This window comes from Triturus cristatus, chromosome 7, assembly GCF_964204655.1.
Source record: "Triturus cristatus chromosome 7, aTriCri1.1, whole genome shotgun sequence".
Taxonomy (NCBI): Eukaryota; Metazoa; Chordata; class Amphibia; order Caudata; family Salamandridae; genus Triturus; species Triturus cristatus.
The window spans coordinates 120,934,258-121,078,436 of NC_140590.1; the positions used below are offsets into that span (position 1 = coordinate 120,934,258).

At 45.0% G+C, this 144,179-nt stretch overlaps 1 protein-coding gene across 1 annotated transcript; it reads left to right on the forward strand.

The window, feature by feature from the left end:
• The first annotated feature begins 23,822 nt into the window (after positions 1-23,822).
• On the forward strand, positions 23,823-95,861 carry LOC146808994 (phospholipase A2 inhibitor and Ly6/PLAUR domain-containing protein-like). The gene is made up of 5 exons (XM_085614811.1): positions 23,823-24,009; positions 65,472-65,591; positions 67,240-67,395; positions 73,138-73,287; positions 95,731-95,861. Exons 1-5 carry the CDS (start codon positions 23,823-23,825, stop codon positions 95,859-95,861), a joined length of 744 nt encoding a protein of 247 aa, XP_085470937.1.
• Positions 95,862-144,179: the final 48,318 nt, after the last annotated feature.

Sequence of the window (144,179 nt, forward strand, 5' to 3'; positions counted from 1 at the left end):
GGCGTTTATCTCCCTTTTGGAAATTTTTCCTCAGCGAGTAAAGGAAAACCTCAATCACTGCACCTGATATGACTGGAGCTGTCTGTATGAATACGTAATGATACTATCGCCACTCTCACCTTTAGAAACAATGAACCGGGCGAAAAATCACTCCATCTATCCCTCCATTATGCAAGCATGGAACTCACACTGGTGTAGGGCTCGCGCTGAATATGGGACCACGCCGGAAGAATTCTAACTGACGTAAGCACGTAGAAGGGAAATTAAACAAAGGACTGCCTCAGAAGTGTAAATGGGTTTTTGTTGTAAATGCATCTTAAATGCAGCCTTGTGTATTTTCCACATTAGTCGTCATCTTGAATAATGTCAATATCATCAACCACTAATAGTTTGTCTCCCGCTTGTTCACCATCACGGACAACTGCAATTTTCTGACGATTTCTTGCTCTACACATTTTTGAGAAATGTCCCAGACGACCACATTTGAGGCATTCCTTGTTTGAAGCAAAACAAAATCTAGCGTCCGATGTGTGACTATTGCTGCCGCAACGTGAACAAAATTTATTTCGGTTTTGAGTTTTTTTCTCAGGTGGTTTGACTTTGTTCTTGACCACAGCAACAGATTCTTCACTAGATTGTTCGTTGGGGCCTTCTGGACATTTCTCAGAGACTTCAGAAACTTCATGCTGACTAATATTCTTCTTTTGAGTCTCGATTACCTTCATGCAACTCTCAGATTCTTCAATTACTTTAGCCAAATCAATAGCTACGGACAAGGAAGGATTTTTCGCCGCCCATAATCTCTCTTGAATTTTTTGTTATTGCATTGTACAATTAACTGATTTCTGATGAGCTCATCGTTCATAGCTCCAATTTTACACTTGACCGACAACTCTCTGAGATGAGCAACAAAATCATCAATTGATTCATCGCTCTTGTGACGATGTGTGTAAAATTTATATCTATTCATAACTAGGTTTTCCTCTTTCGAAAAACAAACCTCTAGCCTGCAAATGGCTTCTTTATACTCATCGGGAACAGGTTGTCCGTTGGCTTGTAGAGCTTGCGGTAAAAATCTGAAGAGACGTTGACCCTCTTTGCCCAGGGTACTAAGTAAGATTGCTTTTTTACGCTTTCCTGAGAATTCTTGACCATCTAGAGCTTCAAGATAGTTATCAAACATAATAAACCAGTCTTCCCATGGTATGGGAGGATTGCCAGGTTCAGGAAGAAAAGGTGGTGGAAGAGTAACATTTACTTGTTGCGACATAGTAATATTTGCAAAAGAAAACCCTGTATATTTTTGCACTGGTGTACAAATATAATTTGAAGCTGGTTAAGACAATAAATAAATAGGTCTAAATAAATAAACCCAGGCTGCACTGCCTGTGTTTGCTTGCAATTGGAAATTATATAACGAAATATAAATATCTGGTTTAATTTGTATGGTGTGCGTGTCACGGTAAGCAGAAGAAGTGGCACGCCTGTAAGCTCAAACGAAGACAAAATCCTTTATGGTCTTATAAAGAATACAGTTCTACTTGCGCTGGACGTGCCTGTGGAGATCTTAAAGACTTGGTTCCAGATATACCATCATTCCCCGATCCTTCATGAATGGACATTGGAGTACCAAGGTGTTGTTAAAAAGTGACATCTCGCCCAGGGGTTTCCAAGGGGAAACCATTGATATCCTAGGTTATTTTGAATCTGACATTTTGTTAAAAACAGGTCTACCTTTGGGAAAATATATGTGTCACGGTCCCTCGGAGGCCTCTCAGGATCGGTTCGTTGCTCAATTGGGGTCCACCTTTTGACAACCTCAATCTCCGATATGGTGTAAAAGCACGGATATTAGAGGGGGTCAATCGGGGGAAGGAAAGGAAGGGAACAGCGGGGAGGGAGATCTGTGGAGAAAAACGATGATTAAGACACACTTCACCCACTGCACCTCAATACGTTAGCTCCCTCCTTCCAGGAAGTACACAACGATACATATATGTCTACATGTATACCTGTAAAGAAAACAAAGAACTCAAGGATAGCATCTACAACTAGAAGGACGATTGTTTCATCATTTGACCCTCTAAGATATATGGGATGCTTGTTCGTATCACCTGTACGTGATACACAGTAGAGAACTGTGGATTACATAAACATTATCAGCAATGGTCTTCCTCTATATTGTTGCCACATAATCTTATAACATGCGCTCCTTACCCACCATAACCAGTGCGACTGTGGGCCTCACAAGGGAAGAAGGAATTACGCAATATGTTCAGCACCTCTCTTACATCCCCTGCTATGACGAAACAATACACACAGAAATTAAATCAATAAGATGGAGAACTGATGTCTGGCAGACAAGTTGCAGGAAATCGTAGAATGGTGATATACCACCTGGTACGGGTTCCTTGAGTCAAAGTCTAGATTATACCAAGGCGCTTTCGTTGCCATACATGAGAAATAGCATCAATGTATGTGTCAGCAATGGATTCTATCCGGCGCTGTTATCCAACAGGGCCGTGAAACGATAATGAGCAAGTAATAACTCTTGGCGGTGGCACTTAGTTCTGCTGTGGCCAATTGTCAAAAGAAAAGCACTAGCGGCGTGAGGCTCAACACCGGAACACTGGGAATTACAAAGATATGACTCTTGGTGGTGTCACTCATGTCCGCTATGGCAGAGATTCAAAGGCAGCACTAGCGGCGTGAGTCACAACGCCAGAATACTGGGAATTACAAAGATATGACTCTTGGCGGTGTCACTCAGGTCCGCTATGGCAGAGATTCAAAGGCAGCACTAGCGGCGTGAGTCACAACGCCGGAATACTGGGATTTACAAAGATATGACTCTTGGCGGTGTCACCGACACCCTTACCCCACCAAAGCCAACATGGAATCAGCAAGGCCGTTGGAACGTCCTCCTCCTTCAGCAGCTCGAAGCGAAATAATCTGCGCCATTCCTTCTGCTTCCTCGGCTTACGCAGCCGGGCGGATCCGCGCAGCGTTGTCTCCTGCGCATGCGTGCAGACAAGGATGCCGGGAATCGTAGTGTACCAGAGAGCCCCTCCAGATCTCACGCATCTCGCGGAGATGGAGCGCGGCTCTCGTCCACCAAGCGCGGTACGGTCGTCCTGTCAGGGAGGGTGCAGCGGTCGCCACGGAGGACGTGACAATATGTGTCTGTTGATGGGCCCCCCATACTAGGGTGGGTTCACCAATATGATTTGCATATCATCATAAACCCGAGGGATCCCAATCAAGTTATGGTCATTGAAGACCACTCCTTAGATTACATCATACGTGAGTGTGATACTGTGTTTAGAGATGATTTGGGGGAGTTGAAAGGGTACGCACACTTCATAAAAATTAAAGAAAACAGCGTACCTATTCAACACAAGCTAAGGAGAATTCCTCTATCTATCCGGACCGATGTAAAAAAATTGTTGAACGAAATGTTGCAGAATGGGGTCATAGAGCCTGTCGAAGCCTCTCCATGGGTGTCTCCGGTTGTGATATCAAAAAAATCGGATGGAAATTTGAGATTTTGTGTAGATCTAAGGTCTCTCAACAAATGTGTGGTTGCAGATACTTTCCCTTTACCAAACATTGGGGAACTAGTCTCCACTCTCCAAGGTGCAAAATGTTTCTCTAAACTCGACTTAAAAAGTGCATATCACCAGATCAGACTCCTTAATGACTACAAGCATCTCACTGCATTTATAACCACTGAGGGTGTTTTCCAATTCACACGTCTTCCCTTCAGATTAATTTCCGCCTCTAGTGTATTTCAACGAATGGTCACGGAAATTTTTAAAGGCCTAAGTAAAGTAGTATTTTTTCAGGATGACATTCTCGTCTTTGGTGACTCAATAGCTGAGCACAATCTCATACTCAAAGAAGTTCTTCTCAGAATAATGATCGCTGGGCTTACTTTGCGTAAAGAAAAATGTCGTTTTCTTGTGCAGCAAATAGAATATCTTGGGTATGAGATATCTGCTCTGGGTGTCAAGCCCAAGAAAAATCTCTTGGAAGCCATTTGTTCTGCTCCAAGTCCTGCTGATAAAGACCAGCTCAGATCGTTTATGGGTTGGGTTGAATATTATTCGAAATTTGTAAAAAATTTCTCAGATAAAACTGCTCAATTGAGACTCCTGCTCAAAAAAGGCACAACGTTTGTGTGGAATAATGAGCTAGACTCATGCTTTTCACAAATTAAAAAGGAAATCTGTGAAGCCAACATTTTAGCTCCTTTTGATACTAAGCGCACCTCCACTGTCATGGTTGATGCTAGTGCGACTGGATTAGGTGCTGTTCTTCTCCAAAAAGATGCTGTGGGTGAGCGGGCAATTGCTTTTGCTTCCCGCACGTTAACGCAATCTGAACGGAATTATTCTGTCATTGAGAAGGAAGTTCTAGCTGCAGCGTGGGGTGTCCAATATTTTAGAACTTACCTTTGGGGTACCAAATTCCTGCTAAAAACTGATCACAAGCCCTTAATCCGCATATTGTCTCCGGGTGGTGCAGGGAAAGGTTCTCCTAGGTTAGCGAAGCTAGCTTCCATACTTCAAGAGTATCAATATGAAATATTACACGTTCAAGGGTGGCGAAATTTTCAGGTAGATTGCTTATCTAGGTTATCTATGATTCATAATGATACAAACGATTTTTCCTTTAACTCAGACTTTGACGATGAAGCTGTTGCCTGGGTACAGGATGTTTTATCTGTTGGTGAAGGGAGCTTTACACAAGATGACTGGTTCAAGGCCATGGCTGATGATCATGTGTTACAAGAAGTTTTCCATCTTATTAAAAGTGGTGCAAGGCGTGAAAGCTGCGTGCACATCTCTGCTCGCCCATATCTTCAGGTGATTGATGATCTGTCTACATGTGGCACTAGCATCCTTATGCGTGGTGGCAAAATTATTCCCCCTTCAGATCTAAGGTCTAAACTGTTCAACATTGCTCATGAGGGTCACCAAGGCCAGACTTTGGCCCAGCGCAGGCTTAAGGCTAATTTTTGGTAGCCGGGGTTAGACTCACAGGTGGCTTCATGGGTAGAGAAGTGTCCATTATGTACAGAAGGCGGGAAGAGACTTAAAGTTGCTGTTGGATTTTCCATGGGTCATTTGATTAATCCCAGTATTCCTTAGCACAGCATTTGTCTTGACTTTATTGGTCCCATGGAAGAATTACCTTTGAACGAACGTTTTGGTATTGTTTCCATTGATGTCTTCTCGAAGTGGCTCACTGTTGCTTTTGTAAGATATATCACCACAGAGAGCACTATAAAATAAAAATAAAAACTATTTCAGGATGAAGGTTATCCCAATGTTTTAATTACTGACAATGGGACACAATTAGTCTCCCATGAGATGCGTTCGTTTCTTTCTAAATCTGGCATTACACATCATTGCACGTCATTATATAATCCACAGAGTAACGGTCTTTGTGAGAGAGTTAATAGGCTGGTAAAAGGGACCATTCAAATTGCTTGTTCGAGTGGTATCTTCGGTCAAGATATCGTGCAGGACATGGTTAATGCCTATCGCACCACCGTTCATGGATCTGATGTTAAGTCACCATTTGAAATTGTGCAAGGTAGACTCCCTGGTACTTAATTTGTTCCTTCATGGGTCAAAAACTTGATATCCAATAATGGTGTTGTAGCTTCCACTCCTTCTAATTCTATTAAACGTACTTCTGCTCCTCATATTTCAAAGGGGGATTTAGTTAAACCTGGCAGGATCTCCAAAGGTTTGTCAAAGTTTAAAGGACCTTTTTGTGTTAGTGAGGTTTTTCCTTATTATGTTGTTTTGACCAATGGTGAAAAATGGAATCTTAGGAGAGTGGCTCTTTATCAAAAGAGATCTTGCAATATTAATCAAGACCATTCAATAGTGTCTTCACACTCTCAAAATATCGACACCAATAGTGGTTACATGTTATCCACCACGGCGGAAGATACTTCAGCCTCATCTTCAACCAGCAGAAGTTGTGTTGGGGGAGGTGATGCCTCCAATCACAATAATGTTGGTTCTTCCACCACAGAGAGGATTCTTTACCTTTCAACATGCGTGTTACAAGGAATCGTAGACCACTATCCTATCTTAACGATTATTGTTGTGTATGATTTTTTTCCTTTTCTTTTTTTTGAGTCTAATTGACTTTGTAGTTTTGAATGTGAATTTAATTGCTGTCATTACCAAGAATTTAGCCAACTCTTGTTGCTGTCATAATTTGATTTGTTCTCTTTAGGTTGTTTCTTTATGTTTCTCTCAAAGGAAGAAGATATGTTGTAAATGCATCTTAAATGCATCCTTGTGTATTTTCCACATTAGTTCTTACTTCTAGAACACTTACTGTGTTCCAGTTCTAGTGGGGGATTCGATGAGCGCCAGTTAGCAGTTGGTCAGCTGGCGATGAGTTGTTCTGTCTGTTTCTGCATAAATAAACTATATGCTGCACCAACCTGTGTTCCAGCGATATCTCCCTTCAACAGTTTTCAAGGAAACATCCGCTCAAACGAGAGAATGCAGATAAACGTGGCACTAAATATCGGTGAGCAAAACAACATGATGTCTATACCGAGGGATGGCTGCAATAATAATCGGGTTCTCTAAGGATCGTATTGCCAAATAAAAATTATGAACAAAGGCAAAATACCTTGAGTGAAAAGATGTGTACTCCTAAGTGTCTAAATGGCAAAAAGCCTATCAGCCTTGCCTCCCCAGAATCCCCTGTGCAATCCAGGCTTCCAGTCTATATATTTTTATAAAAATGTTCAAAGCATACATATAATACAATATGACAAATAACATACAAGGAATCCAAACATAAAATGTAAAATCAAAAACATTTTTTCAATCAATATGTGTCAATGTATACAGTGGTTCTTTTTTATGGTTTCAGAATACCTTTGATTTCAAAGCATTATCAGCTATATGTATACCAAAAGTATTGAAATCAGATCAGCGCCCAGATCTCATCACGGTCATTCAGCCCATCTGCCGCTGTCTGATATTTTTCAATCATTCGGGCCTCAAGTTGGTTCAAACTACTCTGAAGGCTTGCTTTATTTTGTGCTCTCACTACCAAAAGTACTGACCAGGTCATGTAATTTTTATTATGGCCACATTGCACATAATGTTGGACTAGTGGTGCTCCCCGTGTCCTGCATTGTATTTTAGATTTTTGTTGTAACATTCGCATTTTGACTGCCTGCGTAGTCTGCCCAATGTACGACTTCCCACATGGGCATGTGAGAGTGTACACAACTTTTTTTGTATTGCAATTAGAAAAGCAATGTAGAATATGTTTTTTGTTATTTAACATAATGAATTTGGAATCATTAGTCTGGGGGCATGCAGCACAGTTATTGCATCTAAAATGCCCCACCAGAGATGAAAGACCCAACATGCTTCTCAAATCCTTTGAAAGCGGGTTTGTGCGAGCAGCTTTCACTAAATGTTGTCTCAGATTTTTTCCTCTGCAGAACAAAAAGAGTGGTTTGGGAATATTTAAGTGTTCTACCATCCTCCAATTTCATAGTATAATTTGCTTGACTTCATTGGCCTTAAGATTGTATGTGAGTACACATGTCATTTGATTGGAGTCCTGTTTGTTCCTTGGTGTTAAAAGACTTTCTCGTGGTGTAAACCAGGCCCGTTTATTATTATTGTTATTATTACTCTTTTTTGTCTCCTTTTTGTAATTTTTACTCCTTTCCCAGTTACCTGCACAATATAGTTCTAGCATGCCCTGTGTAATTGAGAGGATAGTTGGGGAAGTGTTTATATAAATGTATACATATCTCTTGGATTAATTTAGGTTGGTTACCCAAACCCTTGTCGTGGGGAGGCCTTGAAAAAATTGGGGGCCGAAAAGCGTCCCCGTCATCAGTTTTGGCGGAAGGAGTCTGTCAAAAAATAAGAATTGTGTTTATAGTTACTAAGCACACCGGATAAATGTTTGTAGAGGAGAAGTGTGGCTCAATGGTTAGCGCGGCAGACCTCGCTGCAGAGCACTGGTACGGGACCAGGGTTTGATTCCCGTCGCGGCAGGGTCTCGGGCTATAAATGCCGCGGACCGGATATTCTCGCCTCAGTGCCTATTCTAATCATGGGTCCCACGCTGCAACTCTGGGCAATAGCTTGCTTAATCTCCACAACGGCCCCAACAGCGCTGGGATGCCTGGCCTTCACCATGGGGGTGCCCAGGAGTGGACACCTCACATGGAAAGCCAGGAAGGGTTCCTTCAGCAGTATGAATACAGCGCTGAGATACCCGTAGTGGTGATCGGCGCTATATAAAAAACCATACATTTACATTTTACATTTACATATCCTCATGTGCATAAGACTACCTCATAGTGTATCACTCAGATTAAGTGTGTGAACACCAATCACTATAGAAACATACAGGTATTGGCAGCTTAGATGTGTTGCATTCAGGTGTTAGTCTACAAATGTTTGTGATGTATATGTTTATGTATATGTTTATTTGTATGTATTTTTTCTTTGTGTTAAAAACCTCTATTATGATTGACATTTTCAAAGACTGTTTCCATGGTATATGGGAGTGTTGAATTAATTTTTTGATGTATTCCTAACAGGACTTTGGACTACTGATAGGGTAATTAAATGTTCTCTATGAACAAATAAACAGAGATATTGATTCCTCCGTGCCATTTTCCTTTTCATATCATGTGCTCCCTCTTTCAACATGGTGACATTGATATACCCTTAATTGGCATACTTAACTCTAGTCTCTAACATAAGGGTACCTAAAGAGTACCCAGATTAAAGGCCAAGAGTGGGCTACAGCATATATTTTGGCACCATCTGTTGTGACAGGACAAATGAATGTGGACCTTTATATATAAAATTACCTAGGTGCAGTTGCCAGTAGATAGTTATAACTAGGACCTTGTTTCCTCAAGAAAATTGTTTGTTGTTTTGGTAATTAATTCGGTGCTGTTTGACGAATCTTCATTACATTTTCAAAAGTAGTTTATCACTCATTTCAGCTGCTATCTGGTAAGTTTTGGGGTGATTCATCAAGTGGGGACAAAAAAAAGGAGGGGTCCCAAAACGTGTTTCCCCATGCAATTTCCCACAGGTATTTTAGACGTGACTACAGCCTGAACTGCTGAAAGCACACCCTATTTGGCACAAGGCTAGATCTTGATACAGAAAGCACTTTTTGTAATTTGGTGTAAATCTGGTCAGACACTTTAGAGTTATTAAAGGAAAAAGATTTATTTATATATAGAGATGCTGATCCGCCGCAGATACACTATTGTGAATCCATGCATCCACGCGCCAGTTATTTTGTCAATCGGGACATGGTTCCCGGGGAAGAAATCCTGACCCATAAGGGATTGTTGGAAGGGTCTTTGAGGGAACCCTCATAAGCAAGAAACTTATGAAAAATATTTTTTTTTATGAGCTTATGAGCGCTAGAATTAGCAGATTTACCGCAGTTCTCAGCGCTGCCCACCACATGAATCTGTGGCAGATCCACAAATCCAAATCCCAATTTTAAAAAAATTACACCCGCTCACAGACCCACTCACACACTCACTCATATCCACTTATGCACCCACATACTCACCCACACATCCATACAGGCATTCGCACACCCACTCAGAGACCCAGAACACCACCCACACACCCACTGACAAACCCATACAGCCACACACACTCACTCAGAGACCCAGAGAATCAGTCGATCACCCACTCACAGACCCACACAGGTGCATATATAGTAATTTCAAGTAACTATAACATGTGTCCTAAGGTAACTAGAACTTGCACCCTCACCATGCACTGCTAATTTACCAATATATTACATTACTCACAAATCTTCTATGACATCATTGCTAATATCGCTGAAACTTTTGAAGTGAAATTATTGGTGTGAAAACTGTGCATGGCAGGGGCGTGAGTTCTAGTAACCTTAGAGCAAGAGTTATAGGGGCCCATGCATCAAACTAAAAACTGGTCACAAACGGCCAGATTCTCAGAATCTGCCTCTTTGTGATCGGTATTTTTGCATTTGGAACGCATCATGCCAAATGCAAAAATCGGAAATTGCAATTAAATTTAAGGAATCGCAAATTGCGTTTCCTTAAATGCAATGCAAGAAGCAATTTAAAATAGCAATTTTGCTATTAGGGTTCGCAAATTACCAAAAAATAAAACAGGTCGGTAATTTGCAAAAACTTTGAAAAATGCACTACAGTGCATTTTTCAAAGTTACATGTTACACAAGTTACAACGTTACATGTCACACACACACATGCCATTTGGGCATGTGTGCGCAACATGGGTGCCATTTACAATTTCAGGGGTGCAACAGGGTGTCCTTTTGACACCCTTGCACCCTTGAAATTGCATGAGCAATTTGCGAGTACCTAATGGGAACTTTCAAATTGCTCGTGCAATTCCCATTTTTTCCTATGGGCCTTTAGGCCCCTAGGTGTGAATGGAAAGCCATTCCTTAATTGTGACTCGCAATTTGCAAGTGACAATTAAGAAATGTTTAGGAATCGCTATTTTTATAGCAATTCCTACATGCATAGGCTTTTGCGATTTCTTAATTGCGATTCCTTAATAATCACAATTAAGGAATCGCAAACGCCTTCCTTGATGCATGTGCTAGATAGTTATTTGAGATAACTATAACTATAATTGCTGAATTTCTATATTATTGTGTCTGGAAAATCTGAAGGCTAACAGGGTTTACTGTGGGAGAGAAGGTTCAGATATTACTACGCACGCCTGAAAAGAAACTTCTAGCCACTTGGCAAGGTCCTTATCAGGTACTAGAATAAGAGACCCCAGTGACGTACATGGTATCCCACACTAAGGGCCTGTAGGACAAATGTATCATGTAAATCTTTTGAGTGCATGAGAGGAGCCATCTCCCGCTCAAATGGACCCGGCAGTCTCCGTAAGCTACGTGAACTTCGGTAACGCCCTTCCCATTCAACCATTTTTAGATGACGAGTCAGTTAAAATGGGGAATACCTTAACTACCAAACAAAAACAACAGCTTGCTACAGTTTTTGACCATGATTTCGGGTGTTCCTGGACGCACATCTCCAGTGTCCCACGAACGGGACCTGTGTGGTTAACATTCATCCATACCACAAACCAGCTGCGAGGTGCCAGGCAGTGGTACAGGAAGAAGAAGGCATGATGAGAGCTCACATAATAGAACCCTCCCAGACTGCTTGGTGTTTACCCATGGTGTTGGTACTGAAAGGGGACAGGAGTCATCATTTATGTATTAACTTCTGCCAATCAAATGCCATATCAAGGTTCAATACCTATTCCATGCCCCAGGTAGGTGAACTAGTAGCAAGGCTGGGAGTAGCAGGGGTCATGTCCACGACTGACCTCACAAAGGGATATTAGCAAATACCCCTTATGTCTGAAGCTACGCAGTGGCATACGTATACTATACAGTGGTAAATAATCCAAACTGGTGGACACAGCTGCAGCACCTAGACAGGTTTTACATACCCTGAATCAAGCAGGCCACACTTTGAATCTGAAGAAGTCCACCCTTGCCACAGAACACATAGAGTATTTAGGGTTCATCATACATGCAGGGGTCATCTGACCACAACTAAATAACCTCAAGGCCATTCAAAGGATTCCACGACCCACAACAAAAAAGAAGCTAGGCTCTTTTTGAGACTTGTGGGATACTTTCGCAGGTTTGTTCCATAGTGTTATGAAATTACAGGCCTTCTACCTCAGAAGTACACAGGTAAATATGTGCCATAAACTGAGGTTCAGGAGCATAACTTCCAACAATTGAAATTGGCTTTATGTCAAGCCCCTGTTCTCATGTGTCCTAACGTTGACAAGATTTTTGTGCCTCAGGCCGTTGACTCTGTTCAGGGCTTGGGTGCAGTCTAATCGCAACCTGACCAGCAGTGTGACCTGTGCCCAATCTTGTATGACCGCCACTATTTTTTTTCCAGGGAAGTACATTATGGCACCATGGAGTAGGAATGTCTTGCCATCTAGTGGGCTATGGAAGCCCTACACTAATACCTAATGGGTTGTACATTTATTCTTTTGACAGATCATGTCCCCCTCACCTGGCTGGCGCTCCATAAAGATTCCAACCCTAAGGTGCTCCATTGGCTTACAGCCTTTTTTGTTTAAGGCCTTCTATGTTCCAGGGAAGCTTCAGGATAATCTGGATATCCTGTCCCATTGCCCCATGACTGAATGGCCCCATTCCTTTTGGGAAGGCAGTCCAGTCAGACAGCTACTATGCCCGGGACTTCCAAGATGGCTGGCACCATCAACACAGGATAAGGGAGCTTCGGTGCTCCTGTGGCTCATGAGATATCATGTGCCCTCCTGAGTGAGTCCGCACCATAAAAGAAGGACTGCAGTGGTTCAGGGAAGACAGCAGTATTACAGAGGAGGAAGAACCTGGAGTGCGAGTATGAAGAATGGCGACGCCAGACAGATGTTGTCTGTATGTAAGCAAGGGAGGAGACGCAGAGGACTGTCAGGAAGTGGACGCAGAGGAAGGAATACCAAGGCGGAACGCAGCGAACCCGGGGAACAAGTCGGCCATTGTACCAGGTTCAAGCTCTGGATACCCAATAGCACAGATGGAGGAGAGGAAAATCCCACCTTGACTTGAGAAGATTTGAGGAAAACGGCAAAAAAAACAAAAAAAAACAACTCTGCACTTGTGCAAGGTAAATGCCCCGTCACTTGTTTAGGCACAGCCTTTAAACTTTCTGAAGTTGAGTTGTGCCAAATTCCATCTACAGTTTGCAATTTAGTCCTCACTAATTACAACAATGTCCAAGTTGAGGTTTAAAGCTCCTCCCCTACTGTTTTCTATATAGACAACACTGTCATGTTTTAGTTAATCCGGGTTAGTGAGGACTATATCGTTAGCTGATTTTTTGGGCTAATGACATGAATTTCAAAAATCTTTCTCTGAGTGCCAAGTCATCTCCTTGAATGGAGGCTATTTCTTTTAGAATGATACTTTAATAGCTGTTTACTTTCTTCTATCAATGCTGGGTACATGTGTAAATATGCAATAGGTCCTTCCTCATGCAATTGCACAGGCGACAAGCAGTCTCGATAGATGGTCTTCTCCAAGAAAGGGAGTTATGTGAAACAATAATGCAGCCCAATCTATAGCCCTTCAGTTTCAGACTCGCTTTAAGGTCAAAGGGTTCCCTCAAATGGCTTTGTGGTTTCAGGTGGCTACATGGACCAAACTCCCTCTGTGAGTGGGATCTTTTAGGAAGCAAATCCTTGTCCATCAGCATTGAAGACTTTTTAACCCCTGAGTTCACCGCTTTGTTAAAAGCCCTCTGACTGAGAGAAAGAACCCATTGTGGTTCAATTTGCAGCCTTTGTATGGCTAAGATCATGTATTTACTTGCTTGGGTTTTGCCTGCACTAGGTACTCCCTTCCATAGGATGTTCGCGCCGGGACACTCTTCGGAGTATCTGTGCGTGCTACAAGTGCATATAGTGTGCCTTCCTTGCTCTTTTCATTTTATAACACATTTCAATTAAAAAACCAAGCTTGCAACGTCTTGTGTGCACAGTCTGAGTTCTAGCTTTAGTTGTGCAATGGATGTATGGCACAGAAACTAGATCACTCATCGGTAGATGTCTATAAGCACTTTTTCAATGATTCCAACTACCTCCCCACCCCTTGGGGGCCTCTGAACCTTATGCTAGGGTGGAGGCTAGTTTTGCAGTGATGACCTTACCCAGAAGTTAAAGAGACGGGCCATTTAGAGAGTGACCGCTCAGCCCTCCACAGGGCTTGGTCGCCCCACTCACTGCTGCCGCTCCTGCCTGCCTTTGCCGCCTCCTGCCTGCAGATTCCTTCGCTCGCTGCCCGCTGCTCCTGGGAATTTCCCGCTGCTCCTGGGAATTTCCCGCTGCCCGCTGCTTCTTGGAATTTCCCGCCGCTGCCTCCCTGCATCCCCGCCCCCCTGTGATTCCATTCGCCGCCCCGCTCCCGCCACCCAGCTGCTCCTCCCTCCCGGCTCCTTACTTATGACGCCCCCAGAGCGACCGCTCAACGGACGCGCGCAGCGGGAGCGCCGATTGAGCGCCGAAGGTGCGCCAAAGGTAAGCCCGTCTGTGCCCGTCCGCGCCTGGACCGCGCCCAGCGCCAGACCCCCTGGTCCTCGCCCTCGCCAGCACACCCTGCACATCTACGACGCCAAAACCCTCCACGCACTCAACGCCGGCCGAAACACCACCTGCTACCGAGCCACCCCGAGACACACCCATGGACCCTTCACCTACCTGACCTGCCGCTTCACCGGCCTCCGACCCAACACCGCACCTGCTAAACCGAGCCCCAGCAACAAACACCTAATGTGCATCCTGCTCAACACCCGCTCCGTTCACAGGCATGCCGTCGAGTGGGAAGGGTATGCTCAGACGTGAGTCCCTTGCTCTCCATGCCACTGGAATCAGGCTATCCTGGCTGACGAGGGCTCAAAGCCCGAAACCGGTCCTAGGATGCTTGTTTCCAGTCCAGGGAGGACCTGGCTTGGCAGTTCAGGCTGGACTGTTCCCATGGGGCACAGGGTCAAGACTGATTTGCATATGGCTGGGTTCAAACTGGAATGGCATGGTGAGCAAAAAAACGATGGATTTAGGCCCAGATCTCTGTACTGGGGTGAATGTATGACATTGTTCTGCATTCTGTCCATCAATTGTTGTTTTTGCATTTGTCACCCCGAGTGGGAAGGGTATGCTCAGACGTGAGTCCCTTGCTCTCCATGCCACTGGAATCAGGCTATCCTGGCTGACGAGGGCTGAAAGCCCGAAACCGGTCCTAGGATGCTTGTTTCCAGTCCAGGGAGGACCTGGCTTGGCAGTTCAGGCTGGACTGTTCCCATGGGGCACAGGGTCAAGACTGATTTGCATATGGCTGGGTTCAAACTGGAATGGCATGGTGAGCAAAAAAACGATGGATTTAGGCCCAGATCTCTGTACTGGGGTGAATGTATGACATTGTTCTGCATTCTGTCCATCAATTGTTGTTTTTGCATTTGTCACCCCGAGTGGGAAGGGTATGCTCAGACGTGAGTCCCTTGCTCTCCATGCCACTGGAATCAGGCTATCCTGGCTGACGAGGGCTGAAAGCCCGAAACCGGTCCTAGGATGCTTGTTTCCAGTCCAGGGAGGACCTGGCTTGGCAGTTCAGGCTGGACTGTTCCCATGGGGCACAGGGTCAAGACTGATTTGCATATGGCTGGGTTCAAACTGGAATGGCATGGTGAGCAAAAAAATGATGGATTTAGGCCCATATCTCTGTACTGGGGTGAATGTATGACATTGTTCTGCATTCAGTCCATCAATTGTTGTTTTTGCCCTTCACCTACCTGACCTGCCGCTTCACCGGCCTCCGACCCAACACCGCACCTGCTAAACCGAGCCCCAGCAACAAACACCTAATGTGCATCCTGCTCAACACCCGCTCCGTTCACAGGCATGCCGTCGAACTCTGGAACCTCCTCGACTCGACAGCACCAGACATCGCCTTCCTGACGGAAACCTGGATGAACGCCTCCTCAGCGCCCGACGTCGCCATCGCCGTCCCGGAAGGCTACAAAATCACCAGGAAGGACCGCGTCAACCAGACAGGAGGAGGCATCGCCATCATCCACAAGAACACCATCCGCATCACGACCAACTCCGATGACACCTTCACCTCCGCCAAACACCTCCACTTCCAGATACACACCGACCCCAGGACCACGCTCAGAGGCACCCTCGTCTACAGACCACCGGGACCACGCACACAGTTCAGCGAAGACATCACAGACTTCGTCAGCCCGCACGCCATCAATTCCACCGACTACATCCTCCTGGGGGACCTCAACTTCCACCTGGAGGACAACAAGGACCGCAACACCACTGCTCTGCTGGACAACCTGACTCAAGCAACTGGTAACCACCCCCACCCACTACGCCGGCCACACGCTTGACCCAGTCTTCTCATCCAGCAAATACGTCACCTTCAGCCACTCCACCAATCTCCAGTGGACTGACCACAGCTGCATCCACTTCAGCTTCAGTAAAACGACGACCCACCACCACCCTCAACAAGCCCCCCGCAGGAGCTGGAACAAGATCACCGGCGACCAGCTCACCACCTTCCTCAGCCAGAACCCCCCCACCAGCTCAACGGACCCCAACGAAGCCGCCAACAACCTCACACAGTGGATCACCAACTGCGCAGACGCCCTCGCACCACTGAAGAAGAACCCCCCCAGCAGACGCTGCAGCAAGAAAGCCTCCTGGTTCACCGACGAGCTCATCACCTCCAAGAAGAACTGCCGCTCCCTGGAGAACACCTGGCGCACCAACCAGACCACAGACAACATGACGGCCCTCAAACACGCCACCCGCAAACACCACCAACTGATCCGCGCCACAAAGAAGACAGCCTTCTAGGAACGACTGGACAACAACACCCACAACAGCAAGGAACTCTTCAGCATCGTCAAAGAGCTCTCCAACCCCGACGCCGGAAACAATGACATCACTCCCTCGCAAGACCTCTGCGACTCCCTCGCAGCCTTCTTCCACGACAAGATCGCCAACATTCACAACAGCTTCGGCCCACCAACCACGAACCCCACCACCGAACCGATGCCCCCCACCGCCACCCTCCGCACCTGGACCCCAGTCAGCACCGAAGACACAACACGCACAATGAACACCATCCACTCCGGATCCCCTACGGACCCCTGCCCACACCACATCTTCAACACGGCCGACCACATCATCGCACCCCACCTCCGCGACATCATCAAAGCCTCCTTCAACACCGCCACCTTCCCGGAGTGCTGGATACACGCCGAGATCAGTGCCCTGCTGAAGAAACCAACTGCAGACCCTCCGACCTCAAGAACTACCGCCCCATCTCGCTCCTCCCGTTTCCTGCCAAAGTCATCGAGAAGACCGTCAACAGACAGCTAGCCGCCTTCCTTGAGACCAACGGATCCCTCGACCACTCGCAATCCGGCTTCCGAGCCAACCACAGCACGGAGACCGCCCTCATCGCAGCCACAGACGACATCAGATCCCTAATGGACAACGGGGAAACTGCGGCCCTCATCCTCCTGGACCTCTCCGCAGCGTTCGACACTGTCTGCCACCGCACCCTGGTACAGCGCCTGAACAACACCGGCATCCAGAAGAAGGCCCTGGAGTGGATCACCTCATTCCTCGCCGGAAGAACCCAGAGAGTCCGCCTCCCCCCGTTCCGGTCAGCGGCCGCCGAAGTCATCTGCGGCATTCCACAAGGGTCATCGCTCAGCCCCACCCTCTTCAACGTCTACATGAGCCCCCTCGCAACCATCACACATCAACACAACCTCAAGATCATCACCTACGCGACGACACCCAGCTGATCCTCTCCCTCACCAGCGACCCGGACGCCGCCAGAGCCAGCCTACACGAAGGGATGAAAGACGTCGCCGAATGGATGAAGGACAGCCGCCTGAAACTGAACTCAGACAAGACGGAGGTCCTCATCCTGGGATCATCACCCTCCACCTGGGACGACTCCTGGTGGCCCCCCGCCCTGGGAGCCACCCGCAAGCCAACGGACCACACACGCAACCTAGGCTTCATCCTGGATTCCTCCCTCTCGATGACCAGACAAGTCAACGCCGTCTCGTCTTCATGCTTCAACACCCTGCGCATGCTTCGAAAGATCTTCCGGTGGATCCCCACCGAGACCAGGAAGACGGTCACCCAGGCCCTCGTCACTAGTCGGCTGGACTACGGGAACGCCCTCTACGCCGGCATCGCCGCCAAACTCCAGAAGAAACTCCAACGGATCCAGAACGCCTCAGCACGACTCATCCTGGACATCCCCCGACACAGCCACATCTCCGGACACCTGAGAGACCTGCACTGGCTCCCCGTCAACAAAAGAATCACGTTCCGACTCCTCACCCACGCACACAAGGCCCTCCACGACCTGGGCCCCAAGTTCCTCAACAGCCGCCTGACCTTCCACAAGCCCACCCGCCAGCTCCGCTCCGCCAGCCTCGCTGTCGCCACCGTCCCCCGCATCCGCAGAGCCACCGCAGGAGGAAGATCCTTTTCCTACCTGGCAGCCAAGACATGGAACTCCCTCCCCATCCACCGCCGGACAACGCAAGACCATCTCGCCTTCAGGAAGCAACTCAAGACCTGGCTGTTCGAGCAGTAGCGTTCCCCCCCCCCCCCCCCCCCAGCGCCTTGAGACCCTCCGGGTGAGCAGTGCGCTATACAAATGCCTATGATTGATTGATTGATTGATTCCTTAATATGTAGAACGCTGCTAACAGGGTATTGCTCCATTTGGCTATTGAACATTTACGCGCTGCAAATGTCCGTCTTGCATCAAACATTATGCACAGGTACTTCTACTCTGGATCTGATTCCAGCATATTGCTGTTCAAATAGTGCTGGAAACCTCTCTGTTCCGATAGACATAGTTTTTGTTTTTTGGAGATTGACTTCTAGCCTGTGTGTTTCTGAGAACTTCGCTGTGGAGTTTATTAGCCTTCGGAGGCCCACGCTTGTGTGACGTAACATAACAGCGTCATCAGCATACACCATGTTTGAAGCATTAAACCTGCCACCTTTTGAGAGTGAGAGTTTACCTTGTTAAATGCTGAAGTGAATTCTACCAGATATAAATTGAAAAGGAACGGTGCAGGGACACAGCCTTTTTCTCAAGCCATTGCTCATGGTTATTTTCCGATAAAGTGTTGTTACGATCCCAAGCCTAATTTTTATCCCTGTGTTGGAATATAAGAGCTTTAGCATTTAGAAGTGCTGGTTCAACACCACCTTGCTGGAGTTTGTGCCAGAATAAGTTACACTGGACCGCATCAAATGCAGAGAGAAAGTCCATGAAACATAGATGCAGGTTCTGGCGCTGGAGCCTGGCCTAGTTAACTATTTGGGAAATCATTAAGTTATTATTTGTTGTTCCTGTATCCCTGATAAAGCCAGTTTGGTGCGGAGTGACTAGGGATTTTCTTCTCTGACCAGTGAGTTTAGCGAATAGCACTGATGCAAAATATGATGTCTCCCCACCCACCAATCAATCCGCCTTCAATTTGATGGTAGGGACTTGTTCCCAGCTTTGTAAATTGAGGTTATTATCGAACCCCGCCAGCTGTCGGGGAGTGCCTGATGGAAATGAGCATGAGTAAAGATCAAGCAGAGATATATTGCAGAGAGCTTACAGGGATCATACTATTGGGGAATATAGCCCGACATCACTGAATTTTGTGTATCCTCATAGAAGTAAGGATTGGATTAAGACCACCTTTGGGATTGCGACCTGAGGTTTTCATGATAGAGATTTCGTGCTCTTTACCCTTATAATGCTTCTGATATTTAGCGTGTTTATTGCAGTATAGTGATGACTTATGTTTGTGTTTCATCATTTATTTATATAACATTCGTATAATCCTTATAGGTATCATCTCTGGAGGAATTTCTCCCAGAATATTGTCTGAAAGCATTAATATGTTTGCCTAGATGGATCGCATCCATAAATATGAGCGCTGTTTCTTACATTAGACATTTATCCAACACACTTTGAAGGATTTCACAAAGTAGAGCATAAAGTGAACAAATGTTTATGACTGGGGATTCAGTAGCTCATTATAAAATATCCAAGTACTGTTTGTATAAGAGGCCTTAGTAGTGCATTACTTTGCTTGAGTTACTAAGAGCTGAGCACTAGATGAAGGGAGTGAGCTTATTATTTTTGCACATTGGAATCCCTTACTATACATAGGTGATTCCATAGGCCCATTGAACTTTATAATTTTGTAATAATTGTTTAATGTGAAGATGTTTGTTTGTTCTTTTGAAATTCTTGTTTTCTAAATTAAGATTCATTTTGAAGTATTGTCATGTTTTATGTGTTGATATATAATTGTTTTGTATTATGTTTTGATACATGCATAGTGTTTATTGTCCCAATGTGCCTGTGAGTAAGGGGCTCATTATGATGGCGGGCTGACCTCAGTCCGCCAGCCATCATAACAGTGATGGGACTAACCGCCAAACGTGCGGCTGTCCCACCGTCCCAATTGGCCTTTTACCATTGCAGACGGTGCTACTAACTGCAGCACCGTCCGCAATGGTAAAAGGGCATGCACAGCATTTCCCTGCACCACGTGGCAGGCACCACGCGGTGCTTGCCACCTGGTGCAGGGAACTGCAGGGGGGAACAATGGCTACCCCCCAAGTGCTCCCCCAAAGCCAATACCCGCCAGCCTTTCCATGGTAGCATCACCGCCATGGAAAGGCCAGTTACCCACCCACATCATAATATGGCTGGCGGTGACTGCTAGGCACTGCCACCATATTACTGGCCCAGCTCTACCCGGCCAACAATCGTAACAATTGCCGACCGGCGTAAAAGTGGCATACAGATTTTGCGTATGCCGCAATACCCACCGCCATCATAATATGGAAGGAGGTATATCTTGTTACGATGGCTTAACGGTTGCCACCGCTGGCTCAGTGGTGGCGATCATTACACCATCGTAATGAGGCCCTTATGGGCATATCAACAACAACCGGCGATAATTATCGCTCAGCGCTCTTAGCGTGAGGATAATTATCGCCGGCTAGCGTGAATTTTTATCGCTGAGATAGCGTGCTATTAGCAACGCTTATCTCAATAGCGATAAAAATCTACACGCTAACAGGCTAACGTGAGATTATCGCTGGAAACCCAGCGATAATCACACGTTACCTTGTTGATAGGGACAGGCAAACTTAGCCATGATATCCTCCTTCCATAGGATATCATGGCTAAGTCTGAAAATTAGCAGACGTAAAAAAGCAGCGTTAACCGCGGTTAGCCCTGCTTTTTTTGTCTCTAACAGGGTTAGCGACATTCTTGATAATAGGAGAAATGTCGCTTAGCGACATTTCTCCTATTATTTTACTCTGGAACGCCCCCTTTGCATCTCATTAGAGATGCAAGGGGAAGCGTAGAGTAAAAGGGTGCTAACATGCAAATTTGCGTGTTAGCACCCTGTTGTTGATAGGGTGCTAGTTTTATCTCTGCTTTTTTGGCTTTTAAAGCCAAAAAAGCAGAGATAAAGCCCTTGTTGATATGCCCCTTAGTCTTTTACAGCCCTGACGAAGTTTAAAATACTGTTTGACGGAAACGCGTTGGCTGGATGCTCTATGTATGAGAAAAATGTTTCTATGGACACTTAGTAAAGGAAGAATAAAATATATACTTTAAGACATATACGTGATTTTTATGTACTACAATATTTCGGAGAGCACCTTTCCATTTGTAATTCCAACATTGCATCTTTGATGCCTTCGGTTTGGAGCTAAGAATGATGGATATGCAAATTCCTTGTGTGTCCCACTACACAAATGTTGTTTTCTCCTTCCATACCTGCTGTGCAATTTGATGATTTGCCCAGGTAATAATGGTAGATTCTCCTATGTTATTCGGCACTGCTCGGAGGAATGCAACTGTTAAAATGTCAGTGATAACGATGTGCTGTAGAGAAGGGTTTTCCTGGGTCATAAGTAACATTCTGCCTTTATTAATTGCATCATCCTGTCCCCAGGACTTGTATTTATGGATAAATTAAATCCAATCTTCAAAGTATGCAGTAGATCAAACCCAGCGAACTACCGAATGATCACCCTTATCGACATTAAAGCCAAACTGTATGCCTCCAATCTACTATTAGACTTTGAGGCTTGGGCCGCAGCCAGCAACATGATTCCAATTACATAAACGAGATTCAGAGCTGGCATGAACACAATAAGCGACCTTCTTGCCCTGAGTCTCCTCGTCAAAAAATCTACTCACAAGACCTCTAAATTATACACCCGCTTCATTGACCTAAAAGCGGCCTTTCACATGGTCACAAGAGAGCGCCTTTGGGCAATAATGGTCAGATGGGGTGCACCACCAAAGCTACAGGGAGCCATAGTCAACTTACACTCAGAGACATGGGTTTGAGTCAAACTGGGCAAGGGCGACAGAATAATAGGGAAGATCACCCACACACACACCCCTAAAGCAAGTGCATGTGCTCGCCTCTTCCTTATTTATCATTTTCATGGCGGACCTAGAGGAATGGTTATCTGCAAAAGCTACAAAGCGATCCACCCAAACTAGCAAAGATCCCAGTGAGGTGCCTACAATAGGTGGACTACATTGTTATATGTAGCCAGACCCCAATTGGTCTTCAGCGCCTGATAACCAAATTACTTCCATATACAGAAGTGCTGGGTCTAGAATTGAATTATAATAAAACAAAAGTCATCTTTTTCTCCGCAAATGCCTGTCTTCACAATATCAAATTCAAGTGGAAAGCAGCAGGGAACAAACTAGAGCTGGTCAGATGCCACGAATACCTAGGAGTGGTCCTGGACTCCAGACTAAAGTTTGAAGAGCATCTAGTTCAAAGAAGGGCATAGGCTGATAAATTGAATATTGTACTTAACACACTAAGGACAAAGCTGGGGAGCATGTCACACTCCCATCTACTACAAATAATAGCAGCTACGTTTCTCCCTACACTTACTTATGGTACAGAACTTTTAGAGAGACAGAATGTGAGCACTCTAAACTAACTTCAGTCTACCCTGCTCAAATACATTTTTCGCCGTCCGTGATACACTACTCAAACTCAGGTTTGATTGGAATTTGGGTTCTTCCATCATTCCCTGGTAAGGATGGCCGCACCTATCAAATTGTGTTGGAAATTAAGATCAGCACAACTAGATTTACTGGCAGCCTTGTGCTAAACAGAAATGAAGAACCAGCACACAACCAAAAATTAATGGCCAACCGTGCTTCAGCAAGCGTTAACCACCCTTAATCTGTCCAAACCATGGGTCTAACCATCTGTTTTACTGCGTTTAAAACAATTGTGTAGTGAAGAAGTCGCTGGATACAGGCAGGTGCCAGCAAAACAGCTTTATTGGCGACAGGGACTGTGCAGCAGCTAACAGAGGAGACAACTCAAAACAACTGACTTTTACATTAAAAGAACGAGTTCAAGGTTTTATTTTGGAATGCACACATGCAAGGACCCATGAGAGGTGAGCATTCCACAACAGAGAAGCACACAGTGAGAGAAGACACTACATTTTCACCTTCCTTCACATGTTTTTTTTTTTAAAAGGCACAAAAACAGGAACCACAAGAGGAAAACAGAGGAGAGTAGAGAAGGATGAAAGGGGAGAAGGAACAAAGGAAATTGGAAATTAACTAGGAAAAGCGGACACAGAAACGAATAAGAGAAAAAGATTTAACAAAATCTCATAGGAACAGAATGTCGTCTATGGCCCTTGCGCAATTCCAGCGGGAGAGGAGCATCTCAGTGTGTTTATCATTAGGCAATCAGGTAGAACTGCTAAAGGAGCAACTGGTGGAAGCATGTCCAGTCAACTTAACAACCCTGGACATGTTCCACCAATGTGTGTTCACCCTAACAGCATTTCCACAAACCTTGTCAACAACCATGGGTTCAGAGATCTTAGAGGCCTATTAGTATGGAGGGCGGTGGCACCACCGCGGTGATGGCGAAAAATGCTTATTTCCGCACGCCAACAGCGCTCCTCACGACCGCCATATTAGCATGGCCAAATATAGCCCATTTCCCACCCGCCGCGGTGCGATGGGAACCGCCATCAAAGTGCGCCCGCCACCGCAGAGGTGGGAGCCAATGGAGACTCAGCGCCGTGCAGAATGACGTTCGCTCCGCTGTACAAATCAGGATGCCCCAAACAGTCAGTCTCACAGCAGCAGACAAACCGCCCAACCAGAGACGGCGGAAGCTCGACAGCAGAGTCCCGGTTCCTTCCATCCGGTCCCGACCTCCATGGATCCAGATCTACACGTCTTCCCGGTGCTGTACCTCATACATCACCAGCAAATCATGGACCATCGCGGACGCTGCCACAGGTACGTAATAACGTAATCCCAAACACAACCACAACACACAACTCATGGGCTTATACAGGGTCCCTGTCCACACCAGACACACTGGTGGGGACAGTAACACATCCACAAGTGTACGCACACCTGTCCTACCTGGCACCAAATCACCCCTCTGCATCCAGGTCACCAATCTACCGCGATCATGAAGTAATGTCCCAGTCACGTCACTGCAGCGGTGAAGACACAGGAAAAAAATGCAGAAGGCAGGGCCAGCGCCAGGCATGGGCAGTGAACAAAGACCACAGGGCCACACCAGAGCCCTCCACACACTAGCCCCCCCAACATGAAGGGACATGCCATGTGCACCTCATGCGCACCCCCATGCACAACAACAGCACAACAACAAGCCAGGTGAATCCAAACCCTGCACCACACAACACACAACTAGGGAGACAGCCACAGCAGAAGTGGCTGCAGAGGAACATACAGCACAGAAGCACAGGCCCAGGGCGACCCACACCCATGGCAAGAAAACTGAGACCAAGCACAAAATGAACACACACAGATAATGAACAACCACTCTACTGGACACACAGCCTGACAAGTCACACAGACATAGCCCACACTGACACACAGCCACATACACAGACCACATGCCAGCAGCAATGGAACACAACATATAGGCAAGCCAAAATGATGTGCAGACAAATAGAAGGCCAAGGAGATAACAACCAAGCATGTGTACATCACATGCAAGACAAGGAACAGAAAACAACCCACTCCGACCATCAAAGCACACATTGCTGGCACAGTGAGTAAAGTCAAACCACAGTCACCTCAATGCAACAACTCGGGGAGACAGCAAGGCAACCCATGTATAGGCACAGGGATTAATGGAAGGCCCTGAAGTCGAACTGTGAACAGCCACACATATGCATACAACTACCGCACAGGAGTATGCCAGCAGGACAACCCACTGGGACCATTGACACACTCCATGACTGTCAAACACAAGTAGTAATCTCCACACATCCCCCCTCGCACCTGCAGCGCATAACACCAGTGTCAGACACACAGAAGGGTGTCAATAATGTCCATTCAATTCACAGACAAAAAATCACACTCCCTGGGGGTATCCACAAACATCACACACACACAAGGATGCCAGAACCAATATCTGCACAAAAACAACAGCCAAACACATAACTCAACAGAAATACACACAGAACCACAACAAGACCAGGAATGATCTGTGCAGAAAAACTGTGGAAAGGCAATGGGAGCACAGAAAGAACAGGAGTGCACAACCTCATCAGTCAGGAGCAATGCACAGACAACATACCACAACACAGACAAGAAGTGCACCATCACAGAACAACACAGCCACATCAAACACACAAAAGACGCACAGGCCAAACAATCACATAACAAACACAGCAGGAAATCAGAGGATGCACACCAGGCAAGGACAAGGCAACATACACCCACAGCACTGCATGCACAACAAGCAGTGTGTGCACACAAAACATAACAGTCCGAAACAGATATGAGTGACACACCTTAAACACCCACAACAACAATCAAAACAGCACATTGACAACATCCCACTCAGGAAGTCAAGCAGTACCTCAGCATACTCACATACACCCAACCCAACACCCACAGATTCACAAGTATGGGACACAAAAGTGGAAACAACTTGACCAGAGGACTGGGCAGCACAAACAGGTGAACTGCATATGAGAAACCATGACTGCTAAACAGTACAAGAACATCACATATAACCAATTGGGAAAATGTTCTGAGTGACACATTGCCCCTATGCAAAGATCTGCACCACAAAGCACAGTGTCACAAATGAAGTGATGGGGAGGCACACACACAGGCAAACAAAGGGCACAGCTGACATCAAAGTGAAGTGTTGTGCACATCAGTAGTGGACATGGCAGGGGTGTACCATACACAAATAGAGGGAGTGCACACTCACAATGGGTAGGCATCTGAAGCACAGATAGGGGATGGTATGACACCACACACAACATGCCATACTGGAGGCAATAAAGCACCATGTAACAGCAATTCATGAGAAAACACGCCCACAATGTCAGTGTGGATCGGCAGGTCTGCTCAGTGAGTACAAACTGTATCAAGACACATGGCTGATCAACAAAATACAACACTGAATTGCCAGTCACACACTCTGCATACTCACAATTGTCAAAAACAACAAGTAGGAGTCAGCCAGAACTGCAAGGACACACCAACACACTGCACAATGCACAGCATACCACTCACACATGTGCACACAATCAATCACAGGGCTGAACAATCCAAACAACAGGCAACTAACTCATGGGTGACACATGTGTGTAGTAGACATTGCAGGGGCACACACACATCAACACTCCAGACAAAGTCACCTCCTTCACACTGCACACTTCTTGACCACCCAAGTGCACACATTGAAAGTAACCCATGTGACTAGGATGAATGACCAACACAAGATGAGCATACACCTATTCTGCTGGGCACACATGAAAGCAAGAACACACATCCATGATGACCCTAGCCAGCCTGCCTGCAATCCTGTGGATAGAATCCCACTATGTACTGGCAGTGCCCCCAAACCTGACATGTGTACAATATGGCCAACATGAGCAAAGAATGAAAATGATAACGGTATGCCCTCTAAAAACAACATCATTGCACCCACAATTATCAGAGTCAGGAAGAACTGAAGTCCATGTCACCCCTGCAAAATATAGAATAAGTGAGACAAGCCATTTGCAATGTTGAAGTGGCACGCAGAGCATGTGCCACAGTAAACTATATACACACAGAAACAACTTTATTTAGTAAGGACACTGACAAAACTGACAACAGGAGCAACTGTCTTTATTCACATATTGCACAGATAGGCAGCAAGGCACAAAATGCACAATATGTCCATGAGAAGCAGCACAGGCAAGGGGAAAACAGCAAGGCCAGTGGTCAGTCCAAGGTGCAGAGTATGTCTATGAGAAGCTGCACAGGCAAGGGGAAAACAGCAAGGCTAGTGGCCAGCCCAAGGTGCAGAGCATGCAAGGCCAGTTGAGAAGCTGCACAGACAAGGGGAAAACAGCAAGGCCAGTGGCCAGTCCAAGATGCAGAGTATGTCCATGAGAAGCTGCACAGGCAAGGTGAACACAGCAAGGCCAGTGGCCAGTCCAAGTTGGAGAGTATATCCATGAGAAGCTGCACAGGCAAGGGGAAAACAGCAAGGCTAGTGCCCAGTCCAAGGTGCAGAGTATGTCCATGAGAAGCTGCACAGGCAAGGTGAAAATAGCAAGGCCAGTGGCCAGTCCAAGGTGCAGAGTATGTCCATGAGAAGCTGCACAGGCATGGGGAAAACAGCAAGGCCAGTGGCCAGTCCAAGGTGCAGAGTATGTCCATGAGAAGCTGCACAGGCAAGGGGAAAACAGCAAGGCCAGTGGCCAGTCCAAGATACAGAGTATGTCCATGAGAAGCTGCACAGGCAAGGGGGGAAACAGCAAAGCCAGGGGCCAGTCCAAGGTGCAGAGTATGTACATGAGAAGCTGCACAGGCAATGGGAAAACAGCAAGGCCAGTGGCCAGTCCAAACTGCAGAGTGAGACCATGAGAAGCTGCACAGGCAAGGGGTACACAGCAGTGAATGACAAGGCCAGTGGGCACGACAAAGTACAGAGTGAGTCCATGGGAAGCTGCACAGGCAAGGGGCACACAGCAGTGAACGACAAGGCCAGTGGGCAGGATAAACTGCAGAGTGAGACCATGAGAAGCTCCACAGGCAAAGGGCACACAACAGTGAACGACAAGGCCAGTGGGCAGAACAAAGTGCAGAGTGAGTCCTTGAGAAGCTGCACAGGCAAGGGGCACACAGCAGTGAACGACAAGGCCAGTGGGCAGTACAAAGTGCAGAGTGAGACCATGAGAAGCTGCACAGGCAAGGGGCACACAGCAGTGAACGACAAGGCCAGTGAGCAGGACAAAGTGCAGAGTGAGTCCATTGGAAGCTGCACAGGCAAGGGGCACACAGCAGTAAACGACAAGGCCAGTGGGCAGGACAAAGTGCAGAGTGAGTCCATGAGAAGCTGCACAGGGAATGTGTGCGACTGTACTCTGTCATGGTCAGCAACACAGTCAGGGGGTAACAATTGGCAGTACAGGCACCGCTGTGGGAGAGAGAGGTGTGTGAGGGTGAAAACCACTCAGACTTGGCTGTCAGTCAGACTGGGAACTGGCTTTGTGTCAGGGACAGTTGGAGCACTTGACCGGGGAGAGACAGGCCCAGCTGAGGTAGAGCTATCAGTTGCTTGGGACACCGGAGGGCTGCTTGAACCAGGTGGTGTAGTGGCAGGTGGAGTCATGCAGACGTGAGACACAGTGTGGGCGGGAGATAATGGAGGGGTGCCTTTCTACTTCTTTGGGATTTTAAATGGCTTGCCTGACTTGGGATCAATGGGAAGTGGTGTGTACACAACAGGCACACTCACCACCAAAGCTGCATCAGGTGCAGACGCTAGCCCTCCTTCTGGGAACGTGCTGGATCCAGCAGTTGGCTTCGCCTGGCCTTGCCTTTGCCCCTCCATCCCCTGTTTACCAGGTGTTCCCCCTACAGTGCCCTCATTTCCCTGCTTCACTCGGCTTGGAATGGGAGTCGAGGTAGTCGGTGAATCTGCCTTTGAGCCCTTCTTATGTGTACCCTTGGCAGGCACTACCTTCTCAGTGGGCATGGAAACTCTCTGCTTGTCTTTGCGAGATGCTTTTGGGTCAGGAGTGTCCTTGGCTGGGTATGCCTCTGAGGCGTGTGACCCTGAGGTCTGCTTCTTTGCTTTTTGGGCCTTGGTGTTGCCTGACTGGCTTTTGTCTTTGCACTCTGGGGTGGCTTTAGTTTTCTGTGGGGATGGTGTCTGCGCCCTGGACCACTTGGGCTGCCGCTGCTGCTCTGTGATTCGTGTGCTGTATAGTGACCTTGAGGTCTGTGGAGCATGGTCATTATCGTCTGACATGGCCGTAGCAGAGTGGTGGACAAAGGGACTGTAGCTGGACTACAGCATAGTGTCAGTTGAAGGGCTGCCATCACTGCAGAGGACAAAGCCTGGACAGTCCGGTGCAGCCCACCCACGTCTGAATGTATGCCCTCCATGAAAGCAACCACCTGTGCCAATTTTTTGTTGTGGTCTATGAAGGCATTGAGGAGAGCTGTCTGGCCCACACACAGCTCGCGCAAAAGGTACACAGACTCAGCACTGATGGCAGCAGGGGGGACAGGTTCAGGGGCAGCAGTGCCTGGGGTGAAGGACACTCTTCCCTTCTTTACTGGAGCGAACACGGGCAGCACCAGAGGAAGTGGCTGGGAAGGGTGGGCACTGTTAGCTGTGTGGTGGAAGATGAGGCAGAGTCCCCATCCCCTGTGCCCACCAACATGGAAGCATCACCGCTCGCTGGCATCAGATGAAGTTGAGCTTTGCGCCTCTGGCTGTGATTCCTCCAGCAGACTCCTGTCTGAGGCGCTGGTCACATCTGTACTCGTGTCCAGCTGTGGCGCTTGACTCCCCACCACTGGTGTCTGTCCCCTGTCCCTCTGTGACAACGGGAGATGCTGCATGAGAGAGAGAAGTAGGGTCAGTTCAGTGTCAGCAACATTACAAACATATGCAAGCAAAGCATCACTGAAGATGACTAAATCTACATGTTGCACACCAACCTGTGCAATGACATTGTGCTAAATCACTTTATTGACTCAAACAGTGCCTGTAAACAAGAAAACCAGGCATAAGTGAGCCATGTGACGACCCCACAGCACAACAGCCTACTGGTGGCTCCGTTCAACCAGACACACAAATAGCTCAGAGCACACCTCGGGCATGATGGGGAAAGGATGAAGCCTACAACATGTTGCCACTGTCAGATCTGGATGGAGCAGGAGGGGACAACACAGATACAGACTACAACATGACGTTCCACAATGGACATGAGCCCATGCCATCCACCATGTTGTCCTTTGGTGCGCAACTACTGTTGTACATTGGAGTCAGATGTCTACGCCTCACAAATCTGAGGTCAGGCAATGCATGCATTGATGAAAGCACACTCAGAGCAGGCACACTGCTGTTCACTTCCATGGGATTTCCCAGATTACCCCAATGCAGACGATACCTGAAGCTAAGCCTGGGCAAAGAACTACGCTACGCTCGCGTAGTTTGCGAAGTTTGCGCTACTTCGCACTACGCGAATTGCACGTAGCACAGTGCAAACATGCGTAGCGTAGCATTGCGTAGTGCAGTGGTAATTTTTTGCTTGCTCGTGGTCCTCAACATCAAGTTGGCGACCGCGAGCAAGCAAAATGACATCCCGGCGAGACTATTTCCTTGTTCGCGATCAGCAACATCAAGTTGCCGATCGCGAGCGTGGAAAATAAACATCCTGGCGAGATTCTCATCGCGAGGAGGTCAGGCTTCTCATTGCGAGTGGTCGCGTATGCTCGTGACTGCTCGCGATGAGAAACTACCAGTCAACGTTGAGAAATCTGCCGCTCGAGTAAAAATCTACTCGAGCAGCCGAAAACTACAGCTTGCACTGTGCAAGATGCCGTTTTCAATGATTGCACAGTGCCGGATGCTTGTCCGCACTGTGCAATCATTGAAAACTGCATCTTGCACAGTGCGAACAGGGTACTACGCAGTTCGCGAAGTGCTACGCGTAGCTCGCGTAGTGCGAAGTGCACTTTGCGTAGCTTCGCGTAGTGCTACTTCGCGAACTACGCCCAGGGTTACCTGAAGCCCACGACTCAATATGCAATATGGAAATGCCCAGTACTCAAATTACATTAGGAAGCACAGGTAGGGAAAATGCATGACAGCTGCACCCAGCACAGGCCAATCACAAGCCATTGCATCACACTACCAACATCACATAGGCCAGAGCTGGCACAGGCTGTGTACACATGCAGCCACTCACAGCCAAAGTCACCCTTCCAAGAATACTCACCCCCAGCTTGCTGCTGATGCTCTTTCAAACATGCATCCAGCTCAGGCTGTGTCTCAGCCAAGATGCGGCCATCAGTGTTATCATCCTGCGCCATGCCAACCTGCCAGTGCGAGGGAGCGGCCCCAGTGTCATCTCTGCCACGTTCTTTGCCAGCCAGCAGATGTCGTCTCACCTCTTGTGGCAGTGGGTGCGCCGTCAATTTGAGACACCCAGAGCCCGCACCTTGGTCGCAATGGCCCTCCACACGGCTTTACGCTGGTGTACTCTGAGCTGCAGGCATGGGGGACAAGAGGGGGAAAACATCAGCGACACAGTGCTATGTAACAAAATCCCTCAGTACATTAGCATGATAATGACTCATCCCAAATCCACAGATCTGTTTTTCTGAGACAAAAATACATCTCACATTCTACATCTGCATTGGACAAGCACATGTAAATGCATGCAGGTATGAGGGGGACACAGTACCTGCACATCCCATACACATACAGGATGCCAGCACAGAAAGCCATGTGTAGTCTGCCCAAATCTACTGTCCATATTTAGGTTGAGCAAGACATACATCACATATCCACATGTGTTTGGGAGTAGACTCACTGTGTCCAACACTGTGCAGTCCTCAATGTCCTTGCCCTGTGAATAGCTCACTGTGTCATGGATGTCACATTGGGAGGCATGATCTCACAAACCCACACCCTTCTCACAAGGCCTATTGTGTGCAATCTACTGGCCTGAGATGGCTGATTGCTGGAGTGCAATGAGATGAGACACATGTAAAACTCTGTAAGTTCTGTGATCTGTCTTTTGGGTGGTGATTTTGCAGGCCATGTGGGTTTTCACTGAGATGGACAACAGGGACCCACACAGCCATTCACACAAGCAATCACTGTCCTGACTCCGGCATTACCAACTTGCAGCGTCACTGTATGGCTGACAAGACAACACATGTCCCTCAAATCTTGATGTGCAGGCAAGGATACACCCCATTTCCCCTCGGAGAAAGCATGTTAGGCAGTGCATGACACAACCCCACACCCTCAGGCACATACTGCATCAGACCAACTACATGTGTGCTCCCCCTGCACTCTCACCCCCACTGTTGCATGCTTACCACGACATTAGGGGCACCATATAGCCTTGGGTACTGTGTGAGCACCTCGTCCACCAGAACCTCCAGCTCCTCGCTGGTGAAGGGACTGGCACGGATCTTCTCAGTCCTTGCCATCACTGTGGACATGAGACAGCAGCGGCGGCAGCAGCAAGTGAGGGGTCTCAGGCAGCAGTCCCTGGAGGCAGCAGCAGGTGAGGGGTCTCAGGCAGCAGTCCCTGGAGGCAGCAGTAGATGAGGGGTCCCAGGCAGCAGTCCCTGGAGGCAGCAGCAGATGAGGTGTCCAAGTCAGCAGTCCCTGGAGGCAGCAGAGGGTGAGGGGTCTCAGACAGCAGACTCTGGGAGCAGTGGAAATGTGAGGCTCTCTCCCACACATATATATCCCCCTGGGGTCGTTTCAGTGGTGCTAAGGTGCTGGAATTGGTGTACCAGGTCTGCCTTTTTCTAAATCTTCAAATGACCGGATTGCATCATGCTACCGCGATAGCGGTTCCCATTGACTATAAGGGGATAGTCCATGGAGGTGACACACCGCAGGGGCCAGGCATATGCTACCGCAGTGGTGCATCTTTCAATTGCATCCAATGCCCGGCCCCTCGTTGGCGGAGTATGCCTACAGCGATTTTAAAAATTGCATCATCCAATTGCACTTCCCATTGGCTGTAAGGGCATGGTCCGTGGCGGTGATACACCGCAGGGGCCAGGCGGGCATTACCGCGGTGGTGCATCTTTCAATTGCATCCAATGACTGGCCCCCGGTGGCAGAGCACGACTACAGGGATTTTCAAAATTGCATCATGCTACAGCGATTGCACTTCCCATTGGCTGTAAGGCCATGGTCCATGGTGGTGACACACTGCAGGGGCCAGGCGGGCGCTACCGCGGTGGTGCATCTTTCAATTGCATCCAATGACCGGCCCCCGGTGGTGGAGCACGCCTATCGTGATTTTCAAAATTGCATCATACTACCGCGATTGCGCATCCCATTGGCTGTAAGGGCATGGTCCATTGCGGTAACACACTGCAGGTGCCAGGAGGTAGCTACCGGCATTTGGGTGCCATACATTGATGTGGGTGACTGGGATTTGGGTGGCTGAGCATGCCAACTGCCATTTAGCGATACATATGTACCTTTCACTACAGCGATTGTGTCATGGTTCATGGCGGTGACACAACGCAGGTGCCAGGCGGTAGCTACCAGGATTTGCGTGCCATGCATTGTTATGGGTGACCGGGATTTGGGTGTCGGAGCATGCCAACCACCATTTTGTGACACATATGATCCTTTCACTACCACGATTGTGTCATGATCCATGGTGGTGACACACCGCAGGTGCCAGGCAGTAGCTACCGGATTTGGGTGTCATTTAATGATATGGGTGGCCGGGATTTGGGTGGCGGATTACTTTGACAGCACAATGGACACATCATGCTGTGTCAATGGCCATCTGGCAGTTATCAACAGTGCACAGTGGCCACATGGTTGATGGCACATCATTGTGCACACAATGCCAATGTTCCATTTACCCCACTTCTGACTACACATGCCATGTTTGTGTATGTGATTTTGTAGATTGGCATGGCAACTCCCTCACATTTCACTTGTGATATTGATGGGCCTGTACACAGGACAGTGTTGTTATGGACTCTCCAATGTGTTGAAGTGCAGTGAAAATCACAGCAATGTTTGTCTCAATGAAGAATGTTCAGATTTGCCTGTCCTCTAATGTTTGATCATGCATACACTTGTTATTTAAGCTCAGCCTGTGGTCATTGTGTTGTTGATGTGTGCCAGGTTCAACTGACACCTGAAGGTGTGTCAGGTAAAGCAGCTAGGTATGAGACAGTGGTGTTGAATTTTTACACATATGCTGGATGACATACTCAAAGGCGTGCCCATGGTAAATGTGGCCATATCCCTATGTGCATTCTCTTAGACCGAGGATGTTTTGGAGTTTCTTGCTGTGTGTAAGTTGACATGTGTACGATTAGTGTAGCTGAAGGTGTCCCTACATGTAAGCTGGTCTGTAACTTAATGTTGATGACAGTCATTTTAGTGTTGTGTCCATTGTGAGATACTGTGCCCATCTTATGATGTATTGTATTGACATGTGTCCACTTTCATCTCAATTAGGAGGAGACCGAATCTGCATCGTCCCTTCACAGTGCTGGCAGACATGGAGGATGAGGTGATCATCCGGAAATGTAATCTGGATAGAGGCACCCTACAGACCCATACTGCTATGTTGGAGCCCCACCTGCAGCCTCGCAGAACATATCCAACTGCTTTCACCCCAACGTCTAAGAAGATGGCGGCCCTGCATTTTTTTGCCACTTGATGATTCCAGCACACGGTGTCCAGCACAGGTGGGATGTTGCAACCTGTGTTCAGCATGGTGCTGCGTGATGTTCTGTCCGCTTTGATGATCTAGAAGGACAGACATATCAATTTCCCCAGGGAGCCTGAATTGGTGGCTATGTAGGGAGATTTTTATCCCCTTGGACACATCCCCCATGTTGTTGGTGCCATTGTTTGCACCCATGTTGGGCTTGTACCACCACAGGCACGTGAACACATCTACAGGAATCGTAAACATTACCACTCCATAAATGTGCAAGTGGTGTGCAAGGCAGATATGATCATCTTGCACGTGTGTGCCAAATTTCCAGGCTCGGCCCATTACTCATACATCCTGAGTAACAGCATTGTACCACAGCTGATGGCTAATCTGCTTCCCGAGCATGCATGGATTGTGGGTGAGTATTCCGAGTCAAATAGCGTGCTGTGTGTGTGATTTGCTGTACTCTGCCACAGCAACATTGCAATGTTTATCTGAGTTTGTCACACCTAGGTGACTCTGCATATCCCAACCGTCCTTGGTTGCTGAGCCCACTGCGGAATCCCAGGACACCAGCTGAAGTCCGCTACAATGATGCCCATGGGAGGACACGTCGAGTGGTGGAGAGTACTTTTGGTCTGCTGAAGTCACGTTTCCGATGCCTGGACAAGAATGGAGGTGCCCAGATGTACTCGCCCAGGAAGGTGTGTCAGATTGTAGTGTCATGCTGCATGCTCCACAACCTAGCCATTCGCATAGAGATCCCCCTGATCCAGGATGATGATGAGCAGCCAAGCGCCAATCTGCAAACCAACCCGTGTCCAGTGATGAGGACAGTGGAGAGGAGGAAGGTGTTGACCTGCGTCAACAGCTCATTGGCCGCTACTTCACTGAAGGTGAGTGACAATGAACAACAGACCCACTGTCTGGTGATGTTGCTGTTGTTGTGAAGGTGTATGAGAGATTTGTGACTGCAGCCTGTTGTTGACTCAGTGGTGGCTGACAATGTTTCCGGGACAGGTTATTTATGAACATCTACAGGATGTGTATGTTGGCACTTGTTGCCCATTGTGATGTGTGCATGTTAGATTATCTTTATGGTAAGTGTTGTGTGATATCTGTGATGCCACACCCAGACTAGTGAATGCTGTTCTGTTGTGTTTTCCTAGGTGCCTTCAACCTCTCCTTGCCTACATATATTCCATACTCCTGGTAAATTGTAATCATGCCGGAGACTGCACATCCCTGAATAAAGATGGAGCAGAAACAACAACGTGTGTAAGGGGTATTTATTTACAATGGTGACATGTGGGGGTGGGTGAACATTTACATTGATGTGATTGGTGACGCAGTGAGTTCACAGTTATAGTAAATGAGATAATCGAGTAGTCACCACATTGATGTGGTGGCACAGTCCAACAGACAGATGCCATTCACAAGGCAGTGTGGAGAAGGACAGTCCAAAAAGTCAATGCAGTGGTGAAGAGGGTTGCCATCAGGGCTGGCTCTGTGTCTGACATTTGGAAGGTGCTTTGCCATGAGTTACTCGTAGGGAATTCTTGGGACAGCCCCTTTGTCGCTTGGCAGCAGGGCCTTTGCTGTGGGGCCAGTGGGGCAACTGCTGGCACACCAGATAGGCCGGCTTCAAGCTCCTCATCCAATGAATCCCGGGAGTCAACATCTGAGAGTCCATGTTCCGGGGTGGGGGACTGGCTCTTCAGGTTGCTGGTGTTGTCCTCTGAAGTCAGTTCTTAGTCACCTGTGGGTAAGATGGGAAATGGTCATTGTAGTGCACCCAGCAAGGTTTGTGTTGGCTGTGTATCATTCACTGTTTGTACACCACACTGTTGACTAATCCTCACATTGTTTTCTATGTGCACTACTGTGCCTCCTGACATGATGCTGTGGTACATGCATTACTTGTCCATGGTGGGAGGTGTCAATACATACCATGCGCCACGTGCATAATTTGTGATTACAGGGACATTTTGCCATATAGGTACTAGCGCAACAAAGATTCGCTGTTAGGACTCTTTGTCGGTTACTCTGACGTTACATCTGGGCATGAACTGGCCATTGTCAGCTCATGCATACCTTTGTCTTGTCATGTGCATATCTTTATTTGTACCACCAACAATGCTTTCTTTGTTTTCTTATGGTCCTTATTGCTATGGCCCCATGACACATTCCCATGTCATTCAGTGCTGTGCATGGTTGTGCAGAGACTTTCTACTACATGTGCCTTGGTGTGTCACACTTTGGTTGCTGTGACAGTTTCATTTGCTTAGTTGTCTGCACACTGTGAGTGGCAATAGGATCTGTGTGTATGTTTGGGAAATGAGAGTGCTGGTGTTATCATATGGCACTATGCTTTTTAAGAAGATTGGCTGTGTGCATGTACTGGCTACTTGCCTGTTATATTTTCACATTTGGCTTTGTTTTGTGACACATCTGTGTGTGTGTTTGAGGCTTACATCCTGGTCAGGGGTGGGACAAGAAAGCATAATATGTCTACCTAACTGTTAGTTTGTTTGTAGTGATTGTATGGCTGCCACATGTATCTGGGTGGGAGAAAGTGCTCCATCTTGATGAGCTGGTGAACAAGGGGGCCTGGTGGAAATAATAGCGCAGGCCTGCCCCCCCAAACACCCTCCATGGCAAGATGGCTGCCTCCCTGTCAGTCTGAAGTGAGCAATGCTATGGCTGCCACATGCTTCTGGGTGAGGAGAGTGTTTCATCCTGCTGAGCTGTGGGACAAGGGGGGCTGATGGGCGTTGTAGTGCAGTCTTCCCACCCACAAACACCCTCCCTGTGAAGATGGCTACCTACCTGTCAGTTTGAAAAGAGCAATGCTATGGCTGCCACATGCTTCTGGGTGGGGTGGGGAGAGTGTTCCATCTTGCTGTGCTGTGGGACAAGGGGGCCTGGTGAGAGTTGTACTGCAGGCCTCCCACCCCCAAACACCCTCCATGGCAAGATGGCTACCTACCTATTATTCTATTTGTAGTGATAGTATGGCTGCCACATGCATCTGGGTGTGATGAAGTGCTCCATCTTGATGAGCTGGGGGACAAGGGGGCCTGGTGGGAGTTGTAGTGCAACCCTCCCACCCCCAAACACTGTCTATGGCAATATGACTAACTACCTGCTAGTCTGTTTGTAGTGATAGTATGGCTGCCACATGCATTGGGTGGGAGGAAGCGCTCCATCTTGATGAGCTGGGGGACAAGGGGGCATGGTGGGAGTAGTAATGCAGGCCTCCCACCCCAAACACCCTCCCTGTGAAGATGGCTGCCTACCAGTCAGTTTGAAGCAAGCAATGCTATGGCGCTTCTGGGTGAGGGGAGTGTTCCATCCTGCTGAGCTGTGGGACAAGGGGGGCTGGTGGGAGTTGTAGTGCAGTCTTCCCACCCACAAACACCCTCCCTGTGAAGTTGGCTACCTACATGTTAGTTTGAAGAGAGCAATGCTATGGCTGCCACATGCTTCTGGGTGGGGTGGGGGAGTGCTCCATCTTGCTGTGCTGTGGGACAAGGGGGCCAGGTGGGAGTTGTACTGCAGGCCTACCACCCCGAAACATGCTCCATGGCAAGATGGCTACCTACCTGTTAGGCTGTTTGTAGTGATAGTATGACTGCCACATACATCTGGGTAGGAGGAAGTAATCCGTCTTGATGAGCTGTGGGACAAGGGGGCCTGGTGGGAGTTGTAGTGCAGGCCTCCCACCCCAAAACACCCTCCATGGCAAGATGGCTACCTACCTGTTAGATGAAGGTGAACAATGCAATGTCTGCCATATGCTTCTGGGTGGGGGTGCTGCTCCATCCTGCTCAGGGGTGGGACAGGGCTACCTGTTGGGAGTTTCAATGCAGTCTTCCTACCCACAAACACCCTCCCTGGGAAAATGGCTACCTACTTGTCAGTTTGAAGAGAGCAATGATATGGCTGCCACATGCTTCTGGGTGGGGTGTGGGGAGTGCTCCATCTTGCTGAGCTGTGGCACAAGGGGGCCTGGTGGGAGATATAGGGCTGGCTGCCTGTGCACATGCCCCCATGGTAATGTTGCTTGCTACGTTTGGGGAGAATGTGAAAGAAGGGAATGTTTGATCTGTGAGACATGGGTTGGGGAGTGTGTGGTGCAGATGGATGTACTTGGGCCTAGGAGGTGTAGCTTTGTAGTTGTGCAAGACAGTACATATCAGTGTGGTAGTAGTCATTTGTTTGTACTTACCAGCCTCCACTCCCCCGGCAACTCCTGGGAGACTCTGGATGAAGTATGGCAAGCACCTTCTCCTCCCATGCATTGAATGTTTTTGGTGGGATGGGAGGGCCACCGCCAGTCCTCCGAGCCAGCTCACGATTCTTGCTCCTCTTCTCTTTCACAGCCCTCTTCAGGTCATGCCACCGCTTCATGATTTTGTTTTTTGATCGTTCGGTGGATCCTACTGCATTGATCTTATCAACTATCATGGCCCACATTTATGCTCTTGTGGCTAATGGTGTCTGTTGGACCAGGATCCTAAACAGTTGTGGTTCTACTCAGACTAACTCATCTACCATAACCTTCAACACACTCTCTGTGAATTTGGACATTTTCTGTGTTGCCTTGGTGTATGATGTGCAAAGGGGTTATGGGTGCAGGGGTGTGAGTGATGGGGTAGTGGTGATGTGTATGGTGTGTGATGTGCAGGGGGTTAGAGGTGCAGAAGTGGAGGTGGTGGTGGTGCTGTGTGTGGTGTGAGTAGTGATGGTGTGATGATTTGCCTCTCCTTTGTTCTCTGGTGTTGGGCCCTTCAGTTGTGGAGTTTTGCAAAGGATTGTGGTCAAGGAAGGGGCAGGTTTTATACTCAGCTAAGTGGGTGTGTCCAAATGGGGTATTGCTGTCAGGTGTGTTGTGTGGGTTGTCCTGGGATTTGTATTTTTGTATTTGCCATTTGGTTGTGTCATTGGGATGTGTTTTTGGGTGGCATGGCTAGTTTGCTGTGTGCACTTTGTGGCCTTGTTGGGACTTTTTTCTGTCGACCACCATATTTGTCACGGAGCATCTGCGCCGGTGGCTATGCTGCAGCTTCTCCGCCGGCTCACACATTATTCACTGTTTTTCGACCCCGGCGGTCGGAAACAGCTGTACGTACTGCGGGACCATCGGGGATATCCTAATTTCCCGTGCGGTGTCTCCGCAGTCCTGGCGGCGGTTTGATTGTTTTCCGGTGCCAAACCGACCACCGCAGATGGGTTTTGGCCTTCTCCGCCCACTATGGGTGTTTTTTCTTTGTCTTGTTTCACCACAGTCAGTGTTTTTTGGCGGTTGTTCCTAATTGGGCCGCCAGTTTTTCCCCGGTACCGGCGGGCAGTTGATTTCCACTTACATGGCAGTCGGGTGGTTTTCCGACCGCCATGCTAATAGACCCCTAAGTATCTTCCTTCTTGCTGTGAACAGGAATCTTCAGACGCACAATTTCCCCAATCACAAATGTATGCGGAACCGCGCTTCTCCTGGCATCAAAGTAATACTTTTGGCGTAACTGAGCCTTGGAGACATTTTCCCTGACGAAGTCATCCACACCCTCAATGGCATTCATCTTCACCCTTTTAGACATCCATCCAGGACACACCTTGGAGGAAGGCTCCCTTCCTTGCAACAATTTAAAAGAGGAAACCTTGGTGGATGAATGGGGGGTGGTGCCGTAGAACCATAGCATGGAGTGCACAGCATTCTGAATAGTACACTAGCTAGCAACAGCCCATTGGACACAGTTGTTCAAAACCCTGTTCATTCATTCCACAAGTCCATTAGTTTCTGGATGATAAAGAGAAATCTTGGAGTGAGCAATACCACTCTGAGTTAAAAAGACTTGGAATTCCTGACTGATAAACTTGCTGTTAGTCTCACCTAGTGCTACCTGCTGCTGAGCTGCAGCACAGACTTGCTTCCTTCCCTGCCTGACTGCCGCGTTGCTCACCTGGCTCCAATCCCCGGAGGCGGACTTATAGCCATGCCCCTAGAGGCGGGCTACAAATTCATGGCAGCTGCGCGGCCAGAGTGGATTCCTGTTTCGTAAGCGATCAGTTTGAAGCCTAACTGGCCTTTTTACACCTTCTTACTTTTCGTTTTCCTTCAGTTCCTTGCATCCTTGCTAGGCGCTGGGAGTTGCCTGGATCCTGTGTTACTTTTAACTTTTATTTTGCCTTACGCTTTATCCTCAGTTCCTTGTAAGTGCAGTAGGCGCTGGAAGTTGCCACCGATCTGCAGAGGCGGGGTCGGACTTGTAGACACAGGCGGGCTAAAAATTCATGGCAACAGCACGGCCGTGCAGAGGGCGTGCGTAGTGGGCGTGCCACTGGCGCGCCAAAGGCAAGCGCATCAGCGCACATTTGCAACTGGACGGCACCAGGGGCCAGGACCCCTGATTCACACATCATCCAGTCTGCCGCCAAAAGTGTTCAGTTAGGCAGACATGTTAACTATTCACTTAACCCTCTACTAAACCTTAATTGTTCTCTGAGAGACGCATGCACCCACACTTTAAACCTATCACAAAAAGTTAATGGCTGCAGTAGGTACGTTTTCCGTTTAGGCGGAGCGCACACTATGGCTTCAACTGTTAGGACATACCTATCCGACAATGGAAGGGTGCAATGCCTTCGGGAGATGAGTTGGCCTAACGGTTAGGGCGCTTGACCTAGGACCTGGGGGAACTGGGTTCGAGTCTCGTTAATGACGCTAAACATCCTGTGATTCTGGGCAAATCACTTAATCTCCCCCGTGCCTAACAAAAAAAATGAATGTGTGTCCTCATGTAACGTAAGTGGTGCTATGTAAAGCTCTCTGATACCTGATTGGATTGAGGTCAAGTTCACGCTATATAAAACTCTGCAAAAAAATAAATACCTATTTATCAACTGCCACTCACTACCCAAACATAAATTGGACATAGCAGAGCTTATATCTGAACTTCGGCCTGATGCTTTCTTTTTATCTGAGAGCTGGCTGACAGAAGCTTTGGCTACTGACATACTAGATGCAGTGCCTAAAAACTATGCCATACTTCGCCTTGACTGTCCCACTCTTAGAGGAGGAGGGCTGGCGTGAATATTTAAAAGCACTTTGCGCAGTCAGCTGCAACCTATTCACATTGCGAATTCTGAGACAGCTTTCTTTAGCCTTACTTTAAATAGTAAGGTTACACTGAATGGATTCTTAATCTATCACCCATCGGCATCAGGAAAGACTTTTGTTAAAAGCCTAGCTGATATGATTCCAAACTACGCAGTCAGATATTCAAATTTTATAGTGCTGGAGGACCTCAATATTCATATAGATAACAAGGACTGCCCGATCGCGAACAACCTAATGGAAGATTTGAGTATGATGGAATCAGGAAAGACTTTTGTTAAAAACTTAGCTGATATGATTCCCAACTACGCAGTCAGATATGCAAATTTTATAGTGCTGGGGGACCTCAATAATAATAAGGACAATGGCAAAGCAGCAGAGGATTTTAAGTCCTGCATGGAGGACATGGCTAACTGGATGAAACACAGTTGTCTCAGGCATAATGCCAGAAAAACTGACATTCTAGTGGTAGGAAAACAACCCTCCATCTGGTCCTCAAGGTGGTGGCCTATGTTGTTAGGATTTCTTCCCACTCCGAGGCTGAAATTTAAAAATCTTGGAGTTTGGTTTGACTCCACCCTATCCTTTTCTGATCAGATTTCAACTCTTACAAGTACCTGCTTTGGGATTTTAAAGATGCTGAAAAAATCCTAGGACTTATCATGGACAATGCTAGAAAGACAGTCCTACAGGCATTTGTGACATCTAGACTGGCCTACTGTAATGTCCTATATATCGGGGCATAAAATGAGCATACATCCCTATCATCCCACAGGCAGTCTAAGATCAGCCGGAACCGGACTGGTTTGCATCCCTAAATTCAACAGGAAACACTTTGGAGGTATCTCTTTTAGGTACCTGGCAACTAAAAAATTGAATTCTCTTCCTATATACCTAAGACAGGAGACCTCTGAATCTGTTTTTAGGAGGCAACTTAAAACTTGGTTGTTTAAGAAAAATCTTGCATTCTAGAATTTTCATAATCTCTAGCTTTTAATTATGATCTTAGCCTCTGAAGGAATTTAGCATGGGGACATTCCATAATGGAGTAACTATTGTGTTTTACTAACTGTCATAACATAGCAATGGTAGATGGGAAACCTTCCCGCAAGACAATGTCCTTGAGGAAATTGATAACATCTTTGAAATTAGGCTCTCCAAAGAAATGAACCTCTGGCCATTTGCAATAGTAATCAATGGCAGCAACAGCAAAGTGAGAACAGGGAGAAAGAAGGTTAAAAGGACCAACCAGATCAATGCCAACTTTCTCCCAGGGCCTAGCTGGAAGTTCAATGGGTTGGAGAGTAGGAGTTCTCACTTTTAGTCCTTTTTCAGCATTCAAACATGCAACTCACACATCCATAAAAGCATCAATGTCCTTGTCCATAAGGGGCCACCAAAACATTCACGTAGCCTGCGCTTGGTGAGAATTGTTATTTTACCCAAAAGCACTTAGTGAGCACCACAAATCAATATTCATCTGAATTTTTCAGGCAAAATCAATCTATCACCACTTACCAAGATACCGTCCTCCACAGAAAGTTCAAGGGAGACCTTTACAAATGTTTGCAAGGAGTAGGGTGCGTTCTTTTCTTTGGGCCAACCACCTTTAACACACTTTATGACCTGAGACAGCAAGGCGTCTTTGTTAAACACATCTCTCCATTCTTCCTAATTCACAGCACACATGTCACCCATAACCATGGAGGCAATAAAACAATTGTCGAGATCCTCATCATCACCTGACAAGGACTCTTCATTAGCCACAGGAAATCTCGAGAAATAGTCTAGAATGCCATTCTTGGTACCAGGAAGGTAGGAGACTTCAAAATCGTATTGTAACAACTTAGTGGACAACCTGGCTATTTTGGGAGTGTGTTCTTTGATTTTGTCCCCAGAAAGAATGGAAACTAGGGGACTGTGATTGGTGCACAACATGAAATGGTTGCCCCAAATGTAAGGGTGAAAATTCCTGATGGCTCACCAACAGGCCAACAACTCTCTTTCTACAACTGAGAAATTAAACTCTGGACCACGCAAAACCCTTGATGCATATCCCAAAGTGTTCTCTGTGCTGTCTTTGGTCCGTGTGAGAATAGCAACCAACCCAACACCGATGGCATCTTGGTGATGGTGCACCTGACATTCAGATCAAAAGGTTTAAGAATAATCGGACCAACTAATTGGATCTTGGTCCATTCAAAAACATCCTGACAGTGATTGTCCCAGACAAAAGCTACACTTTTCTTCAACATGTTGCTGATGGGTTGTACCTTTGATGCATAGTCAGGCACAAACCGGGAGTAGAACTCACAGAGTCTGATGAATGACTTGTGGCCACCCTTATCAGTGGGCGCAGTGCTGTCAACTATGGCTCTCACCAGACCAGGCCTCAGTTCCACCCCTTGTTCAGGCAAAACATGTCCCAAGTACTCCTCTTTCGTTTATAGGAAGAGCCCCTTTTCCTTTTTGAGAATAGCTCCCTTCTCTTGTATGATATCTAGAACATGATGCAAGGATTAATTGTGCTGTTTCTTGGATGCACCATAGATCAAGACATCATCCTGAAAGACAGGAACGCCACTGACCCCTTTAAGAATGTGGCACGTAATCCTCTGAAAGACCACCGCCGCAGAGGCTATGCCAAATGGCATCCTACAGAATTGGAAGTTTCCAATGGGCAACACGAATGCCGTGAGATGCTTCAAAGAAGGGTACAAACCACCCAGTGGTAAGCTGATGCTAAGTCCAGTTTGCTGAACCACATTGAACCGTTCATCGCTATCAACAACTCCGATATCTTGAGAAGGGATGGGACTCAATCCTGCGGTTTTTATTGAGACTGTGTAAGTCAACACAGACACAAAGATCTCCATTCTTCTTACTGGCCACAGCCAGAGGAAAAAGCCACAGAGAAGACTCAATAGGCTCAATAATGCTCTTCTCACACAAGCCATTAAGCTTGTGCTCAAGCCGATCCCTGACACTAAAGAGGACACTCCTGAGTCTGTGCTTGGCAGGAATAGCATTATCCTTAACCCTAATCTTATGGGTAAAACCCTTGATCTGTCCCGACCCTCCACCAAACACAGAGGGGAAACGTCGGAACACCTATTCAGAATAGTCATTGGATGAGACAATAGCGATCTGTTCCTTTGTGCCGGGCCTAAGAACCATCTGTAAGAGCACTTGATGGAACCACCCCAGACTGGACAGCCCTCCTTACCGAGGATCTTTCTACCTTTAAATTCAAGAATGTCCCAAATTAACTAGCTAATTCTATTCTCAGCCCCCAAATCTACAAGCAGACACACCTTTTTATCTCCGATGCTGATGTCAACGTAGGGGTCAATGCATTTGGAGAGGTCTCCCACGACAACAGTCTTCTCACCAACCACCATAACCGATTCTCTCAGCTCATCCCAGATACTACTGTATTTTACAGGATCAGCACATTCCGCATCAGACACATTTGCAAAAGAGGGAGTATCGACCTGTTTGCCAACCTGAGGAGTGAAACTACCCCACTTACCACTTTGACAGACTTTGGCAAAATATGCTAACTTGCCACAGGACCTGCAAGTAACATTTTTGTCCGGGCACCCTCTAACCCCTTTGACATGAGTGGGGTTTTCACAATGGAAACACAAGTTAGCTTGTTTGAAAAATAAACTTTCAGAACATGGGACAACATTGTTTTTAAAATCCTTCGGTCTAACCGCCCCCACCAGTTCATTAGACTTGTCCTCCAACTCTTTACCAGAAGCTTTGGAGAGCTTGATGCTCTTCGCAGTGTGAATAGTCTCCTTGAGGGAGGGATTACCCATGGATAACAGTTTCTGCTGGATACTCTTGTCGGAACACTTACATATTTACTGGCCTCTGACCAATTGCTCTGCAAACACCTCAAACTTACAATCAGCTGTCAATTTACGGAGAACAGACACAAAAGCATCAACATCTTCTCCAGATCGCTGTTACCTTTTGAAAAACTTGTGTCTAATGACAACCAAGGTGAACTGTACGTCAAAACACAATTCCAATTTCTTTACTGCCTCAATGTACTCATCAAAGTCTTCCTCCTCCAGGGCTCATACTAAAGGTGGTAATTGTTTGAATATTGATGTACCCCCGAAACCTAAGGAGTGAAGCAGGAGATAGTGCTTCCTTTCCGCCCCGTGACGAGACGCTCCAATAGCTCCCAAGTAAGCCACAAATGCATCATTCCAATTTTTCCATGTTATCGGTGGGTTTCCTCAAGAAAGTGGGGTGGGGGAGAAACAGACCGCACGGTGAGTAAGTATATGACTCAGCTGACACAATACCACAGGAGGCAATACAAGTAAAATACAACCACCAGAACGGAGGCATTAGCTATTGTGGAAAACCTAAAAAATTATATTAAATTTAAAAAAGAGCAAAGAGAACAAATTATTTTCAAGGTATGTGTGCCACCATGAGATGCATGCACAGGAAATGAAAACAAACAGGCATGTGTGCCAACGTGAGCAAGAATTCACACTCTAATTGTTATCTGAGTTAAAAATCTGTGCACAGTTAAAGTACCTGTATGACACGCCTGGTGTGCGTGTCACCATTGTGCTGCTTGCAGTCCATGCACAACCTAGAGATGGAAGGACCCAATGAGTGACACACAGGGTGTGCATGTCACTGTTGCTGAAAATAAGGTGCAGCATGTGGAAGTGCAAAGTATGACATGCCAGGTGTGCGCGTCAACGTAGGTGTGTAAAGCTGGCTTGCTGAAGCGCAAAGAAAGATAAACTGTGATTGACACGTAAGGTGTGCTTGTCACCGAAATAACAAGAGCTCTGCTTGAGGAAACAATGCATCACTGGGGAATCGCCACTGTCGCGCAATGTTGGCGCATCACTGAAATTTAAGGCTGATTAGCAAGCTTCCTGGAATGCAGGCTGACCCACAAGGGGTGCATGTCACTGCAGTAATCTGCGTCTAATCTGCAGAGGCAGGCATGGTCGAATATGGGCAAAACAAAATGGGAGCGATGCTGGCTACTCTGCGAGCATAACGTGCATAATGACATCACATATTCCTTCATCCTAGGCCTGACTCCTCCCTGACGAGCGCCTGACCAGGAAATGGCGCCCTGGGTGACCTGACGTTGCATTCCAAATACCTGGCCCCAGCTTGAAGGAAGCCGTTGCTTGGACTGCTGCTTACGGGAGGGGGCAATCACGGAGACAGTACCTTGAAACGCCCACCCCTGACATGCTACTGCTCCGGCCCATTTTAGTATCTGGCAGTTATCTACTAGAACCCACTCTGGTCGGATGGAACTTTTTACTTGCCCAATAGCGTAGAGGGAATAAACACAATTATCAGAAAATGCTGTCCGCAATTTGTCATAATCAAGGACTCGAGACTTAATCTCTTGGCTCTCTGACTTTTATAATCAGCATGAAGATTTGAAGATACAAACTCCTCAATACGAGGTACAACAAGTACATAGGCACTAACACAAATGCTACTCTACGAAGAATCCACATACGACTAAAAATAACTAAAAGCACAATTTCTAAAAGCATGAGGTAGAAAACTACCAAGCCAATGTCGATATTAGGGACACTGGACCATACCCTCTCTGTCCCTACTCTGTACTAGATGACATCCCTACTTAGCAATCCCTTGAGACCCTCACCCGAGAAAAAGGTGTCAGAGTGAAACTTCCTAAGAAGTCTTCACTTAGAGAGCTTGATCTATAAAGTGCCCCCTCTAGCTCTTCGCCTAACTCTTCTCTGCTCTGGGCTGCTCTGTTCTGCCTCCACCCTCGGGGCGCTTTCCCTAATACAGAACCCCAAATCCCAGAACACGCCCTTTTGCACCTCCTCTTCAGTCGGGTCGTCTTTCAGTAATTTTCCATAGAGCGCTGTCCAGTTCCATCGTCCATCAGCTTGGCCTTGAGTCCCAGACACCGTCCGCACTAGGAGTTACGATTGGCACATTCCAATGCACTCCCATGTCTGGCTTTAACTACATAAGTCAATTCGTGAACAAAGAACTTCTCTACTAACGAGCAACTGTCCTTGCACCTGGGGTGAGATCATGCAAGGCAGACATACTTCACATCTTTTAACTTTGCAATTTACTACAGCCTAAAACCTCTGCTGGAATAAATCCTTTTTGGCCTATTGCCCTCGGCTAACATAAGAAAATAACAGGCCTTTCGCCTCAACGATATATGTGAATTCTGGCCACTACTTCGGTTACACAAGCATGTCTAAATCACACTATTGACATTTACGTCTTTCTTTCATGTATGTTTAAACTAAACAGTCTATAATCACGTATTCTAGGCTACACATTTTAACATCGCCTGGAGTTTATATATACCAAGCTCTTATGCATTTCTCTAATACATTCACAATATGCTTGTACATAGCTAACACTTCTATTTAAATCGATATAGGTTATACAATTCTTAATACACTGCACACAAAATACCTGAGTACACATTTGATTATATGCGGGTGCCGACTAACAGTGAATATAACGCACCCCTACAATTTTCAACCTTTTAAACGCTACATCAGTTCCCCCCTTTGATGACATCTGTCATCACACCATTACAATCTCCTTCTTTAGAACTGATTTAAACCGTACTGGTCATGACTCTGCCATGTCGTACTCCCTCCATTCTCTTAAGACTCTCATATTGCTGATCCTGAAACTTCGCCATTCTTTTCTCATTTGCTCTAAGAGCTCTTTCAACTTTGCCTCCTTGATACCACTTCCACGCTTTCACGCATCCCCACAAACAAATCACGCAAACTACAGCAATGATAATTGGCTTCAACACTGATCCAAGAAATCCTCTTCCCAAATTCGCAAACCATGTTCCCACTCTTCCAAATCCTTGTCCAATCTTTTCCCACATATTCTCCTCCGTCATTCCATAATTTCCTTGTGAATAGTTGTGATGTTATCTATGTACTTCCCCAACTCCTTCGTATTGTCTGGAATATATGTGCAGCATTCTTGAACCTTCAATAATTTACAGACCCCACCCTCCTTAGCTAATAACACGTCTAACGCAAGGCGATTCTGCATAACCATATTCCGTATCGACAACATCTCTCCAGTCACCAACAACAAAGACCTCGCCGTATTCATAGACAGCTCATCAACTACAGTCGCCAACCTTCTGATCTTCACGTCATTCAACACCACACCCATACTAGGTATCATTGCTCCATATAAATCACCAATCACTGCACCTGCCTTTACAGTCCTACGTCTCCTAGAATGTTGTCTCGTCTCTAACAACTCCAAGTCCTCTGTGTGATAAATCTTCGGGAATATGATAGCCAAATAACATATGCCATACCAATTTGCAGGCAATCTGACATAAGCATTCTTCCCACATACATAATACACTGTCGGAATCACTTCTACTGGACCTTGCATAAAGTCCTTAACAGAAGCTTCCATAGTGAAGGTCTGAGAACAACTGCTATGTCCTACTGCAACCTTCTCCGTAGCTGATTGAGGACGTCCAATACACAAATTCCCTTTCTGCACTTCATCTAATGCTATTGGTCCATAGCTTCCCTTGGACTTGTGAGATTTCTCCTCCTCAGTCCAATCTACTGGACTATCTCCGGTGTCTTGTGTCTGGGTCAACTTTCTGTATCTGTCCTCTACCTGATCAATGAATTTCTTCTCTGTCTCAGATAACGCACATGTCAGGTTATGTCTGTGAGCATGCGCAGTATCCAACTTCACAGTAGGTCTAAAATACTTCAGGAGTCTGTCCTCTTTCTTATAATAGTCGTACTTATTCAAATGCTTGATCGCTGGAACTTCAGGAAGTACTGTGTCAAAATTTGAAAAGAAATACTCGAACTGCCTCCTGTCGTAAAATAAGCTAAGCAATAAACTACAAGAAATCCCATATGTCAATGGGAGATGATGATACTTGATACATTCATCTACTGAAGCAGGCAACTGCATACACACATAGCAATCCTTCACATCCATTGCATCAACATACTCGTACAACAACTTCGCATAAGCATTAAGTTTAAAATCACCCTTTGACAAATCCATGTGGAGTCTGCGATCCTCCCTTAACCTTGATGTTCCCTGTTCTCTGATACTGACACCTCTCTGTCCTGGGGTAATAGGTGTAGGTGCTCCCTGAACCTTCCCCTCCTGCCGGTGAGCCACCATGTACGAACTTATCACTACTGCAAATATAGTGGCTATCACAACTCCTACCAATGTGCCTATTATCAATCTAGCCCTACGATGTGTGTTTGCAGGATCTGCCATCTTCGGAATATACTCAATGTCCAATACAGTCTCTGGAATGTTAAGTCTCTTTGTCATTAATGTCTCTTTTGCGAACCTTGGCAAAGCCTCCCTAACTTTTCTTTGTTCTACAACGGAAAGTCCCTAATTTTATTCTTCTTCCACTCGGATCTAGGTTATCTTCTTCCCTGCTTTACAACACTCTTGAATCAGTCCAGAATAACTGCTGGTCCCAACAGTTCCAGGAACCCCTGCAATATCTCAAGCTTAAGAATGGTCAGTTCTTGTGGAGCTGGCACAACTGTGAACGTCGGGAAATCCAAAGTGTCCAAGATCATACCACGAATGAGGCTTAGAAATGGCGGATTCGGGATGTTGTTGGTCAGGATTCCATCGATCTCCAATCCTGGAATTCTCAGCAACACTTCTACTCTCGGAAACGGAGCACTGCTGACCAATGTCATTGACCTCAACCTTCCCGTGCTCGGTAAACCTGGCATCAGTCACTGGATATGCCCACTCTGGTGAAGCGTACTTCCGACTCGGCACTCTAGTTCTCTTTGACCTTCTCAGAGTACCTTGAGGATGCTCCTCATCACTCGATTCTTCTTCTGGCTCCTCCGAAACTGGTGCAAGATCGGTACTCGGCGCCAACCTGAGGTTTACCCGTTTCTGCTTTGCGGGCCAAACCCTTTCTGCTTCAGTGGCACCTCCGATCTTCCCTTCAATACCCTGTGCACTGGCCTCTTCTTCCTCGGCAGAACTCGATTCTGTACTGCCCACTGCACCTCTTATTTCTTCCCCTGTTTCTGGGTCAGTGCTTCTCTCACGTTCTTCTTCAGCTTGATTCAGTGCACCATCAGCTGCGTCAGCAACCCTTACAGCTTGGCTGGCCCTCTCAGGTGGCTCTGTCGGCTCCGCTGGGTTTTCGTGCTCGAGAGGAGCTGTATCTTCTAAGGGTGCTGGAACTCTACGGGTATGGGAAGCAATCCCCCAGTTCGGTAAACCTCCACACTTGACTACCGTGTTCGTGATGAGGATCACTTGAAACGGGCCTCGCCACATAGCATCCAGGCAACTCTTCCTCACGTGCTTCCGGACTAGGACCCAATCTCCTGGGCATAAGTCGTGGCACAGGTCACTCGCAGCTGAAACCGTTGCTGTCTGCACCTGCTGAGACACAGAACGGACCACGTCAGCAAGGCCTTTAAAATAGTCCAGGATCATATCATCAGTGATATTTATCAGAGCAGTGGCAGGTATTGCAGGCAAACGCATCGCTCTCCCCATGAGGATTTCATGGGGTGACAATCCAGTCCTTCTATCAGGCACACTTCGGAGGCTCATGAGGACCAAAGGTAATGCGTCAGGCTATTTCAGGGACGTTGACGAACACACTTTCGCCATCCGAGCCTTCAGAGTTCCATTCACCTGCTCCACTATCCCTGAAGCTTCTGGTCTATAGCTACAATGTAACCTCTGATCTATATTTAAGGCAGCACAAAGCAACTTCATGACTTCACTGTGGAAATGAGTTCCTCTGTCCGATTCAAAGGACGTCGGGAACCCGTACCTTGGAATGAGTTCTCTCAATAATAGTTTTGCTACCGTGAGTGTGTCACATCTGCGTGTAGGGTATGCCTCCACCCACCTGGAAAAGACACATACTATCACTAATATGTACCTCAACCCATTACACTTCGGCATTTCAATGAAATCCAGCTGCATCCTATTGAAAGGTCCACCTGACCTCCCTATGTGACTCAATGTCACAGCTGTCCTCTTTCCTACATTCATCTGTTGACAAGTGACACACCTCTGGCACACGGTTTCAGCCACTGCCCGAAACTTCGGGTTGTACCAAGTCTGACGAAACACTCTCATCATTGCGTCTCTACCAAGATGTACAGCACCATGTATCAACCTCGCCATGAGATTCAATAAGCATTCCGGCAACACCGCTCGTCCATCATTCGAAACCCATATATCCACATCTCCTTTCTCACATCCAGCTCGTATCGAACTATCTCGTTCCTGATCCGACACCCCTTCCTGAAGCTGCTTCAGTTCCTCCCATGAGTCTGCCATTGCTAACATCTGGTCATACACTGTTTTCTCCTCAGTTTCCTCAATGTGATTCTCCGTGTAGTTACATCCCTGCTCTGCACAAAACCGGGCTACTTCGTCGGCATAGTTGTTACCCAATGAAACAAAATCATTTCCCTTCGTGTGTGCAGCACATTTGACAACAGCAATTTCGTCAGGACCTTGCAATGCTTCAAGCAATTTTCGCACATAGTCACCATTTCTTATAGGCGAACCTGAAGACGTCATAAACCCTCTCTGGGACCATAGTTGTCCGAAGTCATGAACCACACCAAACCCATACTGGCTGTCCGTGTAAATCGTTACACGGATCCTGTCAGCTGCCAAACAGGCACGAGTCAAAGCAATAAGCTCAGCCACCTGCGCGGAGTGTACTCCTTCTAAACAAGCGGCTTCAACCACCCCCGTGATGGTGCATACAGCAAACGCTGCTCTCAGGCGACCGACACTGTCTCTTAAACATGAACCGTCCACAAAGAAGGTCTCATCTGAAACTGGGAGCGGTTCATCGACAATGTCAGGTCTCGGTTTGGTGCATAGTTCAGTCACATCGAGACAATCATGGTCCTCACTATCTCCATCATCATCTACATTTGGGACAGATAATAACGTAGCAGGATTTAAAACAGCACACCTCTTCAATATCACATTATCAGCTGCAAGAATAACTTGCTCATAACGAGTCAGCCTATTATTCGTGAGGTGCTGCGTTTTAGTCCTAGTCATCAACAGCTCAACAGAATGCGGCACATGCACAGTAAGAGGATGACCCATCACAATGCTCTCACATCTCTCGATGCTGACACCTGTTGCCGCAACGGATCTGAGACATCCGGGCAACGCAGAAGCTACCGGATCTAGGGTAGCTGAGAAATAGGCAACTGGTCTACAGACACCTCCATGATTCTGAGTTAACTGCTAATGCGCAACCTTCTCTTTCGCAGCAGAACAATGCAAATGCCTTGTTGTAATCCGGCATTCCCAACGCAGGAGCGCTACATAAGGCTTCTCTCAGCCTCAGAAATGATTTCAAACAGTCGTCGTCCCATGGTACCGGATCACTTACATCCTTTTGCGTCAGCCGCTGTAAAGGCTTCGCTTCGAAGGAAAAGTTTGGGATCCACTGGCGGCAATAACCCACCATTCCCAAAAACATTCTAACTTCCCTCTGCGTCGAGGGAACTGGCATTCTCAGAATCGCATCAATGCGATCTGGAGACACCTTCCTTTTGCCCTTCTCAATCCTGTGCCCCAAATACTGTACCTCAGGTAAACAGTATTGCAGCTTGTTTGGGGACACCTTGTGACCATTCTCTCCCAAGAAATTCAACAACACAATCGTATCCGTTCTGCAAGCGTCTTCTGTTTCCGACGCAACAAGCAGATCATCAATGTATTGCACTAAGAAAGAGTTTTGTGGCAACACAAGACTTTCAAGGTTTTTCTTCAAAAGTTGATTAAAAATGGATGGGCTCTCCGTATACCCCTGTGGGATACGACACCACGTTAATACACGATTTTCTAGTCTAAATGCAAAAAGAAATCTGCTCTCTTCATGTAGGGGAATCGAAAAAAATGCTTGACACAAGTCAATCACTGTGAACGATTCAGCTTCACATGGGATCTGAAACAGTATCACAGATGGATTCGGTACCACTGGACAACATGGAACAACTATGTCGTTTATCTTTCGCAAATCTTGTACGATCCTGAACTTCCCACTTGGTTTCTGCAGTCCCATAATGGGCGAATTGCATGGACTACCCATGATTTCCACCAGTATTCCCTGCTTAATCATGGACTCGATCACAGGTTTAATCCCTGCAATCGTCTCAGGGGATAATTTATACTGGGGTGTTCTCGGGAATTCCGCGTTTGGCTTGACTTGTATCTTCACTGGTTCCACTCCCCTGACTAAGCCAATCTCCTCTCCACTTAGGTCCCACACATCAATTGACACTGAGTCCCTCAAATCGAGTGGAAGCTCCTCCACCGTCAAAGCTGGGTACATTTCCACACACACCCGCTGATTCGCAACCTTAAAGGTCACGTCATCATCCCTTGTCTGTACCTCTACTCCTTTCGGGGTACAGTAGATCGTGCAATTGAGCTTACACAATAAGTCTCTCCCCAACAAATAAACAGGACTAGAATCGCACACCATGAACTGGTGTTGATCCCTAAAGTTTCCTATCCTGACTGGAATCGGTTCTGTCAAAGGGCTAACTAGCCTCTTATTTGCCACCCCAACAACTTGTATACTTTCCCCAGAAAGGGCTACCCCCGGAACTACTGCCGATCTCATAGTCGACCTAGTAGCCCCCGTATCAACCAAAAAGGTAGTAGGATGTCCGTCGAGCTCTGCTTCCACAAAGGGTCCTCTCTGGTCTACTTCTAAGATGGCCCTAAGTATGCAGTCATCATCTTGGCTTAAACTCAACCGGGCCAGCAAATCTATATCCTTCTCCTCGCTTACTTCAAACATGGGCATCTGCAAATAAGTTCGAGCTCCCTGCTGTATGTTCTGTATCCTGGGTGGCTGGGGAATCTGCACTTGCGGGATGCCGGTCCCCCCTTGCATCATTCTCGGTGTAGTCACCGTCTGTACCTGTTCCGCCCCAGGGACCTGAACTATTCCTCCCTCCATCTGTTGCTGGTTGTAGGGGTTCAGGGGACACTCGCGCCTCCAGTGTCCCACTTGGTGACACTGGTGACAAGCAGTCGTCTTTTTCAGTATCGCTACATCTATGCCTGTCCATCGACTCGCGGCAGCAGGGCTCACCGGGACGGCACTCAGTTGGATAGAATCCTTCCTCACCGGGCGCACGTTCCAGGTTTGGGATGGCAATCACCACTCGTCCACCCTCCCTCTCACAAGCGGCGTCCCTCAGGGATCGTCCTTGAGCCCGACGCTTTTGAATGCATATTAGGCCCCTCTTGAGGACGTAGTGACACCTTTCGGTATAAAGATAGTAAGCTACGCTGATGACACACAACTGGTCGTCTCCCTATCCCAACTAGACGACCACCCAGACAACCTGGCTAACTGCCTCACGAAAATCCATGGTTGGATGTGTGACTCATCATTAAAACTAAATGGGTCAAAGACAGAAGTGATGCTCCTGGGAAAGCAATGGGTGACCATCCCCCCAGCGGTCTGGCCAGACGTATTCGGGGAAATCCCTACCCCAAAGCGCGAAATTAAGACCCTCGGAGTGTGGCTTGAACCCGAGCTCTCCATGAAGACGCAAGCCGCCAAAACTACAGGCACCTGTTTTGGGCTCATGCGCACTACCCGCAAGATTCTTCCCTTACTACCACCCACATCCAGGAAACTACTCATCCAGGGGCTAGTACTGTCTCGGCTGGATTATAGTAACATGGTCTACCTGGGAGCCCCTGAGGCCACCTTGACGAGACTGCAACGGACACAGAATGCAGCAGCACGCATGCTCATGAACCTTCCATCTAGAGTGTCAGCCAAACCCGCCCTCAAGGATCTGCACTGGCTCCCTGTGCGCCAAAGGGTGGAATTCAAAGCCATGTGCACGGCTTACAAACTGATCAACGGATCTGGCCCTGCGATCCTCAGTAACATGGTCACCCCCTACAAAGCACCCAGATCCCTACGATCCGAGAATGAGCATCTAGCCAATATTCCCAAATTCAAAAGGACACGCAGAGGAGGCCGAAGATTTTCTGTACAAGCGGCTACTGGATGGAACTCCCTCCCACGTACCCTTAGACTGGAACCCAGTTATTTGGTTTTTCGTAAAAAACTGAAGACACTCCTATTCCCCAAATAAGGTCTCCCCTCTTCCTTGCCCTCATCTGGATATCATTCTTTACAGCGCGGGGATGCCCTTGGGTCACCAGGCGCTTTACAAATCGCTAAATAAATAAATAAATAAATATAGGCCTTGGCCTTCCCTGACCCTGAACATTCTGATTTCCTGCCTGATAATTTCCCTGTCTCCTTACCACTGGACCCCCATTCGGCGGTCCCTGAGCAGCTGGCATCTGTATAAGCAACAAATTATCTTTCATCTTCTTGTGCTTCGACTCAATCTCATCCGTGCAGTACCTGGCGTACCGCAAGATTTCATCCACGGGCTTATTCTGCCAACAGATCAAATGCTGCTGTATCATGAGACTAACCTCGGGCTTCAAACCCAGCACGAACTTAGAAACAAACTGTCCCATATCCTTCGTTTCCATCTCATCTAGGCCACTGTACTGCTTAAAAGCCTTCAAGAGTCTCTCGTAAAACTCATGTACTGTCTCCTTTGGTTCCTGCACTGTCCTGTCTATTTTCACCCAATCAATGTCTTGGGGTGAAACCTTCGATTTCAACCAGGTAATTACTTTATCATACAGCCTCATCACCGCTGGCGACGGACCATTTGTAAGCATGTTCCTATCAGGCTCATAGTCCGGCCAATCAACAACAACCTTACATGCGTTCCACAGATCTCCTGGAACCTCAATATCAAATAAAGTATTCAGATCGATCCATAATACCTTCGAAATCTTAACAAAACGCTCAACTTGCTTGTACCAGTCTGCGGGCTTCTCCCTGAGCCTGGGAAAATCATTCGTAAATGATGCCAAATCCCCCCTGCTCCATGGTACATGCACATATCCTCCATTCGCCACTTCCCTCAATGGGAAGGTCTTTGCTAGTAGCAACCCTTCACCCGGAGCTCCTCCTTCCGCTCCCTTAGAGGTCTTTTTCTTGGACCATCTCTCTTCCCATTTATCAAGCATCAGCCATGGTCGCATGGCTAGAATCAGTTCTCTGCCATGTGATCTTAATCCAACAACCCTTTTCTCCTCCAGCTCTCGCTCGGTATAATGCATCCTATGACTTCCTTGCAACGCCCTAGTCTTGGTTAAATCCACATCATGTTCTTTCGCCAATCCCCTTAATTTCTCATGTGCAATTCGTGCTTTACGAGTCACATCTTTCGCTACAAAAAACAGCTCATCCGGGTTGTAGGTTACTATTCTCTCAAGAGGTAGGCTTCCATATATTATTTCATCTACCTCTGCCTTGAGCCTTGCTATGTCTATCATCCCTGCTCTCAAGGCTCCTTTCAGCACCTGACAACTTGCTCCACGTCCCTCATCATATTCACATTCTGGTTCCTTCTCTCTCCTCTCTTCTGGTGCTTCTATAGGAGCAGAATAACTCCTAAAGTTTGCCCGATCTCTCTCCGATTGGACCACATTCGGGTTCTGATGCCTCTCTGATGGTACCCATGACCTTAAATCTGATCTCGACTCCATCAGATTTTTCGGTCTCACCGGTCTCTGTTCCTCTTCGCCCCTAGATGTATCTGACACCGCTACCAATGGTGTACTCCATTGTACAGGGCTTGGAGGACGAGCCATTGTCCCTTCCAACCCACTTTCCTCACTTTCCCTCCTCGTTCTTTCTGCTACCTGTTCGGACCTCTCCCTTTCCTCCGATTCCGGACTATAAATCGACACAATCGGTCCAATGGTGACCGGTACCCTCAATGCATCCGGTAACCTCATCTCTCTCTCAATCCTCCCACTAGCCTCAGACTGACTCCGTGGACTCTCTGTTCCAAACGAAACCAACCCTTCCACTCGAGTCTCGGGTTGAATTGTTACTCTTCTAGTTTCCCCTCTCTCACCCCACCTGTCATCTGCTTCATCTGGATTGTAAGGAGGTGATCTCTCCTCCAACAATCTTTCCAACACTCCATCATCGGAGTCACTCTCTTCATCCTGTGCCTTTACATGCCTTATCCCCGTCGAGTCTATTAATAAGGGATACAGTTTCTCTTCCTCAATCTCCTGCACCCTCCATCTTTTCTCCGCTGCATCCCACTTGGCATCCTGAAATGCCCTAATCGATTTTCTCATCCTTTCCTGACTCCTTCCCTTTTCTTTATCATGCGCGGCTCTAATCCACGCATGTAGTGCTTCGAACTGTGTTGGTCTTGGCAAGGGTCTTAAGGACCCCATCACCGACTTCAGCTGGTATAGCACCGCTAGTCTAAATGAGCCATACCTCGGGAAAGCTAGTTCCCCTTCGCCTTGTGTAATCTTGTGCCAATTCTCGATCCAAACTATCGTATGTAACCCCACATTCTTTGCCATGTAATGTGCTGGGGTATCCTCGGGAGGGGCTTCTTCTCCCTTCCGAGTGACCACATGCTTGTCGCCTCTACACAATTCTCGTAAAACCTTAAGACACTTCATGACGAGCAAGTTTGATCTCGCGCTCTGTTTACTTCCTACTCTTAAATCCTCCAATGACAGCGCGACTCACACCAACCGGCCTATCACAGCGCGACACTCTCTGACGTCACCTTCCTTTGTTCGCAGCAGTTCCCTTCTCCAGACACGTTTCACGCCTACTCTCGTCCCATTCATACACTGAAATAACCGATTAAGTTACTTCTCTGGCTGTCCGTCCACAGCCTCTGACTGTTCGTCCACAGTCTCTCGACCTTGTTGACCTCGATTAGCGCCCGTCTGCCCCCGTCCGGCCAGACAGATCGCCCCTGATAGGTTACTAACACTCCGATCCACACACAACAACCCACGACCAGCGTTAAGTTGCCATACACACACACGTTCGCTCCCCCTATCTCGGTCCAGGTGATCGATGGTACCTCACGATCTCCTTTGGGTGGTCAACAAAATCTATCTCAGGTGTCTTCTACACCACAACTCCCGGGCTGCGCGCGCTCACAGCCTGATCTCACAATCACTCAACATACACATCAACTCCGCAAGACATCACACAACAAATCAACACCGCAATCTACAACATCTCATTTTGTTCATACTCACTCCTGGAACTGCTGCTTCCTGCCGCACTGCTACTCGCCGTCGATGCTCATCTGCCGCCGTCGTCTCCCGCTCACCATCTGATGATTCACCATCACTTATCGTCTATGGGCCTCAAGGATCACTTATCCTTATCTAATCTAATCGTCCCTCGCTATCGGAAGTAACCATCCGTCTCTGCTACCAACTGCTCCGGCCCATTTTAGTATCTGGCAATTATCTACTAGAACCCACTCTGGTCGGATGGAACTTTTTACTTGCCCAAGAGCGTAGAGGGAATAAACACAATTATCAGAAAATGCTGTCCGCAATTTATTATCAGCATGAAGATTTGAAGATACAAACTCCTCAATACGAGGCACAACAAGTACATAGGCACTAACACAAATGCTACTCTACGAAGAATCCGCATACGACTAAAAATAACTAAAAGCACAATTTCTAAAAGCATGAGGTAGAAAACTACCAAGCCAATGTCGATATTAGGGACACTGGACCATACCATCTCTGTCCCTACTCTGTACTAGATGACATCCCTACTTAGCAATCCCTTGAGACCCTCACTCGAGAAAAAGGTGTCAGAGTGAAACTTCCTAAGAAGTCTTCACTTAGAGAGCTTGATCTATAAAGTGCCCCCTCTAGCTCTTCGCCTAACTCTTCTCTGCTCTGGGCTGCTCTGTTCTGCCTCCACCCTCGGGGCGCTTTCCCTAATACAGAACCCCAAATCCCAGAACACGCCCTTTTGCACCTCCTCTTCAGCCGGGTCGTCTTTCAGTAATTTTCCATAGAGCGCTGTCCAGTTCCATCGTCCATCAGCTTGGCCTTGAGTCCCAGACACCGTCCGCACTAGGAGTTACGATTGGCACATTCCAATGCACTCCCATGTCTGGCTTTAACTACATAAGTCAATTCGTGAACAAAGAACTTCTCTACTAACGAGCAACTGTCCTTGCACCTGGGGTGAGATCATGCAAGGCAGACATACTTCACATCTTTTAACTTTGCAATTTACTACAGCCTAAAACCTCTGCTGGAATAAATCCTTTTTGGCCTATTGCCCTCGGCTAACATAAGAAAATAACAGGCCTTTCGCCTCAACGATATATGTGAATTCTGGCCACTACTTCGGTTACACAAGCATGTCTAAATCACACTATTGACATTTACGTCTTTCTTTCATGTATGTTTAAACTAAACAGTCTATAATCACGTATTCTAGGCTACACATTTTAACATCGCCTGGAGTTTATATATACCAAGCTCTTATGCATTTCTCTAATACATTCACAATATGCTTGTACATAGCTAACACTTCTATTTAAATCGATATAGGTTATACAATTCTTAATACACTGCACATAAAATACCTGAGTACACATTTGATTATATGCGGGTGCCGACAAACAGTGAATATAACGCACCCCTACAATTTTCAACCTTTTAAACGCTACATCACTACCAAACTTGTGCTGCTAGGAAGGTGGAAGGTCGCATAAACCACAGGAGGGTTGCAAGGTTTCAGAAGTTCCAAAGTGAAATAAACAAAACTCGGTGTCCCTATCTCGAAGGTCTTCATGGGTTGAGCAGTCCACTGCCGCTAATGGTCACCATAAATGTAGTGAAGAGGTCTCTGGAAATAGGTAGGTGCCAGCAAAACAGCTTTATTGGTGACAGGGACTGCGCACCAGCCAACAGAGGAGACAACTCGAAATAACTGACTTCTACATTCAAAAAACGAGTTCAAGGTTCTGTTGTGGAATGCACACACCCCAGGACCGGCGAGGGGTGAGTAATGCACAACAGAGAAGCGTAAAGTGAAAGAAGCCACTACAAATTGTTAATAAAGAAGCCAAATTACAAGCTGAGACACTTGACAAAGCTGATATGGCTAAAAAAACACGGATGGATGGTTCTGCAAACTTACGCAGATTGGAGCAACACCAACCCTACCTCATAAGTCATATATCCCCATCAATCCATTATTTTCTGCTTTTAATCTGCCTGGGAGTCTTCCCATCACAAGAACAGGTTCCAGCCAGGAAAAAAACATGGTTGGACCCTTAGTGTCGTTTATGTGGCAGTTACGAGGAGACAGTATTACATTTTTTGTGCATTTGCCCCACCGTCATCCAGCTGAGATGGAAACTGCTATGATCAGCCCTCCAGACCCTCCAGATAAGATCCTGCCACCCCACCGCAATGACACTCTTGAACAGTCAGTCACTCCAGCTCTCTTGCAGGGCAACAAAGTTCCTACTACAAGTTAATAGACTGTTACAAGTGCAGCAAGGGCACAGTGTGGGGACCGTGAGTGACAGCCCAGCGCATGGAATGCAATCACAAGCTCCCACGATACAGTTCTTTGCTTAGAAGCAACAGTACTTCTTCCTAGTAATTATGAGGATTCTCTGCCCCTTGAGAGTTTTAACCATTTTTAAATGAATTTTCCTTTTTGTGCCTTATGCGTTACGGATGTTTTACATTTTGTTCTGGTCTTTCTTTTTTAATCATTCTAATTAATCAGTAAATAAAGATTGTTTACATTGGGTGAAAATTTATTTGTTCTGCAAGGTTCTGGCGTTTTGCACCTTCACTGCCCTCTGGACCTTGATCTCAGCGTTCAAGTGACTGTGATCATCATTTGAAGGGAGTTTTATTGTGACCTGCAGGATGGCACCATTGCTTGGGTCTGTTAACTGGATGATGCCTGGTAGGTCTGGAGGTACCTGACTTGTTCTACTGCCAGTCTAACACATTCCAGCACTGATGGTTTTTAGAGCTGCAATACTCTTTGATCTGTACTTAAGATCTGGCGTGCCACCCATTTGGTGGTTTTAGGTGGCCGCATTTTCACACTTGTCTTATTGCTGCTGGTGGTCACTGGGACTTGTTTCCTTCTGTATAACCCACGGTTCTGCTTGTATCTCATGTTCTCTTGGTGACTTCTTTTGTGCTAAGTGGACCTTGCTATTGTTGGAGAACTCCAGGTTGAGGGTCATTCAGTACTATCATTAACTGGTTATCATTGCAGGCAATTCGTACATTGTTTGTTTTTTGTGGTTGCACAGTTCCTGGCTTAGGCTGGAGTTTTATTTCGTTTAGTACCACATCAGTTATGCAGGAAGGGTGGATAAATTGTCAATCAATGGACCGCAGATACAGACCACTAACAATTGTGCCGCATCTGCTTGTGCTCATTGGATCAGATTAATTAAGGCTTAATTAAGGCCGCTATTTTGGTATCAATTGAAGTGACATAAATTCCCAATGTATTAAGTAAATTGAACCGCAGGTCAACTTTGTTTGACTGATACGTTAGAACGCCTACTGCAGAATGAATTTAGCAGAACCTCCCAAGTTCCATGCGTTTCATCTATTTGATGCTGCTGTATTGGGGAGTTTTGAGTGTTGTTTACTATTAAACTAGTTTAAGCCTGATCCGGAGATGGATCCCAAGGGACCAAAGTATGCACTATTGTACCTGTTTCTACCAGACTCATTTCTTGCAATTGGGGGCTTCAATTTCTATTTGCCTAATTAATACTGGAGGATACATTCGATAGCCCCCTGGGTTGTTCATCTGAGATTCGATGGTGCACCCCTGACCTAAACTTGTCACTGCCAGTACAGTATACGGGGGCTTGCTTTGAATGTACTTGCCCACTTCTCTTTTGATTTAACACTTCTTACCGCCCATTCTTCCATTTTGAATGATGATTTTCTTTTGCTTTCTGATTTTATCTTCTGCACTGAGTCGCCCTGGTTGCCTTCAAATTGTAATTCTTAAGAGGGAGTAGAGTGTGGCTGAAGGGGAGCTTGCAGTCCTTTGACTTCTTTGTTGTATGAAAATATTGCATCTATTGGGTTTTTTAAATAACTAAATGTATTCCCCGATCTCAGATTAGCGCCATAGAACTGTTCCACTGCAGCAGGTGAAAATAAGGGCCCCTCCGCCTGCTGTAAAATTAGTGGTGGAACTTCTGGAATGCTGTTACTTTTAGCCACATGTGTGCACCTCTGCTTACGTTCAGTGGTTTTCAGCGTCACCAGTGTTTTCACCCGACCTGGTGGGTTGGGTTTGACCCCACCAAGCACTTTTGAGTATCAAGGGAGAGTGGGAGAGATGGCCTCTACTCCCACCTGTCTCTATCCCTCTGATTCTTGAGATGATGTTTGGATGTTGCCCTTGCATGTGTCTTACTAAGATTGCAGAAGGGAGCAACTATTCTGTTGACTGTGAGTCATAAGCCATAAATTGCATGCCACTGAATAGATAGTCATGTACAGTTCTTGTCAATCACCACACACTATAGTTGAAACTGATACTGTGAGCCTTGAAAAAAGCTGAGGGTGCCTTCATAGAGCACAGATCCTGGTTTTAATGGAGCGGCAACTTTCTTTACAATATGCAGTGCTTTATATGGCTTGGAGTTGGAGACTATTTGGATACTACTCTTAGATCTTGTGTGGCACGCCCATAAATGACATGCGCAGATGTGGGCCTTCAGGTGGGCCGACTTACAACTATTCTGCAGGCGGTTTTCTATCGTGTGGGACAGCGGGATTCTAGTTTCCCCCAGAGGTGCAGAAGAGCCAAAATTCTGGGGCCTTCATGTACTATCAGTGCCTGCAGTGGCCATGGCTGTGGCAGCGCCAGCAGCAGCTTGAGTGGGAGGGACAGTGTAGGCACAAGGGTTTCTGCATGCCAGCAATCCATTCATCTGCCTCTGATATGCTTATTATGAAAAGTTATGACAAAGGCAGTAAGCCTGACTAATTTATTGTGAAAAGTGCTGGTTAATGCCAACAGGCCTTTAAGAGTGGATAATCACTACACTCAGTTAAAGGCTGCAGACAGATATTGTATTACAAGGAATATCACAGATGAACATTGTTATCAAGGGGTGCAGTTTGGGTACCCCTTGGACAAACACTTGTAGTTCAAGATTTGCATTGTGATAATTCTTGTTAGACCGAATTCACTGGGGTTGTCTATTTCTTTGCTAAGTGTAAGTTTGTATATATTTGTTATTCTTCGGCTGTTGATGATTGTTGCTGGCTCATGTGCAAGACAGGAGGCCTCAGTTTGTTATGGCGATAGCTCAATAATGAAGATTGTAGTCTTGATTTGTTTGTTGGGAAACGTGTCAGATGCCACAGGTCTGATATGTTTATTATTAAACATTACAAAGGGAGTAGGCCTGACCTACTTATTGTGAAATGCATTTATTAACTCCAAAAGGCCTTTAAGAGTGAATTGTTTTGACACTGTATTGAAGGCTGTAGACTAATATATTGTTACGTGGCATCTCACAGATACCTCGGACAACCCTTTGAGTAGAAGACTGGTATAGTTGTAATCCTTGTGAGGCCTTCTTAAGTGAGGAAGTGTCTGCCAGGTCCTTCTATAACACTCTTCTTACCTACATACATAAAGGGTCTTTGGGCCAGGCCTCTTCTATCTGTTCCAGTGTCATTCTTATTCTGCTTCTCCACATTACACATTACAGCATACTGCATGGGGCAATCGTTTTGCCCATTTCTGCAATTGGCAGTGAGTATCAGCATTTGTCCTGATCATATGTGCACATATGTGCCCATCCATCTGAAAATGAGGGCACTTCTTTGTCTGGGTTGGTGACCAATCAATTAGTTTTCTGTGTTTTCATTTCATAGGTCAGCTTTCATTTCATTCATTCTTTTTCATGAGCGTCCTGCAGCTCACCCACACTCCTACTGGCTGCTGGCTTGCCCCAAAATTTAATTTGCTGCATCCGCTGTTGTCACTATTTCTAAAATGGTTGCCCATCTTGAAATGGTATTGTCTATGGTGTATCATTGTTTGATTGTTCCAAGATGGTCAACATATTTAGAATTGTTATGTCCGCAATCTTGGCTTAATTTGGCTTTAGTATTTTAAGATTGTATTGTGCACATTGTGTCATTGCTTTTACTGCTCCAAGGGGGCCAACACATTGCTACCTAATGTGGCATCTATGTTTAAAATGTAAAACAGTTGTACACTGTGTACAATACCATTGAAAGATAACCGCCTCTTCCTATGTTCAATATTATGTTTGCATTTTCTCACCAAGTTTAGGAGGTGGTATGTTTTGACTTTTCTATGTGCGCTGTTTTATTTATCATACATGTGGGCATTTGTCAGTATGTTTTATTAGGGGTGGATAATTGTCTAAATGCAAGAATGACCCATTGGATGGATGAATAAATCTATCAGTCCAGGAATGAGTGACAGAGTGCATTCATGATGACTTAGTGTGTTTCTATAATTCATCAGCGACAGAAAAGGAACTTTCAGTTATACGCCAGACGTATTAGCAGTGCCAGTGCTTGTTTCTTTTTAGCAATTTCCTTCTCCCGAAAATTCTTATGGTGCATAAAATATAGAAAATGATTCACCAGCTTGTGGCTCAGCATCGTTTAATGTACATAGTCCCCAGAATGGACAATAGTCTCAAAAAGAGAAATTTAGGTGCGGTGCAATCAAATACCCACATATGTACCACAATATGTTGTACAGTAGAACCAGGGTGTACCTTTGAAATCGTTCTCAGAGCCAACACATATCATCAATGTAAGTTTCCGACAAGCCAGTAGCAAAATAGTTGCATTATGGAACATCTAATAACACACAAAATCTAACAATATAAACATTCTTTTCTTTTCAGGGAATTCCATCATTTGTGAGAGTTGTGTAAGCGCCAACAAACACAGTTGCTCTGGCAAGTTTGATCAGTGCCCTGAAGGAGTCACTTACTGCAGCAGTGGCCTGCGGAAAAAAACAGCAGGTACGTGTCCTTGGATGCATGGATGAAGTGTGTCTTCATTGCCAACCCAGGCTAATTTTATACATTGTGCCCAGGGAGCGCAATGGGCATGTGCACCAGCTTCGAGCTCCCCCTAGGCCCAAAGGTACTACAGAAGGAGCAGCAGACGCTTGTGAGTCCCCTTCTGTAGTACAGATACAGTCTTTGCACCCGTACCATATTACCGCCGTGGGCACAGACACAAACATGCCATTAAGAGGTGTACTGAAAGTTTGCCACAAAAAGGTAGTTCACTTTCAGTGCGCTTCCTAACAGCAGCCCTCTCAAGGTGGAGACCTAGGGTCCCATGGACCTCCTCAGGTCCTGAATGCGGGTGCAGTCACTCACTGCACACGACTGTAGGGGGATGTCTAATCTCCCTAAAAAGTGTGGGTGGGTTGGCGCCTGCACTGTGAAATAGGGGAAGCTTTTAAACATCTGTTCCGTATTTCAATTGAATGCGTTGCCCCCAGGGCAGCTCACCTTCGCGGTTGCTCTGGGGGCAGCACATTAGTTCTAATACTGCACACTTTCTTTATTCACTCAGGGTGCACTTCGGCACAGCGTGTGAAAAGTAACACCATGCTCATTCTACTGAAAGCTTGTGTAATTTAGGTAATTTTACATTTTGCATACTTTGCAAAATGTCAGCGGAAACGCCATTGTGTAATTCAATACATTTTCTGACTTGGAAGCTGTTCGAGCATAAAAGGTCTTGCGAGGGACAGATTCTGGCAAAAAATGTGCCATAAGAAGAAATTTCCAATTTGAACCATTCCCTTTGTCGGCGACTTTTGAATGTGAAGAATGTTTAGTGTTCGCTCAAAATAACCCAAAGTGCATTTTGTGTAGATTACGTGTAATTTTTCACTATTTTCTGACGTTTCACATCATTTCGTGATAACAATTACGAGATTTTGCACTCCTTTGGTGTAAAATGTCTGTAAGATGCAAATTTGGTGGCATATTGGCAAAGTACTGGAGCATTGTTGAGACAGTGAGGTCAAACTTATATGGGCTGGTCCGATAACAGCAATTAAACCTAAATTCATTCAAACTTGATTCAAGAGCATATCTGAGAAGATATTCTGGAAATTATGTTAGAAAGACCATTTACAAAATGCTGGAAGAAGTTGGTGAACAGTGCAGCGGGAGTCCAGCTAAGGGTCTTAAATTTGCTACGAATGTGTTGCGATTTATGGGGTGAGAAGTGTGGGTTACTCACCCACACTCTACTAACTCAATATTTAGATTGAATTGTATGGCCATTCGTTTGTATTGCACATCAATCAGTTATTCCCTCTTCTATTTATTATGACATCATTTTAACCTCTGGAACATTCATAGAACTTTCTTGCCATGCCAGGAGCAAATGTTGCTGCTGTTAGAACTCAGAAGAGTAGCTGTTGGTCTCAACAACACACTGTGAACTGAGAGACGCGAGCTCATAATGTGCTGAAGGGCCAGAGAAAGGAATGAAGAGATTCTAAAAACAGTCTAAAAATCACCCAGGGTGACACAGTGTCATTCGGAGATAGAGGGCCTGTGTTTGTGTAGGTGTTAGATATGAAGCTGTTTGTTGCTGTAATTCCCTTTTCTTTTAACCATAAAATGTGTTCTTTTCACGTAGGGACCAAAGTCGTTTTAACTGCATTTAAGGAATGTGTGCAGCCCGCCAAACAGGCCACCTGTGGAACAGAAGTTGTGATCAGGGGAGCTGGCATTTCCGTGCAGATCACACGACTGTGCTGCTACTCAGACAAATGTAACCGTCACGAAATTCAGGGTAAGGAACATGCCTGATCTGCCCTCCAACATGTGACCAGGCTCTAGAAAATGAAAAAGGTCTAAAAATGTTTAAAGGGGACCTCAATTTGTAAAATTCACCATAGTAGCATTACCAACACATACTTTTAGATATAGGATGGCTGCTATTTTGAAGCCCAATGAAAGCAATCCACCTACCATCAGCGAAGAATCCAGGGGGAATTCAATCCCCAGACTCATTATTGGATGAATTTGCAGTTATTTGGCAAAGATTAATCGGACTGTCAAAGAAGAACTGCACATGCACCAATTGAAGGACAAGTAATCAGCTGAAAGCGGCCTGTACAGAATTCTGCTGACATCTGCAGGGCTGCATAAGGCATATTTTTGTGACTGAGTCTTTGAGGTGACAGGATTCCCATAATGTGGCCAGTGATAGAGCGCTTTGCTCCTTGAAAATTCTGGTACAAATTCAGTTTCGGTAAGCACTTTCCAATAAATCTTTAGTTTCGACTGAGGCTGGTGTCAAACATCAATACAAGTCAATAACGTGAAACACATTTGGCTCCACAAGTAAGACAGAGAGTGGTTAAGTTTCAAAAGCATAAAGGTTTATCAAAGGTGTAGCCAAGTTTTAAACTCAAATCATCAAATTCGTTTTTAATCAATACATAAATGTGTTAGTCAATATATTCACAGCAAATCAAAGATCATGAACAAACACTATTATACATCTCAAAGGAAAATTAAGTAAGGCCAGTTCTACCATAAAGAGACCAACCTACCTTGCTAAGTCAGGGAAAGGTTCTGCTAGGATGTCAAGAAAAAGGGTTCTACTGGAAAGGCAGGTGAAAGGGAATCTGTTGTATGCACCTGAATCTCTGTCTACATTGCATTAGTTTAAATCACACAGTTCTAACACTTGATACACCTACCCATGATTCCCACACAAAGGGCCAATCGCTTTAAGGGACGTGAAGGCAACACAAATTTATTATTTTCACAGGCTACTGCACAATGATCCAACTCTAAACGTACTGTGGACTTACGGTTATCTGCAACATAATGAGATACGCTTGATCCAAGAAGTACTCTTCACATGCTCATTAGTGTGTTCGGAACAGGTTGTGTAAACACAAATTTTCACACAGGAACAGAAAACAAAAGTGACACCATTTGAGATTGTTGGTTCATTTTCTCCTGAAAAAAAGAAAGATACACAACATGGAACAAGATGGCAGCCAGGCACTGCACTACCCTTTTTAAAATGAGGCCAGCATTAGCTGTGGTCAGTCTAAACGTGAATAGTACACACCTAGTACATTTGTCTGTTACATGGTAATATCAGTATGAATTTTAAAACATTTAATAGTGAAAATATCGTCATCACAAGCACAAAAACAGCAGTAGGTTTAGTCTTGTTAGATTCTGACCCTCCACCCTTGCTATTTCTGGGGCCCCGGTTTTCTCCACTGGGTACGTACCTAATCCCACACCATTGCTTGCCCCCATACATATACTTTGAAAGATAAACAGAAAGGTGGAAATTCAAAGAGAGGAAGTGGGATATAGAGTTTCAAATAAATAAGCAAAGGCTTGCTAGTGAAAAAGAAGTAAAGCCACACAGGATAAAACAGAATGAAAGTGACAGAGAGGAAGACATTAAGCAGAAAGAGGAGATACAGGAGATGAAGTTTGCTAATGTCCTAGAATTGAGACAGTATGAGCTTCCAAATGTCACTGTACCTCCTTATCAGAAGAGATGCACCTCAGACTAGTGCCCCTCCGTGACCAGTTCATGGGTGGATTTTTTAGCTGGCACATAACCTTATGTGTAGATGGGAAAATATAGCTGCTTTACAAAGCACTTTCCTTCGCAGGCAACGTGGCTCTAATGGAGCGTAGTAGAACCGCCTGAAGGTTTCTATCATTTTCAGATTTGGGTGGAAAAATAACATAGCCTTAGAGCCCGCCATAGTGGACTCTACTTGGCCATTAAAGGCCTGCTTCAGTGGTAAAGGCCCAAGCCGAACGCAAGGGCCTTTAACAAGGAAGCAGGCCAAATGTTCTAATTTGTAAAACAAAGGCCTCACATAGCCAAGGGGGTTGAAATTTCCTTGGGCATCATGAGGCCTTTGTTAAACATTAAAATTTGGATGCTCAGGGCGTCTACCAGCCTTTAGAAGCCCGGAGCACTCCATTGTTTTAAATCGAGCACCCAACATTCTAATGTTCTAATTAGTATTAAAACAATTTAAAGGTCCTAAGGAGATGCTGAACGTGAATCGGAAAACATTTATTAATGGCATTTTTAAAGTTTAGGTGGTATATGAAGGGAAAGAAACTGACAATCTTCCATGGATTGCTTAATTTGATGTGCATAAATCAATTTTGCTACATCTGCTCAGAAAATCTTTGCCATGATTGCTTCCCAGAGCAGTGGCATTACAATGAGTGAGTTGTGAACATGGGGACGAGAAAAAGCAACCCTGGTGACAAGACCATGTGGCAAAAGGACAAAATGTCAAGAATGAAAACAGTAAGATAGACAGCCTTGAAAGTGTATGAAATGTATTTGCTAATGGAAGCACTGCCAGGTCCTTTGTTTGTCTACTTAATAAAAAGATGTATAAAAAAAAAAAAGAATGAAAAAAGTAAGTCACTTTTTTAAGTTTCACAAAAATGTGAATGGCGGAGGTAGGAAGGAGGCACATCAGCTCAATAGGGATAGGCGTTATTGCTGTAGTGTACAGGGTCACTTAAAGTGTAATATCCCAAATATTCCCGCACCTGTATAGATTTCAGTCCAGCACATTTCTCGGATTTGCGCTAGAAGCCCCTCTGAGGTAATAGAGCTGGCTGTGGATGGCTTGGCTAGGACGACAGGTACCAAACCTCAAATCCCAACCAACAGCCAGGAATACCAGGAGCCTGTGTTTGAGAAGGGCATCAGGTTCACCACAACTTCCTGTCCAACTATGTCTCTTTAAGAACCAGTAGGCCAGTCAAAGAATTTCCTCACATTACCTTGGCACATAATCATTGCGACTAATGAGCTCCAGTGAGATAGCATACCCTGAACCTATACCACGGAAGAGGCAGTTGTTCCATGGTCACCGGAGAAGCCTGTGGAGCCCAGATACAATAATGTGACATACTTCACCCTGACTAAACAGAGGCTGGCCCATTAAAATAAAGAAGCCCTTGATTGTGTCAGACTTCTTGCCCTGACCACTAAACCACTAAAGGGAGATACAAACTCTAGAGGGCCTCTCATTTGGACATCTTTGCACCAGCTCAAAACAAGTGTATTACTTTGAAACAAACTTCTGGAGGGTTGCTATTTCCGTATCCCGGTTGGGGACACATTGTGTACTCTTGGAATATGCTTGGCTGGTGTGACCTGTGAGGAGTAGAGAAGCTGACAGAAGCTGACTTCCTCTATGAAAGAAGGAGCTGAAGTCCTCTTCACAAAATAGAGGCTGTCCTAATAATGGGATGATCGGCACAAGGCCCAGCAGGATGGAGAATATGGAGGATGCAAGGCTGGACAGGCCCTATCGGGCATCAGTTGTTTCCCCTGGAGGATGGAAGGGTGGGGGGCGGTCTTGTTAGTGGGGGCCAGTTTTAAAGGCACTGCAAGTTTCTTGTGTATTCAGCAGTAAAAGCGTCACGATTACTCTAGTGATTAAAGTCCCTGCTGGAGACAGATGGGTGTTTTGTCTATAGTCAGCATTGACTCATCGAAGGTAGCGCAGAGGTAATACAGGCCTGCTGCAAAGGTCAAGTACCACGCACTTTTACAGAACAGTATCTTTCATGTATAGGTCATTTGGCTACTTCTTTTGTCACAGAGATCCTTTTGTGACTGTTCAGTTCATGAGTTGCAATGGTAATCTAGCACTATGAGCAATGAAGTGCCATCAAAGAGCTATCCTGATGATGCTAAAAAAAATGTGTTTGGGTAGAAATAATTCTAATTAGTAAAGTCAACCTGAACCACTGTGTTATGTTCTGAATCTTGGATTTGTGCTGCCTATCAGTATAATTAGCATGTTAATCCTACATCTTATAGTCCCCTTTGCCTTATGTAACATTTTCTATACTCTGATTACACATGTATGATACGGTGTGTGTGTGTGTGTGTGTGTGTGTGCGTGTGTGTGTGTGTGTGTGAAGTGCTCCAACACACTACACTGGTATGAGAGGTGCTATAAAACAAATAAAATACATGTGAGAGAGAGGCTGTGCAGAGATGAGAGGCGCTGGTGGTCATATTGTGGTGCACAGTAAGGTCATCATTTACTATGTTTTAAAGCTAATGCAATTGAATATATAAAGTGAAAAATGTGTTGTACATTGCACTATTTTTTCCCAAACTTTTCTCGGGGTGGAGAACCCCCTCCCCAACACCCCCCTTTGTAGTGATCAGGCTCTCTCAATGCACACGCTATGCACCGTTGGGGGGTTGGTCTGAAAAATTTGCCAAGGCTGCTTTGGATTCCCAGTCCAGCCCTGGGAGGATGTGTCAATGAACAGAGCCCAAACCCAGAGCCATCAATCTCCATTTCCAAGGACGCAAAGAAGAACACTAGATGGTGGAAACTATAGAGATGATAGTATTTTTCTTCATGCTTTGTCTCCAGCCTAAAGTCTTCTTCTCATGGGACTGGTGGTGTACTTTACAACTAGAATATTTCAGTTGTGACCGGTGTGATAACACCATCCATAATCAATGGAGGACTTCACAGTGAGTATCAATCCACTATCACATCCCTCCGGTGCCACAAACTTAAAAACTGTTACAGCCTTAATAGGTTTTGAACAGTGTTCTGTCTAAACATTGAGTAGCTGAAGCTTCAACCAGCAGACTAGTCCTCTCAAGCCAGAGCCATTAGAATAGAGTCGGAAATATCATAAGATTGTTGCAATAATGTAACATTGCATCACATGTGGCAAGTCCCAAAGTTCCCTGGTTCAACTCAAGCATAGCCCATTGGGACACCAATGTTATAGCAACCAAGTGCATGAACACTATATGAGTGCTCTATGGTATTTGGTATATTTTTTTTGCTCTATGTTGTTCCTCAACACAAGAAGGTGTTGGAGCCTTTCAGGGTGCTCTGTGTATTGTGTTTAATTTACTCTTCAACACACCTGTAAATAAAAGGACTTTGCATCTTGAGTTTGTGTGCTATTTCCTTTATTGTGCTATAGCTTAGTCTCTATTAAATACTTCTCCAAGAATAAGCTTTCATGGTGTGGTTCCACTACGCCAGTAGAGAGTGCAAAGGCCTCACTGTCTACATTAATTGGGGTCTATGGGGTTGGCTCCAAAGTTTATTCTGTGGAGTCTACTGGCCACAATTTTGTGGTCAGAGGTTCTGGGTAAAATGTTAATCCATTCATTTATAAAGGTGCTGGGACAGCTTGCATTGCAGATGAGACTGGCAGGACCTCTGGTGCTGCATGTCCAGGGTTGAGGAGATGTACAGATGGACTTGGTTATCCTCTTTCTGAAAACTGCATGTTTGTCCAGGAGACCAAACTGGGACTCCCTTTCTATGGGAGATTTGAGAAATGAGTAGCAACCTCGTGGAGGTGGCTAACTAGGACAGCATTTCCAGGAGGGATGTGTTCCTGTAAGGACATGACCTCATATCTCTTTGACGTTGGATCGGACATCATCACCTTTTGGACGTGTTTTATTCCTCAAATGTAGTGAAAAAACCCCTGAGATGTATTTTCCTTGTTCCTTTAGAGCATCCTGAAAAAGTGACGGTGAACGGATACAAGTGTCCAGCTTGCTTCACGGACGAGTCCTCTGATGGATGCACACCTAAGGGGGAAGTTTTCTGTGTAGGCAAGGAGGACCAGTGTGCCACCTTCACCAGACAAGTCGCCAGAGCAGGTAACAGTAATCGATGCTGCATCATCGTTATCAGTTATTTAATATTGTTACTTATTAACAGGTCCCAGTAAAAAGCTGTGCATCATTATGTATAATTGTATAGCACACTGATGGACTCTGGCTAAGAGCAGTAGAAAAGAATGCTAAAATAAAATAAGCGTCTATTTATTAAATTAAATAAAATATGCATTTATTTGAATGCAGCAGCAATTAACATTTTGAAAAACAGTGCTGTACATTACAGAAAGAATACACTTAATACATAGGAGTGAAAACGGGTGGAGTGGAACAAAAAATAACAAGGTCATAGATATGTGAGTACAGCAGAATCCGAAACATGTTAATAGGTCAGTGTAACGGGCAAATGACTGTTTGCTTGAGATACATAGGCACAACTGACATAGCTGTACTCTTCAGAAGAACTGCATGCAGGGCTCAAATCAGAAAAAAGGTGCGGGGATCTCTGGAAGGGGCGTGGCCTTTGCAGTTATAGCCATGACTTAAACACAAACAATTTCTGTGTGTGTGTGCCACCCAACCAGTATTTTGGTTTCTCTCTGAGCTTTCTGTGATTTTATCCCATATAGTAACACAACAGCATAAGAACACCTAAAACTAGACAAGACTGTTGGCTTTGTCAATGATTGTGTGTGTGGAGAAAAGCCAGGGATTGGTTGACCATGTATTCCAAACACCCCAATGACAGGCATTGTGACAAACTCACACTGCTGTTAGTCTCAATTCCAGAGCTCTCAGTCGCGGCTGTCATAAACACCTGAAGATGGCTTAGTCTAAAGCATGCACCATACAAAAGTAAATGCAGAAAACCATCATCCTGGAAATAGCTAACACTAATGGAGTGCAAGATTCAGGACAAGATGTGAAATATTAACCAGAATTGAATCACTGACATGAATTACCTAAAACTGTATTACATTTATTGTTCAGAAATCCCAGGAAGTCAAGGGCATGAATATAGGCCTCGATAGGGACCCGTTTCAATGTCTGTTCTAAAATACTATCGGGTCCGAGAGCTGGAGGGACCCAGCCCACTTAAAGCCCGGCTGCATAAACAGTTAGGCACATGACTTTTGAACTCCTGTCCTGTTGGGCTGGCCCAATGGCGAGTGGAAGAGTGTTCCAGTGTTCTGGTCCCAGAAGGACCGGATCTAGAGGTGCAGGGGGGGAGTCCATTTGCGGTTATGAAGCTATGATGAGCTGATATTAAGTTGAAGGAAGAGATATATTTGGCATCAGAATGAAAATTTGGGATTACCATAAAAGACTTTGAGGACTATTGCAAGTAGTTTGTAGAGGGAGGGCCCTGTTCTTAATGAAGAACTCTTCAGCTTGGCAATAGTGTAAAGGTAGAGGTGCCCGATTCACAAAGATGTTGATGTGATTACACTTGTTGCACTCCTTATTTCCAGGAGAATGCCAGGGGTAATCTTGGTTCACTTGTGAAATTAATGAGTAAGCTAGAGGTACTACAATAGTAAGTGAAACATACTTATACATCAATCTTTCTGAATCCAGCCTGGGGTGTTCACAGAAGAGGGCATAGTGCTCTAGTGGTGGGTAAGTGATATGGAAGGGTCACTAAAGTACTAATACAGTAGCCCAAATTCCTGAGAACGATCAAGTTAATTACAACCTTAACTTGCAGAAAGGGACCTCTGTGCAGAAGCAAATCTCTCTGGGAAGTGGAATTAGAATGCATTTTACATGGATTTAGGATTTTATGCATAGCTTTGGTAGTGAGAAAATTGAGGTGGTGGTAAATGCCTTTGTATCAGAAGGAAACTATATATACCTAGGAGTAGGGGTAACAGTAGGAGAGGACTACTGCTGCTGTGTGTGGGGGTACAGAGCTCCCTGCCATATTGAACATTTCTGCATTCCTGGAAGGGACCTTCAGTCCCAGAGATCACCGCACTGTCAGAATGCCAACGCTCAGAGAGGGGCTGGGCTGCCCGATCATCAGCGCTACAAAGTGTCACACCTGAGCCTGTGGCATGGGACATGCATGGGTGGTGACCGGGCAGAGCCCATGCCAAGGGTGAGCCCATCCATACCCGATTGAGTGCAGAGGAGGTTGGGCTTGGCCCCCTCTAGGTTTTGTTAACTTGGCCCATCTACCTGCCTGAACCCGCTGGGCCATCTGGAACTCATGCAGGTACTATGAATGCACTGCCATGCGTGTTTTGTGGCCCCTTCATTATTTACTTGCCCGAGTGGCCATGGGAAAGGAACCTTGTTTGCATGCTCTTGTGTGCATGAGCGCAGGAACGCTTTTCCATTTATTGAATCCCATTAGCTTATATGGGAGTTATATGTTATAAGGCAGCCGCTGGGAATGCGGGTTTGCTGCTGCCTCCAGATTACGCTGCTCATCCTATCCCCCCACCAGAAACTCCTTAGCTATAATTCCATTTAAAGTTTCCACGACTATGTAGACACTGGCTAGTGGGGTTGGACAGAATGCTAAACTTTTTCTCTCTGCACCGGTTGGGTTGGGATTACTCCCCTCAGACATTTCCAGTGCAATGCGGGGCCTGGGAGTCACATAGAGAAAGAAGAGGCCAGGCCTATTTTCGCTTAATTTGTAGCCTGTTGTTGTTGTGTAGTGCCCTGGCTGTGCTATCCCTAGGTGGTTGTCGGCTCCGGTGCACTTAGCACCTTAATTTCACTCCTATCCCACATTTTTTTGAGGTCCTTGCATAGAGGGTAAAGAATAATGGGCAAAAAGAAAATTGCAAGGGACAGGGTCCTTACTTCTGGAGTCTTTTCAAGTCTTGCCTAGGCAGCGCATTCGCTGTCTCTCCGAGACATCAAGTAAACCTTATGTTGGGTGAAACTCTGCCTATTGCCAGGTAATTTCTCCTGCCGCTTGCCATCAGTTTAACTCTGGCATTGCTGTTCTTAGCTGGCTTTGTATTGGCTGTTGATCTGATATGTAACTTCCGTTTATTCCAGAAGCAGCACCGCCTAACTACAGTTTTCATCCGCTCTTGTGGTTAATGTGTGTCCAAGGGGAACTTTCTTTTTAAGGCCCCACTTGCATACAGAATCAGCATGGAGCTTGTCATGAGCACCGCACTGTTAACCATACATATTCAGCAAGGCGATCGTCAGGAGCGTTGCGCTGTTAATCATTTTATTGTTTTCTCCACCCCTCTGCATTTAAGGCACTGTTGCCTATTAATTACTACAAATTAATGTGACTCGCTCTTCCTCTGGTGATTGGAATAATAATCAGCCAGATGCGTTCCATCAACGCACAGAATATATGCAGTGCTGCCAATAACAATAAGGTGGCGGCAGACGTATGTAATGGCGGGGCCCGGGCACCGGGTGGCTGGTGCTGAGGCTGCCATGAAGATTTTGACTTCCGCTGCCCTCCTCCCCACAGCCTCTCCGGCCTTGCTTGCACGCTGTCCCCGTGTTTACGGATGCCAGCGCGGTATGTGTACAGAAATACTGAGATGAATGGAAGTCAATTAACAGCCCAATGCAGCGTGGGAGTTCCATTGCCTTAATACTATTCAAATCCTTCTTTTAGTTTTAATTAGAGTTTATCACCTTCCAATGCACCGTGAAATCACTGGCGTGGATTAAATGTGGATATTTTCTAATAATCATGGTCTGCTTCCTCGCTGAAGTGTACGTCTCCATCTGTTCCTAGGTGCACCTCAGTCCCGATTTCCCTTCATCTGCCCTTGCTTCCAACTCACTCCTTGCATTCTTTCTTTCTCCCTTCCTCTTCCCTTCTTCCCTCCTTCCTTGCATCTCCTGCCTTTTTGCCTGCCGCTCTTTCTCCCTTCCCTTCCCTTTCTCTATTTTAATTTTTCACCTTCTCTAATTTTGTTCAATTCCCCTTGTTCATCCACTGTGTCCCTGTTTTCTGCGTCCCTATTCCATTCTTTGCTTTCATGCTCCTTCACTCTCGCAACGCTTCATCTTTGCTCTTACACCACCCTTGCTCTCTGCCTCATACATTTCTCCTACCACCCACTCTTCCCCTTTCCTCCCCCTTCCTCCTTCCTATCCTTCTCTTTTTCTCCTCGTGTGGGCTTATTTCCACCTCTCCCTTTTCTCTCCTTTTGTTGCATTTCCGTTTCCCTTTTGTTCTCTTTTTCTTCGTCCGTTAATCGCTCTTTTTCTTCTTTGCTTTTACCTTTTCTCTTTCTTCCTCCTTCCTGCATAGCCCTGCCGCTTTGTCAGGCTTTTGTCCCTGGACCAGAGGTTGAAGGGTGCCCCCACCACTATCAAATGTTAAACTGTGTGTATTCCATGCTGACCTGGCAGCTAGAAACTTACTGTCAAATGGCTGATTTGACCCCTAATTGGGATGGCTTGTTCATTCAGTCAAAGCCTAGCTCCGGTGAGATGATGCAAAAGGCTGAGACAATACAGCTTAGCACAATCATCATGTCAAATACATATGGACGTCCAGTTAGACAAGCATTTACAATGCTATAGGTGTCACATTGCTAGAAGTTTGAGCTATTGGCGTTGCATTATTATTAGGAAAGCCAATAGCTCAAACATTCCATAATGCGAGACCTACTGCATTGCAAATGCTTGTTTTGAATTGTGTTGTCAATGTTGTTTTAAAGGAAATAAAACTAACCAAAAGGCATCTCTCTCTGGATATTGAAGTTGCCTCTGGTTGTCCTCGAGCCTCCATGGCAGATCCATCCACAGGTCCCATCATTTCACCTAGATTAATGGTGGATATGACTACAGACCAGATGGCTGCCCTGCCCACTCCATGTTTCTGCAATCCGGACGTTACGCAAATCAGTGACAGTGAACCTAGCTCCAAAAGGAAGTATAAAACGAAGGATGGGGGACATGCTAAATTACAATGCAGTTTCAGTTGTAGTACTGGTCGCAATACCCCCCTTGCTGCTGTCTGGGCAGACTTCAATTAAACCTACCGCTGAGGATGTTGTACCGCCACCTTTCGACAGGGATTGCATTTTGGACAGATGTTCATCTTCTGTGCATGCATGTATTTCTCCCTTGTTGGATGAGATTTGTTACCATGAACATACTGCTAGCCTGTTTATTTCTTCTTTAAGCATTTCCACAGGTTGACAGTTTTCTGCACAGCCACAGTTGACTACCTCTGTTGATAATAGTACTCCTTCAGCTGTCCTCTCAAGGTTACTGGATAGCATAGGTCCTGACCAGTCTTCCCATGTTCGAGGTAATTTGTGACCCCACAGTCAAGAGCTAGAGGGGCAGATGGATCAGGGGTTCAAACTTTATGATTGGGTGCCCTGTGCAGGGCACATCACTAAGGGCCTAACTCGCAGATTCAAGCACCTCCTCTCAGCCTCAGTCCTGCCTGAGCATCCCCCCTGCCTGCTGTCCCTATGTGGTCATTCTAACTGGAATTCCCCCACCCCAGGGATGCCGTAAAGAGTCTTATGGTTACCATAAAAATAATGTATGTCATTGGTTGATCAATCATAGGGATTTCAAAATCCCTGAATATGATGACAACCTATTGATAAGGAGGGTGGGCCCATCACGTGAGGTTGGGTGGGCCCATCACCGAAAAACATTAGAGAGGATTGTGTTGTTATGAATTGTAAGAACACTGGTCTGGCTCAGTGGTTGGTCAAGAGTGGGGCTGGGGCCCGTTTAGTGAGAGACAACATTAACCTCCAGGGTTGCTGATGGGTTTTCAGTCTCGACCTCCAACAGATTTCTTCCTCTCTCTAACTTGGATAGTTTAGGCTGACGCTCTGGTCTGTCTACCAGCGATAGCAATATTCTGGCTATTAGTCTCTAAATTCCTTCCCACCAAGGTCCCCCACTAATCCCCCATGTTCTTCCCCTACTCCTTCTGGAGTGTGCATGCTCTCCCTTAGTTATGTTGGGCCTCCTCTTTTATTCCACATAGCCTTGGAGTCTCACGTTTTGGGTGACACTTCGCCGCACCTGCACACCCATACTAAGATCGTTTCCTGGAATGTTGCTGGCTTGGTGTAAAAACTTGAGTCCCCTGATTCGGGTCTTTCCACAGATTCATTTGACATCTGCCTGTTCCAAGAGACTTTCTGCCAGATTTACCAATTTCTCATGCAGCGCAGTGCAGCATCCGCAGGTTCTGTGCTGTGTGAGAAGGAGAGAGCAGGAGAGCACCACATTTACTGAAATATGGCACTCTCCTACACTCTCCCGACTGTGGCGCTGAAATTAGCTGCCGTACACCACGGAGACGCCTTTGCATCATAGTGCAAAGGTGTTTCCGTGAGTCAAGCATAGGTTTTGTACTGGAAGGATACCCTTCCAGTTCAAAAAACTATGTTTAGACTAATTTTAAACATTCTCCCACTTTGTATGTGTGCTGTAAAGTGTAGCACACATGCAAAGTCGGAAAATAAAGGAGAAATAAATATTTTCTCCTTCATAGCGCTTGTTTGAAGGGTGAGCTATTTTCTGATGCTAAACTGTGTCTACTTTATTTAGGAAATTGGGTTTAGCGTCAGAAACCTTGGATGGTTCCATGGGAATGCCCATGGTACTAAGTAATTCAAAGCAGTGCCACGCGCTGCTTCACAATACTTAAACATTGTTTCCAGCACTAAACAAGTTTAGCACTGGAAAGAAAATTGGACAAAAAGATTTGACACTAATATGCTTCGCATAAAATCTGCCTCTTGGTTAGTTGCCCCAGACGCCTAGCAGGGTTTGTCAATTTTAACCGGACTGCTGCCACCACAGAGAAGGGAAGACCCTCGGGAGCGTTGTCTGTTTGGATCAAAACTACTGTTTTCTGCATGACTAGAGAGTTTGCATTGGGCAGTGCGGACATACAGTGTGTTTCCCTTTCCTACAGGTAGTGTATACTACTTATATAATGTGTACTGCAGGCATGGGGGTATTGGTGCTGAGCTTCAAGTAACTTTTTTTTTTTAGTTTCATATAGCGTGGACAAGACCCGAAGATATCAGGTATCAGAGCGCTTTACATGAGTACCAGTTTTGTTACAGATGGACACATTACTTTTTGTTAGGGACAGGGAGATTAAGTGATTTGCCCAGAATCACAGGATGTTGAGCGTCTTTGCCGAGACTCAAACCTGGTTCCCCAGCTTCGAGGTCGACCACTCTAGCTGTAAGGCTACATCCTCTCCCCTGAATAGATTGGTTCACATATGGCTGATCTGCCTGCAGATTCTTTTTTAAGTTTAAAAGAAGTTTATTCAAAAGAGTAATGCAACAAAATATATATACTTGATAAAAAATTACAGTAAGCTTATATAATACGAAATAAGTTGATAACTTAATAGTCATACAGCAAAAATTAAACAGTTGCATATGTAATAAGGATATAGGTAACTGTAAAAGGAGGGAAAAGAGCAAGAGGGGAAAAGGTGCAATAACATTGAACTAATTATAATGTAAAAAAAAATAGGACAGCTTAATACGATAAAAAATGTAAAATGAGCTATTAATAAATAGTGACTGTAAAATGGAAATAAAGAAGCTATAAGTAAATAGGACAAAAAATATACTATATAAAATTGGACTGGACAATTCATTGCGGTTTGGGGACTTCTTCTAACATTGGGCGATGATGATTAGAACATTGAGCAGAAACATCTAAGAAAATAGTGATGGACGACCATAAATGTTCTCTTTTGATAAGTAGGGGGGATAGAGGGGAGATATAATGATCCAGTTGATGGTTATAACAAACACTATACCACCAAGCCTGGAAAGATAATTGTGTGGTCTGTTTCAATTTTTTTGTAATTTGTTGAAATGCAACTGCAATTAATAAATCAACAATGTCTGTATTATCTGTGTTAGATTGCCAATGTTCAGAAAGTGAGCCTAGAAAAATAGTTAAAGGGGAAAAGGGAAATTGGGTGTGAAAGATAATATTGATTTGAGACCATACTTTCAGCCAAAATTGATGGGTAAGAGGACAAGAGAATAACATATGAAATAAATCTGCGTTGGAAGCATTACACGACAAACAATTAGGAGGCGTGGTGGGTGTAAATTTATGTAAGATACAGGAGTGAACATGAGCCTATTATATAAGAAGAAAAGTGTTTGCATTGTACTTGCTTATCTTGAAGTCTTAGAATTTTAGTACATATTTTATCCCAAAACGAAGTGGACCATGAAGTAAGAAATTCCCGTTCCCACTGTAATTCCACCTTAGTTTTATTTCTGTGTTCTATGGATTCGGTAAGAAATTTATAAATATAAGAAGCACTAGGATGGTTACTTCATCTAGGAAGGATATTACCATGAAATAATGAGGAGGGAGGAGTCAAAGAATGAGAGGATAGAAATAAGAATATAGAGTGTTTCAAATTTATTAGAATATGAATCTGGAAGACCAAAGTGTGTCTGTGCTTCCGAAAAAGTGAGAAAAGTATCATGAGAGTAAAGCTGATGGACCCAAAGCAGACCTTTGTCTCACAAAGTTTTCCAGAATACAGGTTTATCATTAATTGTTATAAAGCGATTATGCCAAATCGAAGAATAGAGAAATCAATCAACCTCCGAGAGATGTGAGTTAATAATTGAGTGAAATAAGTTAAGAGAAGTTTTATGTATAGGTGAGGATGAAAATCAAGTTTTATGAGTGAAAGTAAGAAATTCTGGACTTGAGAAAGGGTCAGGAGAGAATAATTCGACATCCTGCCATATTGGGGGAACATCTGAGGATGAATGATTTAAACACTTAGAAAGCTGTTTAAGAAGAAAGGCTTTATGATATAATTGAAAATACGGAAGATGAGTGACATGTGAGGTTTCCTGTTATTCCATAAAAAAGCAGATAAGATAGAGTACATTTTTTTGAAAAAATATGAAGGAATAGAAAGCTGGATAGCTGAAATGGTATTTAGAATAACAGGAACCAGAATCATTTTAATAGTGTCCAGCTTGCCCCACCAAGTTAAATAAAGTGGATGCCATTTTTTAATAGAGTCGGATAAAGGAGGGAATATTCGAGTCATATTCAGTAATAAAGTGAGTTTAATAGAGGGGGCAAACCATAAACCTAAGTATTTCATTTTTTGAGAGTTCCATGTAAAATTAGTTGAAAGAAAATCAAGTCTGAAACATAAAACATTAAGAGGAAGGATTTCGCATTCATCAGGATTTAATTTGCAAACCACAAAGTAGGGAAAAGGTATTTACTTCTATCAAAAAAGTTAGGAAGGACATTTCTGGCTTTGACAGATAAAGTAAAGTATCATCAGTGTAGACACTCATTTTAATGTGGGTTTTACCATTTTGGAAACCGTGGCTATTAGGATTTTGTTTAATCTTAATAAGGAAAGGTTCTAACTTGAGAATAAAAAGAAGTGGAGAAAGAAGGCATCCTTGACGACCACCTCTGTGTAAGGTAAAAGGATTGGAAATAGAGCCAATAACAAAAATGGAAGCTTTAGGACAGGAATATAATAACGAGATGTGCGAAATAAATTTAGGACCAAACCCAAACCAAGAAAGAGTATGGAATATAAAGGACCAATCCATCCGATCGAAAGCTTTCTCCTCGTCTAACGTTATAGCCGCGAGTGAGTGGGGATATTTATTTGAGTTATGTAATACGTTAAAGAAGGTTCTAGTGTTATCCGAGATAGACCTGCCCTTAATTTAAACCTGATTGTTTAGAGCAAATGATAGATTGAAGGAAGGATTCTTATTGAAGAGGAAGAAGTTTAGCAAATAGTTTATAATCGGAGTTAACTAAAGATATAGGTTTATAATTTTTACAAAGATGATGGTCTCTCCCTTCTTTAGGAATTAAACAAATTAGGGCATCTTGAAATGTACCCTTAGAAGCATTAGAAAAAATAAAAAATGAAAACAAAGAGTGAAGATGTGGGAAAAATGAGAGTAAAATTCCACAGGAAAACAGTCAGGGCCGGGTGCCTGGTGCTTTCTCAATTTTAGTGAGACGTAGTGCATGAGAGATGTCCTTCATAGAAATATCTTTTTCTAGAGATGAAAAATCAATATCAGTGGCAAAGTGTTATGGGATTGAATCAAGGTACAACTGTACTGTAATAGGACCTGGAGTTGTTTCAGGAGTATAAAGTGAAGAATAATATTTCTTGAATTCCTCTAGGATATCCAGATTCTTGGTTACTCTGGAAGAGTCAGAGTCAAGAATGTAGTCAATGTTTGAATGGTCTTTCCTAATCTTAAAATAAGAGTCAAGGAGTTTGCCCGCATTGTTTTGGCCCCCATAATAGCGAGCGCTGCCAATAGGAGATTGGAGCTGGCATTTTCCGTAGATAATTTGTTTTGTATAAACTTTTCCATAATAAGGTTGTTAAGGTCAGCTTTAGAATGAGAGGTAGTATAGAGACTTTCTAAGAACTTAATACGCTTAAGAAGTTTAAGAGCCTTCTGGGAGTTTTTCTTTTTCTTTTTAACGACATAAGAACGAATAAAGTCCCTGGCTGAAGCTTTAAAAGCATCCCACACCATAGCAAAGGATAGAACAGAGGATATATTTTGATTAAAGAAATCAGTAATAAAGGATTCAAAAGAGGAAGTAAAGTTCTGATCAGTAAAGAAGTATTGAAATGCCATCTTCTACTGGACTCATTAACAGGGTGTAATTCCAAATCCAGGATTAACGGGGCATGATCTGAAATCAATATTGAACCAATAACTGCAGGTAGTATGTGGTGTGTGAGGGATTTAGATACAAATAAATAGTCTATGTGAGACTGGGAGAGGTGTGTGGGAGAGAAAAAGGTGTATTCACGAAGTTGAGGGTTTGAGAATCTCCAAGAGTCAACAAGAGATCTATGGGAAATTAAGGTGTTTAAATGTTGATGCATTTGAGAAGAAATAAAAGCTGCTTTGGAGGATCTATCTATGTATGGATCAACAACTAGGTTACAATCACTGCCAAATATAACATATAGAGTAGGCATAAACATCAGAAGGAAAGAAATACGAGGCCAAAAATTGTTATCCGGTTTAGTGGGAGCATAAACATTAAACAAGGAAATAGGACCATTATTAACTTTAAGATGCACAATTAACCAATAAACCTCATTGTCTGAGTCCTCAGATAGAAGGGAATTTTTAAGTTTTTATGACAAAGAATCACAATTCCATTCTTCTTGCTTGTACCTGGAGAGGAAAACACAGTTCCAACCCATTGACGCTTAAGGTTAAAAACTTCTGAAGTAACAAGACGTGACTCTTGTAAGAAAACAATGTCTGCTTTTAAATTAGCTAAATGGACAAGAACTCCCTGCCTTTTGATAGGCGTACCCAAAACTTTGACATTCCATGTAATAACACGCAACGTAATTTATCCAAAAATAGAAGAGAGGAAAAATACTTAGAAAATTTTACAGCACACATATATACAATAAAAAATCTGGAATAATCAAAATAACCATTAGTAAAGCACTCAAAGAAAATAGAAATGAATATATAAAATGAGAAAATAAGTAAGAGAAGGGAAAATAGAAAGAAAAAGAAGGAAGGGAGAACAGAGGAGAAAGAAAGGAAGAAAGAAAGAAAGAAAGTAACAAAGAAAGAAAGAAATGGAATAAAAGTAGATATTGCATGTGTGTAGAAGAAGAACAATGAAACATACCACAGACTCAAACATGGATGGAGGGTGTTGAGACGACACACGTGAAGACGTAAAACTAGCGAGACAACCCCGGAAAGAATCACAAGTAAGAACGGTCCAAACGATAATATAAAATGGAGGATGGATACAAAAGGAACAGACACCTGAAAAAAGAAGACATAAGAAAAAGGAGATAGTTAATAAAATACGGCCATGAAGAAGAAAAAACAATATAAAATTACAAGTGATACAGTAAACACAAAATCATTTTCATGTAGAGGATGTTCTTGTGAGTTCCTTAGATTCTTCTCTGCAGTTATCGCGAAAGTACTGAAGTGCAGCTGGATCTTCGTAGGTGGTAGTCTAATTCTTATATGTTACTTTAAAGGCAAGGATTAATTAAACCAAATCTGGCATTTAGATCATGCAGCGCTGGTCTCTTTGCAAGAAAGCTTTTCCTTTTATCTGCAGAGACTTTGGCGTAATCTTGTGAGAAGAAGAGTTGTGAGCCTTGCCAGGAAATGCATTGTTTAATTTTGGCTGCCAGTAGACCCTTCAACAAGTCAGTATATTCTAAGAAGTAAAGGATTACACCTCAAGGTTTACGTGGAGATGAGGAAGTAGACGGAGGACGACCAAGTCTGTGAGCACATTGTATGTTCAGAATAGGAGACTCTGGAATGTCCAGTACCTGCGAAGGAAAATATTGAAAGAAGGCTATTGGGTTGGTTCCCTCCAGTCCCTCAACTAAACCATAAATACATAGGTTATTACGTCTACTACAGATTTCAAGATTTCCCACCTGTTTCTGAAATTGCAGTATCTCTGTTTTCATCGGTGGGATTTGTTGTGGCTAAATTTGTAGAGATCCGATTTGAGATTCCACAGAAGCAAGTTTATATTGAAACAAAGAGTAATTATCCTCCAAAGCTTGGAGACGGGAATTTTTCTCCTCCATGTAGGGTTTACGGGCACGTATTTCATCTAGAAGCAATTCCAGTGAAGCTGGTGGAGGAGATGTGACAGGTGAAGGAGGATCCTCTTTAACTCGCTTAGTGAAAGATAATAAAGACGAAAGAGTAGACTTAGATGCATTTTTACCGTTGGCTTCAGAAGAAATAGAGTCAGATGAAAGAGGAAACGTAGAAGCACTGGAAGAAGGTTCAGTAAGGTGGGGCGAAGTAATCTGCGATGAGTCCTCCATGTCGCTCTGCAACACTCAAAAAGGATTAGAGATAGGTATCGCACTGGACTTGGGACGTACAGCAGAGGCACAGGATGAGCCGGTGCCCCAACCAGGTTTGGTCCTCCCCCAGACTTGGATGGTCAGTCAGAAAATATAAGTTGTACGAGATATATGGCAGCAACAGTAGGAAATTGTAACAATAAACCCGTAAAAAAGTGGGTATGTTGCCGATAAACCATTTAAGAATAACGTGCAATCAGAAGAGAAAGTATCATTCCAACATGAATAGGCAACCGCCACAGCAGGAGACAAAATGTGGATGAGGTGCAGGAAGTTCACAATATTTGACAAGGAATCCTTGAACAAATGGTCAGGGAGACCTGTAATCTGAGCCTGACAACAGCAGTAACATGTAGAGAAAAACGATGTAGAGACAAAATGGAGTTTGCGTTCCAGTTACAAAGCGCTCTGCAGGGTTACCTCAGAAATCGGGATGTTCAGTGAGGAAAACACAGGTTGCGCAACAACACGCCAGAAAACCAGAGCACTGACAGCAACAATAAGAAAGTGCAATAATAGACTTGCGGAAAAGCGAGTTAAGCTGCTTTTGAATAATTCCGGAACAACGTGCAGTTAGCAGAAAAAAGAGCACTTCAGCTTGAAGAGATAGCTGTCATAACATGAGGCAAACTGCAGCAGAAATGTTGAAGCAATAACAAAACTAAACAAGAAAGGCATCATTAGAGGCAGCAAGAGGTCCGCCAGTAGGTCCCGTAGGCAAAAATGTCGTCAGAAGGCTTCCGCCGAGCAAGGGAATCACATTCCTCGGATTCCAATGTGGAGTGGTATCAACCAGCCGCCATCTTCAGCGGTGCTCAAGCCACGCCCCCTCAGATTCTTTTAAAATAACAGCAGGCACTTTTTAATTGGCAATTTGAACCCTTGTCTGTCCTGCTAGAAGATCCCATCGGTGATATGGATGAAGCCTGAGGTGTTCCTGGCCTCACACTCCCGCTGGTCAAAGGGTGGTCTGCTGCTGTGTTACACCTAAATGCTATTACGTATAGCAATTGTCTATGGGCATGCAATAGGAGGACCAATTCTGACCAGGAGGGGAGCCACATGTATCATTGCCAACAGTCCACCAGCCTTAGTGACAATATCTTGTTAGAAATTAGGTTGTGGAAATCCTTCGTAGACATGGCAGTAATCCCCAGGCACGATAGTGATCATAATGCTCTGGGGTTACAATTGGGTGCTCTGGGCAACACCCTTCTGAATACTTTTTATAAGGCACTAGACAGAAGGTTGGTTCCAACCAATAATTGGCGTCGGCTCAAGTGGAGCTTTCTGACAGAATCAGAAATAGCATTGGGAAAAGTGTTTTAGGTAGTGTCTGTTAGCTTGGATGCTGTAACTGTAGATTTTAGGACCCCGGATGACTCAGCTTCCCTGTTGAGATTAAATGAAATGTATAAGCTTATGTTTTCCTCACTAAGGAACTTATTCTAGATAGAAACTAGGCCCATTCCCATGAGTAAGAAAGAGGCCCCCTGCTACACCTGTGAGTGGCCAGGTGTTGCCTTTCCAGAGCCATCAAAACTGGGTGTAGAGTCCCCATCTGGATTGACAGGTCACTCTACAAAAATCAATTGTTAATTCTAAAAGAGATTGGAAAACTTCTAAATGTGACACTATTCTGAGTACCATCAAATGCAAGTATTATCGTTCTTTTTGGTGCATCATCCCCAATGAGGACTCTGGTATCCATGCCCCATTGAATAGTAACATTTCTGCTGCTGCTTGGGTTGAGCATTTCTCCAAGTTAGATTCAGGAGCTGTTGACCAGGGATTGTCCCAGGCTGCCTTTAATACTCAAGCCACCAGGGTGGCAAGATTTAACCCCTTCTGTAATTTTATGGCTGAACATTCTATTGATTTGGTGACACAAATAGCCCACAATATTTCCAACATTGAGATCTCTAAAGCATTCAATTGGATTCTAGCACATAAAGGCCCAGGTTTGGATAACATGCCAGGTGATCTTTTATACTTATAGACATGCATGGGGTCCTTATTTTTCCTCTGTTCTTTAGTGCTAAAGTGATCGGTGCATCTATGCCTTCCACTTGGGCGGGGTGAAATGATCCAAACTAACTACAGGCCAATCAGCCTCATTGATAGTTCATAAAATTTGTTTAGTCAGATAATTATGAAAAGGTTGAATGGCTGGATGTCCGATTCCAATTTATTAACTTCCTTGTAGGTGGGATTAACGGATGGCTTAGGAACAATTGACCAGGTGTTCCGCCTGTAATTGCTATACTGGAATACATTCAGGTGGGGGCGGGGGGGGGGGTAGGCGATTTTGTGGTCCTTCAGTCTGCTTTTAATCTAGCCCTCAGAGAATCTGTGTGGAAGGTATTGGCAGAGATGGGGGTCCCTGAATATATTATAGAAATTTGAACTAGATTAAATTCGACCAATTATGCCCAGGTCGGGATGCGGGCCTCAGGGTGAATTAACACATTCCATCCTGTATAATCATTGAGTGAGGCAGTGGTGTGTGCTGGCTCCAACCCTCTTTCTCTCATATATTAATGATTTAGTATCACAGCTTTGGAAATGTGAGAGTGACACCTCACATCTTGCCGGGGTTAAGATCCCAACCCTGCTGATTGCAGGCAATACCCTTTTATTATCAAAATTCCCTATAGGGGTCTAGAGTCTTCTGGATTGTTTTGGGTCCTTCTGCAAGCAGCTGAGGCTGAAGATTAACCTTGGCAAGACAAAATACATTGTTTTCTTCCCCCAGGCTTCAGTATGAAGAATTTAAACAGACCTGGGAAACGAGGGGGGGGCATTGCAATCATCACTAAGAACTTCTATGCGTGCAGTCTCAGCAGAGAGAATGTGTTGTGCTGTGAAAGTGCCTTATTCAAAATTAAGTTGAATCCCAACCTTACCATCTCTGGCTTCCTCATCTATCACCCGCCTGGGCCCTCAGGTGCTTTCAGAGAGGATCTGATAAATAAGACTGCGCTGCATGCCAGTCAAGCGGCCAACTTCAGCATCATAGGAGACTTGAATCTCCACTGTGATAACACAGAGAAGGCTGAAATTGCTAGCTTTTTGGCCGATCTTGAAGCGCTCCAAATGGTCCAGTGGGTGCAGGAACAGACACATGTAGCTGGGCACGTACTAGACCCTTTATTCTCCAATCTCATCGGGCTAACGATGGGGTCCCCAGCCCCACAGTGTTGGACAGATCATTTTCTAGTGATTTTTACACTACGATGGTGGGGCCAGCCGAGGGAGCACCGTCCGATCTCTGCTCTAAAGCGACCTTGGCATAAGCTAGATAGCAGCAGGTTGGCCACCTATTGGTCTAACCATAGGCCGCAACTATCGCAGGATATTGAGACTGCGGATATGCTAGTACAAGACTGGGTAACAGCTGGTCTGGATAGCTGTATTCCATCAAAGCTGACCAGGATAAGTCGGGATCAATCCAAACCTTGGTTTAATGAGTCGCTCTCTAAAGCTAAAAAGCACTGCAAACAACTAGAACGCGTGTGGAGATGCTCGCACAATGCAGATTGTAAACTAAATTATAGAGCGGCCATTAACCAATACCACAAGCTAATCCGCAGATCTAGGGCTGAGTATGTGGGCAATAAAATTCTAGCGAGCTCCAATCCGGCGAAAACTATATTTTCACTACTTAAGACTATGAAGAATGGTGATGTTTCTAGGATTTCACCCATCTCCTCGAATAGTCAATGCAATGAGTTGGCCAACTATTTCATTAATAAAGTGGAGAAAATATATCAAAATCTCCCCCCAAGGGTTAATTCTGATGGGAAGACCGGGTCTGCTGTCCCGCTTCCCCAAGGACTCAACAGCTTGCTATCATTTCCAGAAATTTCCTTAGCAGGGTTGGAGATCCTATGTAGGAAAATCAAATCAGGATCACCCATAGACCCACTGGCTCCTAAGCTCTTTTGCCAAGTCATGCCAACGGTCCTGCCAGTATACCTGGAATTGGTGAATCTCTCTTTGACCTCCGCCATAATACCTGCTGCGTGGAAACACGCCAAAGTGATCCCACTGTTGAAAAAACCGTCTTTGGATCCAGCCGAGCCGGGCAATTATCGCCCCATCTCGCAGCTCCCTTTTCTGTCGAAAATGTTGGAATTACACGTCCATACTACTCTGACGGAGTTCATCGAACAGAATGCAATCTTGGACCCGTCCCAGAATGGCTTTAGAGCCCGTCATGGTACGGAATCTGCCTTGCTGGCAGTAACGGAGGAAATTAGAGGGATCCTGGATGTTGGGGATTCGGCGGCCTTAGTTCTTCTCGATCTAAGTGCCGCCTTCGATACGGTCTCCCATGAAATCCTGCTGAAACGTTTGCATGACATCGGGGTGAGGGATCTGGCGTTAGATTGGTGCCGAGCTTTTCTTACAGGAAGAACCTTCCAGATCTGGATGCCACCTTTTCAATCCCAGAGGTATGCTTTACAACAGGGAGTACCCCAGGGTTCTATTTTGAGCCCCCTCCTGTTCAATATATATATGCAACCTCTGGCTCAGGTGGCGCGTAGCAGGGGATTGTCAATGGTGTCATACGCTGATGACACCCAATTGGTGATCGCCTACTCTAAGAAGAACAATGCCAATCTAGGCAGGTTCAAGAATGATCTGCTAGAGGTAGCAGACTGGATGGCCAAAAACTACCTGCAATTAAACTCTAGTAAGTCGGAGGTGTTGCTGCTGGGAAAAGACCGGGACATGTGGGACAACCAATGCTGGCCAGACAATCTCAAGCCTGCCCCTGTACCCAAAGAGGCAGTTAAAAATCTGGGGTTCTGGATTGATAGTAGGCTGACGTTTGATACCCAAGCTAAAGTTGTGGCCGGGACCTGTTTTGGTTTGCTGCGCGGCCTGAAGCCGATATTAGGCTTCTTTCTCCCCAAAGTTCGTCAGACCATCATCCAAGCAACAATACTATCCAGATTAGACTATGGAAACTCATTGTATCTTGGGGCGAATAAATCTTGCATCCGGCGCCTGCAGCGGACTCAGAATGCCGCAGCTCGGCTCCTGGTTGCACTCCCGAGATCGGCATCAGTTGCCCATAATCTACCAAAACTACATTGGTTGCAGGTTGAGCGAAGAATTCAATTTAAAACCCTCTGTGTCGCTCATAAAATTCTCACCCAACAGGCCCCTCTGGGCTTGGCCAAGCTGCTGCAACCGTATCTGCCTCAGCGACCCCTTAGATCGGCCAATCAGATGCTGGCAATTGTCCCTCGGGTTGCAAGAGCAAAAGCCGGGGGGCGATCATTCCGCTGCCTTGCGGCGACCCTCTGGAACCAACTCCCGCTGTCAATTCGAGAAATCCAGACTCATCTGACCTTTCGTAAAGCAATTAAGACCTGGCTCTACCCCCAAATGGCATAATGCCTACCTGCCTAGCTTCTCTCTTGCGTCTCTGATCGCGCTGGGACGCCCCATTGCTGGGGCAGCTATGCGCGTTATAAGACTACTAAATAAATAAATAAATAAAATGTCCAACTACCCATGCAAAACCGACTCTCAGTGGAGTTGCTTTTGAGAGAGTTTAGATGTTCGATTATCTGGGGGTTATGCTCACCATGAATTTGATTGGTTACCCCATATTCAGATGCGAGGGCTCAAAATACAATTTGGGGTATTTTGAGGGCTCACTGCAGCTCCTTTTTTCACCGGGTGACTCCAGCCCTTTCTACAAAAAACAGGCACTAGGAGTCACTGTACGGTGGAGAGCTCTTGGGCTTCCAAGACATTATACCCTTAGAGATAATAGAAAATCATTTTTATGAGGAAACTAAATAACTTACAAGCTAGCACCCACTTGTACCCCTACATCTAGATTATGGCCTTAGATGCCTCAATGACACAGCTGGGTAAAGACGGCTTTTGTGCTGGATGAGATTCTGAGTCACCCAAGAGCTCGTGACATTTCATATGGCCATAGATTACCTGTAAGATTGCCTGCCTTCGGATAACAAAAGATCGGCTGGGCCAGATTTGGTACAAGAATCTTTGGTTTTCCTCTGCAGATGCTGGGTTAATTTTAAATCTGAGCTAAAAGGCATCTATAGGCATTATACTGACAACCAAATTCTATACCCTCTTATGACCAGGGGCCCGATTCACAGAACTAACTTAAGACAAAATCCTAAACTTACTACTTTTGGTATTTACAGAAGTTAGGATTTTGTCCTAAGTTTGACTTAAGACAAACTTAGGACAGACTTAAGACAAACTTAGGACAGACTTAAGACAAACTTAAGACAAACTTAAGACAGACTTAAGACAGACTTAAGACAGACTTAAGACAGACTTAAGACAGACTTAAGACAAACTTAAGACAAACTTAAGACAAAATCCTAATTTAAGTCTGTCTTAAGTTTGTCTTAAGTCTGTCTTAAGTCTGTCTTAAGTCTGTCTTAAGTCTGCCTTAAGTTTGTCTTAAGACAAACTTAAGACAAAATCCTAACTTCTGTGAATACCAAAAGTAGTAAGTTTAGGATTTTGTCTTAAGTTAGTTCTGTGAATCGGGCCCCTAGTCTCTTACTGTTTCTTTTTTAGAGTTCAAAGTAGATTACGATCGGGAAGCATTCTTTGGATAGGATTGAACTCCCCCTTGTAAAGCCTTTCTATGTTAAATTCGCAAGGGGATCATGTCTATATGCTCTTTTACAGTCAAATGGATTTGTCGCCCATGTGATTGTGACAAAAATCAAAAACGAGGAGAAATAAAAGTATTTCTCCACGTTTCTTCATTCTAATGCCTGCTCTTGCATGGCGTTAGTCTTGGGCGCAGCCTCAGATTTACACCTCCTTGTAGATCTGGGGCAGCGTCAAAAGCAATGGATGTTGCAGTAGAACGCCCACAGATGCACCCATTGCATGCCCCTTTCACGCTAAGTGATGCATTTAAAGGGGCCTTATTTACAAGGGGGCGTTAAGCCACAAAAAGTGGCTTAATGCCACTTTTTAAATATGGAGAAGGGCATATTGCCACCAGAACCTCGCTAAAAGTGATGTTCTGGTGGTAATATCTTCTTGTAAATATGCCCCTCTGCATTTTGTGGAGTGAAATGGTGCGATGGAGCTCAAAAAGGGTGAGCAGAATAGAAAACTGAGATAGTGTCCGATGAAGTAGCCAAGTACTTAGTGTAGTACAGGGTGGCGGAGGGTAGGTGGGAAGGTTAATAGGTGTAAAGGAAGTTATGTCTAATTGTTGTGGTTTTATAGAGATGCAAAACAGAAAATATACTGCAGAAAGTAATGGAAGTAGTTCACCTAAGAAGATTTCCAATAGTGTGTACAGTTTTTAAAGGTTACCTATTGTGTGTTCAGTTTTTGAAGATTGCCTATTGTGTCTGCTATTTTGTGCAGTTTTTATGGATGTGGTGGAAGTGAGGTATTGAGGTTTGGAAGTAGAGTATTGGATCCAAATGCTGATGTACGTGACATATTCTGTATAAAAGTCAGGAGAACTGTATCACATTTATAATAAGTCACTTGGGTGCAAACACATGTGCTGTTTACCATTTAAATGAAGGAGAATAATGGAGATGTGAACGTTTGTGATAAATGAATTAAAAAAATACCTGGTCTAGTTTTACACTACAGCACTTAAAGCCAATTGAAATATATTTCCACTAATTCGTCTGAAATTGTGGCTAATACACTGCCTTCAATAACAATGCAGTATTTGCATCTCTCCAAAATCTATTTGACTATATTGTATAGGTGGGGGATTATGGCCTTGGTGATTTGTTTTGAGGTTCTACCAAATTATTGTCCTCAGGCAAGTTGTTGTCTAATAATTCTCTGCATTATTTTTTATGACAAACTCTTTTGTGACACATATTGAGAAGATTACCACCTGCTTCTTTATGCTTAAACTAATCACAAAAAAAACTCTATTCCTGCAGAGCTGCTCCAGAAAAATCAATTTCATGCCGTTATCATTGCTAGGTTAGACTATTGCAATTCCCTTTGGTAGGATTGTCGGTTATCGCCTCTAAAAACTACAACTTAACTGTAGTATTTATTCTGGGGCTCAGCAGGAAAACTTGTATTTCTGTCCATCTTCCTCTCTTTTACTGGCTCCCTATGAGCAAGTGTTGGTTATTGAAGATCTTATGTTTCTGGGCCATATCCATCCTCGCCAATGACGGTTACTTGCCTTCTCTTATCTCAACCTATCCTGCAGCTAGATACCTCCAATCCAGATCTTTACATTATGCTTCCCTACAAGACAAAAATATATATGTAACATAGTCTGGTTTTCTTGTAGAACCCTCCTTTTGAACCAAGATCACAATGTATAAAACTGCAAACAAATATGCCCCAAGAGCAGGCTAGCGAAAGGCAAAAAATGCTTTTGTACCCAAACACAGAAAACCACTAGCAGCCAGATCAGAATGGTCTTAACTGTATGAAATATCTTCTAATTGGTTGAAAGCATGCCCAATCAGAATTGCTAAACGATCAGGTTGTTGAAGAATCAGGTTGACAACGCATTCACCCAATCAGAAAAAGGCCTTGCACTCGCACCATTTTCAATGGCTATATGGTAGCCCGTAGGAACAGCTGTGGTATGGGCGACGGCAAATATGTAGTCATCGGTAGACTGGTGTGAGATGCTCTGGCTATTATTAAGCCAAAGTGGGTCTCCTCAAGATTTGCTTCGTCTTACCATGAACTAAAAAAGATAAAAACGTTTTTGAGCCCCCTTATGTACAATGGGGTAACAGTCAGAACAACACACAGAAATTCAGTAAATGCTACCCTGGACAGCCACAGCAGCTATGGTATTACAATTAATAATTGAAAGGTTATGCTTTGATAACCATGTACCAAGTTATTACCCCTTTGAGTGCACATGCTGTCTTTCCGCTAAAATATACATCACTGATATCCTTATAGGTCAGTGTCCTGGCTGGTGGGTACCCGTACTGAGTCATTGCTGTGGAAGATTACGTTCTTAAAATGTATTGTTAGTCAAGCACATGATGCCTTAGTTCCACTAATATAGTTACTGCATACCTAAGAACATATAAGATTAACTTTAAAATGAGGTTTTTTTATTTGCTTCAACTTTTGGTTTCTTGTTTTATTGCTCAATTCAGCCTTCATAAAGCTTATTCGATCAATCCAAAAACCAAGCAAAACTTGTGTCAGCTTAAAGATTTTAGGAATGTAGAATGCAGTGCAATGAACAAATTATATAATAATGAAGTGACTTATTGCAGCAAAAGTGTTCATTCTAGAAACTTGTTATTTTCGCCCTGAGAAAATTACCCATATGGGTATGAGGTTCCCACCAAGTGCAATGGCATATTATGTTTTCCTCTGAAGTTCTTTGTATCATAACTGAAAAGCAATAAGTGAATTGTTTGGTGCCTTCTTATTGAAGAAAGAAAAGTCTCAGTTCAATAATCAAACATCCAGATTTATGTGATGTACAGCTTTTCATACTCACACACTATCTTACCCAGTCAAATAATGCATGCTATGCAGAGTTCTACAGTTTTACAAACTTACAAAGTACACTAGAGAATGGGAAACTGAGGTCTGCTGTCTTTGTGTTTCAGGTAAGCCGGAGAAAAGGTATAGCATGAGAGGGTGTGCTACCAAGGATACCTGTGAAGTCGGACTTCTCAGCATGGCATTATCTAACTCATATCATTATGAGCTGAAGTGTATTCCTCCTAATAAAGTTTAAAATGACCCTAGAAGTCTAAAATCCATCATTTTCTCCCCTTATTAATCATAGGTATTATCATCGATAATTCACTGTGGCCACCGTAACCATCTGATGCCGAGAGTCAGATTTATGAACAGGACCACAATTTGAACTAAAGACAGCTCCTTATCACCATCTTGGCTACAAATAATTAGGCCAAAGTGATGCACATTGCAAAGAGACCATGCTGTTTATGGGCCAATCCCACTTCCATTGGGCCAGCTTTGTCTGTGGGTTGGGTTCCACCTGTAGGCACATTGAAGCCTTGAGCATTTATTATATGTACATATATATGTATGTCACTTATAGAGAGGAAATGGGGTGATGCGGATGGTAGATTTTGACAGTACAAAGCGGTCAGACAAAGAGGAGGTGGATTTTTGGAGCAAGGATACAGCCCTGATTGCTGACCTTTGAAGAGCCATAAAGAAGAAAGCCACCAAGAGCATTATAGTGAACACATGTATATGATTAGTCAAACCTAAGCATAAGTTATTTTAGTATTGTACAACATTTGTGATATACTTGGTCCGAGAGGTCTCAGTGGGAGCCCCTGGGTGTAAGGGGCAGGTTTGACCAATGAACCAGACTTCAAAGGGGTTTAACTTCCTACTCACATTGTATCTGAGACAAATGAGAATTTGAAAGAGGGATACCATGGCTGTTCCTTATTAATTTCTCGTGTAAACCTTGAAATATGCTGCAGGCTGCATGGCTAGCTAACCGCATCCCTTTCTTCCCAGTATCATCTCAAACTTGAGCAGCTCCTACCCAGGACTACCATGAAAAGGCCCACTCACCTCTGAGAGAGTACTCTGAAAATTGCATATGATAAAACTCTGTAGCTGATTATCCCCATGTTCTACTCCACCTCTGGCCAATGTCCCCCCACACCAATTGTCCACAGTTGTGCAACACAGAATGCCCTTATATTTGTGGGACTTTCCTGTTTGTTCCCATATCCATCCTGCTCTGCCACATCACGTTTTGTGGGTGGTAACAAGTAAACACAGGGAAAGCGGCCTAGGCAAACAAATTTGTCATTAATATGACCTTGATACTTTCCATACTTTTGCACCTGGCTATGTGGTGATGGCAGCGTGACACATTGTTGGTTTTGAAATTGGAGGCAGCTTTCTTCATGTATCTTTGAGCCTTCATGACTGTTGGTAATGATCATCTCCCAGATTACTGCCTTTTTTTGCTGTATTAGTTTTTGCAGGCCATTGGACAGTGTACACCTTACTACTGCTAACCAGTGGCAAAGTGCTTGTGATCTCCTCTATAAAATAGTTCGAATTGGTATACCAATCATGGATATTATTTCATCTAATGCGGATTTCCAGGGCACTCAAATCTTCCTGGGAGATTTCAACCTCCACTGGAATGATATGAATGATGTGATTGTCAACAGTCTCAAATCCTTCCTACTTGACCTTAACCTTTTCCAATTATGTGACAGCCCTACGCATAGCAAAGTAGCCACGCTAGATCTGGTCATTGGTAAGCCCAATGCTCTCCTCCTGTAGTCGATCCATCCATGTGACTGGACGGACCACTACTGCATCACCTTCCTCATCCTTGAATCGTTAAGAGCAAGCAGATTCCAACCTAAGAACCCAAAACAGTTAAAAAGATGTTTAAGGAACATCAACTCGCAAGACCTGAGGGCGCTCTGTGATAGCATCTTGCCACCCCCTTTGAACATGTTGGATGTCCATGACCTGACGGCCCACTATCACCACTCAATGCTTAATGTACTTGACTCAGTAGCACCACTTCAGCTTAAACGAGTGTCCTCCAAATGCTCCAAACCGTGGATCAATGAAGGTCTTAATGCTGAAAAAAGAAATCTAAGACTTGCAGAAAGAAATGGCTATTGCATTCCTCCCTTGAACATCTCTGTCACTTGAGATCCTTGTGAAGCACATACAATAAACGCATTAGATGCTCGAAGGCCACCTTCTTCAGAACACAATTAGATCAAGCAAAAAAAGTTTAAAAAAACAGTTCGAACTCATCAAGTCCCAAGCTAACAATAATCCTAACCTCTCCTCTCCGGGTCAAGTGACACTCCTGAACTGCGAAGAATTCGATGTTTTCTTCACTGATAAGTCTTCTAAGATTGAGATGGAATTAACCTTGGCCCGTGATCTCCTCGCGAGTGCTCCTCTGAACACCCTTCGCCCTTCAGAGTTGACTATCACTGACCCTTCACAGTCTTTTCTTCCCAAAAAGAAAGCATTTCGGAGCCTGTTCCAAACCTTGGTTGAACCCACTATACGCAAAATGCTGTTGACCTTGAAACCTTCTAATTACTACAATGACCCTTTGCCATCGAACCTGTTCCCGGAAGTGAGATCCTCCTTACTAACACTCTGGACGACGATCGGCAATGCTTCTGTAATGTAAGGTGTTATACCTGATTGCCTTAAATCAGGTCAAGTTACCCCGATCATCAAGAAACCAAATGCTGATCCCACAGACCTTCTTAACTTTCGACCAATCACCAACATCCCCACCTTAGCAAAACTCCTGGAGAAATGTGTGCTCACCCAACTCTGTCATCATATCGACCACTTCCAGCTCCTGGACCAATGCCAATCTGGTTTTCGTTCAGTTCACTGGGTGCATGGGACAGTGCTTGGGTAGAGCCTGAGTGCATGGATGAGGACATGGGTAGTCTTTGAGGGAATAGATGAGTGCAATATAACTGCCTGTGTGATTGGAGGAGTGCAAGAGTAGTGCCTGGCTGATTGCATGTATGCAGGGGTAGTGTCTGGGTGATTGCAGCAGTGCATGTATAGTGCCTGAGTGTATGGATGAGTGCATGGGTAGTGTTTGAGAAAATAGATGAGTGCAGCAGTAGTGTTTGACTATTGCATGATTGCACGGGTAATGCCTGGGTACATGCATCACTGCATGGGTACATCTTGAGTGCATGGATGGGTGCATAGGTAGTGCTTGAGGGAATGGATGAGTGCAACCGTAGAGACTAAGTGATTGTATGAGTGTGTGGTTAGTACCTGGCTCATTGGATGAGTGTAGGGGTAGTGCCTCGGAGATTGGAGGAGTGTATAGATAATACCTGAGTGCATGGATGAGTCCATGGGTAGTGTTTAACGGAGTTGATGAGTGCAACAGTAGTGTCTAAATGATAGGATGAGTGCATGGGTGGTGTCTGCCTAATTGCAGGAGTACAAAGGTAGAGTATAGATGACTGGAGAAGTGCATGGGTAGTGTCAGAGTATGGATGAGTGCATAGGCAGTGTTTGAAAACTTGTCTGAGTACAGCAGCAGTGCCTGAGGGATTGCATGATTTCATGGGTAGTGTCTAGGTGCATATAGCAGTGCATGGGTAGTGTCTGAGTGTATGGATGAGTGCATGGGTAGTGTTAGAGGGAATGCATGAGTGCAGCAGTTGTGTCTGATTGTTTGCATGAGTGCATGCATAGTGCCTGCGTGTATTAAGCAGTCCATGGTCACAGCCTGAGTGCATGGATGAGTACATGGGTAATGTTTGAGGGAATGGATGAGCGCAACAGTTTTATCAAAGTGATTGCATCAGAGCATGGGTAGTGCCTGGGTGCATGAACAGTGCTTGGGTAGAGCCTGAGTGCATGGATGAATACATGGGTAGTGTTTGAAAGAATAGATGAATAAAACAGAACAGCCTGAGTGATTAGAGGAGTGCATGAGTAATGCCTGGCTGATTGCATGAGTGCAGAGGTAGTGCCCTGGTGATTGGAGCAGTGCATGGATAGTCCCTGAGTATATGGATGAGTTCATGGGTAGTGTTTGCGAGAATAGATGAGTGCAGAAGTGGTGTTTGAATGATTGATGATAGCATGGGTAATGCCTGGGTACATGCATCACTGCATGAGTCGATCCTGAGTGCATGGATGAGTGCATAGGTAGTGTTTGAGGGAATGGATGAGTGCAATCATAGTGTCTAAATGATAGCATGAGTGCATGGGTAGTGTCTGCCTGATTACAGGAGTACAGAAGTAGGGCCTAGATGATTGGAACAGTGCATGGGTAGTGTCTGTGTATATATATGAGTACATAGGTATTGTTTGAGGAAATAAATGAATGCAACAGAAGTGCTTGGGTGATTGCATGAGTGCAAGAGTAGTTTCAGAATGATTGGATGAGTGCATGTGTAGTACCTTGCTGATTGCATGAATGCAGAGATAGTACCTGTGTCATGATATCTGAAAGTGTTTAAATAGTGTAAAGATTCAACATTATTTTTATTAGAAATAAATAAAACATAAATTAATGTTATCATGCACATTATGTTATGTTTTCTTACCTTTTTAGTAATTTAGATACATACCTCTGTTGAACTGTTTTAGAATAGTATTGTCGTAAACTGAAATAAAATACTTTCCAAACTTCACCATTAACTACAGTAAAGAAGACGATTTTTTTTTTAGATAATGCAATGTATTACAGAAATTAAAATATTACTCTTTTAAGATCACAACATAATTTTAGAATTACATAATATTTTCAGTTTCCCTTTTTTGCTATTCTCAGATTCTGCTGAACTTCACCATACACAGTGATTTCAGCATAGTATCATCATACAACAGTGGGCAAAAAACAATCAATGGGATTGTGAAAAAATGCCAAATTACCGCAGAGCATTATTTTCAATATGTATACCTATATGTTTACCTATTTACAGTTTCTAAATTATGTCCAACTTATACATTGTCTTTTATTACTCTGAATTATGTTTGCTAAACTGAATACACACCTTTATATCTGGTGCAAAATAGACAACAAATATATATACTATTGCTTTTAAAGACTATTTTCCAAAACACTCACTATAAATACTGTGGGGGCAGATCCCAGGTTTTAAGTTTATTTATTTGCATAGTTTGGTAAAATCATTGCAATTAAAAAATGTTCATTTCAAACCAGTATATACGTATAAAACTTCACAATTCTAAAATCATTATATGTAAAATTCTTTTTTTTAAACTATACTATAATTATACAAATTTACAAATCCAATGTCAATTTCTTAGCCACGTTATGTCTGACTGTGCACATCTCATTTATTGTCCAAGATATCTGATTTAAGTCCGTACTTTCCTTTATATATAAGAAAAAATATTAATACATGTGAGTGAGGTGCTTACAGCTCAAAAGTAGGGCTCATTAGTACCTATCAATGAGCTCCTCCTGGTCCTGCAATTTTCCATGTGGCTGAGTTGAGTATGCTGTTTAATTTTTTTCAATAACTATGTTTACGGCATTTTCTTTTCGCATATCCTCAAGAACTTTATCAAGGAACAGTTCAGTTGTGGGTCGCTAGGTGTAAAACATGCCAGACCTGCCTGCCTCCTGGTTCAAGCCCCTCGCTGATTAAATTTACCTTTCAGTAGTTGTTTCCGTTCTATAGATGTTCTTTGCAGGAACATAGTAGATGCAGCAGATCTTCCGGTGCTGAACCGTAAGCGGCACATCGGGCCGCCTTCTCCTTTAGCTGGGGTGGGAGATGCTGTATACAGGGTATCAGACCAAGTCTATACTTCATAAAGCTAATTTTTATATACTTGGCATAGCCCAAATTGAAGTACTTTCAAGCGACTGGCTCAAGGTAGGTATTCAGAGTCATCCATCCATGAGCCCTTTCTGAGAGTGAGGCTTTATCCTCCAGCCATGAGAGATATTTAACTGTTTTCCAAACCAGTTTCTTAAGTATGCTGGTATTTGTAGGTGTTTCCTAGAGTTGGTTCAATCTCAATTTTAGTAAGCCATTTTTAATATAACTCACTGCAGGTGAAGTCATGTGGCGTTCTATCTCCTTCCATAGCTGTTCATTTAAAGTTCCTGGAGGGGCTTTCTGTAGTTTATCCCAGGTAATGATGTATGCCCCTTGTCTTGCGATAGATTGCGAGGGTGATGTATATTTAGGCAGCCCAAATATGACCCCATACGTAGTTGATACTGTGAAGTCAAGTATTTTGGCATCTCTTCCTTTCCGTGCCTCACTGCCATAAGTAATTGTTGGCAGCAGCTTTGCACGAACCACCTGCACTATAGGCAGAATTGATGGGCCGTTTAGTTTAGAGTTCAAAGTTTTTAAAGATGTTGCCAGGGTCAAGCCTTTATGCCCAATGCTGTTCCTCTGTGCAAGAAATTGGCCACATTTGTCTATCTTCACGCCAAGATATTGATATTCTAAAGTGTCGTCAATTCAAGTGTCCCCCCAGAACTATGCTGCAATTTTTTCCCTTTTTTTACTGAACGTCATGGTTCTTGTTTTGTCCAGATTTATCGATAGGCCATTTTCTTTGGAATAGTCCTGTGTAGCGTTTATAAGATGTGGAAGGCCTACTTTCCTTTGGCTAATCAGGACTATCTCATCAGCTCATAGGAGACATGGCAATAAGATGTCTGTCAATTTTGGAGCGTGTGAGTTAAAGGCATTTAATATCGATACAAGATCAGCCATAAACAAGTTAAAGAGTGTAGGTGCTAAAACACATCCTTGTTTAAGCCCTTTGTCCGTTAATATACGTCTCGACAGGTATGATCCATCGCCCAACTCAATCTGAACCCAAGTGTTGGTATGCAGATTAATCAGCAAGTTTAAAAGGTACTGGGGGAGCCCCCAGCTATGCAGTTTGGACCATAGTCTGTTGCGGTTGACGTGCTCAAAGGCTGCTTTATAATCGATAAAACATAGATGCAGAGGACTCCTTGCAGTTTCAGCATAATCAAAAAGCATTGCCATTGTTATTATGTTTGTAGTTGTCCCTACTGCTTTCGCAAATCCAGTCTGGTTTAATGGGATTGCGGATTTCTCTTTCGCCCATGCCTTAAGCTCCTCTAGTAGCGTTCCAGCAAAAACGTTTACCTTGTAGTCCATTAAAGCCACTAGCCGATAGTTCTGTGGAGTTGAGCTTTCCCATGACTTGTGAATTGGTGAAATAATCGATCCTATCCAAGAGTCTGGCAAGGTTTTTGTCGTCCCTATTTCCTTGAACAATGGTTCTAGCTCTTCAGCCCAAAAAGTTGACTCTTGCTTGTGGAGTACCGGTGGTATTCCATTTGGGCTGGGTGCCCCTTCTCTCCTGCTCTTGCCTATTTACCTTTTAATGATCTTAATTTGGCTCGTTGGCGAATCCTCTGTTAAGAAATCTACTACCGATTTCCCAATTGTGGTCGAGTTCCTTGTTGCACACGCCATGCTGATGGTATGACCTTATCGATACATCTAAGAAGACTTTTCCCTTTACACTAAACTCTATGACTTGATGGAAGTGAGACCTAAGATGTTTTACCCATACTTCCTCAGAAATATTCGAAGAGATCCCATCGTGGTTAGGATGAATAAATTAGTTTATGGTTCTTCAGAAACTCGCGCTGTTATTTTGTTTGATGTCGGCATGTAGTTTTGCCCAGAGGTCGTTCTCTGCTTCTGTTTGTCTCCCTTTTTTGTTTTTTTAATAGTGCCTTGTTCTTAGTAGGTTTAATTGTATTGTATCATGTGGCTTGCACCGAAGCTGTCTCAATGAACGATAGATAGAGTTCTTAGTGAGCTTGATTGCTTTCTTAGTGGTTTGTGATATGGTCTTCACTCCGCCGAATCTCTGCTGGGTTTGGGGTTTGATAGTTGTATAAACTGCCATCGTTTTTGTGAAATGTTCCCATTTCCTGACTTTGTCTTGTCCAAACCTCAAATCTTTGCAGTGTCAAGCATTCTGTAATCTGTGGCAGTCCCGAGTTTGATTCTTTTAAGGTCAATGGTGAAGTCTGAACCTTGAAGAGCGCGGCACCGCTCAAACATAGGAACAATTGTTCTGAGCTTGATTTCTTGTGGCCGGTGATCGCTATCTCCTTTGTCGCCCAACTGAAATGAGATAATTTGGTGGAATAATTCTAGGGAGACAAAAGTATAGTCCAGTATCGTGTTTGTTCTTGTTGAGCTGTGTGTTTTTACAGGGGATTGTCTCCTCTTGATCTGCCATTTAGTGCTCTTAGGTTTAGATGTTCCAGTTCCTCCAGGGCCAACTGTCCCGCCTTGGTTTGTTTGCATGTATGAAGTTTCCCTTGCATTGGGATGTTCCAAATTGTATTTTGTAAGGACACTTCTTCGTCCAAGGAGGAACCCATTAGGTTTAAGTTTAGGTCCCCTGTAAGAATATGGTCAGTTGTAGGCCCTTCTCTAAAACATGTTTGTACAAATTTACATATTTCTTTTACTAGTTTGCTTTTTCATTTTGGTTGAATGTAAACATTTATTATTATGATGTTGGTGTCCATTGCATGTGTTGATGTTGGGGAGAATAAGTTTACCGCTGGAATTGCTGGTGATGTCAGACCAAATTCACGGACGATAAGATTGATTGTACTTGCAACATATATGACCAGACCTCCCTGGAGGTGTCCGTATTTTGCCCCTGTTAGTGCACTTGTGTAGAAATGCAGGAATTCTTGTATATAAGGAGGGTCAACCACCCGGGTCTCTTGCAGCGCCACAATATCAAATACCCTGATTGGAGTGACAAAGTCCAGATCAGTTAATTTATTTGCCAATCCATTCACATACCATCTGTGGGGCAGATCTACAAGGAAGTGCTGCAGCGTGGCATCGCAAGCCCTTCCAAAGCACAGGGATGCAACATATTTACAAGAATATGTTGCATCTCTGTGCTTCCCCATACGCTGGTGTACAAACTGCAGCCATGCGCTGGCACAGGCACCCTTGTACCATGGTGTAAGGGTGCCTCTGTTGATGGGCCACCTTCCTGCACAAAAACAATCGCTACAGGCATTTTCCTCTTTCAATGCGTGCTATAGAATGCAGCACGCATTGAAAGAGGAAAGAACTAGGAGAAATGAAAGCATTTCTCCTCGTTGTGCCTTGCTACGCCACCTCTAGGGTGGCGTAGCATTCAGACGTATCTCCAGATTTACAATTTCTCGTAAATCCGGAAATGTATCTTATTCCATGGGTGTTGTGTGGGAACACCCACAGCAACACCCATGGAACGCCCCTTCAACACAAAGTGCTGCGTGTGAAGGGGCCGTATTTACAAAGAGAGGAAAAGTCACGCAGGGTGGCTTTTCCTGTCCATGTAAATATGGAGGAGCCCCCTGAGCAACCAGTACGTCACGAAAAGTGACTTACCAGTGGCTCAGGGGGCTTGTAAATCTGCATCAGATTGTTTCAATCCTGTCCACTTTCTGTTCAAATCTTCCCAATAGGCCGAATAATGTTTTCAAAACTTTTGCTTGGCAATAATCCAATATAAATGTGTTAATTTGTGTTGACATCTTCCGAATAGGCCGAATAATGTATTCAAAAACTTTGGCTTCAAAAATAACTAATATGAATTTGGTAATAGTGGGCATCATTGCAATGTGTCCATCCTTTATTACACTTCCAATACACAGTATAGTGCCCAGATGTTGTAGTAGATCCATCATGGAAAAAAATTAGCCACTGCTATAAAAGTTCTTCCTGAAAGAGATATTTGATTTGAATTTTTTTTTTTTTTTTCGGTCTCCAGTTTTGAAACATTAAAATTTGATATTTTCTAGCTCTTTCTATGTGTAATGTAGACAAAATCTCTGATTTACAATGCAAACATTCCATATCCTGATTGGCTGTTTTTACTAATGTGTTAAAAGGTACTTATTTGCAATCTAATATGAATAGTTCTGTGTCTATTTCAGTGCTGGGAGTAAAGGAACACTCTTCACATTTATGATCCCATCTGTAATTTACTCCAAATATTTATTCAATCCGTATTCCTTCATGTTCAAATATTCCAAAGATAAACATGAAAAATTCTTGAGCATCTTGTTGAACATTAAGAGTATATGTCAAAGAACCAGTACATAAATCCAAAAGATGTCGAACACCAGAAGCAGTATGGATTTCACTTCTGTCAGCTACCAATTTTTTAACTACATGACGTAATAAAGACCAAAATCTTTTTCATGATTTCCTATAATTTCACAGTGAAGCTCTTCTAGATAAAAAACAACATTCAAAATCACATTAGCATAGCAGTTGATACCTGAACTGTTTTCCAACTGGTATCCTACAATCTCATCAACAGTTTCCATTTTCATTTTCTTTACACCTTCATGATTCTCTTCAATCTTTTTTTTTTTAACTTTAATTGAATGCTTGACATGTTTCTATTTTGGACACACTACATGTTTTTAGGTCTCGCTGAGCCAAAGGCTCGAAGAGACATTTTATATGTGGGATTTTCAAAGTGCTACCCACAGTCTTTTGGCTGGCCTAAACCTTGAGTGCACGATCACATGCATGTGCACAGCTGCTACTCTGCTCATTGCATTCCACCCTCCCTTCTCACCCAGCCCTTTGATGCTCTGCTCGATTACTTTCACTTTCACCGCTTTGACCCTTGCATTCCCCCCTCCCTTCTCACCCAGCCCTTTGATGCTCTGCTCGCATCTTCCTCCTCCCTGGGCGTGAAGGGAGACAGAGCCATCCTGCTTGATTAATGGCTTTGCATTCTCATGTGTTCCCGTAGTAAACATGCCCGAGGCGCCAGCCGAGCACAAGGCTCACAGAGACATTCTCTTTACCCTCGTTAGTCCCTGTATCTCTATTTCCTTCAGAAGCTCCTGCTTTTCCTACCTTTCTGCCCAGCGATTTGCTTATCGCTTTATTCACTGACCCTGCATCCTGTGGTGCCATCGGGTGGATAGTAGCGCTTTCCAAAAACACGAAACAAAATAAAACAAGTCAAGAGATTTCCTGTCTTTGAACCGCGTATTTCCCTATCTAAAGACTAGGACCTGTGAAGAGAATTAAAAACACTCAGTGACTCCAGGGACAATAAAGAAACGCGTTTTTTCGGTCTAAAGAAGAGAAGCTCTGCGGAGGCCGTCCTTTCAGGCGCTACAGGCATGTCCTGTCAAGGACGAGTACTCTACGGTCTGTTTTAGGCGCCTCTACAGCGCATACACCTTACTGCTCGAGGCGAGCGGATTCATAATGCTAGGCGGGAGCAAAGAGGTGCTTATGTTTGTCTCCCATCACTCACTTACTCACTTTCTATCTCCCTGGGTCTTTTCTCTCTCTCTCTTCCACCCCTCGCTTTATTCTACTGACATTCACTACTTCTCCCTTTCCTTCTCTTCGCTCCTTACCTTCTGTGCTCCTCCACCAACTTTACAACAACCCCACCCACTCTGCACAGCCCCGCCTGTCTCCACCTCCCTTCCCTCCACTCTGCCCCCTATTTCTCTCCTTCCAGGTCTCCTCGTTTCCCTCAGCCCCTTCCCACATTTTGGGAATAAATCTTGCTGGTCGTTCTGCCGCGGGATGTGATGGGATTGCGTTTCCTCGGACAGCGCCGCGCCGAGTCCTCGGCCACTTCAGATTGCTATAGACAAAACAAGAGGGGGTAAAAGAAACTACCAGTGTGTGTACAAATGACTATCGAGAGAGGGATCCATGTTTGTTATCCGTTGCTTATTTGTGCGTGTCTTCTATTTATATTGTAAATAGAATAAATAAAAAAGTTAGTACGGTATGAGAAGCTTAATAAATCTATTTTGCAGAATACCATTCGCATATATAGAAAATTACCGGTTTTACCAGTAAGAACGTGCACAAGTAACTATGGTTCGTGTGCCTCACCATCCATTCCCCATGCTGACGGTGTGGTAAATAATTTAATTACCGGCACTTAATTTGATGCGGAAAATTAATAAGAATAGCTCAGTAAAATAAGAGGCAGAATCCGTGGTATTAGAGATTCGGAACGGGCTTTATTCCAATAACAATTCGAATTGTGGGCTTCATATTCCATCACCACGGAGGTTCAGGAAGTGAAGGACAATACATTATTGACAGGTAATCATTTTTATAGAAGAGGTATTACAGTGAAACAGATGCAGGAGGCGTAACAGTTGATAACAGAGATAAAGACATACATGCGTAACTAAAATGGGTGTAACTAGGCGTAACTAAAGAACGTCATTAGGTATGATGTCACAAATGGGTGGTTCCATGAAAGAATTTCGCAATGTCAGCAAAAATACTTGGCAGAGATGCGCGCGCGGCAGCATGACGTGTGATTTGACGTGCAACTAGGAGGAGAATGGGACTTGACATTTAGCTCTACATGTGGAGACAGAAGTCTGGGGTTATGTCAACCTAATCCCAAATCATATCTAATATCCTATGTTTAAAGAACTGTGTTATCCAAAAAGAGAGGTCTCTTAGGATAGAATCTTATTCTATACTGACTATACTGACTGTTAGTGCATGTACAAGCGTCTAAGTGTCTACACTAGATGCGAGGGGGTAGGAATATTCCATGGTAACAAGGCTATGAATTACTTGCATGAGGACAGCGAGGCCTGGCCCCTTTGCACGGTAGCTGGAGGAATGTTTACCTAAACTGCTAGACAGGAATGCATCGGATGAGGAGCGGAGCAGAGCAGATAATCTTGAAGGTGAAATACAGTTTTTGGCAGGCAGACAGGCCGAGTCAGGCACCGTTAGCCGCGCAGGGAGTAGGACAAAGTTCATGGATACAGATGCGAGCTCAGACTGGAGCTTTCAGAGGCAGAAGGCAGGAAAAGGCTTAATGGCAGAATCAGGGCCTACTCGCCTGAACTATAAAATGGGATAAATAAACCATATAAAGCCGGTGGCCTTTCATACTTAGGAATAGAATATCCGGCCCATTCATGGCGGATCTGAAAGAGGACATGTTGACGGTGGACGCACATGTGTTTGCGTCTTCATAACTGGAACTGGAGGGAACATACATGTACGTATAGCATGTACATGGAGCCGTTGGGGTCTACGATAGGGGACATAACTGATCACAAAATTCATATTTCCTCATTCCCTCCTTGTCCCCTTCGGACCCTTAGGAGATATCGATCTTCATCAATCCATCAATCTGTTTGTTAGACCTGGCACCTTGGCGTGAGTTTCCCTTCCACTTTTTGATGGTGTGCCTCGACTGTTTTGCTGGTGTTGTCCGCTCAGGGCACTGCGCCACGGCTAATCCGTGCCGCAGTGCAAGTGCTCCCTAAGTAAAGTGTACCTGTAATTGATGTCCACGATTGGTTTATTGGATTCACTGTCAGTCCCCAGTAAAGTGCACCAGGGGTGCCAGGGCTTGTGAATGCCAATGCTGCTGGTGGGCTTGCAGCGCTGGTTGCGCCACCCCCGGAAGCGGCCTTGTAAAGTGTGTCTAGGGTCTGCCACCGCAGAGCCTGTGCGCGGTCCGGGACCGTCGCGCTGACTGCGCAAGTGCCCCCACTTGCCAGTCCCTAAACCTTCCCTTACCTACATATTAGCCACCCCTCTGGTAGGCCCAAGGGCAGGGTGCATTGTAGGCATAAGGTAGGACATGCCCTGATGTGTGTGGCATGTCTTAGTAGTGAATTACAGCCATTTCCGTTCTTCACTATTGAAGGCTGCCTGCTCTCCATAGGCCAGAATGGGCTGCCGGGATCACGCCAACGCTGTGACCCCAGTGGACTCAGAGAGCATGGTAGAAGTGTCAAGTTTAGTATGCCTGAACTCAGGATGATAAAATACTTCTTGTAGTCAAGTTTATTTTAATATCCTGGGTTTGTAAATACTACTTTTAGAAAGTTAGTATTTACTGACCTGACCATCTCAGTCCGCCTCTGTTGTGTGTATGTGTTCTGCCTGGCAACAGTAAGGAGCAGGGTTGGGGAATCCCCAGAGACAGGTTGGCTGCCAGGTGGTGGGTAGAGAGGTGACACCTGGATGGGTGGGAGGAGTACACCTTGACTCTTGAATAGACCTGTGCTCTGCCACCACAAAGCCGGAGCCACCCCCTGTGGGGCGGCTGATGTCTCTGCCCTGCTGCTGAAAGGAAAGAGCAGAGTCACCATAACAAAGTGCTCCAGAACTGGACTGAGCCAGGCCTAGGCCCCCTGGCGCTAAAGAACAAAAGAATCATGGTATAAAAGTAGGAGCCTGGCTCCTAAGAAATCAGAATCCTGTTTACCACAAAGAACCTCTGCCCGACTAGAAGGAGAAGAAGACGCCGGAGGAGCTGGCCTGCTGCTTGCCTTGCTGAGAAAGGAGAGGAAGAGACTTACTGAAAAGACTTTGCTACTTTGTGCTTGAACATTCTCCAAGGGCTTGATCTGAGCTTGCCCCCTGAACTGAACCCCAGGAACAGTGGGTTCTCCGTGCTTCTTGCTCGTCCTCCAATTCGAGCCGTGTGTGCATCCCGCTGGAAAAGAGACTGCGCCCCTCATCGCCCCTCCTAGGGCCGTGACACTCAGAAGCTCGCCTGCCTCCAACCCGTGAGAGCCCCGCTCCGTCCCGAGCCGCTCTCTGTTCCCGGGCCAGACCGCCTGCATCCCTGTCACCGCCTGCTATTGGAGCACGCTGAACGCGCTATCACCCCTCCCGCCGGAAGCCGTCCGACGACTGTGATCTACGCCGGGTCATCCAGCTGCACTGACCGTGCCCTGCGACCCCGCTTCGCTATCCCCGGACATCTCAGGCCGCGCCGCCCCCGCTGTGGAGACCCTCCTGCACCGCCGTGCTAAAGGGTCGCTGGCCGCGCCTGCCTACGTGCCCACACCTGCTGATTGAGGACCCAAGAACACTTCCCAAGCTGAGAGTCGCACTGACCTGTGCCGACTCTCCACCTCACGAAAGAAGTTCCAGTATCGGGCTCGGGGCCCGCAACGCCTTATTTCCCCGTTCGCAGGAACCGATCTCTGTGAGTACTGGAACTACAAGTAAAGAGACTACGAACTATCCATTTGAAACTACGAACCAAGAACATTTGCCTGCTGTATAACCTGGTGGCCTAGCGAAAACGTTATTGGTCTTGTGATAAGTCTGCTGAGAGATATATACCTTATTTTTACATAAAGAATCGTATTTTTATATATATCCAAGTCTGGTGTCCGTTTCTGGGGGGATTGATGTATTTACTGTGTGTACGATTGTAAGTGCTTAACCAACAACGCCTGAGGAATCGCCTTGGCTGCTCACGCCACGCACCTAGAGGGTGAGCAAGGGTCATTCGCGAGGGGTTATCCTGCGCCCTGACGTGGAGGAGAGGGTTCCTGCTTGACACAAGGGCAACCTTGCGCCAACCAGAGATCCCCGACTCTAACATTGTTGGCAGCGGTTGGGATTTCGGATTTGCACTTGTAATTTGCATACAGTGAATTATTAATCACCAGATAGTGAGAGCAGACCAAATAACGCAGCCACAGGTTTGTAATTGTTGAACTTTGTTGAGACATCTGCCATTACTGCAACCATGCCTGGCTCGCACTCCGCTGGAAGAGCACTCTCTGTGATTTCTGGAATAGATGAGGTGGATTGGGAGAGACTGGAAGGCTACTCGATGGAGCAATTGAAAGGCTACAGTGTAAAATTCCGAGTCCCCCATGCTGGATTCAAGAGGAGGGTCCAGTACGCCAAGGCGTTGAGAGCCTGGAAGGAGTCACGAGACCCACGGAATGCGGGGGACATCGTTCCACCCGACAACCTTGAGGAGCCCAGCAGAGTCCGGTCGCCGGAGGAGCTGGCAGACAGGGCAGCCGACAGGGCGCATGCAATGGAGATGGCAAAGTTGGCAGGACAAATGGAAATGGAAAAGCAGAAGTTGGCCCTGGAGGCACAACAACGCCAAATGGATCATGATATCAGATTGAAGGAGTTGGAGCTGAAGGCGAAAAGTTTGGACACCGCTCCTTCTGGTGGCAGCACTCCACCAGTGCAGGTAGAGTCCAAGGTGTACATCCCCAAAGATGTAGTAAAGGAGTATTTCAGAAAGGATGACATAGGGCAGTGGTTTAGGGCCTATGAGGTGGCCATGTCCTCACACCGGGTCCCTGAGAAAGACTGGGGAGCGGGGTTGTGGGGAAGGTTCCTTGCTGAAGGGCGTGACACACTGTTAGATTTACCCTTAGATCTCCAAACCTCATACCCCCATATGAAGGAAGCTTTAATGACCAGGTATGGGTTAACTCCGGAGCTATATAGACAGCGGTTCAGAGAGACGAAGAAGATCCCTGAGAGTACGTATGTGGAGTATGTGACCTTTTTCTGCAGAGCGCTGGATGGTTGGGTGAAGGGTAGCAAAGTGAATGATTATCAAGGGCTGCTTGATTTAATTGCATGGGAGCACTTGTCCAGTCAATGTTTTCCTGAGCTACGCCAGCACCTGATAGATAGCAAGCTGTCCAACCCGAGGAAGCTTGCTGAGGAGGCGGACCGCTGGCTCAGCACCAGGGTCCACAAGGGTCAAGTGGGAGACTCCGCCAAAGGTGGGCAGGGTCCCCAGCAGAAGAGTGGGGGGGACAAGGGTAAACAGAAGGGGTTCCAAAAAGGCCCCCAAAGTAATTCCCAAGGGAACCAGCAGAAGGGTTCTCAGCCTCCCCCACCCCCGCAGCAGAACGGGGCCCCGACAGGTAGACCTGTTCCAAAGGGGCCCTTCAATTGTTATAAGTGTGGTGACCCGGGTCACATTGCCTCTGATCCTAAGTGTCGCCTGTTTGGTAAGACCGCACCCACTGGTGCTCCACCCCGGCAAGTAGCTAGTGTTAACTTTGGGGAGGAGGTAGCAGTCCAGGAGGGTGGGGGTCCCGGGCAGATGACCCTAGTCTCGCTAGGAGACAGTGAGATGGTCCCTGTAACCTACCTGCCCTCTAACACTAAGAAATATGGGCAAGTAGTGACCATCAATGGAAAGAAGGTTGAGGCTCTTAGAGATACAGGAGCCAGCGTGACCTCGGTGAGGCAACACCTGGTGTCTCAAGAGCAGATTGTACCCAATGCCTACTGTAGGGTTGTCAATGCTGACAACGTAGAGAGTCGTTGTCCAATGGCTCAAGTTCCCTTTGAGTGGGGGGAGGTCTCTGGTACTCTACAAGTCGCTGTGAGAACTGACATGCCTGTAGACTGTCTGCTAGGGAACGACCTGGAGAGTTCCCCTTGGGAAAAGGTGGAGAAGACCACGCATCTGAGGATGGTGGGTCTACCCGACTGGGCGTGCGTGACCACCCGGTCCATGGCAGCCAGTAGGGGTGTTGAGAGGGTCCTGGAGCCTGAGGGAGAGGTCCAGGAACCGGCCTTAGGGAGAAGGCGCAGGAGGCGCGGGAAACCGGCCCCCGAAGTTCCCACGGCCCGGGAGGAAGTAGACCCTGAGGGGGATGCTCTGGAGCCTACCGGGGAACAGATTGCCGAGCTGGGAGATCTGCCTGAGCTGACCCATTGGCAGCAAGAAGGAGGTCCCTCCAGGGAGGAATTCTGCAGGGAGCAGAAAGAATGCCCTTCTCTCGTGGGTATGCGGCAACAGGCTGCAGACCAGGCCAATGGTGTTCAGGCCAAAACACACTACGTGTACTGGGAGAGTGACCTCCTGTATTCCGAGCCTAAGGCTGCTGAACCTGGGTCAGCCCGTGTGCTGGTGGTACCCCAGAAGTTCAGAACCTTCCTACTGGGGCTGGCTCATGATGTGCCGTTAGCAGGACATTTGGGGATGGACAAGACCTATGACAGGCTTGTCACCCACTTTTACTGGCCCCAAATGCACAAGAATTCCGATTCCTACTGCAGAACCTGTCGGACTTGCCAGGCAAGTGGTAAGAGCGGAGGGAAGCACAAGGCTCCTCTGCAACCTTTCCCTGTGGTCGGTACGCCATTCCAACGGGTGGGTATTGATATTGTGGGGCCTCTGGACCCCAAGACAGCCCTGGGCAACAGGTTCATCCTGGTCTTGGTGGACCATGCCACCCGGTACCCTGAAGCCATCCCTCTGAGGACAGTGACGGCCCCCGTGGTGGGACGGGCACTGATGGGAATTTTCTCCCGAGTGGGATTCCCTCTAGAGGTGGTGAGCGACAGGGGGACCAATTTCAGATCCACATATATGAAATCCCTGTGGAAGGAGTGTGGGGTAACTTACAAGTTCACCACTCCTTACCATCCCCAAGGAAATGGGTTGGTTGAGAGATTCAACCGAACCCTCAAAGGCATGATCATGGGCCTGGACGGTCCAATGAGGCGTAAGTGGGACGTCCTCTTGCCATGCCTGCTCTTCGCTTACCGAGAGGTGCCACAGAAGTCTCTAGGGTTCAGCCCCTTTGAGCTTCTGTATGGTCACCCGGTAAGAGGACCTCTGAGTTTGGTAAAGGAAGGCTGGGAGCAATCTCCCAGGAAACCTCCCCAGAATGTATATAGTTACATGCTGGCCTTCCGAAACCAGACTCGGCGTTTCAGGCAACTTGCTGAGGCAAATCTGGAAGCCAGGCAGGAAGAGATGAAGCGGTGGTACGACCGGAATGCCACTCTGGTAGAGCTTCAACCTGGACAAAAGGTGTGGGTCTTGGCCCCAGTGGAGCCTTGTGCACTTCAGGATAAGTGGACAGGTCCATTTGAGGTTGTGGAGCGCAAAAGTCCTATCACCTACTTGGTGGACATGCAGACTCCCAGGAACCCTTTGAGGGTCCTACATGTTAACCGCCTTAAGCCCCACTTAGAGAGGACCGAAGTGGGCATGCTGCTGGCCACTGATGATGGAATGGAAGAGGAGACCGAGCCTCTTCCTGACCTCTTAGTGGCCTCTGAGAAAGATGGGTCAGTGGATGGAGTTAACCTCTCACCCACCCTGACGCCCGAACAACAGGAAGACTGCCGCCACTTGCTGGGACAATTTTCCGACCGATTCTCCCTGGTTCCTGGTGTCACAGATTGGTGCGTCCATGATGTGGACACAGGAGACAGCTTACCTGTGAAGCACAAGGCTTACAGGGTAACTGACAGGGTCAGAGCTTGCATTAAGGAGGAGGTCTCCAAAATGCTTGCGCTAGGGGTGGTTGAGTCCTCCAGCAGTCCTTGGTCCAGCCCCGTGGTCTTGGTCCCAAAGGCTGCTGCGCCGGGAGCCACACCTGAACTCCGGTTCTGTGTGGACTACAGAGGACTCAATTCAGTCACGAAGACTGACGCGCACCCCATCCCCAGAGCTGATGAGCTCATTGATCGGCTGGGGGCTGCCCGGTTCCTCAGTACGTTTGATCTAACGTCTGGGTACTGGCAGATCGCCTTGACCGATGGGGCCAAAGAGAGGTCCGCATTCTCTACACCAGATGGGCACTTCCAGTTCCGAGTCATGCCATTTGGGATGAAGAATGCCCCTGCCACCTTTCAGAGGTTGGTCAACCAGGTACTGGTTGGGCTGGATGCGTTCAGTGCCGCCTACCTGGATGACATCGCATTGTTCAGTGCCACCTGGCCTGAACACCTGCGCCACCTCTGGGAAGTGTTGATGGCGCTGCGCCGAGCAGGCCTCACGATCAAGGCAAGCAAGTGCCAGATCGGGCAGGGTTCCGTGGTGTACTTGGGACACCAAGTGGGGAGTGGCAAGGTGGCACCCTTGCAACCCAAAATTGAGACCATCCTGGCTTGGGAACCCCCCAAGACGCAGACCGCAGTGAGGGCCTTCCTGGGGCTCACTGGGTACTACAGGAGGTTTGTCAAGGGCTATGGAACGATCGTTGCCCCCTTGACAGAGCTGACTTCGAAGAAGCAGCCCAGGAACGTGATTTGGACTGACACCTGTCAGAAAGCTTTCGACACCCTGAAGACTGCCATGTGCACGGCGCCCGTGCTCTTGGCCCCTGACTTCTCCAAGGAATTCCTAGTCCAGACAGACGCTTCAGAGCATGGTGTGGGGGCTGTTCTCTCACAGATGACTGAGGAGGGCTGGGACCAACCCGTAGCCTTCATCAGTAGGAGGTTCCTTCCACGGGAAAGTAGGTGGAGTGCAATTGAGCGAGAAGCATTTGCTGTGGTCTGGGCGCTGAAGAAGCTAAGACCCTACTTGTTTGGGTCTCACTTCCGGGTTCAGACGGACCACAGGCCCCTCAGATGGTTGATGCAAATGAGGGGTGAAAACCCGAAGCTGTTGAGGTGGTCCATCTCCCTACAGGGTATGGACTTTACGGTGGAACACCGTCCTGGTACAGATCACGCCAACGCTGACGGTCTGTCCAGGTATTTCCGCCTTAGTGACGAGGAACCCCCTGGGCAAGGGTAGTTCTCCCCACATTTCAGCTGGAGGGGACACGTGTTAGACCTGGCACCTTGGCGTGAGTTTCCCTTCCACTTTTTGATGGTGTGCCTCGACTGTTTTGCTGGTGTTGTCCGCTCAGGGCACTGCGCCACGGCTAATCCGTGCCGCAGTGCAAGTGCTCCCTAAGTAAAGTGTACCTGTAATTGATGTCCACGATTGGTTTATTGGATTCACTGTCAGTCCCCAGTAAAGTGCACCAGGGGTGCCAGGGCTTGTGAATGCCAATGCTGCTGGTGGGCTTGCAGCGCTGGTTGCGCCACCCCCGGAAGCGGCCTTGTAAAGTGTGTCTAGGGTCTGCCACCGCAGAGCCTGTGCGCGGTCCGGGACCGTCGCGCTGACTGCGCAAGTGCCCCCACTTGCCAGTCCCTAAACCTTCCCTTACCTACATATTAGCCACCCCTCTGGTAGGCCCAAGGGCAGGGTGCATTGTAGGCATAAGGTAGGACATGCCCTGATGTGTGTGGCATGTCTTAGTAGTGAATTAGAGCCATTTCCGTTCTTCACTATTGAAGGCTGCCTGCTCTCCATAGGCCAGAATGGGCTGCCGGGATCACGCCAACGCTGTGACCCCAGTGGACTCAGAGAGCATGGTAGAAGTGTCAAGTTTAGTATGCCTGAACTCAGGATGATAAAATACTTCTTGTAGTCAAGTTTATTTTAATATCCTGGGTTTGTAAATACTACTTTTAGAAAGTTAGTATTTACTGACCTGACCATCTCAGTCCGCCTCTGCTGTGTGTATGTGTTCTGCCTGGCAACAGTAAGGAGCAGGGTTGGGGAATCCCCAGAGACAGGTTGGCTGCCAGGTGGTGGGTAGAGAGGTGACACCTGGATGGGTGGGAGGAGTACACCTTGACTCTTGAATAGACCTGTGCTCTGCCACCACAAAGCCGGAGCCACCCCCTGTGGGGCGGCTGATGTCTCTGCCCTGCTGCTGAAAGGAAAGAGCAGAGTCACCATAACAAAGTGCTCCAGAACTGGACTGAGCCAGGCCTAGGCCCCCTGGCGCTAAAGAACAAAAGAATCATGGTATAAAAGTAGGAGCCTGGCTCCTAAGAAATCAGAATCCTGTTTACCACAAAGAACCTCTGCCCGACTAGAAGGAGAAGAAGACGCCGGAGGAGCTGGCCTGCTGCTTGCCTTGCTGAGAAAGGAGAGGAAGAGACTTACTGAAAAGACTTTGCTACTTTGTGCTTGAACATTCTCCAAGGGCTTGATCTGAGCTTGCCCCCTGAACTGAACCCCAGGAACAGTGGGTTCTCCGTGCTTCTTGCTCGTCCTCCAATTCGAGCCGTGTGTGCATCCCGCTGGAAAAGAGACTGCGCCCCTCATCGCCCCTCCTAGGGCCGTGACACTCAGAAGCTCGCCTGCCTCCAACCCGTGAGAGCCCCGCTCCGTCCCGAGCCGCTCTCTGTTCCCGGGCCAGACCGCCTGCATCCCTGTCACCGCCTGCTATTGGAGCACGCTGAACGCGCTATCACCCCTCCCGCCGGAAGCCGTCCGACGACTGTGATCTACGCCGGGTCATCCAGCTGCACTGACCGTGCCCTGCGACCCCGCTTCGCTATCCCCGGACATCTCAGGCCGCGCCGCCCCCGCTGTGGAGACCCTCCTGCACCGCCGTGCTAAAGGGTCGCTGGCCGCGCCTGCCTACGTGCCCACACCTGCTGATTGAGGACCCAAGAACACTTCCCAAGCTGAGAGTCGCACTGACCTGTGCCGACTCTCCACCTCACGAAAGAAGTTCCAGTATCGGGCTCGGGGCCCGCAACGCCTTATTTCCCCGTTCGCAGGAACCGATCTCTGTGAGTACTGGAACTACAAGTAAAGAGACTACGAACTATCCATTTGAAACTACGAACCAAGAACATTTGCCTGCTGTATAACCTGGTGGCCTAGCGAAAACGTTATTGGTCTTGTGATAAGTCTGCTGAGAGATATATACCTTATTTTTACATAAAGAATCGTATTTTTATATATATCCAAGTCTGGTGTCCGTTTCTGGGGGGATTGATGTATTTACTGTGTGTACGATTGTAAGTGCTTAACCAACAACGCCTGTGGAATCGCCTTGGCTGCTCACGCCACGCACCTAGAGGGTGAGCAAGGGTCATTCGCGAGGGGTTTTCCTGCGCCCTGACGTGGAGGAGAGGGTTCCTGCTTGACACAAGGGCAACCTTGCGCCAACCAGAGATCCCCGACTCTAACACTGTTCATATAACATCATTTGTTCTTCTTTCTTCTTCCGGGATCTCGAACGAAAACTTGGATGTGGGATACACGAGGTGGCACACAGACCACAAATCGCTGGCCCACATTGTAGACATAAGCAGCAACTGAATAGTATGAGAAAGCCAATACCTAGGAAGGAGAGCATTCTCCATCCCCAGGCTGACAACACGCCCCAGAACCAACCGGACCAAGTCCAGGTGCCTGGACTCTGGTGTATCTGGCTTACAATCTTATGAAGGCGGGTTATGGCTTTATATACTGACGGCAAATTTTCTGGTATGAAAATACAACAACTTGATCCGATGACCCTACAAGCTCCGCCCCTATCGGCCAGGATGACGTCAAGGACAAGACGATTTTGAAGCACAACAATCCGCATAGCAGACTGCTCTTCTGTTAAATTGCCTAAGGCGGAAATAGTTTTGTTCACTACTGCTTCAAGGGTTCTGGTTAATCTACGTATCAGCTTACTATTAGTGACTGTACCTATATAAGGAAAGAAACCTTTATTGAAATCTGTGTATTTTTCCCATGCTGTTTCAGTGTAATCGACGATTGGGAGATCTCTCCGTTCTCTTTTGTGTACTAAATGAGTATTTCTATGATAATCAGGAGGAGCTAGGAAAACAGGTGGCAAAAGGAATCCGATGTAGCAGGTACCATCCCAATCTAGAGGCAAACGTATATATGCAGTCTGACCACATACGAAGTAGGAATGGCGGGAAGCTCTAAAAGTAGACTTGCCTTGATCACTGAATTCTATTACAGTGGTGCATCTACTATGGCCCATGTGTATGGAGCCATTCTTTCTTATACATAGTTCCCCTTTTACTGGGAATACGGACATGGCGGGCAAGATTGGTGTAGCTTCAGATTCAACGTTCAGGATCATGAGGTTAAGTGTAAAATTACCTAATCCGTATACTTCATTTTCTAGATCAGTTCCTGTTCTTTTGGGAAGTCCCTCCTTGTTAGGGTAGCAGACTTTAAGCAAAACTAAGTTCAGGTTTCCCCATACCCAGTTGTCTTGATAAACTGCGGAATTCGAATCTAGGGAATTAATTAAACTAAACCATGCTCCACAGGAGCCATTGTGTGTGAACGGATATGGAAAGAGAGGCAGAATTCCCTTATAGTTCTGATAGGGAGGGAGTCGGCCACATATCCAACAATTTGTGGCATTGCTGGTTTGATGGGAATGATGTAGCATATTAATGAAAGTGTTATTGCGCAGCGCAAATCTATAGGACAACTCATGCGGGGGTAATTCACTAAAAGAATGTTCAGCAGTAACATTGTAAACATGTTTAGAAATAGGATAATATATGTGCAACAATATACTTACAGCGATTATTAAAAAACTTAAGAAAAACAAAATTAATAACGTCACTGTGCAATGACTACGCAGTGATTTACAGTACGCATGCTTTTTCAACTGCATCTTCCGGTTTCTTTCTCTATTCAGGTCTAGGGGATACATGTCAGAGACAAATTCGACCGATTCACCTTGGAGAGGACTTAAACAATCAAATTGTCTGACTTATTAGACCGTAATTTTAGTTTGTATAGTTCCTTATCGCTTTGTTCAACCAAAGGAAGCTTTGAGTCAATCGGTGAAGACACGCGAGGTATAACGTTTACATCAGACGGTAGTCCATGAAATTTCTTGATATGACTTGAATGTAACCATCCTTTACGACCTTCGATCTTCACGGCTGTCCTCGTGGTGAGTAGTACAAGTTGAGGCGATTTCCACCTAGGATCCAGCTGAGTCTTCCGGTCAAAATTCCGCACTAACACCAGGTCCCCGGGAACTACGTCATGGGGTTTCACCTCGGTGTTGTCGGGAAAGGCTGCAGCTACCTGTGAACGACAAGATTGTAGTGCAGACATCAAGGAAGCCAGGTAATCTGTCAGCATATTACAGTCAACATCAGTTATTTTGCGTGGTATAGGCGTCCCCCACATATTTGGTGGTCTGCCAAAGATCACCTCATAAGGGGCTAGCCCTGTTCGAGAGTGCGCTACCATTCTCATGTAAAAGAGTGCAACTGGTAAGGCTACTACCCAATCGACACCTTTCTCCCTACATATTTTGGACAATCTAATTTTCAGAGTTTGATTATGTCGTTCCACGAGACCTGCTGCCTCGGGGTGTCGGACACAGTGAAATTTCCATTGATAGCCTAACAAAAGTGAAACGTGTTTCATTAGTTCGGATGAGAACGGCTGGCCGTTATCTGAGTAGACAACACGTGGTAAACCATACCGTGGGAAGAATTCTCGAACCAACTGTTTGGCAGTAGTCGGGGCAGTGTAATCTGAGACCGGGTAGGCTTCTGTCCAACGGGAAAGAGCACAGACAACTACAAGAACATATTTGAATCCTCGACATCGTTCCATCTGGATATAATCCATCTGGAGGACTTCAAAAGGGTGATCAGGAGGCTGAAATCCACCCTGTTCTACGGGAATGCTTTTACCTAGGTTAAACTGACAACAGATCATACAGGTACGAACTTTTTGTTTAGCTGCTGCTCGTAAATGTTTGTTGAACCAAATGTGTTGAATGCTGTCTAGCATGGCTTTTTCTCCTAGGTGCGCTGGACTATGTATTGTATTAATGATAACTTGAACCATAGAGTCAGGAAGGAACCATACAGATTTTTCCTTCGTCATCCATCCTTGATCCGTTTGGATCCCTCCTAATTCAGTCCATTTCTTTATTTCATCTGGTGTAGCATGTGTCTGTATGTCAATTACGTCAAGAGCGGGATCCTTAACCGTCATGCAATGTGTCGGTGTCGGAACTATTGTCTTTATCATGTCAGATGTGTGAGTTTGAGCGGTCTGTTTAGCTGTTCTGTCAGCTAGATCATTGCCTTGGGAAATGATATCAGTAACTTTCGTATGAGCTTTACATTTCATAATTGATATTGCAGTGGGTAGATGGATTGCATCTAATAAGGCATGAATGAGGGGTCCGTGCTGAATGTGGGCACCGTGAGAAGTTAAATAACCTCTCTCTCGCCACAGCACGCCGAAGTCATGTACAACTCCGAATGCATAACGTGAATCAGTGTATATGTTGACTTTCTTATTTGTGGCTTGGATACAGGCTTGTGTCAAAGCGATGAGCTCTGCTGCTTGAGCTGACAAAGTGTTAATACAATTTGTTTCAATGACTTCAGTGTCTGTTGTGACTGCATACGCGGCCACTAGCTCTCCTGTACTTGTTCTCATACATGAACCATCTACATACAACGTCAGGTCTGGATCTGACAATGGGATGTCTGTCAAGTCTTGTCTGGGTTTCGTCGTGACAGTAATGACTTCGACACAATCATGTGCCAATGGATCTGTTCCGCCTACTGGTAACAGTGTGGCAGGATTTAACGTATTACAACGTCTGATTTCTATGTGTGGCTGAAACAATGTTAATTCGTAACCGGTGAGTCTTGCTATAGTTAAGTGTTGTGTTTGTGTGCGGTTCAAGAGAACCTCTACTGCATGTGGTACTTGTACTGTCAATGGATGTCCTAACACTATGGCATCGCTTTGTCTGATTGCTAAAGCTGTTGCTGCCACTGATTTTAGGCACGCTGGAAGTGCCTGAGCTACGGGATCTAATGTACTAGAAAAATAAGCACATGGTTTGTGTGATCCTGCTTGTTCCTGTGTGAGTACTGACAAGGCAGTACCTTCGCGTTCTGTAACAAAGAGCGTAAAATGTTTATTGTAACATGGTGTTGCTAAAACAGGTGCTTGACATAAAGCTTTCTTTAGGCTTTCAAAAGCTTGTGTATGTTCCTGAGTCCAAGGGAGGACAGTCGATGTGGCTGCCTCCTGTGTTGTCAACTGAATGAGTGGTTTTGCTAAAAAAGCATACTGAGGGATCCACTGCCTACAATATGAAGTGAGGCCTATAAAAGCCCGTACCTCCTTTTGTGTCTTGGGTATTGGCATGTTAGCAATTAACTGGATGCGATCTGACGTAAGCTGCCTTCCCTCCTTGGACAGCGAGTGCCCAAGGTAAACAACTCGCTGGACACAGAATTGCAGCTTAGAAGGGGACACCTTGTGCCCCTTTTCGGCCAAAAATTGTAAAACCGTCAGTGAGGCTTTTTCACATTCAGGTTCGCTTCTAGCGGTGATCAGCAGATCATCGACATATTGAAGCAGGGCAGTGTTGACTGGCATGTGGATATTGTCAAGTTCTCGTTTCAGTGCTTGGCTATAGATGCTGGGGCTTTCTGTGAATCCTTGAGGTGCGCGTGTGAATTTAAAGCTTCGTCCATTTAAACTAAATCCGAACAAGTATTGGCTTTCCGGATCTATTGGGACGCTGAAAAAGGCATTCTTGAGATCAATTACAGTAAAGAATGTTGCTTCGGAATCAATGGCTGTCAGTAATGAAGAAATGTCTGGGACTACGGGGTATTGTGGTACAATACATTTATTTAATTCGCGCAGATCAATAACCAATCGATATACTGGCGGGGCTTTTGGATCAGTTCGTTTAAGAATCGGAATTATCGGGGAATTACATACCTTGGAGTCGGTTTCCACAACCACTCCTTGGGTAATAAGCTCGTCAATGATTTGCAGTAAAGCCACTACAGCATCTGGGGGTAACTTGTATTGTCTCATTCGTGGTAGTACCACTCCTGTCTTTAGTGTGACTCGATATGGTGTAATGTTCATGCAACCAACATCTGTAGGGCCTTGTGCCCATAAATGTGTGGGTAAAGTCTGCAGTCGGTGATCCATGTCTCGGGACACATAGTGCCCTTTGAAATCGCGTAAAAACAATCTTACTCCTTCCGGAGAACAACATATTATAGCTCCTAGAGCTTTCAATGTTTTTATACCTAACAGGTTTTCTGGACATGATTTAGTAAGCAATAAATCTGTAGTTCGTGTCAAGGGACCAAGTGGAAGAGGCTGTGATACTTCGTTAATGATAGGTTTTCCTGAAAAACCAAGTGAAATATTCTGTGAGCCTGAGAGGGGTGCCCCTGGAACATCACTACGTTTTATGGTTGTTCGGCTCGCCCCTGTATCAAGTAAAAATTTTCTATCTTGGCCTAATAGTTCACTGTGTACATAAGGTCCTTCTTGATCTACAGGGACCTCGATAAGGGGTAAGCCAACTTCCCTCTCTAGGCTGTTTCATGAGTATCGTTGATAATCAGGATAGTCATACTGTGCGTTCTGGTACATCTGTCGTGTCGTTGTTTGTGTGGCAGCAATAGGCTGCGGTGGTGGAGCTGGCATAGACTGTTGCGGAGTTGGCATGGCCTGTGCATGCTGCGGGGCTCCTTGTTGGTTCTGATCCTGTCTAAGTGGCCGTGGTCTTTCTTTTGTATTACCTATGGCGATACTATGTTTTAAAACTGGACAATCGTGTACATAATGACCTGGCTGTTTACAATAGTTGCATGTCCCTTTTACAGAACCTGCTGAAACACTGGACTGTGTCATACCCTTTTTATGACCGTCAGCTGGAACTGTCTGGGAAACTAGCATTTTCATTTTCGTGTCTTTCATGCGTCTTTGTTCATGTTCTTGTTCCTCTATAATTCTATTATGATGGTACTGTAGCATTTGTAACATTTGTGACGGAGTGTTACCTTGCCAGGTACTCTCGAATTTCAATACTCTATTCTTAACTTGGGGCAAGGAATTTTCAACTAATTTTGTCACAAACAGATGTGGATACGATTCGCTACTTGCTTTTATTCCACTATTTATACCAAAACATGTTTCAAATCGGGCATAAAAATCACTAGTGTCTTCATCTTGCTTTTGTTTACAGGCTGAGATTGCACCCCAGTCTTCCTTTTTCGTAGTTAATAAACGTGGCAGTACCTGTACTAATAAACCTGGTAGTATTTTGGTCTTTTCCCCAAGCCCTAAACCTGGACCTCGAGCTGTTTCTTCGTTTTCTAATGCTGTCCAATCTATCTTTTGGTCTCCCACCTCCCAATCCTTTTCTTTGAGTTTTTCGTAAATGCCCGCAGGCATTAATATCTTTAATATTTTCATAATGTCGGGATAGGTATACTCTCCCATGAGCAACATGTCTTTAATTTCACGGTGGAAACCCGCTGGGTCTTTGTCATGACTGGGTACCACTTTCTTCATTTCTAATAGTTCCATTTTAGATATGGGTGTGTATACAAACACACGTTTAAACTGATTGTCATCACCTTTTATCGGGTGCACTTCGCGTAAGGGATTCTGTCTATCCATATAATACGTCGTTCTTTCCTTGATGGGTAGTGAGACATGTTCGGGGCATACAAAAAGAAGGTACTGCTTTCTGGATTCTAGTATTTCTCTAATTAACTCAGTACCTGAACCTCTCCATTTATTCGTGAGTAATTCAGTCAATATATCAGGTAAGGGACCAGGATCGGAGTGTTGGCTGTTATATAATATAAGGAGTTGTTGAATCATGTAGATACCAGCTAAACGCTGTTCATCTGGGGTGAGGTTCAAAAACGTGTGCGCTAGTGTATCATCACTATATTTTCCGGGACTGTCAACCCAGTGAACGGCTGACCTGGCTAATTCTTGTTCGTCCATAGAATCGAGTATATGATAACCCCTTCGTTCTCGGAGTAATTTGTCAGCGGCTTGGAACGAATGTTCGGGGGACCTTATATTTATTATAGGGGTTTGGAAATTTCTGTTATTATCTGGACGTATCGGACGTATCGGATCAGTAAAGCATCCAGTATTATTACAAGATCTTCCTCTACCTACATAGGCCATGGTTTCTAACTGTCCTGTGGGCAGTTCTAATTCTTCCTCCTCCTCGTTTTGTTCAGGCTGGTCTACCGCTAATCTTTCTTCGTGTATTCGTTCTACTTCTTTGCGGATCTTTCGGCACATAGCTACTATACTTAATAGTCTATCATGTCTCCCCTCTGATATATTCCGACTCCATGTGGTAAGAATTCGCATTTCTTCCGGATTTACCCCTGGTCGGTCTTGATTTCTGATCACACAATTTATGAGGAAACGTAACAGTTCCCCCTGTATCTCCACTTTCTGGTACTCCATGGCTCTATTAATACTCTCAGAATCTCGCCCTGACTGGACAAAGTGATATATATTTTCTAAATGTGTAGTCATTCCTGGTAGCCTCCCTAAATATATTGCAGCTCGTCGGATACGTAATGATGCCAGCAGCATTTCGTCCTCTTTGCCGGGCACAGGGTCATATCTACAATCTACTAGAAGTTCCTTAAGCATGTCGGGAGTTACTAGTTTGGGCGTACGTTGGTGGGCTAATTCTTGAAAGGAAAGTTTATTTACTCTGGGTGGCGTGGAAAAAATGTTTGTTGTACCTCCTGTAGCACCGCCTGGGGTGCTGGACGTGAAAGGATTCGTTGAACGTGATATAGCAACCATAGGTGTGGGTACAGCTGTAGAAACAGATGTGCTTGCCGGAACTTGTGTCGGAGTTTGTTGTTGCGGAGGTACAGACGGAGGGTCTTGGCGTTGAACCCCCTCGGCAGGCGGTCTATGTGGTGCAGTATTAGCATACTCGGGAGCTGCGTCGTCTAAATAAGAGGAAAGGAAAACATCTTCTGCGGTTCTGGGATGCCCTTTGGGATGTGCTTTTATTGGAAACAATGGAGGTGGCAAGTCTTTTGGTATCTCCGGAGTAGCCTTAGGTAACCCTTCGGCCAGAAGAGGATACATACCATTCATAAGGGCATTTCTTTGTCTGTCTACTTGTTCTGATTTTACTCGGGTACCTTCTTCAATTAATAGATTTTCTCTGACTTTATTTGAATTCTCCTTACTTTTCTCTTCCTGTCTTAGTGCTTTTTCTGTACGTCTATATGATTCTTTACGCCATAATTCAATGGCATCTTTCTGTGATTGTCTAGCTTTCTTTTTCCATAATTCTTCCTCTACTTTCATGATGCAATCTGCATCCCAGGTCCCAGCTGCGGGCCACCTCTGACTTTCTGGTAATTCCTTGGTGTAGTCTACCCATAAATCAAGGAATAATATGGCGTCTAGGCCATGTTTATGGTACATGAAGTACCCTGGAGTGTCCCTAGGAGGAATGGGAACAGCTTCTTCGAGTACCCCTTTTCTCGTTTTGATCTGTCTTAATTTCGAAAAGAGCGGCATATTGAGAACTGATCTGATACCTAATTTTGAACACGTTTAATACAACAAAACACAATAATGAACAGTCATTCACACCACAATATGCAGAACGTATTTAAAATATTTAACATTTAACATTTAATGAACAACAATGATGGCCATTTAGGGAACTAGTCACTAAGCATAATACTCGGCACTAACTAGGTAATTCTGAATTATATACTAGACATACTTGATATACTGCTAAACAGTACAGATACACTGCTGAAACAGTGCAGACCGGATTTGTGTACCCAAACCCGTCTTGACCGGCACAACCTATGTGCACGTCAGAACGCCTCCCCGGCAATGGTACTCACCGGGTAGCTCGGAACGGAAGGCCTCGGAACTGAACTGAACTGGACTTGGACCGGACTGGACTCGACTCGAAACTTCGGAACTTCGGAACCTGGTGGGCCTCTGCATACCTCGGATCTTGCTCTCTCAGCTAGGCTCTGGTCGGGATACTTCGCACTTCTCACCGCCTCGTCTGGGTGTTGATCGCAGCCTCAGTTACCCCCGCTCGGCAGGAGGGAGATACAGGAAATCCTGTGTGTACGCGTTGTTGTCCGTCCAGCTGTGGCAGGAGACCGGGCCTGCAACGCACCTCCGGCGCGTGAGATGAGAAAGTGTCCCTGTTCGGGCGCCATATATGTGGTAAATAATTTAATTACCGGTACTTAATTTGATGCGGAAAATTAATAAGAATAGCTCAGTAAAATAAGAGGCAGAATCCGTGGTATTAGAGATTCGGAACGGGCTTTATTCCAATAACAATTCGAATTGTGGGCTTCATATTCCATCACCACGGAGGTTCAGGAAGTGAAGGACAATACATTATTGACAGGTAATCATTTTTATAGAAGAGGTATTACAGTGAAACAGATGCAGGAGGCGTAACAGTTGATAACAGAGATAAAGACATACATGCGTAACTAAAATGGGTGTAACTAGGCGTAACTAAAGAACGTCATTAGGTATGATGTCACAAATGGGTGGTTCCATGAAAGAATTTCGCAATGTCAGCAAAAATACTTGGCAGAGATGCGCGCGCGGCAGCATGACGTGTGATTTGACGTGCAACTAGGAGGAGAATGGGACTTGACATTTAGCTCTACATGTGGAGACAGAAGTCTGGCGTTATGTCAACCTAATCCCAAATCATATCTAATATCCTATGTTTAAAGAACTGTGTTATCCAAAAAGAGAGGTCTCTTAGGATAGAATCTTATTCTATACTGACTATACTGACTGTTAGTGCATGTACAAGCGTCTAAGTGTCTACACTAGATGCGAGGGGGTAGGAATATTCCATGGTAACAAGGCTATGAATTACTTGCATGAGGACAGCGAGGCCTGGCCCCTTTGCACGGTAGCTGGAGGAATGTTTACCTAAACTGCTAGACAGGAATGCATCGGATGAGGAGCGGAGCAGAGCAGATAATCTTGAAGGTGAAATACAGTTTTTGGCAGGCAGACAGGCCGAGTCAGGCACCGTTAGCCGCGCAGGGAGTAGGACAAAGTTCATGGATACAGATGCGAGCTCAGACTGGAGCTTTCAGAGGCAGAAGGCAGGAAAAGGCTTAATGGCAGAATCAGGGCCTACTCGCCTGAACTATAAAATGGGATAAATAAACCATATAAAGCCGGTGGCCTTTCATACTTAGGAATAGAATATCCGGCCCATTCATGGCGGATCTGAAAGAGGACATGTTGACGGTGGACGCACATGTGTTTGCGTCTTCATAACTGGAACTGGAGGGAACATACATGTACGTATAGCATGTACATGGAGCCGTTGGGGTCTACGATAGGGGACATAACTGATCACAAAATTCATATTTCCTCAACGGAATAGTTGCTAAAGATTATGTATGTGCTACAGATGTCACTCCTTTTTATATAGCGCTTGCTACAGTTTTGTCTTTTCATAGCACGCAAATAAAATGGATTCATATTACAGGACACAATACCACTACATATATTGATTTCCGATGGATTTAAGGTGAGTGAGGCCTGTCGGAATAAAACGCATTCTGCTCTGATTCTTCGGGTATGGGGGGTATTAAAGTAAAAACACATCGATCGGACTCCGATCCCTCGGATCTCATGTTGTAACACTATAAACCTTCTATCGTACAGGGACATATTTTGAAGATTCTGTGCGAGTGCGCCAAGAGGCCCTCTCTGCTGTGAGCGGCTCTAGAAATAAAGGATAACAATACATAGTTGGTTGGTAAACTTGACTCGAATTGTCTGATAGTACAGCCCCTCCCAGCATGTCACCCCACAGTCACATGCTAAGCTTAGGCCCCCTTCATCTTTCCATCAGTTGCTGAAATATATTGAGTCAAATCAATAACATTTGGAGATGGCGCTATAAGTCACCCTGAAGCGGCACGGGCGGCAGATAGTGCTTTCTAACATTGCTTATGCATACCTGATAATTCTGCCGTATTCAGGACCAACCCACTCACTGCGTGCACACAGACCCAACACACTCATTGCCCTCACACTGACCCAACACACTCACTGCGTGCACACAGACCCAACACACTCATTGCCCTCACACTGACCCAACACACTCACTGCCAGCACACAGACCCAACACACTCACTGCTCACACACAGATCCAACACACTCACTTCTCGCACACAGATCCAACACACTCACTGCTCGCACACAGATCCAACACACTCACTGCTCGCACACAGATCCAACACACTCACTGCTCGCACACAGACCCAACACACTCACTGTCCGCACACAGGGGGGCCAAGACCCGCTCTCCTTGAGGTGCGAACACCCATTGATTCTACTCTGCCATGTATTTTATGTCAAGTCATGGGACCCCTGGCGAAGGGAAGCCCGTGGAATATGCAGATCAGTGAACGGAGAGGTATGCTTCCGTTGAGCACCCCTCCTGAACCCGCACCCTCAAGGCACTTCTTAGTCCGTGTCAACAAAACAACAACCGCCGGTATGAATTTCTTTTATCCGCTTGCCTCGTCTCCGCTCCTGGCTTCAGGGTGGAAGTAGGTACCCCCACGTCCCCCTCTAATCTGCAGCTGTAGATATGAGCCCTAGATCCAGTGTACGAGTTCGGGCAAATGTCTGTCCCCACCCGAGAAGACCTCTGCAAGGGGGGGGTGCTCTTCTAAGCGTATTGTTGTTTAATTTGTGAAATAGCGACTGCGCCTTCCCCTTCTTCACCCTCTCCACCCCTACAAGAAATACAAACATTGGCATAGCCAATAGGCCTCGCTTTTGGGACCTTATAAGTGTTTAGTTGTGCAGCACAATATCCTTGGTGCAACAACATCAACTGTTGCATGGCTAAACACTTATAAGGTCCCATAGGCGAGACCTATTGGCTATGCCAATGCTTGTTTATATATGGGGTATTCACCTAAATGAGGAGTATAAAGTATTCTTAAACAATTGTACTCCCTTATACAACTTGCATCTGCACTAACCTTTTTCTCATCAAAATCAATGAAATACAAGCCAGATAATGTTCTTACTCGAGACAATGCAACATATGCCATTCCCTGTTTGACCACTGTACTTCCAATATTTACAAAAGCACTGTCTATACTTAAACCTTCAAATTTATGTCTAGTTACTGCATATGCTAAAGACAAAGGAAATTGTTTTCTGCGAACATACACATTTTTTACAAGCACAAAATGTACATCACAGTGCTCAATCTGTTTTACCTCTTTAATCTGATCAAATTTAATCTTCAAAAATTCTATCCCATCTTTGTTCAGAAAATTCACAAAATCAACAACTTTTCCTATTGCTCCATTTACTAAACCTTCTTCTACATTCAAATTATGCCGTAAAATTACCCGACAGTTTATACATACATATAAAGTCTTTTCTAAGCCTGCAGTCTTAGATACAGACTTTTCCAAAGAATCCAATTTTGACTCTTGAGCTTCAATTTCCACTATTTGTTGTTTTTCCAGTTTTAAAAGTTCTTGATTAAATGTAGAACACTCTTGCAGTTAGGCATTAGGCAAACTATAGACTTCTTTTCTCCAAGCTAATTGTACATTATTTCAGCCGCTGTGTTTCCAGTCATAAAAAAGTTCCTCAGTAGCCGACTTTCTAAAGCTTGTTTACCATCTTTCATCAAGACCCCAATTCTTATATCTTGAAAAATATTTCCAAAATGTTTATCACTTGCTTGTCACATATACTTAATAGGTTCTTTATATTCAAAATGAGACCAAATGTTCACATTTCCAATGATTCCCAAAGATTTTCTAGTATCTTCATACACAACTGTTTTTAAAACAGGCTGCCCTTTTACAGGAGTAAGTTGTAGTAGATTGCCAAATACAATCACATGTTTTCCTCCAAACAAAACATCGTAATCTGTTTTTGAAATCTGTTGCATTCTCGAGTGTACAAAGGCAAGCATTAAGTTTGAGACCATGCTCACCTCATCAATAATTACAAGTTTCATTTTCTTCAGTACTCTTGAGACTTCATAACAAGCTTCTCTAGATAGCTTGTGATATTCCAATTTATTTTCATGTTCAATTAGTAACATGAGTGATCGATGTAAAGTTCTCCCTTTAATGTTGTGTGCTGCTAATCCAGTTGGAGCTGTTACAACACAAGATAAGTGTGATCCTGTAGTTTTGTATAGATAACTGGTCAAAACTTTAATTAAGATACATTTTCCTATTCCAGCTTGACCACTGATGTCCATTAGAATAGGTTTAAATGGTGAGCATTGACATTCTTTTTTTTCATGTTGCAAACCATGTTGTATCTGTTCTGTCACTTGTAGATATATTTATTTGTGTTCAATGTTTAGTTGTTCTTCTAACTTTTCCAACTGAATAATATCCTGTTGTGCTTGTTGCATTACAGTTTCTACTTCATTCATGGCTATTTCGGCTTCATTTTCAACAATTGGTTGTCCTAGTAGATCTTGACTTAGAGGACCCGAACTTTGATTATCTTGAGAACTGGCGCTAGTTATTTCAGCTGTAATAGTAGTTTCTTGTTCAATCTCATCATTTAACATGTGTAGATAAGTTGGGAAGATTGTTCTTTGAATGCTATCTTTACATGTATTAAAAGAATCTACACAACAGTCAAAATCTCCCAAAAATGTCGCTTCTCTACGCCAAGGCTTGAACAGTTGCAGAAGTGCTAAATAGAAACATTCCTTCTGATCTGGACTTTCACAAAGGAGTTTTCAGTCATTAACAAGTTTTCCTTTGGCATGTTTTACCAAACATCCACCATGGGGAGAGTAGTTGGCCTAACGGCTAGGGCGGTCGACCTCAAATCTGGGAAACCGAGTTTGAGTCTCGGAAAGAACGCACAACATCCTGTGATGCTGTGCAAATCACTTAATCTCCCCGTGCCTAACAATTATTAATGTGTCCTCATGTAACACAACTGGTGCTTGTGTAAAACGCTCTGATACCCGATACCTTCGGGTCAAGTTTGCGCTACATAAAAAATACTGAAATATTTTTCTTTTTAATAAAACAACCAATTATTGCATATTTTTCTCCATTTGTATTTTCCGTAATGATTCTTTTAAAGCGATAATGTTGAAGTATTTCATAGAGACATACGTTTTCCAGATATGCAGATAGTATGTATCCAAATATTAGTTTTAACAATATATCTACTTTCTTGTAATGTTTTCAATATTCTATTGAATATCCATGTTTGCATTCCACATTGTCAAAATCACTAGATTGCACTTCTTAATATGCTTTGAATCTTCAGTTCTTTTTAAGTTGTATGTACTCTTTGGAGATTTCAGAGGTATTGTATGCCTTACTGCTGACGTAAAACTATTTACTCTTCCGTTTGAAATTATTGGACGTGGGAATCTAAAACAACACTTTATATAACATTTTCCCTCAGAGTTGTATTTCCGTCGACAGTATTTGCCACATCAATTACTTTGAAACTGTAAAACTTTCTCTCTCAAGGTGCTTTTCCTCCTTCTCTTAGAATTGCACAGGTAACAGACTGTTCAATGAAAGACAAAACACTTTCATCAGTATCAGTTCCAAGTTCTTGATCCATAATAGCATGTGTATATGAGGAGCACCTCTGGCTTGGTACTCTTTTCGCCAAAAGAAATCAGTTACTTCTCTAAGAGGTGGATTTTTTTATTGCAGATAAAAGACATCATAGCTTCAAGCCTAAGATCAAAATATCTGCAGACATTTACAGGATCCAGGGAACATAGTTCTCCAGGTTTAATATTTTTTACATTTGAATCTGCTTCTCGTACAAATTCAAGTAAATCGACCCACGCATATTCAGCACAGCTAAGTGTCACAATCAATGTAGGAGTACCTAAGTTTCTTAACATACATTTAAATTCTCCATGATGATGATACCAATACTCATTGGTACCAGGTTGACCCGCCATTACATTTATTAACTGAGATTCTAACTGTTGAACTTTATCCATGAATTCCTTTGCAGAAACTTGTGAAGATAAACTCCTGTTTTTAATATATGGTTCATTGCATATGAAAGTGCAGACAAATCACTTTCAAATAGAAGACGAAATGTATATGGAATACAGTGTCAAAATCTTGGATCTTCTGAGTACAATCTTGTCGAACGGTATTCTGAAGCTGTGTTTTGAATGTGGCTTCTCACCAATAAGCCACACCCAATCCCTGCACTCCCACCTGGGAGGCAAATATACTACTGTACCTTTGAATAATATACACTTTTGAGCAAGTCTTACCACTCCTGGCACAGCAAGACTTCAACACAAAACAAACAGCACCTTTTGAAAAGGGGATTTATTTAACAAAATGCAAAGACTCTATCACTTTTAGAATAAGGCTTGGGGATTATTACATAATACTCTCTAAACAAAGGCTATCTCGGATACCAAATGCATAAGATTCAAATATATGTAGCAAACTTATAATCTAAAGGCACAAATCAATAACTGAGCAAACTATAAAAGTGATTAATAAACAAGCAATAACTGATATAAGATAAGATACACTGGACGTCCTGCAAGCGATCAGAAAGATAAATATATATATATATATATATATATATATATATATATATATATATATATATATATATATACACAGAGGATCACTCTGGATGTGCACCTCCCACACCACAAAGAAAACACCTCAAATGATCAAAGCCACTGGCCACACATCACAATGGCAATAACCACAAAACTTAATACATCACCTGGTGCATACACTGCCCACTTCTGACCGGGGGAATCACAGCCGGGGTTCAGCGCTCAGCACCAGGGTTCATAGTCCGAGATAGACACGTCTGCCCTCGCTCGGAATCCAAACTCCCAGTTTCTCAGCCTGCAACCCTCAGCTTTAAACACACTAGAAGATTCGTGAAAGACCTCCTCCCACCGCCAGAGGAATTTTACCAGAACTGGCCAAGTTCCAAGCAAGCATCTCCATGGCAGTAAGGAGCTCTCAAGTCTCTTCCTCCATTCACACTTCTTCCAGCCTCTATCTTGACGAAGCTCTCACAAGGCCTTCCACAGTACACTAAACAAAAACAATTGCTCAGGAAAACAGCAAGACCTTGAATGTGAATAACCCAAACAACTTGCAAGCACGGCTGTGCACGCAGCAGCAAGGCAGAGTCAGACATGAGGCCCTGTCAAAGGCAATAGTCAGCACCTATAATTCTCATCCACACAACTTACAAGCACCACTGTGCACACAGAAAAGTTTGAAGCAAGGTAAAGTCAGAAAGCAGGATGACATGAGGCCATGTCAAAGAAAGACAGCAAGATTACAGGACGGAAGAGAAGCAAGTATATGCAGGACCATCCTACATTAAGGCTAGGGTAAAATAACACACTAAAGTCAGTTAAAATGGTGGTGGTCGGAGGTCATCATAGGGTGACAGACTACAAGAGTGGCTCTTTCACTACAAGCTGGTACCTGTACTGCTCGTTCATCATAACGTCCACCTTCTCCAGTGGGGAACAGCTGTGTAAAAGAACGTGCTTCTAAACTTTTTCCCATATGCTCATAGGAGTTCCCTTTCCTTTTTTCATTTGAATTAAATCAATATTGTTTTCTATCACCTCTTTTGAATGTAGAGGCTGTGTACTGTAGTGTTCATAAATCGCTCCACTCCTAGACTAGTCCACCTTGTCTATTTGGCCACTTGAAAATTCTGTTTCATCTTCTAAACATATTTCCTGTTCATCAACGCTTACATTTTTATAATAAATATTATTATGCACCAGATACAATGTAGCCTTCTGATGTTTGTTAACATCAACAAACTCTTGACATACTTTTCAACTCTTTGTTGGTACACCATTAACTAGATTAACTACAGGCTCACTTTCCTCCCCCTCTATACCAAGAGTTTCAATAGTGTTCTTAAAATCTAAAGGTTAGTACACAACTCTTCCTTTCAGACCTCTTTGTAAATCTGTTGGGGGCAGCTTACCTGTTTTAGGCTCCATACAATCTATAGCCTGAAACAGGTGCACAGATTGAATAAGAATGGGCTCATATGTATTTAAATCTGCAAGTTCCAGAGGAATTGCCACCAACTCTAAGTTGTTATGTACAGCTCTAGCTGGCCTTTTTTTCTCTTCTAATGTGTTGTAACAATATGTACAAATACGTTGATCAGTAGCCAACTCAAATTGACCTTCCACCAACAAATAAGCACCAAATTGCTCCCACTTATCATTGTTTTCTTTTTCACTTTTTATATATAGATCAACATTCCTAGCTTAACTTCTATAGTGAGTACATCAACAACATATACAAACATAATTTGGGTTTTAGGATGAAACTATCTTAAACTTTGTAATTTCTTCTGAAAACTTGTCAGTACTAATATCTTCCACCTGTTCTTCAACACCTACACTTATCAAGCTCTCAGTATCTCTACAATCCTCTCGTGAACCAAAGAAACAAAACTGTATATCTTCACAAACTTTTTTTACATCTTATACTGAACCATACAAAAGAGCTGTATTCCTTTCACTTAAACATAATGCAGGACTTTTTACATAGTAGAGTCTCCTTACTAAATTTTGCGTTTCTGAGTGGTGAACTGCTAACATTCTTAAATGATGGAAAGTACTTTGACATACTTTTCTTGAAAGACAAGCCAGAGAATGACCCTGCAATTTTCTTCCTTTACATGGATCTAGTCCTTGTAACATCTCAATCTTCTGTTTGAGACTTTTTGGACAAATCCTCATATAAAAACTCGCAATATATCCATAGATTCCTGTTGAATACTACAAACACTGCTACAATCCCACTCATATACTGGTGCTTGTGTATGCCCCCCTTGACCTTCTTCAACTATTACTTGTTCCACATTCCAAAGAACAATCTTTTCTTTTGAAATTGCTCAGCCATATCTTTTTTAATAACATCGACCACTAGTATCAACTGCATGAACTAATGTATTTTGTTGAAAATAATTTATTCATTAAAGAAAGGCTCAATAATAGAAGTGTGCTTCCATTCACCAGTAAAAAATTAGCAAAAGTTCCTTCTATTAATCAGTCTTTTTCTTTTCTCCTTCATAAACTGCATTGTTTTATTCAATGTTTTCTTTCTCTTCAATAACAATATAAAATAATTCTTGTTTCAATTCAAAAGCTGTTTCTACTACACTTTCAATCAGTTGCTTTTTCTTGTTAGCTGCTAATCTACTTTTATATTTTTTATAATATTTCAATACATTTTGTGGTACTCTACTTTTATACATTCTCTTCCTAATGTCTTTATATTCTTTCATCCTTCTTCCAACATGGATTGCTTTCCCATAACATGATTTCCTTTAATATGTCCTTTGTTCGTTTGCTTCCGATTGGTTGTAGAACTTTTCTTTCTCTTTTCCACATTTTGAAAATTCATTACATTCTTTAAAAGTCTTTTAACAAATTCTTTAGCTCTCTTACCAGAAGTCTTTTTCTTCAATGTCACATTTTGAACTTCATCTATTTTCTGCTTTTCTCTCTTTTTTAAATAGTACTATTTTTCTTCTTGTCTTTTCTTTTGATCTTTTCTTGCCATACTCAATGTTTTTCTTACTAATAATGGTGAATATCTGAAAAAAAAGAAAAGTTTAAAAAGTTTCTAAAAATCATTTTATATTATTAAAATAATGATATACAAATATTCTCATCTATAAATAAACAAATACTTTCAATTGCTTTGCAAAGCTATGTCAGACACTGCACAATAACTATTTAGAGACATCACAACCTCTGCAACAGAATGAGAGAGCAGAACTAAAGGATTTCTCTACAACTACCCAAGCCAATCAGGCTCACATGTAACATAAATCAGACAATAGATGTATAAGTAGACACGTACGTCATTCACAACACCATAAAGTCCGTTAAACTTCACAGACTGGTGTTCCCAATTCAAAATAACACCTAAAGTGTTGAGCTTACCCAAATATAAAACAGCAACCCTTCACATGTCTCTGTTGTACAGAGACATGTGAAGGGTTGCTGTTTGGAACATTGCAGGAGGCAGCCCTGGAGGGTGGTGGTTCCCAGGGCCATTGTAGGCTCCAGGAGAGGGGCAGCGCATATTAGCATGGCGGCGGGTACCGTGGCGGATGGAAACACCGTCTGCCGCTTTTCCACCGGCAGGCAATCATTACAATTGCCTGACGTATGGATCTGGGGCACAATATGGTGGCGGTGCCAAGCAGGCACCGCCATCCATATTATGATGAGCATTTTTCAGGGCCTTTCCATGGTGGCAATGCTGCCATGGAAAGGCCGGCGGAAATTGCTTTGGGGGCCTGTTATGGGCCCTCGGGAGGATGGGGGGCCACACTTGGGGGGTACCTATGGTACGTCCCTACATTGCCATACACCAGGTGGCAGGCACCGCGCGGTGCCTGTCACATTGTGCACGGCAATGCACAACATGCGTATTTTACATTGCTGCGGTTGCTGCTTACAACACCGCCCGCCGCAATGTAAAAGGCCAGAATACGCCCGCCAGTGTGGCAGGTGCATACTAATTGGCCTGGCAGGACCGCCGCTCCTCTGGCGGTCGGTCCCTTTTTCCGTTACGGTGGGGCCCTTACTATTTAGAAATAGCCCCTGTTAGGTGGCGGTCCACGGGGCTGTGGATGGTCCTCGTGCCCCCGCGCACAATAAACAAAGCCCTGGGGAGGTGGTGATCCCCAGGGCTGTGGTGGCCCCCGCGGGCCCCCGCTACAAATGAAACCATTGCCCCTGGGAACTGGCCCACCGGGATGCTTAAAACAAACGAAGCGCAGGAGTCCGCGCTTTGTTTTTAAAAAAGAGATTCGGCCGGATATGCGTACCCTGCGGGAATCACTCCAATTATTTTTTTTAAATGATGTTTTGGGTCATGCAGGTCCCTGTGGAACCCCCTGAGCAGACCTAGGGAGTCAGGGTTTTTCTACCCTGCCCCTTTTCTTGTTATTTGACCTTTTTTCTTGTGACTTGGTTCAACCGAGTCACAAGATGGCTGCCAACACTTTTAGGAATAGATTGTTGGCAGCCAATCAGAATAAAGCTCGTGCTCGGGAGGGTTTGAGCATCCACCACGGTCACCAGATATCAATATTTATTATTTTTGAATTTCTCTGGAACGACTGAAAGGATTTACACCATTTGAAGAAAGAAAAGAACACTTACTGAACAAAGAACTATCATTTTGCCAAATTTGGTGTAATTTATCTTTGTCTAAAGTTTCCTATGAAAATTAACATAGAGAAAAGGCGTTTTGGGACCCCCCTTTTTTCTCAGTCCCCGCTTGATGGATCACCCCGAAAATTTGAAGGCAGGAGTGGACCAGAGCAGGGCATTAGTTTTGAAAATTTTCCAAACATTCATCAAACGGTGCCAAAGATATTGGCAAAGGAAAAAACGCTTTTTGAATAGAAATAAGGTCCTAACTATAACTACCTACTGGCCAGTAGGTTATAAATATATATATATCTATATATATTCACTGAAAAAACCATAGGTTTCAGGGGTGTTATAGTTAGCTGGACTTTTCACTTGTACAAAACCATTGAAATTCCCCCGTTATAGTTAGTTCAGCTAACTATAACTCGCGCGCCCGCAATGCACTGCTGATGACGTCACATATTACATCATTCATGACATGGTCAGTGACATCACTCATGACATCACTGATGACATCTCAAATGACATCACTGATGACATCACTGATGACATCATCCAGTGAATGTGTGTTTTTCTGAAAATTAAATATGTTTTATATATGTATATCTCAAGGTCGATGGGAGAATAAATGGGTATATAAGTGTCTAAATGGATGATTTGTTTTTGAAAAATTGATTGTGTAACTGACTGATTAAGTGTATCATAGTGAATACATGGCTTAGTGAGTAATGTTTAAATATGTAAATATCTGTATCAGTCTCTCACTTTGTGTATAAGTGGCTGCATGGGTTGGTGAGTAGCTACATGGGTGTCTATATAGGTTATTAGTTGGTTTTTTGAGTATCAGTCCGAGTGTCTGCATGGTTCGGTGGGGGGTATTACGTAGTGCATAGGTGCATGAATGAGTGACTCACTGTTTGTATGTGTTGAAGACAGCATGTGTGCAGGACTGTATGGGTGGATGAGTGTGTGTATGGGTGTGTTAGTGAGTGAATGACTGTCTCAATAGTGTCTTTATGAGTAACTACATATGTTTTAAACTAGTATATGTGACTATTGGTGTATATAAGTGAGTATATGTGAGAGTGAGAGATTGAAAGAGTTCCTGTATGAATAAGTATGTGTTTCTATAAGTGATTGTTTAAAAGACTAAGTATGTGTACGTTTCCGTAGAAGTAAGTGTGGTGGCGTGTGTATAACTGTATATGCAAGTAAATGTATGTTTGATTCTTTATTAGCATGAGTGACTATGTGTGTGAGTAACTCTATAAATGAGTGGCATTGTGTAACAGGATGTATAGGTGTATGAGTACATATGATGAGTGAGTACATGTATGAGTGACTGTATAGGATTGTTGGTGAATGAGTGGATGTGTATGTGGATCTTAGAATTACTGAAGAGGTTGTTGTAACTGGTATTGGTATGTCCATTGTTTTGAAAATTTTAGTCTCTATTTTTGAATGTGTATCAAAGGTTATATTAGGGTGAGAGGAGGTCTGCCACTCTATCACAAGGATGATGTCATCAGTGATGTCATCAGTGATGTCATCAGTGATGTCATGAGTGATGTCACTGACCATGTCATGAGTGATGTAATATGTGATGTCATCAGCAGTGCATTGTGGGCGCGCGAGTTATAGTTAGCTGAACTAACTATAACGGGGGAATTTCAATGGTTTTGTACAAGTGAAAAGTCCAGCTAACTATAACACCCCTGAAACCTATGGTTTTTTCAGTGAATTTCTGAGGTTTTTTAAATGCTAATTCCTAACTATAACGTGCCTGAAACCTATGGTTTTTTCTGTGAATTTCAAAGGTTTTTTAAATGCTAATTTCTAACTATGCCTACAGAGATAGGACATGTGAAGAAAGCAGAAAAAATGCACAGAAAAAAAAAGAAGTGCAGAAAGAAGCAACAGAAGTCCTCAAAGACGAAGAAAAGTGCAGGAAGAAGGATAACGTGCAGAAAGAACAAAAAGAAGAGCAGAAAGAAGCCTTGTTGCAAAATCATCCTGTACCCTCAACTTTTTCAGACGGACACTGGTGGTAACTGAGTCTGACTAACCAGTCCTAGAGCCAGTGCTATGTTAAAAGACACTTAGAATACAGTGAAAACACCTACATACACTAGGGTGTGCGTTGGTGGTCCCCCTTGTGATTAGCATGACCTCCTCTGTAAGCCCCCAGTATATAATAGATTAAAACTACCTCTTAAAACAGGCCACATGTCGTTTTTGCACACGTTAACTCAGGCCCCGTCCCCTCCCTTCACCACTGTGTAAACACGCCCTGTGTCCGTTTTTAGTTGGGAGATTAAGTTCATTTGAATCCTGAGGGTCCCTAGGGTCCAACTAGCCCACTAGGTACCTCCAGTAAGTGCCACAGAGCTGCGTTGCAGAGAGGTGTAAAAAGTGGCACGGCCTGGACCACCTCTCTGCAATGCAGCTCAGTGGCGCTTACTGGAAGCACTTTGTGGGCTAGTTAGCCCCCAGGGGCCCTCAGTATTGAAGGGAAATTATATCCCCAATTTAAAACGTGCCATAGTGCGTGTTTGCACACGTCACCTCAGGCCCCGTCCCCTCCCTTCACCACTGTGTAAACGCGCCCTGTGGCTGTTCTAAGTTGAGAGATTAAGTCCCCTTGAATCCTAAGGGTCCCTAGGGTCAAACTAGACCACTAGGTACCTCCAGTAAGCGCCACCGAGCTGCGTTGCAGAGATGTGTAAAAAGGGGCTTGGCCTCAGAACACCTGTCTGCAGCGCAGCTCCCTGGTGCATACTGGAGATGCCTGTTGGTCTAGTTGGCCCTCAGGGACCCTCAGTATTGAAGAGGAATTAATTCCCCAACTTACAATTCACCAGGGGGCGTGTTTGCAGAGTGCAGCAAGGAGGGGGCGTGGCCTCCGGCATGTCGTACTTTAATATTCGGGACCGCGTAGGGGACGGGGCTCTACCCCTGTCTATCTTGGTATTAGCAAACCGCAAATGGTAAATGCGGCATGTACGAGTGTTTTATATACCGTTCTAGCTATGAATGCACTGTGTACACGTTATTCTGCTTCACTACGCGGGTTCCATTTTGGAAGCAGTGGCCATCTTGTCATTGCCCTCACATAGGCTATAATGGAGTAAATACGGGCCTCACAGTACATGGGCTTTCCCTCTGACTTCTCTGTGACCTGGGCAGCTGGCTCTGCTGCCCCAGGTCAAACCGGTCTCACGAGCTCCCCTTCCTCCGTCCACCTGTGATTAGCATCAGGGCTTGACCCGTCATAAAACCCTTTCATTCTATACAATCCCCCGGCTAATCTCTTCCACACCTGCTTGTTCCTGCTTTATGACTTGTTTCCCAAAACAGGAGATGCTCATGTTTTATTGGGGGGTCTATTGACATCCGATGTGGGATCTGAACCTTACTGTGTAAATCATTGTGGGCTGGCCGAACTGGAATGTAGGATGGTCATCATGACTCTGCTTTTTCGTTTGTAATGTATACTTATAATGGCCATATCGTAAACCAAGGAATGTGTGCCTGGAGCATGATATTTTGTACTTAAGGAGAAGCCCGTTCCTATGATTTTCAGCAGTCTCCTGAGAACATACACGCTGTTGTACTTCTAGGATATCTGTCATTGGTCTGCAGCCAATAAACGAATCTTTGACTTCACCCAGAAGACTCTGTGTTTCTGTAGGTCCGGAACAGGGTGAACCCAGAAGTCATAGGGTGTGTGCCCCTGTACCGCTGGGTCTAAAATACCCAGTACTTCAGTTTGGTGCCCAACGTGGGGCCGATTTCAGCGTTATCAGTCCAAGCCAGAGGTTCGTGAGGAGCTTCGTGTGGAAATTCTGGAGGAAGGCCGCCACTTCATCGACCCCTGCATGTCGACGTGGTCCGAAAGTCTTTTATGCGAGGTTCTCCGCGTCCCGACGGCTACGAAGGACTGCTGCCCTGATTAATCGACCTGTTTTGGACCCTTGACGAATCTGAGAGAGCGAAACAATCGAGAGAGTCTTCTGGTGACGCCATCGATCAACAATATTCAGTTAAGTATAAGTGGAGCGTCTCCTATTTGTTTTTGGTATCCTTCGGGATCGTTTGATTTGGTAATTTGGTACTTTGGAGTTTGCAAACGCCAAAGCCAGAGGACTCGTGTATTCACGAGACTATCGTAATCGATAATCCTTTGACGTTTGGATCTAGACTAGTGAGCAAAGATGCCTGGTTCTGGACTATTTGGTAGATTATTCTGTTTGGGTTGTGGAAAAGATTTCCAGCTAGAGGAATCATGTCCGGTCCTCCGGTTGGAACTCCAACTTATGAGCTCTATGTAAAACATGGCGTAGGCCCCATTGCATATAACGAAGTATGGATCCACTACACCAGGAAAGACGGTGTTTTAAAATGGCCCCAAAATGGTAGTTTCGATACCGATATTTTAGATAATTTGGAAATTAAATTGTTTAAGAAGAAAGCCCGGCCGGCGATGTTGGACTCTTTCCGCTTATGGCGAAAGGAAGCCAAACAAAAGGAAATTAAGCTAGCGAAAAAGAATAAGAGAGAGAAGGGTATGACAGTAATGCAAGCAGCTGTACAATTTAAAGACAATGAAGAGGAGCAGATGAGTGAGCAATTGCATAGGCAGCGCAAGTTAGGGATTGACAAATGTTACCCAGCTTTACCACATTCTAAGCAGAATGAGTTAGAAGAAAAGGAGAAAGATCCCCTGATGTCACATTTATTGAGTTCGCCACCCCCGTATGCTCAAAATGCCACGGCGCCTCCCCAGCTTGTGAATATGCCACCTCCAGTGAATATACTGCAAGCCTTGCCGCTACCGCCAGTTGCTTTGCAACCGGCTCTTATCCATGTAGCGCAGCCCTCTCAAGGGCCGCCAGTTGTGCTTCCAACTGCCCCCGCACTTCCTGCGACTTTGCCTAATACAGCAGCTGCCTCCCCTGACACTCTTCCTTCCACCACTCCAGTACCTGTCTCTACATCCTCTTTTCTTCCCTCTGTTTTTCCCCCTGTTCTCGCCTCAGCTTCTCCTTCAGCGCGACAGCGCTTAGCTAATGTGGTTACTACATTAATGTCTCCTCTCTTTGAGTCATCTGGTGCGACTCCTGGTTTGCAGCATAAGCAATTGCGTAGCCAATTGCCTAACCCCGATGAGAAAAAGGTAATAGATAACATGGCGCGTAGATGGATTGTTTTTCCTTCACTGTATGATGTGGAATCAGTTGTCAACGTTTTCCATCAATGGGATGCCCCGAAACAGAGATATGTGTTTGAGAAAATGTGCGAAATTCTCTGTGAAGAATTGGAGGATAGTGGTAAAAATCCGAACCCGCAGGAATTGTGTAGAGTGAGGTTCGATTTTGGAACTGGTATAATTGTGGACCGTGGAGTAGATAAAGCAGTTGCGGTTGTATTGTCCTTTAGGAATGATGATTGCCAACAATCATTGTTTGAACAAGATGTTCTTGTGGGGAAAAAGGTAAAAGCGCAACAATACCCTATGAGAGAAGTTCCCCCGGTATGGAAGGAAGCGGTTGCAGCTGCCGGTGGTAACCCCGCTGTGGCAGCGCATTTCCAGCGTGTTTGGGTGCATGTTCCATGGAAGCGCTCTGAGGTGTTAGCGCTTAAGCAGTCCTTGCCTGATCCCCGTAAGAACCCAGCAGGTTATTATAAAGAGTTGTCACAGACGGCAGGGTCATGTATTATGAATCTGGCCGACATAGACATGTTGTTTGGTAATGTTGTTCCACAGCCTCTATGGGGGTCAATTCGTAATGTAGATCACAATGCCGAACTAGGGGATACATGGGCTAACATTGTTGCTGCTGATGCGAGACAAACTGGTGGTGCGAAACCAGAACCTTTAGTAGCTGAACTGCCTGGTAGAATCATCACGTATATGAAGACAATAATGCCTGCGATGCGCGTAAATTGGGACAAGTTATCTGCATGCAAGCAGAAAAAAGATGAGACAGTGTCAGACTTCTTTACTAGGTTTGAAGAAACGTTTATTGATCACAGTGGGCAGGATATGAGTACTGAGGGTGGCCAACGGTTATTTGTGGACAAGTTTGTGCAGAATTTACT

What these genes read in the sequence shown, in the direction of transcription:
- LOC146808994 (XM_085614811.1), top strand. Translation starts at nt 23,823, where the DNA reads ATGCCCCAAACAGTCAGTCTCACAGCAGCAGACAAACCGCCCAACCAG. An exon ending in CATCGCGGACGCTGCCACAG is followed by an intron (nt 24,010 to 65,471) that starts GTACGTAATAAC and finishes TTTTCTTTTCAG; the next exon opens with GGAATTCCATCATTTGTGAG. An exon ending in CCTGCGGAAAAAAACAGCAG is followed by an intron (nt 65,592 to 67,239) that starts GTACGTGTCCTT and finishes CTTTTCACGTAG; the next exon opens with GGACCAAAGTCGTTTTAACT.